The sequence below is a fragment of the Lithobates pipiens genome, unplaced genomic scaffold (assembly GCF_037356315.1).
Source record: "Lithobates pipiens isolate NorthernLeopardFrog02 unplaced genomic scaffold, aLitPip1_a1.2 Scaffold_28, whole genome shotgun sequence".
NCBI classification, from domain to species: domain Eukaryota; kingdom Metazoa; phylum Chordata; class Amphibia; order Anura; family Ranidae; genus Lithobates; species Lithobates pipiens.
The window spans coordinates 223,394,869-223,516,764 of record NW_027507789.1 but is presented as its reverse complement, the minus strand read 5'-3'; the positions used below and the strand labels follow the sequence as shown (position 1 = coordinate 223,516,764).

At 48.9% G+C, this 121,896-nt stretch overlaps 1 protein-coding gene and 1 long non-coding RNA gene across 2 annotated transcripts; one reads left to right on the top strand and one right to left on the bottom strand.

The window, feature by feature from the left end:
* The first annotated feature begins 235 nt into the window (after nt 1-235).
* On the top strand, nt 236-31,883 carry LOC143934947 (uncharacterized). The gene is made up of 2 exons (XR_013263446.1): nt 236-373; nt 31,502-31,883. It is a non-coding gene; the product is annotated as an uncharacterized LOC143934947 (long non-coding RNA).
* Nucleotides 31,884-34,009: 2,126 nt separating this feature from the next.
* CIMIP1 (ciliary microtubule inner protein 1) lies at nt 34,010-49,595 on the bottom strand. The gene is made up of 4 exons (XM_077460584.1): nt 49,486-49,595; nt 44,615-44,696; nt 42,112-42,210; nt 34,010-38,748 (listed from the first exon to the last, which is right to left on the bottom strand). The coding sequence occupies exons 1-4, from the start codon at nt 49,593-49,595 to the stop codon at nt 38,593-38,595; spliced, it is 447 nt and encodes a 148-aa protein (XP_077316710.1). The 3' UTR covers nt 34,010-38,592.
* Nucleotides 49,596-121,896: the final 72,301 nt, after the last annotated feature.

Sequence of the window (121,896 nt, the reverse complement as noted above, 5' to 3'; positions counted from 1 at the left end):
TTGGCAACTATGTAAGGGCAGCAGACAGAGGATAATCCAGAGGCAGGCCGAGGGTCAAACACAGTTATCAGGCTGGGAGCCAGCAAGGCTAAGAGCAGGAAGTCCGTTAAACCAGCCAGGGGTCAGGTCAGGAGAGAATCAGCCTAGTCTTCAGACAATCCGGGTCACAACAGGAAGTGGTCAACAGGAACAGGAAGCAGAGGAACAACAGGTGAGCTGAGGAGACAAACCAGCAACTTGTCTGTGTGCTAAGGATCCTTTTATAGGCTGGTCAGGGATCTCACGTTATGCGCGTGTTGGTGCGCACTCGCCTCTCAGTAGGGCCGCAAATGTGCGTGTGCCGATCTTGTGTGCGTTTTTCCGCAGGAAGATGGTGAGTTTGATCCAAATGACTTCCCTGATACGGAATTATGCTATGTTGAGGCTTTCTCTTGTGGGTTCCATGTGAGTGGCGTATGTGAGTTCCCGGATTGAGAGGGCACTTCGGGAATCGTTCCCCCTCTGATGTTTTCAGCCTGGCTCCAGGATTTATTTTCACGTTTTTGTCACATATAATTATTCATGGTTTTTCCTTTTTTTTAATTGTATAACACTCATATTATTTCATATTATTGGGTTTAATTAACTGTTCTGGTGATCTTCATCGCTGTTTTTAGTTACAGGTAAATTTTTAGCACAAGTATATATTTTTACATATATATATATATATATATATATATATATATATATATATATATATAAAATTTCATTTATTTATTTTTATTATTATTACCGTATATACTCGAGTATAAGCCGAGATTTTCAGCCTCTTTTTTGAGGCTGAAAGTGCCCCCTCGGCTTATACTCGAGTCACCGCTGTCTGACTGCTCGATCAGCGTATCGAGCAGACAGACGGCGGACATTAAAATTCAAAAGCCGCGCCTCCTTCTCCGCCTCCGCCTGTGATAGGCGGAACACTGAATTTCCCAGCAGTCAGTGTTCCGCCTATCACGGACATCCGTTCATTCTCATACTACGGACGAGTATGAGAGGATGTCCGTGATAGGTGGAACACAGGCTGCTGGGAAATTGAGTGTTCCGCCTATCACAGGCGGAGGACGGAGGCGCAGCTTTTGAATCGTAGAATGGCCGCCGAGAAGAGCGGCGATCCATCGGCACGACACGGGACGGAGGAGGCACGGGACGGAGGAGGCACGGGACGGAGGAGGCACGGGACAGAGGAGGCACGGGACAGAGGAGGCACGGGACAGAGGAGGCACGGGACAGAGGAGGCTCGGGACAGAGGAGGCACGGGACAGAGGAGGCTCGGGACAGAGGAGGCACGGGACGGAGGAGGCACGGGACGGAGGAGGCACGGGACAGAGGAGGCACGGGACAGAGGAGGCACGGGACAGAGGAGGCACGGGACAGAGGAGGCACGGGACAGAGGAGGCTCGGGACGACGGCGGCTCGGGACGGAGGCTTGGGACACAGGTAGGCTGGACACACACACAAGGCTGCACGGACACACACACACACACACACACACACACACACACACACACACACACACACACACACACACACACACACACACACACACACACACACACACAGGGATGGATGGATGGATACACACACACACACACACACACACAGGGATGGATGGATGGATGAATACACACACACACACACACACACACACACAGGGATGGATGGACGGACACACAGGGATGGATGGATGGATGGATGGATGGACACACACACAGGGATGGATGGACGGACACACACACAGGGATGGACGGACACACAGGGATGGACAGCCATGTCTCACCCTCGGCTTATACACGAGTCAATAAGTTTTCCAGTTTTTTGGGGGTAAATTGGGGGCCTCGGCTTATATTCGGGTCGGCCTATACTCGAGTATATACGGTATTTCTAGTACTACTACATTTTTGTCCTATTTGTTACTGTGTCAGAAACCATGAAATCGGGCCCAAACAAAAATATAGTTAAATCGCACTTGTTTAATAATAAAATTAAAAAGAACAAACGTAGTCAAAACATAGCCAGGAGTTCAGTAACCGGAACGGGTAGTCAGCCAAGCCGGAAGTCAGGGATCAATGTAGTGGAACAGCAAGCAGGATCTGGAGCCAGAACGGATGTCAGCAAAGCAAGTCTTGAACAGGATCGCAGGCGAGCGTCTCTGTGATGTTGACCAAAGTGAAGGCAGAGCTCCTCTAGACTGAACGGCTTAAGTAGTCAGGACTGATGAGCAGGATATCATCAACAGCTAAATAACTGTGGAGAGAGACGGGAGCTGGCAATTAGCCAACAGCTGAGCGGCCAGTTCAGAGAAGGAAGGGCTGAGCCCAGCCCGTTTTCATTAGTGATGCACCAATATATCAGCCGCCGAATACTAGTGGCTGAAAAATAGGGTTATTGGGTGTTTTGCCGATAGAAAAAGAAAAGGTGCCAACAATGGCATGACTTTAATGCAAAATTGTGTTCCATTGACTTCAATGCAAAAACGCCCCCTATTGGCTTTGATGCAAAATCGCACTCCATTTACTTCAATGCAAAAACGCCCCCTATTGACTTCAATCCAAAATTGCACTCCATTGACTTCAATGCCAGTTCAGAGAAGGAAGGGCTGAGCCCGGCCCCTTTTCATTGGGGATGCACCACTATATCGGCTGCCGAATACTAGTGGCTGAAAAATAGGGTTATTGGGCGTTTTGCCGATAGAAAAAGAAAAGGTGCCAACAATGGCATGACTTTAATGCAAAATTGTGTGCCATTGACTTCAATCTTAAAATGCCCCCTATTGACTTCGATGCAAAATCGCACTCCATTTACTTCAATGCAAAAACGCCCCCCCCCTGTTGACTTCAATCCAATATCGCACTCCATTAACGTCAATGCAAAAACGCCCCCTATTGACTTCAATGCAAAAACGCCCCCTATTGACTTCGATGCAAAATTGCACTCCATTAACGTCAATGCAAAAACGCCCCCTATTGACTTCAATGCAAAATCACGTCCCGTTCCCCATGATGTCCAATATATGTAATGCTGGAGAGGAGTGTCAGAGACTGCAGACCTAATAGAGGAGATGGGGGTCAGAGAGTGGGGGCAGGATACTTTGTTGGGTGGGGAGATGCTGCAGAAGACAATACCAAACTGGGAAGATGTTACATGAGGCTAATAGAGATCAATGCACCCTAATCAATGTTCCCAATACAGACTGCTGAGGTCCGAGGGCACACATCATATACCAAAGGGCCGCATGTGGCCCTCGGACCACAAGACATTGAGTGAAGGAAAACCATAGAGGTGAACCCAAGAACTCTGGTCCCTCTGCACTCCATTGGTTAGCTTTCAGGTTCTCCTTGAGCTGACCATAGAAAGGTAAGGCCAGTAACTGACTAAGAAGTTCTCATGCTAAGATTTCCTAGTAAAGAAAAGCCCCGGCCCTTCGCTGAGAATATAACGGAATGAGGAATGATTTGTGTGTCTTCCGGTCATGCAGTAGGACCATGTGCAGTATATGAAATGGACACCAGAGGGCACTGTTGGCACGCACTGTTATTAATGGAAACTAACCTGACTTGAAAGAGAAAAGTGTAATTCAAAGTTGAACTCCGGAGATATGCAAATATTTTCCAGATTCCTTCGTCATGCATCTTCTTCCTGGAATATCGGTGTGAATTGTGTATTTCTTCCAAATCTGTGCTGTAATCCAGTGTGAGACTTCCTGTAATAAAGACCACCCACTGCTGCTCTCTCTCTCCTTGTGCAGGGTGACTGGTCTTGTCTCCGCCCCCTCCTGTAGTTTTCTGCAGTCTGTAGTGGGTGGAGCCTGTGGGCCCCTCCCACAGCTCTGCTCTCTCGCCTTGTGCAGGGTGACTGGTCTTGTCTCCGCCCCCTCCTGTCGTTTTCTGCAGTCTGTAGTGGGTGGAGCCTGTGGGCCCCTCCCACAGCTCTGCTCTCTCTCCTTGTGCAGGGGGACTGGTCTTGTCTCCGCCCCTCCTGTAGTTTTCTGTAGTGGGCAGAGCCTGCAGGACCCCTCCCACAGCTCTTCTCTCTCTCTCTTTGTGCAGAATGACTGGTCTTGTCTCCACCCCCCTCCTGTAGTTTTCTGCAGTCTGTAGTGGGTGGAGCCTGATAGCGCCCCTCCCACAGCTCTGCTCTCTCTCCTTGTGCAGGGCCACTGGTCTTGTCTCCGCCCCCTCCTGTAGTTTTGTACATGCAGCCTGTAGTCAGGGCCATCTTTAAGGCAGGGCAAAAGGGGCAGCTGCCCTGGGCCCTGTCGTTGTGGTGGCCCAAAGCAGCTGCCTCATACTTTCCAACTATCCCAGTTTAAATTCCCTTGTCCCTTGAGGTTTTAGTCCTGTGATGTGTCCCGATATCTCGGTGTGAAGCTCTGTTACTAATGCTGCCCAGCTCTGCCCTATTGTGTACTGATGACTCACCTGCAGACCCCGTTTTTACACGTGAATACCGGCATTGTTATGTAAATAGTGGCGGACTGGCAGCCTTCATATGTAAATATAGGTGGTATTCATATGTATATCATGCTCCCTGAGGTCATATGCACCATCACCTATTTTGAATGCTGCCCACTGGGGAGATAAAGGGCCATGCTTGAAAGTCCTGCCTACAACTGTGGTCATTAAGCCTAACATCAGCCTGTTCTAGAAAGGTAAGCAAATTGGTGGGGGGGGGAGCGGGGGTAGTGTGGGGTGTGCAGACTGCAGAGGTAGGTAGAGAAGGAATTACAGTTTGGGGTGCACAGGTGAGCAAGGAGGGGATGTATGGAGGTAAGGAAGGTGGGTGCAAAATGAGCAGAGGAGGCAGAGTTAAAAGGGAGGGGGATTGGAGTGGAGAGGATGGGGGGGGGTTTGGGGTGCGGCGGTGTACTGACCGGGTGGATAAAGAGGGAGGTCACGTGCAGGGCAGCCCATTTATTTCAGTTGGCTGCTCTATGCGATACAAATGCGTAACAAACCCTTTTTCAAAATCACACGGTGCCAAGGCACATGTGAGCAGATGCAGGAGGGTGTCATTAACAATTAATGGCACTGCTGTGCATCTGCTAAATGGCAGCACGTTTCTGTGGTGTCAGGAAAGCGATATTGCATGCGTCCCCGACACACAAATGTAAACGTAGGCTAAATGTATCAGTTACATTGGTGGTCAGTGTAAATCTTCTCATTACATTGAGGCTTGGTGTAGAATCCTTTCATTCACACTAGTGGCCAGTGTGAATGTCCCCCTTACATTGGTGGTCAGTGTAAATCCCTCCTTACATTGATGGTTACTGTGAATGCTTCTATTACATTAGTGGTCAGTGTAAACTTCTATTACATTAGTGGTCAGTGTAAACCCCTATTACATTAGTGGTCAGTGTAAACCCCTTTTACATTAGTGGTCAGTGTTGAGACTCCTCTTTATATTGGTTGTCGGTAGAAAAAAATCAGCATTGCCATTGATCACACCCTCCCCCAGCACTGCCACTGATCCCATGAGTCCTAGGATCCCTAGGAGTTTTCTGTCTATTAATGGGTCCCCTCACCTCCCCAGTCCATGGTGTGCAGATGGTGAGGAGATGATGTGCTGTAACCTCCAGCAACCAATCAGTAAGCAGTAATGATGTGCAGTAACCAATCAGTGGGCAGTATTGATGTACAGTAATCTCTAGCAACCAATCAACAAGCATAAATTATGTGCTGTAACCTCTAGCAACGAATCAGTGAGCCGTAAGGTTTCCTGTAACCTCTAGCAACCAGTCAGTGAGCATTAATGATACACTCTAACCTCTGGCAACCAATCACAATCGCTAGCCTGATCTGATTCAGTAAACTGATTTTGAGTCTAGCTGCTATTTATTGTATGTCCCAGAGCAGGTGGAGAGCGAAATTGCATTTTTTTGCCCAGGGTCCAATCAATTTTAAAGATGGCCCTGCCTGTAGTGGGTGGTGCCTGCTGGCCCCTCCCACAGCTCTGCTCTCTCCCCTTGTGCGGGGTGACCAGTCTTGTCTCCGCACCCTCCCTTAGTTTTCTTGCTTGTAGTGGGTGGATCCTTCTGAGCCCCTCCCACAGCTTTGCTCTCTCTCTCTCTCTCTCTCCTTGTGCAGGGTGACTGGTCTTGTCTCCGCCCCCACCTGTAGTTTTTTGCAGTCTGTAGTGGGTGGAGCCTGCGGGGCCCCTCCCACAGCTCTGCTCTCTCTCCTTGTGCAGGGTGACTGGTCTTGTCTCCACCCCCCTCCTGTAGTGTTCTGCAGGCAGCCTGTAGTGGGTGGAGCCTGCTGGCCCCTCCCGCAGCTTTGCTCTCTCTCCTTGTGCAGAGTGACTGATCTTGGCTCCTCCCCTCCTGTAGTTTTCTGCAGGCAAACTGTAGTGGGTGGAGCCTGCTGGGCCCCCTTGCTCTCTGCACAGGCTATGTACAGCCCTGTGATGATGTCACTGCTACTTTTACATGGTAATATCTGGGTTTGAAAAGGCATTTAATACACACAAGGTGGATTTTATAACTTTTGTGACTATTGAGGAATATATTTAAATTGCTGTGCCCTGGAAGCCTAAACTTTAAAGGACGACTCCACCCAGAACTGATATATTCATTTAAATTGATACATGTTTCTTGAAACTGAGGTTTATTCTGCTTAAATTTTGCCTTTCCTCATTCCCTCCTCCTCCTCCATCAACATACCAATGACATTTTTACCTTTGCCATTTTTACTACATACCTTACTTTAGATCCAATGACATCATCACTGGGTCTCTGCGCTTCTCTATGCGATGCTGAGAGATGGTGCTGATGGGAGGGGCCAGTGGGGCGCTGTCCGTAACTTCCTGAGGGCTGACCCTTGGGAGGAGTTATGCAAATATCAAAATACCTTGGATGGGTGGGTGTCAGTCTGGACAAGGTGGGGGGCGCTCTTATGAATGCTGGATTTGCATAGGTAACACCCACATCTCAGCCTGCATGATTGACGGAACTAAAATCCAATGAATGAAAGGGGGCGGGAGAATGAGAGTCAGGCTGGGGAGCGAAAAGGGCTTAGATCAGTGATGGCGAACCTCGGCACCCCAGATGTTTTGCAACTACATTTCCCATGATGCTCCACTACACCGCAGAGTGCCTGAGCATCATGGGAAATGTAGTCCTGCCGAGGTTCGCCATCACTGGGCTAGATGACGTCCTCCAGCCAGGAAATGAGTGCGGGGCTCTATCCGACTTGCCGCGGCTTCGAAATGCGCATGGTGAGGAGCTCACAGTGTGCGGCGAAACCAGAGGAAGCCTTTTCACCCCGGTACCGGCGATCGTTGGCGATTTACGATAAGTCTGTGTTTGTAATAGTCGCTCCACCGGACCAGGTCGGGTATTCGATGTACGGCGCGGCGGTGCTGGATTTTGCCGCTGCGGCGGCGGCGGTGAAAGCGTTAACGTCTTGCGAGTCATTTTTGCGTCTCCTGTCCTCGGGGGTCACTCGCTGTCTCCATTCATTAGGCCGCCTCGTATTCAACTTGTCGCCGCGACCAGAAAGGGCCGAGACCGCCAGACAATAAAAAAAAAAAAATCAAAATTAAAAGGCCATTTGGATGCGCGAGGACGGAGTTTTTAATTTTCTGCCTGTCAGAATGTGACACTTCACATATTTTTCTGCCCCCCCCCCCCTCCACTCGCCCCCCTTCTCCTCCTAAATCTCAATCCGCTCTCCCTTCAGGAGATGACTGTCCTCCTGCGTGATAAGAAAGTGGACCTCCAGGGCAACTTGTGTCACTCTGGCGGGGGGGGGGGGGATGCAGGAATGGCCTCTCCCCAGTAGGGGGCGCAGGTCTGCTAAGCACAAAGCAAGAAACCGCTGAACGTGCAAATGCAGTAACCCGAGGCGGCCTGCTAGGGGGCGATCTCTGACATATTCTGAGTATTCTGGGTTTACTGCTCCTTGCCCATACTTTGTTAAACAAGCCAGAAAATCGTTATTTACCGCTTCAGCCCTGGAAGGATTTACCGCCCCCCCCCCCCCCCCTTCCTGACCAGAGCATTTTTTTTGCGATACAGCACTGCGCCGTTGTAGCTGACAATTGTGCGATTGTGTGACGCTGTGCACAAACAAAATTGACGTCCTTTTTTCCCCACTAATAGAGCTTTTTTTTTATGCCATTTGATCACCTCTGCGGTTTTTATTTTTTGTGCTATAAACAAAAAAAGACCGAAAATTTAAAAAAAAAAAAAAAAAAAAACTATTTTCTTTACTTTTTGCTATAATAAATATCCCCAAAAAAAAAATATATATATATATATATATATATATATATATAAAAAATCTAAAAAAAATATACATTCACACATATATATATATATATATATATATATATATATATATATATATATATATATATATATATATAATTATAATATATAAAAAAATAATTTCTTTCTCAGTTTAGGCCGATACGTATTCTTCTTCTACATATTTTTGGTAAAAAAAAAAATGCAATAAGAGTATATTGATTGGTTTGCGCAAAAGTTATAGGGAATAGTTCTATGGCATTTTTATTATTTTATTTTTACTAGTTAATGGTGGCGATCTGCGATTTTTTATTTTTTTTATGGGGACTGCGACATTGCGGCGGACAGATGGGACACTTTTGAGGCTATTTTGGGACCGGTGACATTTGCATACCTCCCAGCTTTTTGAGATGGGAATGAGGGACAACTAGCAGAAAAAAGTATGCAAGCATAGGACACACCCCCGGCCACGCCCCCTTAGAGAAGAATTGTAAAAAAAAAAAAAAAAAAAGAATGGTTAAACCCACAAGGGCTTTTTTTTTTTTTTTTTTTACCACTACTCTTCCTTTATATTGGCTTTTGGAATTTACAAATGCAGCAATTTAGAAAATCAGATGAAAGGTTTAGCGCTGGAAAACACTTTTTGATAGATAAAAAGTGCATTTTATATGCAACTATATAGGTCAGAGCAAAATGAGGAGGAATGAGGGACAGAGGGACATTGCTCCAAATCAGGGACAGTTGGGAGCTATGCATTTATACAGCGATCAGAGCTACAAATAGCTCTGATTACTGTATAAATGACACTGGCAGGGAAGGGGTTAAACAGTAGGGGTTAAGTGTGTTCCCTGGATGTGTTCTAACTGTAGGAGGGGAGGGGCTCACTACAACATGACAGAGATCACTACTCCCGATCACAGGGAGCTGTAGATCCCTGTCACGTTGCTAGGCAGAACAGGAAAACGCCTTGTTTATCCCCATTCTGCCTTTCCTCACCGCAATCGCGGGCCGTCGGCGAACGTCAAGTCCACCCTGGACCGGAAGTGATGTGATGACGTCCCTCTGGTCCTCCAAGGCCATAGAGGTGATCAGAGACGATAAGGATGACAGGTCCTCTTTATGGAGACATCCGGGGGTCTATAGGACCCCAGATATATCCTCTATATCGGAGACCCCAATTCTCTCCTTTTTCCTTTTTAAAGCTTAAAAAAGAATGACAGGTCCTCTTTATGGAGACATCTGGAGTCTATAAGACCCCAGATATCAGCTCTACCCTGGAGACCCCAAATCTTTCCTTTACCTGTAAAAGCAAAAGATCAAAACCAATAATTTTTTGATCTTCTGCGGTCCTCCGAGGCCATAGAGCAGTGATTCTCAACCAGGGTTCCTCCAAAGGTTGCTAGGGGTTCCTTCAGCATTGGGCAATTTCTGCCTCTCAGATAAGTTCCCACTGACACCATTGATCTTTTTAGCCATCTGTAAGGAGGTAATTCTTCCCAATGACCACAAGTGTAAGGACCGTTCTTACCACTGACCACAAGTGTAAGGACCATTCTTCCCAATAACCACAAGTGTAAGGACCATTCTTCCCAATGACCACAAGTGTGAGGACCATTCTTCCCACTGACCACAAGTGTGAGGACCATTCTTCCCAATGACCACAAGTGTGAGGACCATTCTTCCCAATGACCACAAGTGTGAGGACCATTCTTCCCAATGACCACAAGTGTAAGGACCATTCTTCCCAATAACCACAAGTGTAAGGACCATTCTTCCCAATGACCACAAGTGTGAGGACCATTCTTCCCACTGACCACAAGTGTGAGGACCATTCTTCCCACTGACCACAAGTGTGAGGACCATTCTTCCCACTGACCACAAGTGTGAGGACCATTCTTCCCACTGACCACAAGTGTGAGGACCATTCTTCCCACTGACCACAAGTGTGAGGACCATTCTTCCCACTGACCACAAGTGTGAGGACCATTCTTCCCACTGACCACAAGTGTGAGGACCATTCTTCCCACTGACCACAAGTGTGAGGACCATTCTTCCCAATGACCATCACACTAATGTATCATAAGTTGTAGATCTCTAATTTTTAGCATGGGGTTCCCCCGAGACCGGAGAACTATTTCAAGGGTTCCTCTGTGTTGAAAAGGTTGAGAGGCTGCCATAGAGGATGACAGAGACTATGAGGATGACAGGTCCTCTTTATGGAGATATCTGGGGTCTATAAGACCCCAGATATCACCTCTACCCTGGAGACCCCAAATCTTTCCTTTACCTGTAAAAGCAAAAGATCAAATCCAATAATTTTTTGATCTTCTGCGGTCCTCCGAGGCCATAGAGCAGTGATTCTCAACCAGGGTTCCTCCAGAGGTTGTAGGGGTTCCTTCAGCATTGGGCAATTTCTGCCTCTCAGATAAGTTCCCACCATTCTTCCCAGTTCCCACTGACCATCACACTAATGTATCATGAGTTGTAGATTTCTAATTTTTAGCAGGGGTTCCCCCGAGACCGGAGAACTATTTCAAGGGTTCCTCTGTGTTGAAAAGATTGAGAAAGATTGCCATAGAGGATGACAGAGACTATGAGGATGACAGGTCCTCTTTATGGAGATATCTGGGGTCTATAAGACCCCAGATATCACCTCTACCCTGGAGACCCCAAATCTTTCCTTTACCTTTAAAAGCAAAAGTTAAAAAAAAAACATTTTTTTGGATCTTCTGTTTACCTCCACCCTGGACGGGGGAAAAAAAAAAATAAGGATGACAGATCTTCTTTATGGAGACATCTGGGGTCTATAAGATCCCAGATATCTCCTCAACCCTGAAGACTTCAAATCTCTCCTTTACCTTTAAAAGCAAAAGATCAACAAATTTTTTTTTTTTTTTTATCTTATGCTTTAAAAAAAAATAGTTTACTTCCACCCTAGACAAGTGATGTCATATCGCTCTGGTCCTCCAAGGTCGTAGAGGCGATCAGAGGTGATAAGGATGACAGGTCCTCTTTATGGAGACATCTGGGGTCTATAGGACCCCAGATATATTCCCTATATTGGAGACCCCAAATCTTTCCTTTACCTTTAAAAGCAAAAGATCAAAACCAATTATCTTTTGATCTTCTGCTTTAAAAATAAATTGTTTACGTCCACCTTGGATGGGAAGTGATATCATGACGTCGCTTCGGCCCTCTGAAGGCCATAGAGGCAATCAGAGAAGATGAGGATGACAGGTCCTATTTATGGAGAGATCTGGGGTCAAAAAGACCCCAGGTTTTTACCTTTTTAAAAGCAAAAGATCAAAACACTTCCTTTTTTGTTTCTTTTTTATCTTTTTCAAAAAAAAAAAAGAAATAAGGATGACAGATCTTCTTTATGGAGACATCTGGGGTCTATAAGATCCCAGATATCTCCTCAACCCTGAAGACTCCAAATCTCTCCTTTACCTTTATAGCAAAAGATCAAAAAAAAAATGTTTTGATCTTATGCTTTAAAAAAAAAAATTGTTTACTTCCACCCTAGACAGGAAGTGATGTCATATCGCTCTGGTCCTCCAAGGCAGTAGAGGCGATCAGAGACTATAAGGATGACAGGTCCTCTTTATGGAGACATCTGGGGTCTATAGGACCCCAGATATATCCCCGATATTGGAGACCCTAAATCATTTCTTTACCTTTAAAAGCAAAAGATCAAAACCAATTATCTTTTGATCTTCTGCTTTAAAATAAATTGTTTACGTCCACCCTGGATGGGAAGTGATATCATGGCGTCGCTTCGGCACTCTGAAGGCCATAGAGGCAATCAGAGAAGATGAGGATGACAGGTCCTATTTATGGAGAGATCTGGGGTCAAAAATACCCCAGATTTTTACCTTTAGAAGCAAAAGATCAAAACACTTTTTTTTAAATCTTTTTCTTAAAAAAAAAAATAAAAAAAAAAAAAAAAAAAAGGATGACAGATCCTCTTCATGGAGATATCTAGGGTCTATAAGATCCCAGATATCTCATCAACCCTGGAGAAACCAAATCTCTCCTTTACCTTTAAAAGCAAAAGATAAAAAAAAAATGGTTTCTTTAATCTATAGGACCCCAGATATATCCCCTATATTGGAGACCCCAAATCTCTTCTTTTAGATTTTTAAAGCTTAAAAAAAAGAAATAAGGATGACAGGTACTCTTTATGAAGACATCTGGGGTCTATAAGACCCCAGATATCACCTGTACCCTGGAGACTCCAAACCTTTTCAGAAGATCAAAACCAATTTTTTTTTTTTTTGATCTTCTGCTTTAAAAAAAAAAAAAAACGGTTACTTACACCCTGGACTGAAAGTGAAATCATGACGTCGCTCCGGTCCTCCGAGGCCATAGAGGCAATCGGAGACGATGAGGATGACAGGTCCTCTTCATGGAGAGATCTGAGGTCAAAAAGACCCCAAATCTCTCCTATACCTTTAAAAGTAAAATATAAAATGCTTTTGATCTTATGCTTTAAAAAAAAAAAAAAATAGTTTGCGTCCACCCGGGATGCGAAATGATATCATGACGTCGCTTCAGTCTTCCAAGACCATAGAGGCTATCAGAGACGATGAGGATGACAGGTCCTCTTTATGGAGAGATGTGGGGAGCCCAGATATCTCCTCTATCCCGGTGACCCCAAATCTCTCCTTTACCTTTAAAAGATCCAAAAAATTAAATGCTTTTAAAAAAAAAAAATAGTTTACTTCCTCCCTGGCTTGGAAGTGATGTCATGACGTTGCTCTGGTCCTCCAAGGCCGTAGAGGCGATCAAAAATAATAAGGATGACAGGTCCTCTTTATGGAGACATCTGGGGTCAAAAAGACTCGAGATCTCTCATTTACCTTTAAAAGCAAAAGGTCAAAACACAATTTTTAAAAAAAAAATCTTTTGCTTAAAAGAAATCCCCAAAAATTAGTTACTTTCTCCCTGGACCGGAAGTGACCTCACTCTGGTCCTCCAACGCCATAGGGACAATCTGGCCTTTTATCGCCTCCGTGACCAACTGGCCGCACCGTCGTATCATTTCTTGTAAAAATGTCAAGCCCGAGAAACACCAGCTCGTGACCTTGGGTGGGGCTGGCGGGGGGGGGCGGAGTCCGTCGTTTCTGAAAGCGATCCAGTGGCTAATGAGCCGCTCTGAGTGCTTTCATGAGAAAGCCAATCGTTGACTGCAAAAAAATGACCGGGGCTCTGGCTAGTTTGCTTCTATTTATTAAATTGTATTGGAATTTCCTTTCAAATTTGTCTGCTAGTGAATGTAACAAATACTAATTTATCTGAAGTTACGAATTATCCGAAATAGCAAATGCCGTAGCTAAAAAAGAAAAAATGGAACGGAATGATAAATTAAAATAATAATAAAAACTTTTTATAATTATTATTAATTGTTAATTAGTTCTGTTCCGATACGGCGTTCGTTATTTCGGATAATTTCGGAACTTCGGATAAACTCGTATTCGTTACATTCACTAACAGACAAATTTGAACGGAAATTCCAATACCTAGAATTAATTAAATATTATTTTTGAATTTACAAATTTTCGAAATTTACTAATTTTCGAAATTTACACATTTTTGAATTTACACATTTTTGAATTTACACATTTTTGAATGTACAAATTTTCGAAATATTCAAATTTATGAATATTCAGAAAAATTTGTTAAACAGGTTGTCGTTAATTCATAAACATCTGAATTAACACATTTTTTTTTTTTTCAGAATATTCATAAATTCGAATATTTTCGAAAATTCGTAAATTCAAAAATGTGTAAATTTCAAGAATTCGTAAATTCAAAAATGTGTAAATTTCAAGAATTCGTAAATTCAAAAATGTGTAAATTTCAAAAATTTGGCGAGATTCGTTAAAAAAACAAATTCAGAACGAAACGAATTGCACATGTCTTACTATTGCATTAGGGCACGGGGTCTCAAACTGGCGGCCCTCCAGCTGTTGCAGAACTATAAGTCAGCCTTCCAATGCTTCATGGGACTTGTAGTTTTGCAACAGCTGGAGGGCCGCCAGTTTGAGACCCCTGCATTTGGGTGTGCGTGCGTCTACATATATATGACCCCGGCACATCGATCTCCCTGCCGGCACAGTGAACAAGAGCCGGTAAGAGGGAGATCTTTCCCATCTTCCTGGCGGCACACAGAGTGATGATGCTAATGCATATGGGGTGATTAGGGGGTGCCCAGGCACCTCCGGCGCACCCTGTGCTCGCACCTATCACATGCCCAGATTTGGACAATGGATATTGCCACCAAGCTGCAGTTGATTGGTTGTGCGACCGCTTCCTGCAGATTTGGGCCCAAAACCTTCGCCCGTCACAAATCCAGATCCTGGTCTCTGCGCCCAATAAACGCACGCGGTTTCGACATCATCGTTTACGTTGCGCCGGGAGACTTCTCATTCCTCTACAAACCACCAATCACAACCCTGTCGGAGTGTAAAGGTTGACGTGAGCAGAGAGGATTCTGGGATCGGTGGCCGCCTTGGCCTCCAGCAGGGAGTGGGATTATCGCAGACTGCCGCACCGGCTCCCCCCCCTCCTCTCTGCGACTGCCCAGCGCTCGCTGTTGTGTCTGGCACATGCTGGGCACGGAGGAGGGGGACGACTTCACCGCATTAGCTATCCTGCGTCTCTCGCTTCTCCGGAGGACTGGGGCTGCTGCAGGCTGTGTTCTCCAGACGCTGGCAGCCCGTGGGCACCGAGGAGGGCAGGCGCGGGGCTCGCCGCTGTCACACATCATCATCATCCGTCCGCTCCCCTGACCTTTTCACATGACACCCGTCTGCGGACGCCAACGCCTAATTCCTGACCCTCCTGGACTTGTCACCGCACCAAATTGTCCTAAAATGAAGATATATTTATGATGACAGCGGGGGGGGGGCTGGGGGGCGCCACCGGCATTGAGGAATAATTAGCTGAATAATGGAGGTAGGGGGAGGGGGGGCTTTTCCTTGTGCCTTTCCCACTACTACAATAAAAGTACCAGGAGGACTTAAAGCCGTATTACACCAGAAACATTCCTAGATGTGACGGCTGCTTTAGTTTTCTTTTTTTTTTTTTTTTTTTTTAGGCTTTCTTCCCTTTATTTTCATCTGGTGATTCAGCCAGCAAGTCTGTCGTTTTTCACAAGCAGAATGTATCAGGTTTTTTATTTCACAGAAGAATGTATAATTTTTTTTTTTTTTTCACAGAAGAATGTATCAGTTTACATGGATGAGACAAACCATTTAGCACTAACAGGGGGTGCTTACAATGATCAGCTTTTATTTGTGTAAAAGTTTTATCCCAAAAGAGGAAAAAAAAAAACTGTAACTGGTTATAAAAAGTTGAAGTCTGTTTGTGCATTTAAATCTGCTAGTCCATCCAACACTCCCCTCCCTCCCAGACTGACAATGCAGCTGTCCAAAGGTGCCCCCTGTGCTCATTCCTCCAGAGTGGGGGGGGGCACTAGCGTCACTGATAAGGCAGTAAAGCCAGTCATCCTGTACTGGGCCGGGGCCCCATCAGTTCAAAAGGGGGGCCCCGAGTACCTGCTGAGCAGGAGGTCCAGATGTCCTGTCTTATTGCAGATACCAATCCTCTTTTGTCTCCCCCTGCAGCGCTATCAGCTTCTCCTCTTCTTCTCCCCTCCGGCTGCACTGCATGGGGATTGGTTCTAGCACATGCACCTCTTCCATCTGCTGTCTGGCCCCCCTATTGCCCCTTTCCCCCTGCAGTGCTCCTGGCTTCCCTCCTCTCTTCTTCTGCCTCCCCCTGCAGTGCTACCAGCTTCTCATCCTCTTCCTCCCTCCGGCTGCGCTGCATGGGGATTGGTTCTATCACATGTACTGCTTCCATCTGCTGTCTTGCCCCCCTATTGCCCCTTTCCCCCCTGCAGTGCTCCCGGATTCCCTCCGCTCCTCCTCTTCCTCCCTCCGGCTGCACTGCAGGGGGATTGGTTCTATCACATGTACTGCTTCCATCTGCTGTCTTGCCCCCCTATTGCCCCTTTCCCCCCTGCAGTGCTCCCGGATTCCCTCCGCTCCTCCTCTTCCTCCCTCCGGCTGCGCTGCATGGGGATTGGTTCTATCACATGTACTGCTTCCATCTGCTGTGTGCCCCTTCTCCCCACAGTGCTCCCGGATTCCCTCCTCTCCACTTCTGCCTGCCCCTGCAGTGCTCCCAGCTTCTCATCCTCTTCCTCCCTCCGGCTGCACTACAGGAGGATTGGTTCTATCACATGCACCCCTTCCATCCACTGCCCTCCCCATGTGCCGCCGCTCCCCACAGTGCTTCCGGCTTCCCTCATCTCCTCTTCTGTCTGCCCCTGCAGCGCTCCCAGCTTCTCATCCTCTTCCTCCCTCTGGCTGCACTGCAGGAGGATTGGTTCTATCACATGCACCCCTTCCATCCACTGCCCTCCCCATGTGCCCCCTCTCCCAGCAGTCCCCCCGACTTCTCTCCTGCCAGCAGCAGGGGGATGGCCCCTTCCTTGTCTGAATGAACACAGTGGGAGATCACTACCAATCACTCCTGCGCCCATTCATCACTGAAGCACACTGTGTTTACTATGCTTCAGTTTGTGAATGAGTAGGAAGCCTCGGAGCGCTTCCTACTCATTCATCTGTGTAGCTCAGGCTGTAGAGAAATGGACTGATAAATCGATATCCTCAGTCACCTTTGGCTGGGGGAAGGGGGCCCTATCAAGTTGGTATGGGGCCCTGCGATTTCTAACAGCAGCCCTGAAGGAGGGGGGGGGCTCTGGAGGAGGGGGATGCTCTAATACAGGGGGTGTGTTCCTGTGCAGATCACCAGGTGAAAACAGAGGGGAGAAAAGTGGGACACCTGAGCAAAAATGGCACCATCCTTCCGGAGTTGCTGACTTAGGAATGAGACAACCTAGAGCTCAGGGTCAATACCCCCCCCCCCCCCACCCCAAGATGTATCAGCAATATGTGTAAACAAACCCCCCCCCCCCCCCAAAAAAAAAAATCAAGCACTTATCTGCATGCTTACCCCCTAAGCATAAATTCACCCTCCTCCCAGAGTAAAAGTCCACCTCCAGCTGAAATCCCCCCCTCCCAGCTCAAATTGCCCCCTTTAAATCCCTCAAATTTCCTCTCCAAGTACACATCCTAAGCCACCCCCATCACAAATCCCCCCTCCTATCACAGATCCCCCCATCCTCCCTCCTATCACATACCCCCATCCCCCCTCCTAGCACAGATTCCCCCATCCTCCCTCCTAGCACAGATCCCCCATCCCCCCTCCTATCACATACCCCCATCCCCCCTCCTAGCACAGATTCCCCCATCCTCCCTCCTAGCACAGATCCCCCATCCCCCCTCCTATCACATACCCCCATCCCCCCTCCTAGCACAGATTCCCCCATCCTCCCTCCTAGCACAGATCCCCCATCCCCCCTCCTATCACATACCCCCATCCCCCCTCCTAGCACAGATTCCCCCATCCTCCCTCCTAGCACAGATCCCCCATCCCCCCTCCTAGCACAGATCCCCCATCCCCCCTCCTATCACATACCCCCATCCCCCCTCCTAGCACAGATTCCCCCATCCTCCCTCCTAGCACAGATCCCCCATCCCCCCTCCTATCACATACCCCCATCCCCCCTCCTAGCACAGATTCCCCCATCCTCCCTCCTAGCACAGATCCCCCATCCCCCCTCCTATCACATACCCCCATCCCCCCTCCTAGCACAGATTCCCCCATCCTCCCTCCTAGCACAGATCCCCCATCCCCCCTCCTATCACATACCCCCATCCCCCCTCCTAGCACAGATTCCCCCATCCTCCCTCCTAGCACAGATCCCCCATCCCCCCTCCTAGCACAGATCCCCCATCCCCCCTCCTATCACATACCCCCATCCCCCCTCCTAGCACAGATTCCCCCATCCTCCCTCCTAGCACAGATCCCCCATCCCCCCTCCTATCACATCCTCCCTCCTAGCACAGATCCCCCATCCCCCCTCCTATCACATACCCCCATCCCCCCTCCTAGCACAGATTCCCCCATCCTCCCTCCTAGCACAGATCCCCCATCCCCCCTCCTATCACATACCCCCATCCCCCCTCCTAGCACAGATTCCCCCATCCTCCCTCCTAGCACAGATCCCCCATCCCCCCTCCTAGCACAGATCCCCCATCCCCCCTCCTATCACATACCCCCATCCCCCCTCCTAGCACAGATTCCCCCATCCTCCCTCCTAGCACAGATCCCCCATCCCCCCTCCTATCACATCCTCCCACCTAGCACAGATCCCCCACCCCCTCCTAGCACAAATCACCCCTCCTATCACAAATCCCCCCCATCCCCCTCATAGCACAAATCCCCCCACCCCCCTCCTAGCACAAACCCCCCTCCCCCTAGCACAAACCCCCCAACACAAATCCCCCCATCCCCCCTCCTAGCACAAAGCCCCCATCCCCCCTAGCACAAACCCCCAGCACAAATCCCCCCCCATTTCCTCTCCTAGCATAAATCCCCCCCATTCCCTCTCCTTGCACCCCCCTCCACCCCCCCTCCTAGCACAAATCCCCCCCACCCCCCCTCCTGGCACAAATCCCCCCCTTTAGCACAACTCCCCTCTCCCCAAATTCTCCTCCTAGCACAAATATCCCTAATCATCCCTACTAACACCCCCTCCCCTACAAAGAAAAAATTCCCTCCCACACATTTGATGTCCCCTTCTACCCCATATCACCTCTTCTAACACAAACCCCATCAAATCCTCCCTCCCAGCACAAAATCCTCCCCCCATCCTCCTTTCTAGCCCCTTCCTCCCAATCATCCCTATTAACACAAACCCCACCCCTCCTAGCACAAATACCCCCCCCCCTAATCATCCCTACAAACACAAATCCCACCCCCCCCCAAAAAAATCCCCTGCCTGCACAATTCCCTACCCCCCTCTACCATATCACTTCTATTAACACCCCCCCCCAATCCCCTCTCCAAACACAAATCCCCTAATCTCACCACTTCTAGCACCCCTCCCCCCCCACATTTCTCCTCCTAGAACAATTCCTATGCCCAGCTGTCCCCAAATTCCCCTTCCCAACACAAATCCCCTGCCCTCCAATCTTCTCGTGGTGTCCTCCCCCATCTCATATGACACCACAGTGCTCAGGGCCACCGACCCTCCTACCCCACCACTTGTCCCAGTCCTGGAGACAATCATATACTGCTTGTGCAGTTCTTGAGTGGTGTTCACAAATGTTTGACACAGATCAGCCCCCGTTGCAGTCTGATCAGTCAATGGACACCAACTGTTGTGTTACAAAGCTAACATCTGGTGGGGGGGGGGGGAATATGGTGGGACAACTGCAGTGCCGATCATAGAGCAGAGCAATGTTTCTTTTTTTTTTTTTTCAACAAACTTTACTAAACAGTCACACAGTAACATTTCAGAAAGTTCCGTGGGCCGCCATGCGGTTGCTTTGCACTGCGCCTCATTGGAAAGGAGTAGAGCCCGCTGTACTTTTTTAATTTCAGCGCACAGATATCCGCCATCACCCCGGTATTGTTTTATGCAGCGGGCAGCCGGCTTTCTCATTGGCTACTGGAATGCTTTCCAAAGCGGCGGCCGTCTTCCACTTCTTTTCACACTAAAGTTCCTCCCCGCCAATCAGAGGAGGCAGATCGTGAAACCTGTTCTCAGTTTGCCAAAGTGTCAGGCGATCCTATTGGATGCCTATCGCTTTGGCAGAAGAGGAAACACCAAGCTTGAGGAGCGGACACCGGAGCTGCCGCTGCCCGCGCTCCAGGAGAGGTCACCACAGCCCTCCCCCCCCCCCCCCCCCGCCACACGAGCGGGTAAGTGCCCGACCACCCACAGCTGGATTTGAGGTCTTCAATGACGGCGATTCGCGCAGAGGAGCCATAATCATCTCCCCGTTCTGCGGCTCCGTCATGCGATTGCCCGGGAGACCGGCGGCCATCGAGTCCGCAGGTCCCGCGGGCACGGTCACGCTGTACGCGGCGGGCGGTCCTCAACCACTTGCCGACTGCTGCACGCCGATATATGTCAGCACGATGGCAGCAGTGGGTGTACCTGTACATTCCTCTTTAATTGGCGAGGCTAGCGGTGTGTGTGCCCGCCGCGCACAGCGTGACCACGCCCACGGGACCTGCGGACTCGATGTCCGCCAGTCTCCCAGCAATCGTGTCATGGAGCTGGTTATGTAAACAAGGCATTGAGAGCAGTTATCGCTGTCATGTGAGTGGAAGCCCACCACCTCCCCCCCCCCCCCCCACTGTTAGTATCACTACCTAGGACACACTTAACCCCTTGATCGCCCCCTAGTGTTCAACCCCTTCACTGCCAGTGTAATTTACACAGTAATCGGTGCATTTTTATAGCACTGATCGCTGTATAAATGCCAATGGTCCCAAAATAGTGTCAAAATTGTCCGATGTGTCTGTCAAAATGTCGCAGTCACGATAAAAATCGCAGATCGCCGCCATTACTGATAAAAAAAGAATAATAATAAAAATGCAATAAATCTATCCCCTATTTTGTAGACGCTATAACTTTTGCGTAAACCAATCAATAAACACTTATTGCTCTTCTTCTTTTTTTTTTTTTTTTTAACAAAAATATGTAGAAGAATACGTATCGGCCTAAACTGAGGGAAAAAATGTTTTTTTTCTATATTTTTGGGGGGATATTTATTATAGCAAAATGTAAAAAAGAATGTGTTTTTTCAAATTTACGCTTTTTTTTTGTTTATAGCGCAAAAAATAAAAACCGCAGAGGCGATCAAATACCACCAAAAGAAAGCTTTTCTTCTCTTATGTGCGGGGAAAAACACCACCGCGCAATTGTCAGTTAAAGTGACACAGTGCCGAATCGCAAAAAGTGCCATCTGTCAATGCCCACCAGTGCAGCCCATCAGTGCCCACCAGTGCTGCCTATCAGTGCCCGACAGTGCCTATCAGTGCCACCTATGAGTGTGGCATATTAGTGCCTCCTCATCAGTGCTCACTAGTGCTGCCTATCAGTGCCCATAATTGCCACCTATCGGTGCCCACCGGTGGTGCCTGTCAGTGGCCATCAGTCCCACCTATCAGTGCCCATCAGTGTGGCATATTAGTGCCTCCTCATCAGTGCCCACCAGTGCTGCCTATCAGTGCCCACCAGTGGTGCCTATCAGTGTGGCATATTAGTGCCTCCTCATCAGTGCTCACTAGTGCTGCCTATCAGTGCCCATAATTGCCACCTATCGGTGCCCACCGGTGGTGCCTGTCAGTGCCCATCAGTCCCACCTATCAGTGCCCATCAGTGTGGCATATTAGTGCCTCCTCATCAGTGCCCACCAGTGCTGCCTATCAGTGCCCACCAGTGGTGCCTATCAGTGTGGCATATTAGTGCCTCCTCATCAGTGCTCACTAGTGCTGCCTATCAGTGCCCATAATTGCCACCTATCGGTGCCCACCGGTGGTGCCTGTCAGTGCCCATCAGTCCCACCTATCAGTGCCCATCAGTGTGGCATATTAGTGGCCTCCTCATCAGTGCCCACCAGTGCTGCCTATCAGTGCCCACCAGTGGTGCCTATCAGTGTGGCATATTAGTGCCTGCTCACTAGTGCTGCCTATCAGTGCTCATAATTGCCGCCTATCAGTGCCCACCAGTGCTGCCTATCAGTGTGGCATATTAGTGCCTCCTCATCAGTGCTCACTAGTGCTGCCTATCAGTGCCCATAATTGCCACCTATCGGTGCCCACCGGTGGTGCCTGTCAGTGCCCATCAGTCCCACCTATCAGTGCCCATCAGTGTGGCATATTAGTGCCTCCTCATCAGTGCCCACCAGTGCTGCCCATCAGTGCCCACCAGTGGTGCCCGACAGTGCCCATCAGTGCCAGCTATCAGTGTGGCATATTAGTGCCTCCTCATCAGTGCTCACTAGTGCTGCCTATCAGTGCCCACCAGTGCTGCCTATCAGTGCCCACCAGTGCTGCCTATTAGTGCCCACCAGTGCTGCCTATCAGTTGCCACCTATCAGTGTGGCATATTAGTGCCTCCTCATCAGTGCTCACTAGTGCTCCCTATCAGTGCCCATAATTGCCACCTATCGGATCCCACCAGTGCTGCCATCAGTGCCCACCGGTGGTGCCTGTCAGTGCCCATCAGTCCCACCTATCAGTGCCCATCAGTGTGGCATATTAGTGCCTCCCCCATCAGTGCCCACCAGTGCAGCCCATCAGTGCCCACCAGTGCTGCCTATCAGTGCCCATCAGTGGTGCCCGACAGTGTCCATCAGTGCCACCTATCAGTGTGACATATTAGTGCCTCCTCATCAGTGCTCACTAGTGCTGCCTATCACTGCTATAATTGCCACCTATCAGTGCCCACCAGTGCTGCCTATCAGTGCCCACCAGTGGTGCCTATCAGTGCCACCTATCAGTGTGGCATATTAGTGCCTCCTCATCAGTGCTCACTAGTGCTGCCTATCAGTGCCCATAATTGCCACCTATCGGATCCCACCAGTGCTGCCTATCAGTGCCCATCAGTCCCACCTATCAGTGCCCATCAATGTGGCATATTAGTGCCTCCTTATCAGTGCCCACCAGTGCTGCCTATCAGTGCCACCTATCAGTGCCCACCAGTGGCACCTATCAGTGGCCATCAGTGTGGCATAGTAGTGCCTCCTTATCAGTGCCACCTATCAGTATCCATCAATGCCCACAAGTGAAGGAGAAAAATTACCTATTTGCAAAATTTTACTGACCGAAACTAAGAAAAGCGTATATATTTTTTTCTACATTTTCGATCCTTTTTTCGTTTTTTTAACCAAAAAGCAAAAAAAAAAAAAAAAAAAAAAAAAAAAAAAACCCAGAGGTGATTAAATACCACCAAAAGAAAGCTTTATTTGTGTGAAAAAAAAAAGAAGATAAAACTCTAATTTGTGTACAGTGTAGCATGACCGCACAATTGTCATTCAAAGTGCGACAGCGCTGAAAGCTGGAAAATGGCCTGGGCAGGAAGGGGGGGGGGAGCGCCCGATATTAAAGGGGGTTAAACATGTCCAGGTAATGAAATGGCCACTCAAGGACTTCCTGTCCTTCCCCTCCATTCTGAGTTGCACATATAGGATAGAATCATAGGCGTGCACACAGGGTGTGCCGGATGTGCCTGGGCACACCCTAATCAACCCATGTCCATTGGCATTATCCAGGGGGCGGCACCAGGTGGGTGGTTGGGGGATGCCAGTGGCGAGTGTAAATGCCCCCATTATATTAAAGGCTAGGTTCAACTGTAGGAACACGTTACACTCGTATTTAGGCTGTAGTGTAATATGCTCTCAATCAACTGTCTCCCACCACCAGAGCCTCCTTCCCGTGACAGCGGGTGGCCTTCATGTGTGCTTGAATGCAATAGGCTGCGCACACCTATGGATAGAATGTATTCCCGGGATCTCCGGTGATTGGAGGCAGCTGACCGATCGCTCTGATGATTCCAGCTGTTATCCTGGACGGCCCCAGAGAGTCGGTGAATGGAGGTCAGCATCTCTCCTGCTCTGCGACCTGCTCCACCCCCCAGAGACGACCTGCTCCGCCCCCCCTAGAGTCGACCTGCTCCGCCCCCCCAGAGACGACCTGCTCCGCCCCCCCCCAGAGACGACCTGCTGCGCCCCCCCCCAGAGACGACCTGCTGCGCCCCCCCAGAGACGACCTGCTGCGCCCCCCCCAGAGACGACCTGCTGCGCCCCCCCCAGAGACGACCTGCTGCGCCCCCCCCCCCCCAGAGACGACCTGCTGCGCCCCCCCCAGAGACGACCTGCTGCGCCCCCCCCAGAGACGACCTGCTGCGCCCCCCCCCAGAGACGACCTGCTGCGCCCCCCCCCCCAGAGACGACCTGCTGCGCCCCCCCCCCAGAGACGACCTGCTGCGCCCCCCCCCCCCAGAGACGACCTGCTGCGCCCCCCCCCCAGAGACGACCTGCTGCGCCCCCCCCAGAGACGACCTGCTGCGCCCCCCCCAGAGACGACCTGCTGCGCCCCCCCCAGAGACGACCTGCTGCGCCCCCCCCCCAGAGACGACCTGCTGCGCCCCCCCCCCCCCCAGAGACGACCTGCTGCGCCCCCCCCCCCAGAGACGACCTGCTGCGCCCCCCCAGAGACGACCTGCTGCGCCCCCCCCAGAGACGACCTGCTGCGCCCCCCCCAGAGACGACCTGCTGCGCCCCCCAGAGACTACCTGCTGCACCCCCCAGAGACGACCTGCTCCCTCCGCAAGGTCAGACGTTCATTGCACCGAAGAATGCCTACAATCTGCCATGTACTCCATTCACACCGTTTTGGCAAAAACTCAGGACATTATTTCTAAGATGGGTTCCTATGGAACATTTTCACACCAATGCGCTTTTGTGCCTCTGCGTTTTTGGAATTAGTCAGGGGATTTTTTTCCTAAACGCAAAACGTGTTTTTTTTTTTATTTTTTTTTTTTGCGTTTTTGGTTCAATAGACTTCAATGGAGAGGTTGCAGAAAAGTGCGTTTTTGTGGGGTTTTTTTTGTTGTTTTTTATTCTGCACAACAACAAATTCCCTCCCCCCAAAAAACGCAAACTGAGGTAAAAAAAATATTGTGGAAAGCACAAAAAAAAAAAAAAAAAAAAAAAAGCACTGCAAAAAAGCTCAAAAGCCACATGCATAGATGTGAATTGAGCCTCACTGTAAGCCCTTGTACACACGGTCGGAGATTCTCGTCGGAATGTTTCCTATCGGAGCGTTTTGTCGGATATTCCAACTGTGTGTGGTCTCCATCGGACTGTGTGTGGTCTGCATTGGACTGTTTCCATCGGAATATCCGTCGGACCAAATTTTCCAACTTGCCGGAAATATTTTCCGACAAAATGCTCCGATCGGACATACTCCGATCATGTGTAGAGAATTCCGATCGGACAAAGTGCCACGCATGCTCAGATCAAATTCCTACATCAAAGCTATTGGCTACTAGCCTGAACGTAGTCCCATCGTAACGAAATAACGTCATCACTTCGGATTTTCCAACAACTTTGTCCGACCGTGTGTATGCAACAGTTTTCGGACAAAATCCGACGGATTTGGTTGTCGGAATCTCCGACCGTGTGTACAAGGGCTTAGATTTCTGAGGGCATGTTCTCACTACGTGTGTTTTTCCGCACTGGATAGGGCACCATTGTTTTCTATGTGCCCCATTCACACCATAGCGCTGGGTGATGCGTGGTCCTGGAAGATCGACCACGTCAACATTCTTCTGCACTGAGTGGTACTACATGCACTGTACAGTGACATCAATAAATTGTCACTTTGTGGCACTTCAAATAAAGTTTAAAAAAAAAAAAACCATCAAGGAAGCAGTGTGACGAGCTGTGTTTTACCATTTAGGCTCCGTTCACATCTTGGCGTTTTGGATTGCGGTGGAAATGCCGCATTTCCTCCCCGTGATCCCGAATCACGGCAAATCCCTTCCAAAGGCACCCTGATCGCTCTGCAATTTTTCCGTGATTCATCGGGGGGGGGGGGCACAATCGCAGTAAACTCGCACAAACAGAATCGCGGAACGCCTGTCGCCCTACAAATCAGTTTAAACAATTTTGCCGCAATTCGTCAGGCGACAGTCACGGCAAAATCGTGCCAAGATTAGGGTGCCATTGGAAGTGACGGGGATTGCACGGGAGTTCCACAATTTTCCATGATTCGGGATCGCAGTAATTCCGCTACCCCGTGATCCAGAACGCCAAGATGTGAACAGAGCCTTGACAGGCCATACACGGGGTCGAATTTCAAAAGAATTTTCTTTTGAAAACCTTATCTAAGAATTTTCGTTCGTATTTCGCACCATCAGTGGGGCTGCAGCAACAGCCCGATTTCCGTGCGGCCATCGAATTCGAGTAATCGGACATGTCGGAAATAAGAAGAAGAGAAGGTGGTGGCGGCGGCGGCGGCGGCGATAGAAGACCGGGCCACCGCTTGTAAAAGAGCTGGAAGAAGGCGCGATGGCCCGGCAAGAAGAACCGAAGAGGGGGACAAGACCCCCGAAGAGGGGGACAAGACCCCCGAAGTCGAAAGAAGACCCCTGGACGGCGGCGGCGACGAAGAAGAAAGTCGGGCTCCTCCGCTAGTGAAAGAACTAGTAAAAGAGCAGAAGATAGCGGAGGAGTCCGGCGAGAAGACCCCCCCAAGACGGAAGAAGACCCCCGGAGCTGTGCGATAAATCATTTTAAAAACATGTGTTGTGTTTTATTTTTACACTTTTTTTTTTCACAGGTGAATAGGTAGGGGTACATGGTACCCCAATACTCATTCACATAGGGTGGGTGGCTGGGATCTGGGGGCCCCCTTATCAAAGGGGGCTCCCGGATTCCGATAAGCCCCCCTCCCGCAGACCCCGACAACCAACGGCCAGGGTTGTCGGGAAGAGGCTCTTGTCCTCATCAATATGGAGACAAGGTGCTTTGGGGTGGGGGGCCCGCGCGCCCCCCCTTCCCCAAAGCACCCCCCCCCCCATGTTGAGGGCACGTGGCCTGGTACGGCTCAGGAGGGGGTGGGCACTCGCTCGTCCCCACCCCCTTTCCTGACCGGCCGGGCTGCGTGCTCGGATAAGAGTCTGATATGGACCTAGGGGGGAACCCCCACGCCGTTTTTTCGGCGTAGGGCCTCTTTAAGTCCATACCAGGTGAGGGGGCCAGCGACGTGTCAATCTCGGCGCCATAGGCGGCGACATTGACTTCCTTCGCTAGTCCCGGTTACCTGGAGCCGGGTTCAAAATGAACGGACTTTCCTCCGTTTGTGGGAAAGTCCGTTCATTTCAAAAGTACGGCGGACTAGCACACACACGGCCGGATTGTCTGACGGACAATCCAGGCGGATAGTTTTATCGTGTGTGTGTGTGCGGCATTCCAGAAAGGAGAAAAAAAAGATTCCTGGAAAGAAAAGAAGATTCCAGCCACGAAAATTATTTTCTGTAGCAAAATGAAAGGTGAAATTGAAGGCCTGGTCGGCCGAATTTCAAAATCAAAGGTGGCGCCATCCGATGTCGAAACGCACAAATTTTCTGATTTTCAAAAGAAAATGACCGTATTTATCGGCGTATAACACGCGCCGGCGTATAACACGCATCCCAAGTTTAGGAGGGAAATTTAAGGAAAAAAAACTTACATTTAAATGCCCATCAATGCAGCCTTATCAGTGTCCATCTGCAGCCTTGCCAGTGTCGTTTCTCATCTATACATGAGCGTTTCTGTTGCGCTTTTTTGCTGTTTTTTTTTTTTTTTTTCTTTTTGTGTTTTTTTTTATACATTTTTTTGGGGAAATTTGTTGTTGAGCAGATTTAAAAATGTAAAACGCACTACATGCTTTTCTGCAGCTTCTCCATTGAAGTCTATTGAAGCAAAAAAGCAAAAAAATAAAAACAACATTTTGCGCTTAAAAAATGTCCCTGACCCTTTCCAAAAACGCAGAGGCACAAAAACGCATTGATGTGAACGTGTTCCATAGGAAGCCATGTTAAAAAAAAATGTCCTGCGTTTCTGCAAAAAAGCATAAAAACACGCGCTGGTGTGAATGGAGCCTCACTTGTGCTGCAACTCCACCGCAGCTGATAACACAACCAGATCCATTGATTGGCCCAGGCTGGTCCCTGCGCCGGGTCACATGACCTGTCGGACCCCTATGGGGGTAATAGAGAGGGTCAGAGAATCCGAGTGCAACATTCTTCATAGTAGCCAAGATTTACATATCAAGGGCCCAATCAGCCATCTTTAGGCATCTGCCAGTTTTATAATGTTAATTATCTCTTACATTTTGTTCTCATTATCCCTATATACAGTATCTGACAAAAGTAAGTACACCCCTCGGTCACATTTGTGTAAATCTTTTCTTCTCTCTTTTCATGTGACAACACTGAAGAAATGACACTTGTCTACAATGTTAAGTAGTGAGTGTACAGCTTGTATAACTCAAAATAAAATAACTCAACACACAGCCATTAATTAACCCTTTTACACCTGAGCCTATTTCTGATATTTGTTGTTACAAGTTAAAATAAGTATTTTTTGCTACAAAAACACTTAGAACCTCCAAACCTTTTAGATATATATATGTATTTTAGCAGAATAAAATGGCAATCTTTGCAAAATAAGTAGTGAGTACACACCTGCTCCCCATTCACACCTGAGACCCTGTAACACTAACAAGTCACATGACACAGGGGGAGGGAAAATGGCTAATTGGGCCCAATCTGGAGATTTTCACTTAGGGGTGTACTGACTTTTGTTGCCAGCGGTTTAGACATTAATGACCGTGTGTTGAGTTATTTTGAGGGGACAGGAAATTTACACTGTTATACAAGCTGTACACTCACTACTTTACATTGTAGACAAGTGTCATTTCTTAGGCTGCATTCTCAATGATGTCACCGCTTTCTAGTGAATGGATAGGCTGCATTCTCAGTGATGTCACCGCTCTCCAGTGATGGGATAGGCTGCATTCTCAGTGATGTCACCACTCTCTAGTGGTTGGATAGGCTGCATTCTCAGTGATGTCACCACTCTCTAGTGATGGGATAGGCTGCATTCTCAGTGATGTCACCGCTCTCCAGTGATGGGATAGGCTGCATTCTCAGTGATGTCACCACTCTCTAGTGGTTGGATAGGCTGCATTCTCAGTGATGTCACCACTCTCTAGTGATGGGATAGGCTGCATTCTCAGTGATGTCACCGCTCTCTAGTGATGGGATAGGCTGCATTCTCAGTGATGTCACCGCTCTCTAGTGATTGGATAGGCTGCATTCTCAGTGATGTCACCGCTCTCTAGTGAATGAATAGGCTGCATTCTCAGTGATGTCACTGCTCTCTAGTGGTTGGATAGGCTGCATTCTCAGTGATGTCACCGCTCTCTAGTGATTGGATAGGCTGCATTCTCAGTGATGTCACCACTCTCTAGTGATTGGATAGGCTACATTCTCAGTGATGTCACCGGTCCCTAGTGATTGGATAGGCTGCATTCTCAGTGATGTCAGCGCTCTCTAGTGGTTGGATAGGCTGCATTTTCAGTGATGTCACTGCTCTCTAGTGGTTGGATAGGCTGCATTCTCAGTGATGTCACTGCTCTCTAGTGGTTGGATAGGCTGCATTCTCAGTGATGTCACTGCTCTCTAGTGGTTGGATAGGCTGCATTCTCAGTGATGTCACTGCTCTCTAGTGGTTGGATAGGCTGCATTCTCAGTGATGTCACCACTCTCTAGTGATTGGATAGGCTGCATTCTCAGTGATGTCACCGGTCCCTAGTGATTGGATAGGCTGCATTCTCAGTGATGTCAGCGCTCTCTAGTGGTTGGATAGGCTGCATTTTCAGTGATGTCACTGCTCTCTAGTGGTTGGATAGGCTGCATTCTCAGTGATGTCACTGCTCTCTAGTGGTTGGATAGGCTGCATTCTCAGTGATGTCACCGCTCTCTAGTGGTTGGATAGGCTGCATTCTCAGTGATGTCACTGCTCTCTAGTGGTTGGATAGGCTGCATTCTCAGTGATGTCACCACTCTCTAGTGATTGGATAGGCTGCATTCTCAGTGTTGTCACCACTCTCTAGTGATTGGATAGGCTGCATTCTCAGTGATGTCAGCGCTCTCTAGTGGTTAAATAGGCTGCATTTTCAGTGATGTCACTGCTCTCTAGTGGTTGGATAGGCTGCATTCTCAGTGATGTCACCGCTCTCTAGTGGTTGGATAGGCTGCATTCTCAGTGATGTCACTGCTCTCTAGTGGTTGGATAGGCTGCATTCTCAGTGATGTCACTGCTCTCTAGTGGTTGGATAGGCTGCATTCTCAGTGATGTCACCGCTCTCTAGTGGTTGGATAGGCTGCATTCTCAGTGATGTCACTGCTCTCTAGTGGTTGGATAGGCTGCATTCTCAGTGATGTCACTGCTCTCTAGTGGTTGGATAGGCTGCATTCTCAGTGACATTTTGCTGTCAGAATGTTGGGTTTTAATTTTGGTTGTTATCAGTGAACAGAACATCCAGAATGGAATAATTACAAGCTTGTTGGTAAAATGTGAACATTCCGCAGTAACCTTTATCGTTCGATATCATTTACTGTATTTCAGCTCCAACACTGATATTGATTCATACTTCTTTTTTTCTTTGTTTCTCTGAAAGCAGAGAAAAGTTCCTCTAATGATAAACAATCGATCGGTCATTTCTCTGCTCTTCTCATGTTCAGTATTAATCAGTATAAAGCCAATATTCCTCCAGGCATTACCTGCCCCCCCTGACCTGAGAGACATGAATGTACACTCACAGACGTATATATGTGTATTTGGCCTTTCCTCATCTTCAATCAGAACAGAAAGGAACTATTTCCTATAAAACTCATCAATGCGATCTTTTCATGCTGTGTGCAGAGGATCGTCACTTCTAAGAGCCCACAACAGACATTTCCATCGCTCTTCTCTTCAAAAACCTTTTATTGAACCGGCTGTAGACCGGGGAAGGGGGGGAGGGGGGGTTTGTTTGAAATCAATCCTCAATTAACATTTTTGCAAAGATAGACGGGTCCTTGAGGAACTTTCTGGAAGTTTGTGACACTTATTTGATCCATTGTTTGTGTAAGTTAAAGAGAACCCGTCAGAGAATGGAAATGCCATGCTATTTGCACAGTCGTGCCGACCAAAAGGGTATGTAGTTCTGTCCGGTCAGTTTTTTGATTTGTAATTAACCCCTTGTTACCCGGGGGGGGGGGCAATTCTGACACTTCGTCCCTACGTTTAGTTATTACTCAGAACCCCCAAACATTATAATATATATATATATATATATATAGATATAGATATAGAGATATAGAGATATATATATATATATATAGATAGATAGATAGATAGATATTTATATATATATATATAGATAGATAGATTTTTTTTTTTTTAGAAGAGACTCTAGGGAATAAAATGGCGGTCGTTGCAACTTGTTATCTTGCACGGTATTTGCGCAGTCATTTTTCCAAAGCGTTTTTTTGAGGAGGGGGGGACAGTTTAGTGCATTAAAAAAAACAAAAAAATTGTAAGTTAGCCCAATTTTTTTGCATAATGTGAAAAATAGGGGCGCTTTAAATTAATCATTTTTTTTATTTTATTTATTTTGCTTTTATTTTTCTATTTTGCCACTTTATTTTTTCCTTTTTTTTTTTTCCATCACTTTTATTCCTATTACCAGGAATGTAAATCCCATGAAGAAGTCTGTTGATGACGAAACATGTCGGGGCGTGGCTATCTGGCGAACATAGCTTAGGAAGAGTTTGTGAACTGGGTGGCGTGAGGTGGCGCTGGACGGAGGAAACGAAAAGGAGCTGTTTTAAAGCGCCCGTATCAGACACTGATCTGCTGTGTGAGACCAGGCGTGACGTGTGAGGAGGGGTGAGAAGGAGTAATTCATATCCCTATTCAAAGGTCCGCCGTGACCACCAATGCCCCAGTATACTTGGGCACCTGAAGTGTTCAAGTGTGAAGTGGAGTGGTTTATATTTTGGCTTGTTCATTTATTGTTCACGTGAGTGCGTCGAGTTTTGATTTTATTTTATTAAAGTGCTGAAACTGTATTACGCTATTGGAGGCTTCCATTATTATTTTTCCTGCAAGGTACATATATATGTGATTTATTGAGAAGTGATCAAGATATATGGGCTTCGCAAATCTGATGATTTACAGTGGTCGCTTTTTTCACGTGGACTCTGTTATTTGGATCCTCTCTATTTGGACTAACATTTTTTCATTTATTTTTATGTGTATTTTTAATTTTTATATAATTTTTATAGTATTCTGATCACTTTTATTTTTATTAGTATATTTTCACTGTTTCACTTTTTATTTTCACTGTATTATCATATGTGTTGATCAGTGTTTTTTATATATTTGAGTATATATAGTTTTATATATATATATATCTCGTTTTTTTAGGAGATATATACGTGTTGCATAGTTTTCTTTCTTTAGAGGAAAATTATTACACTGGTTTGATAGGAATGTAAACATGCCTTGTAATAGGAAGGTCCTCTTTACAGCGAGATCTTGAGTTTTATAGTTATATAGTTAGTAAGGTTGAATAAAGACACCAGTCCATCCAGTTCAACCTGAGTGAGTGTCTACAATTGTCCCTATCCCTGTACATTGCACACTCACATCAGTCCCTACCCTCAGGGAGCCCACCATCCAAGGTCCCCATTCATATACTAGGGCCAATTTTGGACAGAAGCCAATTAAACTACCAGCATGTCTTTGGAGTGTGGGAGGAAACTGGAGAGTACCCGGAGGAAACCCACGCAGGCACAGGGAGAACATGCAAACTCCAGGCAGGTAGTGTCGTGGTTGGGATTCGAACCAGCGACCCTTTTTACTGCTAGGTGAGAGTGCTAACCACTACACCACTGTGCTGTCCCACTATGAGTCCCCAGATCTCACCTCTAGGCTGGGAAGCCTGAAAAAAAAAAAACGGATCCTGGCTTCCCAGCCGAGGTGGCGTCATTTTTTCAAATGCAGAGGCCGGGAGTGATGTCATAACATCGCGCCCGGCCTCCAAAAGATCATTGAGACGGTCAACTTCTCTATGGTCAGCTTTCGGCATTGACTTATTCCTTCTCCCTCTCAGGCGATCGTACGGGCAAGCCGGGAGAAGCACTGGAGGGCGGCGGGAAGGGGGAACGTCCCCTCTAGCTGCCTGTAAGAACGATCAAGCGGCTGAACTGCCGCTATGATCGTTCTTACGGTGTAGGGAATCACCTCTCGCCACTTTTGCCACATTTCCGGCTTCAAACATAAAGATATAACTTTTTATTTTTTGTGAAGAATCACCAACAAGTGGGACACAATTGTGAAGTGGAACAAAATCTATTGGATTTTTGAAACTTTTTTAACTAATAAAAAAATGAAAAGTGGGGCGTGCAAAATGATTCGGCCCCTTTGCGTTAATACTTTGTAGAGCCACCTTTTGCTGCGATTACAGCTGCAAGTCTCTTGGGGTGTCTCTATCAGTTTTGCACATCGAGAGACTGAAATTCTTGCCCATTCTTCCTTGCAAAACAGCTGGAGCTCAGTGAGGTTGGATGGAGAGCGTTTGTGAACAGCAGTTTTCAGCTCTTTCCACAGATTCTCGATTGGATTCAGGTCTGGACTTTGACTTGGCCATTCTAACACCTGGATACGTTTATTTGTGAACCATTCCTTTGTAGATTTTGCTGTATGTTTGGGATCATTGTCTTGTTGGAAGATAAATCTCCGTCCCAGTTTCAGGTCTTTTGCAGACTCCAACAGGTTTTCATCCAGAATGGTCCTGTATTTGGCTGCATCCATCTTCCCCTCAATTTTAACCATCTTCCCTGTCCCTGCTGAAGAAAAGCAGGCCCAAACCATGATGCTGCCACCACCATGTGTGACAGTGGGGATGGTGTGTTGAGGGTGATGAGCTGTGTTGCTTTTACGCCAAACATATCGTTTTGCATTGTGGGCAAAAAGTTGGATTTTGGTTTCATCTGACCAGAGCACCTTCTTCCACATGTTTGGTGTGTCTCCCAGGTGGCTTGTGGCAAACTTTAGATGAGACTTTTTATGGATATCTTTGAGAAAGGGCTTTCTTCTTGCCACTCTTCCATAAAGGCCAGATTTGTGCAGTGTACGACTGATTGTTGTCCTATGGACAGACTCTCCCACTTCAGCTGTAGTTCTCTGCAGTTCATCCAGAGTGATCATGGGCCTCTTGGCTGCATCTCTCATCAGTCTTCTCCTTGTCTGAGCTGAAAGTTTAGAGGGACGGCCAGGTCTTGGTAGATTTGCAGTGGTCTGATACTCCTTCCATTTCAAAATGATCGCTTGCACAGTGCTCCTTGGGATCTTTAAAGCTTGGAAAATCTTTTTGTATCCAAATCCGGCTTTAAACTTCTCCACAACAGTATTACGGACCTGCCTGGTGTGTTCCTTGGTCTTCATGATGCTCTCTGCGCTTTCAACAGAACCCTGAGACTATCACAGAGGAGGTGCATTTATACAGAGACTTGATTACACACAGGTGGATTCTATTTATCACCATCAGTCATTTAGGACAACATTGGATCATTCAGAGATCCTCGCTGAACTTCTGGAGTGAGTTTGCTGCAAAAAAGGTTGAGAAAACACTGGAATAACCCATATGGAGTCCTTCAGCTTTAGAGGAGATGGTAGCCAAGTAATATCAAGACAGAGATCTCCCGGCTTGAAACCTGGTGCATCTACACCAGGGGTCTTCAAACTTTCTATGTAAAGGGCCAGTTTCTTGTCCTTCTGGCTTTAGGGTGGCTGGAGACTGAGGCCAATGGGAGCAGAAAATGCCCCCACGTTATTGGTTTTAAAGTCAGTTGCAGTTGCCTCCATAGCATCCTTGTTTGACCCGCCCCTGCTCTTCTTCATCAGCATTTGGGGTCACATTAGCTGAGTGATGGAAAAAAACCGAGGAACAAGAGAAACATTGGACTACTAGTCAGTACCAGCATAAAAAAAGGTTGCGAAAACACTGGAATAACCCATATGGAGTCCTTCAGCTTTAGAGGAGATGGTAGCCAAGTAATATCAAGACGGGGATCTCCCGGCTTGAGACCTGGTGCATCTACACCAGGGGTCTTCAAACTTTCTATGTAAAGGGCCAGTTTCTTGTCCTTCTGGCTTTAGGGGGGCTGGAGACTAAGGCCAATGGGAGCAGAAAATGCCACCACATCAGTGCCCTCATCATTGGTTTTAAAGTCAGTTGCAGTTGCCTCCATAGCATCCTTGTTTGACCCTCCCCTGCTCTTCTCCATCAGCATTTGAAGTCACATTAGCTGTGTGATGGAAAAAAAATGAGGAACAAGAGAAACATTGGACTACTAGTCAGTACTATTTTACGAAAAGTGTATTTGCTTTGGAAAAAGAAATCACCTCTAGCGTTGGGTGTCCTGCGTGTTGGATGTTGCTGCATTATTTAAAACTATTAGGAACTAAAATTATTAGGATAGTTTTTACATTTTAGAATAGGGCGCCTCAGGACCTTCCATTGTTTTTAAAGGGTGCCTCAAGATTTCCATAATTTTTTTAAAGGATGGCTTGACTGAAAAAAAGGTTGGGAAAACACTGCAATAACCCATATGAAGTCCTTTAGCTTTAGAGGAGATGGTAGCCAAGTAATATCAAGACGGAGATCTCCAGGCTTGAGACCTGGTGCATCTACACCAGGGGTCTTCAAACGTTCTACGTAAAGGGCCAGTTTCTTGTCCTTCTGGCTTTGGGGGGGGGGGGGGGGGGGTCTGGAGACTGTGGCCAGAGGGAGCAGAAAATGCCCCTGAATTAGTGCCCTCATCATTGGTTTTAACGTCAGTTGCCTCCATAGCATCCTTGTTTGACCATCCCCTGCTCTTCTCCATCAACATTTGGGGTCACATTAGCTGAGTTATGGAGAAAAACTGAGGAACAAGAGAAACATTGGACTACTAGTCAGTACCAGTTTGCAAAAGTGTATTTGCTTTGGAAAAATAAATCACCTCTAACGTTGGGTGTCCTACGTCAAGGCTGTCCATTGTCTTTAAAGGGTGCCTCAAGTAATATCAAGACGGAGATCTCCAGACGTGAGACCTGGTGCATCTACACCAGGGGTCTTCAAACTTTCTACGTAAAGGGCCAGTTTCTTGTCCTTCTGGCTTTAATGGCAGAAATCGTACCCCATTGTTGGTATCAATGGAAGAATGGTGCCCCATCATTTGGTTTTAATGAGAGGACAAATGGCCCCATTGATGGTGTACGTTGGTGGAAAAGTGCCTCAAGGGCCAGATAAAGGCAAGCAAATGATCACATGTGACCGCCCAATGCCGCCGTTTGGACACCACTGTACTAGGGCATAGAGATGAGCAGAGGCCATCTTTCCTTCGCTCATTTCTGTGACCAGCCGCCGCCAACTCCGGATCAGTTCCTGGAGCTACCTATCGCTTGGGTAAGCCCGGGAACCACCAAAAAACAGCGGGAGGAGGGGGAATGACCCCTCCCGCCACTTCTAAAAGTGATCCATCAGCAAATTAGCCGCTAGGATCACTTTTAGCATAAGGTCCGGCGTCTGAGAGAAAACGTAATACGAAGGTTATAGCATCTAGCTGCACGAATTATACATCATTCATGGCGTATTTTCCCAGTTAGGCGTTCGGCAAGTGGCTATGCACAGCTGCACCAGATTTTGCACTCTCCAGTTTTAGTAAATCAACCCCACAGGGCCATTGTGGTGGGTTGAATGACATCGCATCACAGTTCACGCATTCTTGTGTGTTACTTCTGTGTGAATGAAAAACATTTGACTTGGAGTGGAAATAGCCCACTAACATTCAATTTTGCTACACAGTACATGCCGTTTCACAGGATGTTTTATTTTATTTACATTTTTTTTTTTTTAAATAAATACACTCCTAGGCTTTCCGTATGCTTTTATTTAAAACCTTCTACAGCGAAATGATCATGCTAATGTATCATCAACTATAGATAGAATAATCATATTTAGCTGGAGTTCCGGAGACCCCAAAATTATTTCAAGGGTTCCTCCGGAGTAAAAAGTTTATTCACCAAATACAGGACAGGGTAATTACTTCCATCATTCTTTAAATCAGGGATCTCCAAACTGGGGGCCGGATGTGGCCCTTTGCTTGCTTTTATCTGGCCCTTGGGGCACTATTCCACCTACTGACACCAATGATGAGGCACTATCCCACCACCTGACACCAATGATGGGGTACCATTCAACCTATTGACACCATCAATGGATCACCATTCCCCCTACTAACATCATCGACGGGGCACCATTCCCCTAATGACACCATCGATGGGGCACCACTCCCCCTACTGACACCAGCGATGGGGCACCACTCCCCCTACTGACACCAGCGATGGGGCACCACTCCCCCTACTGACACCAGCGATGGGGCACCACTCCCCCTACTGACACCAGCGATGGGGCACCATTCCCCCTACTGACATCATCAATGGGGCACCATTCCTCCTAGTGACACCATTGATGGGGCACCATTCCTCCTAATGACACCATCGATGGGGCACCACTCCCCCTACTGACACCATCGATCGGGCACCATTCCTCCTACTGACACCATCGACGGGGCACCATTCCTCCTACTGACACCATCGATCGGGCACCATTCCTCCTACTGACACCATCGACGGGGAACCACTCCCCCTACTGACACCATTGATGGGGCACCACTCCCCCTACTGACACCATTGATGGGGCACCACTCCCCCTACTGACACCATTGATGGTGCACCACTCCCCCCTACTGTCACCATCGATCGGGCACCATTCCTCCTACTGACACCATCGACGGGGCACCATTCCTCCTACTGACACCATCGATCGGGCACCATTCCTCCTACTGACACCATCGACGGGGAACCACTCCCCCTACTGACACCATTGATGGGGCACCATTCCCCCTACTGACCCCATCAATGGGGAACCATTCCCCCTACTGAAGCCATCGATGGGGAACCATTCTTCCCTTGATACCAACAATAGGGAACCATTTCTCCCATTAAAAACATGGGACACTGTTGTTGGGGCATTTTCTACCCACCTTAAGCTTGAAGGACAGTAAACTGACCCTTTTACTTAAAAAGTTTGGAGACCCCTGCTCCCCTTCATAGGTGCTCAGCCCGTGGCCCTCCAGCTGTTGAAAAACTACAAGTCCCCTGAGGCATTGCAAGGCTGACAGTTCCAAGCATGACTCCCACAGGCAGAGGCGTGATGGGACTTGTAGTCCCACAACACCTGGAGGGCCGCAGGTTGAGCGCCCACTCCTATGATGGGGCTTGCGGTGAAGAGGTTAATACGAAATCCCGATGTCTGGGGGGGGGGGGGGGTGGGGTTAGCGAGAATCCTGCGCCGCCCTTTTATTTTCCTGGAATAGTCATTTTCCGAACGTTTGGACTTGTCGGAGAGAAGTGTTAAACACTCCGCCTGGAGCTGCACTTCAATCGCGGCTCGGCTTTACCAACCTTTAATGCGATAATGTAAATAGGAGGGATAGGAAGCTGCAGGCGTCGCGCAGAGTAAATCACGTTTTACGCTTCGCTGTTTTTTGCGGTCGGTATGCAGATTTTTTTCACATTTACGGTTATCCTTTTTTTTTTGTTTCGGAGGGAAGTGAGATCCGTGGAAACTGTGCGTTCAGTTCAGTAAAACTTTTATTAAGTTTGTCTGTCCGGGGGGGGGCGGCGGCGGCAGAGGTTGGACCGTCGGTTGGATTGTAGCTGGAGATGTTACGCTATTCCTTCGGCCGGCCAGTTCATCCTCTTGCAGAAATCCCCCTTCGGGTGTTTCGTTTTGCCGTAACGTTCCAGCTGTAGAGCGGGGACCGTGGATCTCCAGCCGACCAGGCCTTGCGTCGTTTGCGGTACGGGTGGCGATGGGTCAACCTGGATATTGGCGAGACAAAAGAAACATCCTAAGAGCCAGTCATGTTATTAATTTCACAAAAAACTAGGCGTTGATTGCATGCAATAGAGTGCGACGTTTGCAAGAAGCAGCGGTCTCTCTGCCGAGATCTAGCCCCTTTTCCTTCTAAATCAGATTTACAGCTCTGCAATCTGCCCCCCTGCTCTGGAGAGCTCTGGATCTGATTCAACAAGGGGCTTGGTGGACCTCTGCAGAGAGAGGGGACTGTGGATCGCCAGCCGACCAGTACTTGTGTAGTTTGTGGTACGGCCCGTGATGGGTCAACCTGGACATTGGCGAGACAAGAGAAAAGTCCCAAGGGTCGGTCATGGTATTTCATAAAAATGAAAAATTTATTGTATACTGCAGAGTGGGATATTTGCGAGAAGCAGCGGTCTCTCTACAGAGCTATAACCCCCTCCCCCCCCTTCTAAATCAGATTTACAGCTCTGCAGTCTGTTTTATACATTAATTGCATGCTACAGAGTGGGATATTTACGAGAAGCAGTGGTCTTTCTGCAGAGATCTAACCCCCCCCCCCCCTTCTAAATCAGATTTACAGCTCTGCAACCTGCACAGCTTATGCCCCCTGCTCTGGAGAACTCTGGATCTGATTCAACAAGGGGCTTGATGTACCTCTGCAGAGAGGGGACTGTGGTTTGCCAGCCAACCAGGCGTTGCCTTGTTTGTGGTACAGCCGGCGATGGATCAACCTGGACATTAGCGAGACAAAAGAAATGTCCTGAGGGCCGGTCATGTTATTATGTTCATAAAAATGATATGTTCATTTAATTGCATGATACAGAGTGGGACATTTACGAGAAGCAGCGGCCTCTCTGCAGAGATCTAACCCCCCCCCCTTCTAAATCAGACTTACAGCTCTGCAAACTGCAAAGCTCATGCCCCCTGCTCTGGAGAGCTCTCGGTCTGCTTCAACAAGGGGCTTGATGAACCTCTGCAGAGGGGGGGGCTGTGGATCGCCAGCCGACCGGGCCTTGCGTAGTCGGCACAGTGGTACAGCTGGCGATGGGTCCACCTGGATATTGGTGAGACAAGAGAAACGACCTGAGAGACGCTCATGTTATTATTTATCAAAATTGATTTGTTCATGGCATGCTGCAGTGTGGGACACGAGAAACAGCGGTCTCTCTGCCGAGATCTAGCCCTCTTCCCTTCTAAATCAGATTTACAGTGCTACAATCTGCAGAGCTCATGCCCCCTGCTCTGGAGAGCTCTGGATCTAATTCACCAAGGGGCTTGGCAGACCTCTACAGAGAGAGGGGGCTATGGATCACCAGCTGACAAGGCCTTGCGTAGTTTGTGGTACGGCCCTGGACGGGTCAACCTGGAGATTGGCGAGACAAGAGAAATGTTCGGAGAGCCGGTCACGATGTTGTTTCACAAAAATGAGTATTGCTTGCATGCTACAGATTGAGACATTTGCTAGAAGCAGTGGTCTCTCCACTTCCGTTTCTAAATCAGTTTTACAGCTCTGCAACCTGTAGAGCTCACGCCCCCTGCTCTGGAACGTTCTCCATATAATGCAACAGGGAACTAGGAGGCCCTCTGCAGAGAGAATAAACAGAAAGGTCAGTGCTACTACCCACGCACCACATAACAGAGCTCCCAGGTGCTCCATCCACAGTCGCTGGCTGAGTAATGTAGAAAAAAAAAATCATCCGCATTCCAGTTGTTGCTCTTAAAATTTCTTAATTTTATTGAATAGCCACAGTGAACAAATGCTGATTAAGTCAGTTGACATGTTTCAGCCTATAAGGCCTTAGTCATTAGTGGTTATGACTAAGGCCTTATAGGCAGAAATGCTTCAAATTAAAAAATGTAAACAATTTTTTCTACGTACGTTCCTCTGCAGAGAGACTACTGCTTCCCTTCACCCTTTTTTGTGGGGGGGGGGGGGGGGTTTAAAAAGGTAAACCGTTAGGGTAACAATTTTGGAAGTTTCTCATTGTGTCGTAGGCTCCAGCGCTCTTAACGTTCTTTATGACCCCCCCATGAGTTGCTGGACTAGGAGCCACTAAAGTCCCAACCCATGTGCTTGTACCAGGTCTAAAGCAAGGATGACAGTAGACATGTGCACCTGACAAAAAAATAGTTTGTATTAGTTTTTTTTGATTTTTTTTCCGGAAAATGGAAAATTTATAAATTTGTAAATTCGGAAATTCGGAAATTTCGGGAATTTTCACATTTGGAATTTCCGATTTTTCCGATTTCCAAATTTTCGATTTACCGAATTTCAGATTTCCGAATTTTCGATTTACCGAATTTCAGATTTCCGAATTTCCAAATTTTGGATTTTTGAATTTTCAGATTTTTGGAAACTCTAAATTTTCGGATTTCGGGAATTCAAAGAATTTGAAAGTCCAAAAAATGTTTAAATCTGAAAAAACAAAAAAAAAATCAGTTTAATTAACAACTAACTATTAAATTTAACGAGTACGAATTTATCCGAAGTTACCAATTATCCGAAATAACAAATGCTGCATCTAAACAAATGGAATGGAACAAATTAATAATAAATAAATAATTAATAATAATAAAAAGATTTTATTATTATTATTATTAGATCGTTACGTTCCATTTGGTTAGATGTGGCATTCGTTATTTCAGATAATTTAATTCTTAACTTTGGATAAATTCGTACTCATTACATTCACTAACAGACAAATTTGAAAGGGAATTCCAATACTTATAATTTTTAATAGTTAGTTATTATTTAGAATTAAACAGATTTTCTCTCTTTTTTTTTTCTGACTTTCTAATTTCCCGAAAATTCGGAGTTCCAGAAATTCGAAAATCCGAAATTCAAAAATTTGGAAATCCAAAATTCAAAAATTCGGAAATCCGAAAATTGGAAATTCGAAAATTCAAGAATTCGGAAATTAGTAATTTTGCGAATTTTGAAATTCGGAAATTGAAAAATTCGGAAATTTTGGAATTAACACATTTGTCAAAATTTGTTAAAAAACTAATTTGGAACTAAACGAATTGCACATGTCTAGACGACAGGCCTAGAACTTGATAGCTCCCATATTCCCAGACAGGTCCACTTTAAGCTTTATCCTCCTTGATGGTGGTCCCCCCCATGATTGTACACTTTGGCCTGGGACACGGTTACCAAGTAGACGTCCGTTTCAATTTCCAAAAACACCACCAGAAACATGGCGGACAGCAATGAGGTTGCTACAGGACACGCCGACCTGTTGGCTTCCTCTACTATTGAACCCTTTCGTCTTCTTTTGGGTCATTTCTAGGAGAATAACGAAATAGATATTCAATTCAAAACTTCCTCCATGGAACCTGGATGTTCTCAGCTGGTCACTTACCTTGATGAGGTTTTCCACCGGGTGGTGGACCGGACCCGCAGATGTTCTGGAACGTCTAATCGCAGTTTCCCGTGTTGTCCCTTTCTCTTCATCCGTCACCTGCAGGAAATGTGTTCAGCATTATTTGAATGTTGTGCGCCCCCTTCAGGCCTTTATAGTCCATTGCAGTCTCTTTACTGCACGAAAGACCGACTCCCGATCATGTGACCACTGTGACGGCCAATCACAGTGGTCAAGTGGTTGCTGATTCTCCTCTTGCTGGACAACAGACCACCCCCCCCCCCCCATGTTATAAAGAAGAGGAGAGGTATTCTACCTTACATCCTATCCAAGGTGACAACACTCCCCCTTACTAGATACTGTGAGTGAGTGTTGTCACCCTAGGACAGAACGTGGATTTTAATAATCTTAGGAATAAGCTTCCTAGAAAATCATATTTTGGGCATTTTATTTACCTGTAAAACCTCCCTTGTGTAGACATCCAAAAGTTCCAAGACCTTCCAGAGGTTGAGACCTACCTGGACAACATGGAGGTAAGCAAAGATTCCCAGGAAGGGGGAAGGGGGTTACTAGGCGGCCCCCCCTTAAGAAAAAAGAAGTATCAAGCTCCCAATAAAAAGACTTAGACGTAATGTTCTGTACCCCCCCCCCCCCCCAATGCAGTATTGCCCCCTTCACATCATCCCAATCCCCTGCCTCCTGTAGTGTCCTCTGCCCCCCTCCTCCCACAGTAGTGACCTGTACCCCCAAAACAGTGTCCTCTGCCCCCCCATAGCAGTGTCCTCTGCCCCCTCCCCCAGTAGTGTCCCCCCTCCCCAAAAGTAGCATTCTATGCCCCCCCGCACATCATTCTCCCCCATTGTAGTGTCTTGTAGCCACCCAAAACAGTGTCCTCTGCCCCCATAGCAGTATTCTCTTCTCCCCACTGTTGTGTCCTTTACCCACCCAAAACAGTGTCCTCTGCCCCCCTTCACATTAACCTGCCCACTTTAGTATCCTCTGCCCCCCCCCCCCCCCATAGCAGTGTTCTCTCCTACCCATCCCCAAAACAGCATCCTCTGCCCCCCTTCACCCCCCCCCCACTTTAGTGTCCTGTACCCACCCAAAACCTCTGACCCCTTTCACGTCTCGTCCCCCCCTGTAGTGTCCTCTGCCCCCCATAGCAGTGTTCTTTGCCCCCTTCACATCACTCTCCCCACAGTAGTGTCCTTTTCCCACCCAAAACAGTGTTCTCTGCCCTCCTTTACCTTAACCCGCCCCACTGTAGTGTCCTCTGCCCCCCATAGCAGTGTTCTCTCCCCCCTCCCCAAAACAGTATCCTCTGCCCCCCCTTCACATCATCCCCCCCTGCCCCCACTGTAGTGTCCTGTACTCACCCAAAACAGTGTCCTCTGCCCCCCTTTACATTAACCCGCCCCACTGTAGTGTCCTCTGCCCCCCATAGCAGTGTTCCCCCCCTCCCCAAAACAGTATCCTCTACCCCCCCTTCACATTACCCCCCCCTGGCCCCACTGTAGTGTCCTGTACTCACCCAAAACAGTGTCCTCTGCCCCCTTTACATTAACCCGCCCCACTGTAGTGTTCTCTCCTCCCCTCCCAAAAACAGCATCCTCTACCGCCCCTTCACATCATCCCCCCCCACTATAGTTTCCTGTACCCACCCAAAACAGTGTCCTCTGCCCCCCTTTACATTAACCCGCCCCACTGTAGTGTTCTCTCCTCCCCTCCCAAAAACAGCATCCTCTACCGCCCCTTCACATCATCCCCCCCCACTATAGTTTCCTGTACCCACCCAAAACAGTGTCCTCTTCCCCCTTTCACGTCCCCCCCCCCCCCACTGTAGTGTCCTCTGCCTCCTTTCACATCCCCCACTGTAGTGTCCTCTTCCCCTGCCATAACAGTGCTCTCTGCCCCCCTTGACATCACTCTCCCCCACTATAGTGTCCTTTACCCACCCAAAACAGTGTCCTCTGCCCCCTTCACATCATCTCCTGCCCCCCCCCCCCCCCCACTGTAGTGTACTGTATCCACCCAAAACAGTGTCCCCTGCCCCCCTTCACATCAAACCGCCCCCCCCACTGTAGTGTCCTTTGCCCTCCATAGCAGTGTTCTCTGCCCCCTCCCCCTACAGTAGTGTCCCCTCCCCAAAATCAGCATTCTCTGCCCCCCTTCACATCAATCCACCCCACTGTAGTGTCCTCTGCGCCCCCCACTGTAGTGTCTTGTACCCCTCAAAACGTTGTCCTCTGCCCCCCCCTCTGCGCCTGAATGCAGTGTCCTCTGCTGACCACTGCTCTATAGTACTCCCTTTCACTTCTTCCCTTGTCAGCTACATAAAAGGATATGTGGGGGGGGGGGGGGGGGGGGGTGGTAGGCAGAGGAGCTGGACCAGCACAGACAGTAATTAGACACTCCCAGAGGAGGAGAGGGCTATGATGTGCATAGAGGGAGGGGTCTGTGCTGGGGATCTGGAGTTCTGAGCTGTGTATGGGCAGACGTTTACCTCGGTGAACGGCGTGGTGAGGAACCCCCACTCCTCCGGCCACTTCTTGGCGGCCTCCACTTCCTTCTTCACATGAGCTTTCCTAAAAACAGGCAAAGCGACACTTCAGGCAATGCAATCATTCCTATTTCAAAGCCAAATTTACAGCCGCGGCCAAAAGTTTTGAGAATGAAAACAAATACTACATTTTCACAAAGTCGGCTGCTTCAGTTTTTATGATGGCGATTTGCATGTATACTCCAGAATGTTATGAAGAGCGATCAGATCAGAACTCTTTGCCATGAAAATGAACTTAATCCCATAAAAAAAACATTTCCACTGCATCTGTGAAGAAGGCTTCAGGACGCCCAAGAAAGTCCATCAAGTGCCCGGACCGTCTCCTACAGGTGATTCAGCTTCGGGATCGGGGGCACCACCAGTGCAGAGCTTCCTCAGGAATGACAGCAGGCAGGTGTGAGGACATCGGCACGCACGGTGAGGAGAAGACTTTTGGAGGACGGTCTGGTGTCAAGATGTGCAGCAAAGAAGCCACTTCTCTCCAGGAAAAACATCAGGGACAGACCGATATTCTGCAGAAGGTCCAGGGATTGGACTGCTGAGGGACTGGGGGGGGGGGGGTGGGTCATTTTCTCTGATGTATCCCCTTTCCGATTGTTTGGGGCATCTGGAAGAAACCTTGTCCTGAGAAGAAAAGGTGAGCTCCACCATCAGTCCTGTGTCATGCCAACAGAGACCATTCATGTATGAGGGGCTTCTCAGCCCAGGGAGTGGGGGGCTCCCTCACAACTTTGCCTAAGAACACCGCCATGAATAAAGAATGGTACAAAAACATCCTCCGAGAGCAACTTCTCCCAACCATCCAAGAACAGTTTGGTGAGGAGCAATGCCTTTTCCAGCATGGTGGAGCACCTCGCCATAAGCCAAAAGTGATAACCAAGTGGCTTGGGAACAAAACATCGAAATGTTGGGTGCATGCCCAGGAAACTCCCCTGACCTTAATCACATTGAGAACTTGTGGTCAATCCTCAAGAGGTGGTTGAGCATTGATTACGGAAGAATGGGGGGGGCCCATCAGTCAGGATGTGGGCCAGAAGTTGACTGACAGCATGCCGGGGGGGGGAATTGCAGAGGTCTTGAAAAAGAAGGGTCAACACTGCAAATGTTGAGTCTTTGAATAAACTTCATGTAATTGTCAGGGTGTACCTACAGCATTTAGCACCCAGGGCATATCCTATATCTGCCTCTCTGGGGCAGATCCTATATCTGGCACCCCCCGACTGGGGCAGATCCTATATCTGGGGGTGGAGGGAGGTCACTAGTCAGATGGCGTAGGTACCGGTGTCGGTTTCTACTGTTCCCAAAATAAGTCCTTTGCTCTAGTCCTAGGTTGGATTGGTGGCAGATTATTCAATGGCACATCTTCCTGTGCCACTAGTGGCATCCCCGATCCCCTCGTTCAACATTTGGAATATTCACAAAGTGATCCAACTTGTATTTTTTGGGCCCTCTAAGCATTCGTTGGGGTCCTATAAGAAGTGGTAATAATCAGGACCTGCGCAATCCACCGCGCTGCCTCTCGATGTGAAAGGGAAACCTGAACCTTCACAATCACTTCCACCCCGCTGACCCCCGCCGCTGCCACCCTTGTCCCCTGAATAATGTATGGAGGGAAATCACACCGCCGCGGGTATGGATTACACCTCCAACACAGGTCTGCGCTGAGTACAAAGGGACGGGGAGTGATCATGTATAGGCCCCGCCCCCAACCAGCACAATATAGGACCTGCCACCTTCCCACAAAGACACACAGAACATATACAGGAAGTATATATATCATTCTATATAATCCCCCTGGATAATGTACACATGTCTGACATGTAGTGTGCACACACCACTCCCCGGGACATCTCTATATACACATCACACCCGATCTATATACACAATGTATACATTATAGGTACATGTAATACAGAAGGGAGATGTGATCAGTCATATGGATGAACTGGACCCCCTCCTAATGTCACAGCCCCAGGTTGTACCCTTATTGCCCCCCCCCCCGATCTATATACACATCACACGCCTGATCTATATACACATAAAACGCCTGATCTATATACACATCACACGCCTGATCTATATACACATCACACGCCCGATCTATATACACATCACACGCCTGATCTATATACACATCACACGCCTGATCTATATACACATCACACGCCTGATTTATATACACATCACACGCCTGATCTATATACTCATCACACGCCTGATCTATATACTCATCACACGCCTGATCTATATACACATCACACGCCTGATCTATATACACATCACACGCCTGATCTATATACACATCACACGCCTGATCTATATACACATCACACGCCTGATCTATATACACATCACACGCCTGATCTATATACACATCACACGCCTGATCTATATACACATCACACCCGATGTATATACACATCACAACCGATCTATATACACATCACACCCGATCTATATACACATCACAACCGATCTATATACACATCACACGCCTGATATATATATATATATATATATATATATATATATACACATCACACGCCTGATATATACACACATCACACGCCTGATATATACACACATCACACGCCTGATATATACACACATCACACGCCTGATATATACACACATCACACGCCTGATATATACACACATCACACCTGATCTATATACACATCACACGCCTGATCTATATACACATCACACCCGATCTATATACACATCACACGCCTGATCTATATACACATCACACGCCTGATCTATATACTCATCACACGCCTGATCTATATACACATCACACGCCTGATCTATATACTCATCACACGCCTGATCTATATACACATCACACCCGATCTATATACACATCACAACCGATCTATATACACATCACACGCCTGATATATATATATATACACACATCACACGCCTGATCTATATACACATCACACGCCTGATATATATACACATCACACGCCTGATCTATATACACATCACACGCCTGATCTATATACACATCACACGCCTGATCTATATACTCATCACACGCCTGATCTATATACTCATCACACGCCTGATCTATATACACATCACACGCCTGATCTATATACACATCACACGCCTGATCTATATGCACATCACACGCCTGATCTATATACACATCACACGCCTGATCTATATACACATCACACGCCCGATTTATATACACATCACACGCCTGCTCTATATACACATCACACACCTGATCTATATACACATCACACACCTGATCTATATACACATCACACGCCTGATCTATATACACAATGTATACATTATAGGTACCTGTAATACAGAAGGGAAATGTGATCAGTGATATGGATGAACTGACCCCCTCCTAATGTCACAGCCCCAGGTTGTGCCCTTATTGCCCCCCCCCCCCGATCTATATACACATCACACGCCTGATCTATATACACATCACACGCCTGATCTATATACACATCACACGCCTGATCTATATACACATCACACGCCTGATCTATATACACATCACACGCCTGATCTATATACACATCACACGCCTGATCTATATACACATCACACGCCTGATCTATATACACATCACACGCCTGATCTATATACACATCACACCCGATCTATATACACATCACACCCGATGTATATACACATCACAACCGATCTATATACACATCACACCCGATCTATATACACATCACACGCCTGATATATATATATATATATATATATATATATATATACACATCACACGCCTGATATATACACACATCACACGCCTGATATATACACACATCACACGCCTGATCTATATACACATCACACGCCTGATCTATATACACACATCACACCTGATCTATATACACATCACACGCCTGATCTATATACACATCACACCCGATCTATATACACATCACACGCCTGATCTATATACACATCACACGCCTGATCTATATACTCATCACACGCCTGATCTATATACTCATCACACGCCTGATCTATATACACATCACACGCCTGATCTATATACTCATCACACGCCTGATCTATATACTCATCACACGCCTGATCTATATACACATCACACGCCTGATCTATATACACATCACACGCCTGATCTATATACACATCACACGCCTGATCTATATACACATCACACCCGATCTATATACACATCACAACCGATCTATATACACATCACACGCCTGATATATATATACACACACATCACACGCCTGATCTATATACACATCACACGCCTGATCTATATACACATCACACGCCTGATCTATATACACATCACACGCCTGATCAATATACACATCACACGCCTGATCTATATACACATCACACGCCTGATCTATATACACATCACACGCCTGATCTATATACTCATCACATGCCTGATCTATATACTCATCACACGCCTGATCTATATACACATCACACGCCTGATCTATATGCACATCACACGCCTGATCTATATACACATCACACGCCTGATCTATATACACATCACACCCGATCTATATACACATCACACGCCCGATTTATATACACATCACACGCCTGATCTATATACACATCACACACCTGATCTATATACACATCACACCCGATCTATATACACATCACACGCCTGATCTATATACACAATGTATACATTATAGGTACCTGTAATACAGAAGGGAAATGTGATCAGTGATATGGATGAACTGACCCCCTCCTAATGTCACAGCCCCAGGTTGTGCCCTTATTGCCCCCCCCCCCCCGGGATAATGTATAGGGGGGATTACCAGATCATGTCCTGAGCTACAAAGCTGTCCTCCTTGGCCTGGCTGTGGGGGGCGCTGGCGGCCATGGCACTCACGTTGCTCCCTGTGCAGGGGACTGAGGTTGTGTACATGTTGCCTGACAACCAGACACACAGTTACCGAGAAGGCCTCAGGCCTTCCTCCCTCTCACTACAATACACAACATAGACATTCATTACCACATCCACTCCACATCCACACCACATCCACTCCACATCCACACCACATCCACTCCACATCCACACCACATCCACACCACATCCACACCACATCCACACCACATCCACTCCACATCCACACCACATCCACACCACATCCGCTCCACTACCACATCCACACCACATCCACACCACATCCATTACCACATCATCATTTTCTTTCCCTAAAACCAAAGATATCACAGAAAAGGGATCGATGTCCACCCCGCTTTTCACTGATTGGATTAGAGCCGTGGTTGTCAATCTATGGGGTACAAGGGGCTTCTGGTGTGGCCCCTGACATCACCAAAGGGCCACACATATAATAGTATATGTAATACTAGAAGAGACTGAGGACATAGCACAGGAGGTGATGGTCAGAGACTTAGGAAATGCTGCAGGTTTATTCACAGACTGGGGACATTCTGCAGAAGAAGGTGAGGGATGGGGAAAATACTACAGGTTTGGTTGGTCTCCTGCTGTCTTCTGGAGCACATCCCCAGTCTCTCACTGTCTTCTACGGCATGTCCCCAGTCTCTCACTGCCTTGTGCGGCATGTCCCCAGTCTCTCACTGTCTTGTGCGGCATGTCCCCAGTCTCTCACTGTCTCATGCAACATGTCCCTAGTCTCTCACTGTCTCATACAACATGTCCCCAGTCTCTCACTGTCTCATGCAACATGTCCCTAGTCTCTCACTGTCTCATACAACATGTCCCCAGTCTCTCACTGTCTCATGCAACATGTCCCTAGTCTCTCACTGTCTCATACAACATGTCCCCAGTCTCTCACTGTCTCATGCAACATGTCCCTAGTCTCTCACTGTCTCATACAACATGTCCCCAGTCTCTCACTGTCTCATACAACATGTCCCCAGTCTCTCACTGTCTTGTGCGGCATGTCCCCAGTCTCTCACTGTCTTCTATAGCATGTCCCCAGTCTCTCACTGTCTTCTATAGCATGTCCCCAGTCTCTCACTGTCTTCTATAGCATGTCCCCAGTCTCTCACTGTCTTGTGCGGCATGTCCCCAGTCTCTCACTGTCTCATACAACATGTCCCTAGTCTCTCACTGTCTCATACAACATGTCCCCAGTCTCTCACTGTCTCATACAACATGTCCCCAGTCTCTCACTGTCTCATACAACATGTCCCCAGTCTCTCACTGTCTCATACAACATGTCCCCAGTCTCTCACTGTCTCATGCAACATGTCCCTAGTCTCTCACTGTCTCATACAACATGTCCCCAGTCTCTCACTGTCTCATACAACATGTCCCCAGTCTCTCACTGTCTCATGCAACATGTCCCTAGTCTCTCACTGTCTCATACAACATGTCCCCAGTCTCTCACTGTCTTGTGCGGCATGTCCCCAGTCTCTCACTGTCTTCTATAGCATGTCCCCAGTCTCTCACTGTCTTCTATAGCATGTCCCCAGTCTCTCACTGTCTTCTATAGCATGTCCCCAGTCTCTCACTGTCTTATGCAACATGTCCCCAGTATCTCACTGTCTTATGCAACATGTCCCCAGTATCTCACTGTCTTATGCAACATGTCCCCAGTATCTCACTGTCTTGTACGGCATGTCCCCAGTATCTCACTGTCTTATGCAACATGTCCCCAGTCTCTCACTGTCTCATGCAACATGTCCCCAGTCTCTCACTGTCTTCTATAGCATGTCCCCAGTCTCTCACTGTCTTCTATAGCATGTCCCCAGTATCTCACTGTCTTATGCAACATGTCCCCAGTATCTCACTGTCTTATGCAACATGTCCCCAGTCTCTCACTGTCTTGTACGGCATGTCCCCAGTATCTCACTGTCTTATGCAACATGTCCCCAGTCTCTCACTGTCTTATGCAACATGTCCCCAGTCTCTCACTGTCTTCTATAGCATGTCCCCAGTCTCTCACTGTCTTCTATAGCATGTCCCCAGTCTCTCACTGTCTTCTATAGCATGTCCCCAGTCTCTCACTGTCTTGTGCGGCATGTCCCCAGTCTCTCACTGTCTTATGCAACATGTCCCCAGTCTCTGACTGTCTCATGCAACATGTCCCCAGTCTCTGACTGTCTTGTGCGGCATGTCCCCAGTCTCTCACTGTCTTGTGCGGCATGTCCCCAGTCTCTCACTGTCTCATGCAACATGTCCCCAGTCTCTCACTGTCTCATGCAACATGTCCCCAGTCTCTCACTGTCTTGTGCGGCATGTTCCCAGTCTCTCACTGTCTTGTGCGGCATGTCCCCAGTCTCTCACTGTCTCATGCAACATGTCCCCAGTCTCTCACTGTCTCATACAACATGTCCCCAGTCTCTCACTGTCTCATACAACATGTCCCCAGTCTCTCACTGTCTCATGCAACATGTCCCTAGTCTCTCACTGTCTCATACAACATGTCCCCAGTCTCTCACTGTCTTGTGCGGCATGTCCCCAGTCTCTCACTGTCTTCTATAGCATGTCCCCAGTCTCTCACTGTCTTCTATAGCATGTCCCCAGTCTCTCACTGTCTTCTATAGCATGTCCCCAGTCTCTCACTGTCTTCTATAGCATGTCCCCAGTCTCTCACTGTCTTGTGCGGCATGTCCCCAGTATCTCACTGTCTTATGCAACATGTCCCCAGTATCTCACTGTCTTATGCAACATGTCCCCAGTCTCTCACTGTCTTGTACGGCATGTCCCCAGTATCTCACTGTCTTATGCAACATGTCCCCAGTCTCTCACTGTCTCATGCAACATGTCCCCAGTCTCTCACTGTCTTCTATAGCATGTCCCCAGTCTCTCACTGTCTTCTATAGCATGTCCCCAGTCTCTCACTGTCTTGTGCGGCATGTCCCCAGTCTCTCACTGTCTTGTGCGGCATGTCCCCAGTCTCTCACTGTCTTGTGCGGCATGTCCCCAGTCTCTCATTGTCTTATGCAACATGTCCCCAGTCTCTCACTGTCTCATGCAACATGTCCCCAGTCTCTGACTGTCTTGTGCGGCATGTCCCCAGTCTCTGACTGTCTTGTGCGGCATGTTCCCAGTCTCTCACTGTCTTGTGCGGCATGTCCCCAGTCTCTCACTGTCTCATGCAACATGTCCCCAGTCTCTCACTGTCTCATGCAACATGTCCCCAGTCTCTCACTGTCTTGTGCGGCATGTTCCCAGTCTCTCACTGTCTTGTGCGGCATGTTCCCAGTCTCTCACTGTCTTGTGCGGCATGTTCCCAGTCTCTCACTGTCTTATGCGGCATGTTCCCAGTCTCTCACTGTCTTGTGCGGCATGTCCCCAGTCTCTCACTGTCTTGTGCGGCATGTCCCCAGTCTCTCACTGTCTTGTGTGGCATGTCCCCAGTCTCTCATTGTCTTGTGCGGCATGTCCCCCGTCTCTCATTGTCTTGTGCGGCATGTCCCCAGTCTCTCACTGTCTTCTATGATAGTTTCTCGCTGTATTCTTCAGCATGTCCTCAGTCTCTCACTGCCTTCTATGATAAATCCCCAGTCTCTGTGGCTTCTGCAGCATGTCCCCAGTCTCTCAATGTCTTCTGTCACAGACATAGACGGAGACGTGCCACGGAAGACAGTGAGAGACTGGGGACATGCTGCACAAGACAGTGAGAGACTGAGGACATGCTGCACAAGACAGTGAGAGACTGGGGACATGCTGCACAAGACAGTGAGAGACTGGGGACATCCTGAATAAGACAGTGAGAGCCCGGGGATATGTTGCAGAAGACAGTGAGAGACTTGGGACATGCCGCAGAAGACAGCGTGAGAGACTGGGGACATGCCGCAGAAGACAGTGAGACTGGGGACGTGCCGCAGAAGACAGTGAGAGACTGGGGACGTGCCGCAGAAGACAGTAAGAGACTGGGGACGTGCCGCAGAAGACAGTGATAGACTGAGGATGTGCCGCAGAAGACAGTGAGAGACTGGGAACGTGCCGCAGACGACTGTGAGAGACTGGGGACATGCCGCAGAAGATGGTGAGAGACTGGGGACGTGCCGCAGAAGACGGTGAGAGACTGGGGACGTGCCGCAGAAGACGGTGAGAGACTGGGGACGTGCCGCAGAAGACGGTGAGAGACTGGGGACGTGCCGCAGAAGACGGTGAGAGACTGGGGACGTGCCGCAGAAGACGGTGAGAGACTGGGGACGTGCCACAGAAGACGGCGAGAGACTGGGGACGTGCCACAGAAGACAGTGAGAGACTGGGGACGTGCCACAGAAGACAGTGAGAGACTAGGGACATGCTGCACAAGACAGCGAGAGACTGGGGACATGCTGCACAAGACAGCGAGAGACTGGGGACATGCTGCAGAAGACAACGAGAGACTGGGGACATGCTGCAGAAGACACAGAGACTGGGGACACGCCGTAGAAGACACAGAGACTAGGGACACGCCGCAGAAGACACAGAGACTGGGGACACGCCGCAGAAGACACAGAGAATGGGGACACGCCGCAGAAGACACAGAGACTGGGGACACGCCGCAGAAGACACAGAGACTGGGGACACGCCCAGAAGACACAGAGACTGGGGACACGCCCAGAAGACACAGAGACTGGGGACATGCTGCAGAAGACACAGAGACTGGGGACACGCCGCAGAAGACACAGAGACTGGGGACACGCCGCAGAAGACACAGAGACTGGGGACACGCCGCAGAAGACACAGAGACTGGGGACACGCCGCAGAAGACAGTGAGAGACTGGGGACACGCCGCAGAAGACACATAGACTAGGGACACGCCGCAATAGACACAGAGACTGGGGACACGCCGCAGAAGACACAGAGACTGGGGACACGCCGCAGAAGACACAGAGACTGGGGACACGCCGCAGAAGATACAGAGACTAGGGACACGCCGCAATAGACACAGAGACTGGGGACACGCCGCAGAAGACAGTGAGAGACTGGGGACATGCCGCAGAAGACACAGAGACTGGGGACATGCCGCATGAGTCTAGCAGAAACCATTGCCATTACAACTCTACATAGGAATACTCTCGTATTCTCACACTCCACTCATTGGGCTCCAGGGATTGGAGACATCACAGGGAACGCAGTACAGCAATGGACAGACAGACGTCTCTCGCCTCGTTTAACGCCCGCTGTATGCTGTAGATGAGACAATTTTTCACCCAATGTGACAAAGATTAGAACAACGTTCATAACAACTGTGTGCAAAAACTGTCAGAAAATAGCCAAATTTATCTTTAGAAAACACAGACTGAAAAGACAAGTAAAATAAAAAAAATGGAAAAACAGCAGCACACAAATAACAACCAAATATAAAATAAAAATAAAAATAAACCAACTAATCTCCTCTAAAAAAAATCCCCAAATCCCGCACCCTTCAATACGATCGTTTGTGTTACCCAAATTATCCAATTTGACAATTTGCTTACAAAGTTTCCAAATACGGCAACATTTCCTTTACAGTGATGTTGGTTGGCAGTGATATATTGTAGCAAAATTCCTTCCCCCCCCCCCTCCAAATCGCACCTCTCATCCCTTAACACAACAAGGTAGAAAACCGTCCGGGGACGGCCGACCACGCACGGCGCGTTTCGCAGGGAACCTTCCCGCCCGCTGCTCATTCAGCCGTTCTTTTGTTTTGCGACACAAAAGCCAAACAAAGGAAGAAGAAAGGGGAAAAAAACAAAAAAAAAACGTTTTATTTATTCATCAGACGTCTGCGTCGTGTGAGATAAGGGGTTGTAATTAGCGCCCCCGGCCTCTCGGAGATCAATGATGCTCCAGAAATAGCGTGGAGCCCTCCGCTCTCACCCAGGTGCTCCTGACCTATCCAACCAATTAGGCGGCAATTAAACGAGGCGCCCGGACGCCTGGCTGGCTGTCCTATTTATCGGCCTCGCTGCGGCTGATATTTATCTTGCTAAATCATTTTTTATTTAAATAAATATTTGTTAAATGTTTAGATGAGGAACCAAGATGGCTTGGATGAAGAAAAAGAGTCCGACAATCAGCGCTTCTTCCATAAAGAGAGTTCTTCTCCTTAAAGAGAACCAGTCACAGCTGTGCCCATACAGAAGTCTATATATGCATCCTATATATATATATATATATATATATATATATATATATACACACACACAGAGAACCCATGTGAATGAGCCCTTAATTTAATTTATTTTAATAATTGTTTTACATTTTTTACATTAGGTAGGCACACAGGGTGATTAGGGTGTGCCCAGGCACATCCGGCGCACCCAGTGCGCACGTCTATGGTAGCACTAGCAAATCAGACACAGCTTGCCCCATTTCCTGGCTGGAGGACATCCAGCATCATCTAGATCAGGGACTACACGTCCCCATGAGGCATTGTAAACCTCTGACGTTCACAGACATGACTAGGCATGATGGGAATTGTAGTTCCTGAACAACAGGAGGGCCATAGTTTGGAGACCCCCTGATCTTGATATTTCCTCCCCAGATTGACTGTCCATGGCCCGCCCCTTTTCATTCATTGGATTTCAGTTATTTCAATCATGGAGGCTCAGCATCACATGTGGGTGTTACCTATGAAAATACAGCCCTCCTAGGAGCTCCCACTTCTCCAGAGTGACTCCCACCCGTGAAGACATTTTGATATTTTTTTTTATAGCTCCTCCCCAAGAGCACACCCGCAGCTTGCATTAGGGCTGAAGGCTATTGAGAGGAGTACTGAGGCGATGGGTGCTGTGATATCTTCAGGAAGCTACGTACACCCCCCCTGCTGACCCTTCCTCAGCTTTAAGCCGATCGTACACATGCAAACCTCATTATGGGCTTGGCCCCTCAATTCCAGTGAAGGGAACCCTTAAGGCATCAGCATACCAAGACATTTTTGGACAATTTTATGCTCCCAACTTTGTGAGAACAGTTTGGGGACGGCCCCTTCCTGTTCCAACATGACTGCGCACCAGTGCACAAAGCAAGGCCCATAAAGACACGGATGAGCGAGTTTGGGGTGGAGGAACTTGACTGGCCTGTACAGAGTCCTGGGCTCAACCTGATAGAACACCTTTCGAATGAATTAGAACCAAGACTGCAAACCAGGCCCTCTCCACTCCGCTCCACTCTCTTTTGTGATTTCTTTCTCTCACCTCTCATCACCTCCTTTCTCCTCTACGCCCCTCCCACTTTTCTCTACTTTGCCATCTCCTCCCCTTCTCATCTGCCCTCTCCACATGCCTTTTTCTCTTTCTCTTTCTTTCCTCCAACTCCTCTCTTTCCCTCTTCCTCTCTCCTCTTTAACTTTCTCCTCTCTTTCCCTCTCCTTTTCTATCTTTCATCTTCTTTGCTCCATTATCTCCGATCTTCTCCATTCATCTGTCCTCTCCTCTTTTCTACGGTCCTCTGTCTTCTCTCTGTTCTTCTTTCCTCCAACCCCTCTATTTTCCTCTCTCCCCTCTTCCCCTCTCGCCTTTCTCTTCTTCTCTCCTCCTCCATTCTCCTCTCTCCTTCTCCATTCTTCCCTCTTCCCCTCGATTCTCCTCTCTCCCCTCTTCCCCTCTCTCCTTTCTCTTCCCCTCTCCTCCACCCTTCTCCTCTCCTCTCTCCTCCTCCATTCTCCTCTCTCCCCCTCTCCTCTCTCCTCTACTCTACTCCTCTCTCCTCTCCTCTACAGCTCTCTACTCCTTTCTCCTCTACTCCTCTCTCCTCTCTCTCCTTCTCCTCACTCCTCTTCCATTCTCCTCTCCTCCTCTCTCTTCTTTTCTCCCCCTCTCCTCTACTCCTCTCTCCTCTCCTCTACACCTCTCTACTCCTCTCTGCTCTCTCCTCTACACCTCTCTCTTTTGTCTCTCTCCTCCTCCATTCTCCTCTCTCCTCCCCTCCTCTCCTCCTCTCTCTTCTTTCCTCCCCCTCTCCTCTCTCCTCTCCTCCTCCTCTCTCCTTCTCCAGGCCCTCTCGTCCAACATCAGTGCCTGACCTCACAAATGAGCTTCTGGAAGAATGGTCAAACATTCCCATAGACACCCTCCTAAACCTCGTGGACGGCCCTCCCAGAAGAGTTGAAGCTGTTATAGCTGCAAAGCGCGGAGCCAACTCCATACTGAACCCCCACGGACTAAGACCGGGATGCCATTAAAGTTCATGTGTGTGTAAAGGCAGGCGTCCCAATACTTTAGGTAATATAGTGTATTTTCAAGGGCTTGTGCTCATGTAGTTTGGTAAATCTAAAGGAGATTGTGCAGAAGTTGTACAATCACATATAATATGTATGAACAGGTTCAGTTGGGGTGTGTGAGAGCCATACACACACACACACAAGGTCTGGAACTCCCCAAAGCCACTTGAACCATTACAAGAAACGGTAGGAGTACAACACCTGAAAATTAGACTTTGAAGAACTTTTTTTCCATAAATGTATGCTCCATTTAAAAAAAAAACCTGTAGCCAACATGTTTCAGGGGCTCATCAGCGCTTTGTCAGGGCTAAAAATATTTGTGAAAGCTAAAAATGGACTCTGGGGGTTTGGAGGACACTGGATAAAGGGATGTTCTTCTCAGGCATGCTTCATGCCAGCTGGTTGGTGGCAGGGCTGGACTGGGACAGAAATTTGGCCCTGGACTTCATCCAGACCGGCCCACTTACATTTTGAGTGTCCCATCAGCACTCCCTTACATCAGAGTGTCCCATCACCAGCCCCCTTACATCAGAGTGTCCCATCAGCAGCCCCCTTACATCAGAGTGTCCCATCAGCAGCCCCCTTACATCAGAGTGTCCCATCAGCAGCCCCCTTACATCAGAGTGTCCCATCAGCAGCCCCCGTACATCAGAGTGTCCCATCAGCAGCCCCCTTACATCAGAGTGTCCCATCAGCACCCCTTACATCAGAGTGTCCCATCAGCACCCCTTACATCAGAGTGTCCCATCAGCAACTCCTTACATCAGAGTGTCCCATGAGCAGCCCCCTTACATCAGAGTGTCCCATCACCAGCCCCCTTACATCAGAGTGTCCCATCAGCAGCCCCCTTACATCAGAGTGTCCCATCAGCACCCCTTACATCAGAGTGTCCCATCACCAGCCCCCTTACATCAGAGTGTCCCATCAGCAGCCCCCTTACATCAGAGTGTCCCATCAGCACCCCTTACATCAGAGTGTCCCATCAGCACCCCTTACATCAGAGTGTCCCATCAGCAACTCCTTACATCAGAGTGTCCCATGAGCAGCCCCCTTACATCAGAGTGTCCCATCACCAGCCCCCTTACATCAGAGTGTCCCATCACCAGCCCCCTTACATCAGAGTGTCCCATCAGCACCCCTTACATCAGAGTGTCCCATCAGCACCCCTTACATCAGAGTGTCCCATCAGCACCCCTTACATCAGAGTGTCCCATCAGCACCCCTTACATCAGAGTGTCCCATCAGCACCCCCCTTACATCAGAGTGTCCCATCAGCACCCCTTACATCAGAGTGTCCCATCAGCAGCCCCCTTACATCAGAGTGTCCCATGAGAAGCCCCCTTACATCAGAGTGGCCCATCACCAGCCCCCTTACATCAGAGTGGCCCATCACCACCCCCTTACATCAGAGTGTCCCATCACCAGCCCCCTTTCAACAGAGTGTCCCATCAGCACCCCCTTACATCAGAGTGTCCCATCAGCACCCCCTTACATCAGAGTGGCCCATCACCACCCCCTTACATCAGAGTGTCCCATCACCAGCCCCCTTACATCAGAGTGTCCCATCACCAGCCCCCTTACATCAGAGTGTCCCATCAGCACCCCCTTACATCAGAGTGTCCCATCAGCACCCCCTTACATCAGAGTGTCCCATCAGCACCCCTTACATCAGAGTGTCCCATCAGCACCCCTTACATCAGAGTGTCCCATGAGCAGCCCCCTTACATCAGAGTGTCCCATCACCAGCCCCCTTACATCAGAGTGTCCCATCACCAGCCCCCTTACATCAGAGTGTCCCATCACCAGCCCCTTACATCAGAGTGTCCCATCAGCACCCCCTTACATCAGAGTGGCCCATGACCAGCCCCCTTACATCAGAGTGGCCCACTGAGCCATCAGCCCACCGGGAAACTCCTGGTAGTCCCAATGGCCAGTACATGCCTAGTTGGTGGAACCATTATGGTCGCTGCTCTGCACTCTGTCTCACAATCCTTTGTCTTATTGACTGTGGATCTTGAGCACGATCGTCCATGAGGTACAGAGGGTGCGGAGTGGAGAGGGCCTGGTTTGCAGTCGGTTCTAATTCATTCGAAAGGTGTTCTATGAGGTTAAGCCCAGGACTCTGTGCAAGCCAGTCAAGGGGCGTAGAGGAGAAAGGAGGTGATGAAAGGTGAGAGCAGAAAATCAGAAAAGAGAGTGGAGCACAGGAGATGAAGCAAGGGAGAAGATGAGGAGAGGAGAGGAGAGGACAAGGAGAGGAGAAGACAGTGGAGGAGAGCAAAGAAGCAGACAAGTGGACAGGAAGGAAGGGAGGAGTAGAGAGGAGGGAGGAAAGAGGAAGGGAAAGAGGAGAGGAGGACAGGATAGAAGAGAGGAGGACAGGAGAGAGGAGAGGAGGACAGGAGAGAGGGAATAAGTAGAAAGGATAGGATGAAAGTAGGGGAGAGGAAAGGAAAAAAAAGGAAAGGAAAGGAGAAGATAAAGAGAAAAGAAAGAAAGGAAAACAAGGCATTGAGTAAATGGAAGTTTTACGTTTGCCCGGAGCTCTTCCTTAAGTGCAGTGGCTGGAGAGAAGTAGAACTTGTAGAAGACTTTTTCTGACTGCCTCCCACGGCAGAGAAACCTTTTTCAGAGCGCTCGAAAAAAAAAAAAGGGATCTGCTTTTTTTTTTTATTCTTAGCTAAGAAATCCATCTCCTGCCATGGCCGGTAGAAGGCGAGCAGTGAAGGGGTTTAGTGTAATAACATCTGTGTTTTAAATCTTTGTGAATATGTTAAGCTGACAGCGAGTCTCCGAGGGGTTCTGATCATTAATTCTCTATGCATAAAATTAAAACCTGGAACGCATTTTTTAAAATCCGTTTCTAATCATCCCGGAAAACTTTCCCGCGTAGCAAACTATTGTGCTGCTATAATATATTTTTGGAGGAGAATGTTCAGACTATTAAGGAGTCGGAGGCCCCCTGCCTTTGTGCTTTTTAATTTCGACATTAAGCGGGAGGAAGATATTTTCCTTTTTTTTTTCGGGGACATTGTACCATTTAATAGAACAAGCAGGATGTGTCTTGGCTATAAATATATTTCAAAATTGCGCACTGGATTAACTCCTCCACTCGTGTCAGTCGGGGGAAAGGAGGTTTATTCTGGGTTGGCGGCACGGCTACAGAATGCCATTAAATGAGGGTATCTGGAGCTTGCCAGTTGGGTAAAAGGGGGAGGGGGCGCCATTTTTGTTTCCATACATGGGGTCTTCGACACAACAAAACCACTTGAACCATTGCGTTCGCTACACGACTTTCCTTTCCGATAATCCTCCATGTTCAGGAAGATGGATCAATATCTGGATCTCTTATGGTGCATCTGTAAACATAGGACATTAACCCAACCCCCCCTCTTAGGTCTTCTTTCCTCCAACTCCTCTCTTTCCCTCTTCCTCTCTCCTCTTTAACTTTCTCCTCTCTTTCCCTCTCCTTTTCTATCTGCCATCTTCTTTGCTCCATTATCTCCGGTCTTCTCCATTCATCTGTCCTCTCCTCTTTTCTACGGTCCTCTGTCTTCTTCTCTCTGTTCTTCTTTCCTCCAGCCCCTCTATTCTCCTCTCTGTCTTCTTCCCCTCTCTCCTTTCTCGTCTTCTCTCCTCCTCCATTCTCCTTTCTCCTTCTCCATTCTCCCCTCTTCCCCTTGATTCTCCTCTCTGCCCTCTTCCCCTCTCTCCTTTCTCTTCCCCTCTCCTCCTCCATTCTCCTCTCCTCCTCCATTCTCCTCTCTCCTTCATTCTCCTCTCTCCTCCTCCATTCTCCTCTCTCCCCCTCTCCTCTACTCCTCTCCTCTCTCCTCTCCTCTACAGCTCTCTACTCCTCTCTCTCCTCTTTCCTTCTCCTCACTCCTCTTCCATTCTCCTCTCCTCCTCTCTCTTTTTTTCTCCCCCTCTCCTCTCTCCTCTACTCCTCTCTCCTTCCTCTACACCTCTCTGCTCTCTTCTCTCCTCCTCTCTATCCTCTCTCTTTCGTCTCTCTCCTCCTCCATTCTCCTCTCTCCTCCTCTCCTCCTCTCTCTTCTTTCCTCCCTCTCTCCTCTCCTCCTCCTCTCTCCTTCTCCTCACTCCTCTTTCATTCTCCTCTCCTCCTCTCTCTTATTTCCCCCCCCTCTCCTCTATATGCTCCTCTACTCCTCTCTCCTCTCCTCTACACCTCTCTACTCTTTTCTCCTCTCCTCTACACCTCTCTCTCCTCCTCTTTCTCCTTTCTCTTGCTTCTTCCGCTTTCCTCTCTCCTCTCCCCGCTTTCGTCTGTAGCAAGGTCTTTTACCTCTTTTGGTCTATCGAGAAACTCCAAGGCCAAAGATAGCTGACATCCTTCAATATGTGGTGGGTTGTGAGGCATAGTGGTTGCAAAGATGGTAAAAGTCATTGGGGTGCCAGACAATTCTTGGATGTAAAAGAGGTTTTATTTCTTTTGACAGTCCTTTTCATATATTTTGGGGGGGAAAAAGGGTTGGGGCCAGGACACCCTTAGACAGTTGCAAACTCAATTGGCAGACTCCAATAGGAGAACAGCCAGGCAGGGAAAGACCCCATCAGGAACCCACATCTGCACATGCCGTCTCCTATGGTGACAGTCCTTTACCAGTTCCTAATACAAACGTAACAGTTCTTTCAGCTCCACTACAACTTCTCCTTGTAGTTCTTCAACACTGAGCTCCCGATCTCTCACTGGACCCCATGATTCACTGACTCTGAATCCAGTGAGCTCCTCAAGGCTTTTGCGGTGGTATCTCCCTCAAGCGTCACCCCCGCTTCCCTGCTGGGTCCCTGGCTTGGCACTCCAAATACTCTCAAGCTTCACTAATGCTAACCGGCTCGGTCCCTGGCTTGAAATTTCCTTATTCTCCACCGTGCCCTTTTGGTGAGAATATGGTTCCGGTACTTTCTTCAGTTACTCACTGTGGTCCCTGGTAAAGGCGATTGGTCCCTTCGTGGTGACGGCTTCCCCTCTACCTCCGACCCTGACAGGTTCTCCGGCCGGCAGAACCGTCAATTTTGGTTGGACTGCAAGCCGCAATCCCACTTCCCTCTAACTTCTGGATAGGCCCTCAGACAGTCTGGCAGCCAGATGCCCCCAGGATAGGCCCAATCTCCGGCCTAGCAGCCCGGGGCATAGGACACATGTCCACCCAGACAGCCATCCAGGTGGCACAGAACACTGATCACCTGACCTCACCCGAATATATAGGCTCTCCCAGCAGGGATTCAAGAAAACCTCTGCCCATTTACTGAGACACCCCTTACACCCATCATGTGACTTTAGGTTGCCCTTCTTGTATCTAGTATCACCATGTACACCGCCACATAGTGGCAGAAGAGAAAAGTGCAACAAGGCCAAGATCAGTAGCTCCCTATCAATTAACCAAGATAACTACTCTTGGGAAGTAAATTTGTGAGGCGCTCCCTGACCAAACGAGAGGGTGCTATACGTCTATCTTCTCCTCTCCTCCTCTTTTTGACCTCTCCTCTGCTTATCCTCTCTTCTCCTCTCTCCTGTCCTCTCTTCTCTCTTCTTTTATTCCCCTCTCTCTCCTCTCTATCTCTCTTGTCTCCTCTCCTCCGCTCTCTCCTCTTCCTCTTTTCCTCTCTTCCCCTCTTGATTATTACTCTTTTCTCTTCCCCTCTCCTCTCCACTCCTCTCCTTTCTATCTATATGTATTTTTTACTAAATCTATTTAAAATGCTAGTAAAAAAAGCCTTGATGTTTAGTTACTTCTTAGCCATGAACTCTGTGTATGTTCATTTCCCATGAATCCAGTTTGGAGAGCCCACACTGCCTCCTGAAAAGAGAGCGATGACCGAGAGCGGGGATGAGTGACACTTTAGCGGCAGCACACAGAGTTCAGGAGGATTTACAGTCCTCTGATATGCAGCTGAAATGAGCAATTCCTTTGTTTCTTCTGCTAATTGACTTCTCCCCCTCAGGCATTCCTAGTTCTTCAATAAGTGTTGTAGATTGCTGCAAAGATCCGCTGATGTCCACATCTCGTTGGAGGGAAATGCTCTTGGCCTTGTCCTTTCTCTGATCCATGAAATACATGTGAGGTCCAAGTACCTCGGGCTCCTAGGATAAGCAGCCTGTAATCCTGACATTACAATACCCCCGCTCCCTGAAGATGTCACCTCTCCTCTTCGTTCCTCGGGCTCTGAGAGGTACAGTTAGGTGTGCTGGGAGTGGGTACAGGTAGGTGTACTGGGAGTGGGTACAGGTAGGAGTGCTGGGAGTGGGTACAGGTAGGAGTGCTGGGAGTGGGTACAGGTAGGTGTGCTGGGAGTGGGTACAGGTAGGAGTGCTGGGAGTGGGTACAGGTAGGTGTGCTGGGAGTGGATACAAGTAGGAGCGCTGGGAGTGAGTACAGGTAGGGGTGCTGGGAGTGGGTACAGGTAGGAGAGTTGGGAGTGGGTACAGGTAGGTGAGCTGGGAGTGGGTACAGGTAGGTGAGCTGGGAGTGGGTACAGGTAGGTGCGCTGGGAGTGGGTACAGGTAGGTGCGCTGGAAGTTTATACAGGTAGGTGTGCTGGGAGTGGATACAGGTAGGTGTGCTGAGAGTGGGTACAGGTAGGTACGCTGGGAGTGAGTACAGGTAGGTGCACTGGGAGTGGGTACGGGTAGGTGCGCTGGGAGTGGGCACGGGTAGGTGCGCTGGGAGTGGGCACGGGTAGGTGCGCTGGGAGTGGGTACGGGTAGGAGTGCTGGGAGTGGGTACGGGTAGGAGTGCTGGGAGTGGTTACAAGTAGGAGTGCTGGGAGTGGGTACAGGTAGGTGTGCTGGGAGTGGTTACAAGTAGGAGTGCTGGGAGTGGGTACAGGTAGGAGAGTTGGGAGTGGGTACAGGTAGGTGTGCTGGGAGTGGTTACAAGTAGGAGTGCTGGGAGTGGGTACAGGTAGGAGAGCTGGGAGTGAGTACAGGTAGGTGTGCTGGGAGTGAGTACAGGTAGGTGTGCTGGGAGTGGGTACAGGTAGGAGTGCTGGGAGTGGGTACAGGTAGGAGTGCTGGGAGTGGGTACAGGTAGGTGTGCTGGGAGTGGATACAAGTAGGAGCGCTGGGAGTGAGTACAGGTAGGGGTGCTGGGAGTGGGTACAGGTAGGAGAGTTGGGAGTGGGTACAGGTAGGTGAGCTGGGAGTGGGTACAGGTAGGTGAGCTGGGAGTGGGTACAGGTAGGTGCGCTGGGAGTGGGTACAGGTAGGTGTGCTGGGAGTGGATACAGGTAGGTGTGCTGAGAGTGGGTACAGGTAGGTGCGCTGGGAGTGAGTACAAGTAGGAGCGCTGGGAGTGAGTACAGGTAGGGGTGCTGGGAGTGGGTACGGGTAGGTGAGCTGGGAGTGGGTACGGGTAGGTGTGCTGGGAGTGGTTACAAGTAGGAGTGCTGGGAGTGGGTACAGGTAGGAGAGTTGGGAGTGGGTACAGGTAGGTGTGCTGGGAGTGGTTACAAGTAGGAGTGCTGAGAGTGGGTACAGGTAGGTACGCTGGGAGTGAGTACAGGTAGGTGCACTGGGAGTGGGTACGGGTAGGTGCGCTGGGAGTGGGCACGGGTAGGTGCGCTGGGAGTGGGCACGGGTAGGTGCGCTGGGAGTGGGTACGGGTAGGAGTGCTGGGAGTGGGTACGGGTAGGAGTGCTGGGAGTGGTTACAAGTAGGAGTGCTGGGAGTGGGTACAGGTAGGAGAGTTGGGAGTGGGTACAGGTAGGTGTGCTGGGAGTGGTTACAAGTAGGAGTGCTGGGAGTGGGTACAGGTAGGAGAGCTGGGAGTGAGTACAGGTAGGTGTGCTGGGAGTGAGTACAGGTAGGTGTGCTGGGAGTGGGTACAGGTAGGAGTGCTGGGAGTGGGTACAGGTAGGAGTGCTGGGAGTGGGTACAGGTAGGTGTGCTGGGAGTGGATACAAGTAGGAGCGCTGGGAGTGAGTACAGGTAGGGGTGCTGGGAGTGGGTACAGGTAGGAGAGTTGGGAGTGGGTACAGGTAGGTGAGCTGGGAGTGGGTACAGGTAGGTGAGCTGGGAGTGGGTACAGGTAGGTGCGCTGGGAGTGGGTACAGGTAGGTGTGCTGGGAGTGGATACAGGTAGGTGTGCTGAGAGTGGGTACAGGTAGGTGCGCTGGGAGTGAGTACAAGTAGGAGCGCTGGGAGTGAGTACAGGTAGGGGTGCTGGGAGTGGGTACGGGTAGGTGAGCTGGGAGTGGGTACGGGTAGGTGTGCTGGGAGTGGTTACAAGTAGGAGTGCTGGGAGTGGGTACAGGTAGGAGAGTTGGGAGTGGGTACAGGTAGGTGTGCTGGGAGTGGTTACAAGTAGGAGTGCTGGGAGTGGGTACAGGTAGGAGAGCTGGGAGTGAGTACAGGTAGGTGTGCTGGGAGTGGTTACAGGTAGGTGAGCTGGGAGTGGGTACAGGTAGGTGCGCTGGGAGTTTGTACAGGTAGGTGCGCTGGGAGTTTGTACAGGTAGGTGTGCTGGGAGTGAGTATGGGTAGGTGTGCTGCGAGTGGGCACGGGTAGGTGTGCTGGGAGTGGATACAGGTAGGTGCGCTGGAACATATAAGGAGCAGGTGGTCCTGTAAATAGAATTTTCAGGTAAATGCTCGTCATGCATCTCTCCTATTATATGGTAGCTAAAGTAAAAAGAAAACCTTTACACAAAAGCAACATTCTTAGGTGTAATTGTAGTGCTTGTCTGCTAGACTACAGCACACCTTCCTCTCTGCTCATCTCCATTACATGGAAGGGGGCGCTGTTGTTAGTGGAAGGTCCTTTAGCACCCAAGAGGCAAGGCAAGTGTTCCCCCCCTCCCATGAGCTTCTGTGATAGCGCTGGATCAATATATGAGGGGTATATATGACCTATATATGACCAGTATATGATGGGTATATATGACCAGTATATGAGGGGTATATATGACCAATATATGAGGGGTATATATGACCAATATATAAGGGGTATATATGACCAATATATGAGGGGTATATATGACCAATATATGAGGGGTATATATGACCAATATATGAGTGATATATATGACCAATATATGAAGGGTATATATGACCAATATATGAAGGGTATATATGACCAATATATGAAGGGTATATATGACCAATATATGAAGGGTATATATGACCAATATATGAATGGTATATATGACCAATATATGAAGGGTATATATGACCAATATATGAGTGGTATATATGACCAATATATGAGTGGTATATATGACCAATATATGAAGGGTATATATGACCAATATATGAGTGGTATATATGACCAATATATGAAGGGTATATATGACCAATAAAGTTCATGACACTTCTGAAGCTCAATTTTTTTTCATTGATCACGAGTATCCAGAGAAGCCAACGCATTTTGGGTGAAGTGCCTTCTCCTTAGTGCTTGAGCAGTAAATATGATTGGACTAGCAGTGTCTGGACCTGGATCGCCTGCTGGTGGCGCTGTGCTTCCCAGAGCGGAAGGTTGTAGTTCCGGTGTCCACCAGCGGGTGTCTCCCAGCACATCCCAGTAATCAGTCTCCACCTGATGCTGGCTGCTGGGAGGGTATTTAGGTCCTCCCCTACTTGTGCCTCTTGCTCCAGTGTTTTGCTGATGTTCCTCGGGCTTACCGTTTTCACCAGTGAGGTTGCACGGCTGGCCATAGATGTTACCAGAGACCAAAACGTTTCTGATCACCTCTATGATTTTGGGGGACCAGAGTGATGTCATGACGTCACTTCCGGTCTAGGGCCGAAACAAACCTCCAATCATCCCCCCGGCACAAATACCCTCAATCATCCCTCCCAGTACAAATACCCCCAATCATTCCTCCCGGCACAAATACCCCCAATCATTCCTCCCGGCACAAATACCCCCAATCATTCCTCCCGGCACAAATACCCCCAATCATTCCTCCCGGCACAAATACCCCCAATCATTCCTCCCGGCACAAATACCCCCAATCATCCCTCCCGGCACAAATACCCCCAATCCCTCCCGACACAAATACCCTCAATCATCCCTCCCGGCACAAATACCCCCAATCCCTCCCAACACAAATACCCTCAATCATCCCTCCCGGCACAAATACCCCCAATCATCCCTCCCAGCACAAATACCCCCAATCCCTCCCGACACAAATACCCTCAATCATCCCTCGCGCCACAAATATCCACAATCATCCCTCTCGGCACAAATACCCCCAATCATCCCTCCCAGCACAAATACCCCCAATCATCCCTCCCAGTACAAATACCCCCAATCATCCCTCCCGGTACAAATACCCCCAATCATTCCTCCCGGCACAAATACCCCCAATCATTCCTCCCGGCACAAATACCCCCAATCATTCCTCCCGGCACAAATACCCCCAATCATTCCTCCCGGCACAAATACCCCCAATCATTCCTCCCGGCACAAATACCCCCAATCATTCCTCCCGGCACAAATACCCCCAATCATTCCTCCCGGCACAAATACCCCCAATCATTCCTCCCGGCACAAATACCCCCAATCATTCCTCCCGGCACAAATACCCCCAATCCCTCCCGACACAAATACCCTCAATCATCCCTCCCGGCACAAATACCCCCAATCCCTCCCAACACAAATACCCTCAATCATCCCTCCCGGCACAAATACCCCCAATCATCCCTCCCGGCACAAATACCCCCAATCATTCCTCCCGGCACAAATACCCCCAATCATCCCTCCCGGCACAAATACCCCCAATCCCTCCCGACACAAATACCCTCAATCATCCCTCTCGGCACAAATACCCTCAATCATCCCTCTCGGCAAAAATACCCCCAATCATCCCTCCTGGCACAAATACCCCCAATCATCCCTCTCGCCACAAATATCCCCAATCATCCCTCCTAGCACAAATACCCCCCCCCCCCCCCACCCTATTGCTCTTTTTAGCACAAACCCCCCAAAATCCCCCTCCTAACACAAATCTTCTTCCCCTATTCTCCCCTCCTAACACAAATCCTTTCAAATCATCACTCCTAGCACACCTCCCCAAACTTCCCCTCCTAAAATAATTCATCCCCTGTCACCCCCCCAAAAATCCCCCCCCCCCCCCCAACCTCCTTGTGGTGCCCCATCCCATGATACCACAGTGCCCAGGGCAGCCAGCCCTCCTGCCCACACCTTGTCGTGGCACTGATGTGGGGGGGGGGGGAGAACAATCTGCGACGCACAAGGTGATTAGGGTGTGCCCAGGCACAACCAGACACACCCTGTGCGCGCACCTGTGCACCCGCCTCCCCTGCCTACCCCTTGGCCCAGCCTCGGTTGTCGTTCTGTAGTCCAGCAGGGTGGTGTTCTGTAGTCTGCAGCATTGACGGCTTACTACAAGAAGTACGGAGCTCACTGGATTTTCTGTATTTGCCGTATTAGAGACAAACCATGGAATGAATTTGCGTGTATTGTAGAGCGGTGCTGAATATGGTTTTTGTGGGGTCTTTTATGGTTTTTTTTCCTCTTTTGTGTGTTTCTGTCTAGACTTCTATTTAAATCGCATTGATTTGTAAAAGCGCTCTCTCCTTGGTTTAAAGGGAGAGAATAAAGAGGCAGATAATTCTGTGGGCTGAAGAGAAAACCGTACATTGTGAATATTGGCGTTTTTATGTGAGCGCCGGGCCGACAAAAGAGCTGCGACGGGAAACGCCTAAATACATTGGTTGTCTGGAGGGCTATTAGCTAGAAAATAAAAGTCATCTTTTATAAGTAACCTGGAATAAGGTGTTCAAGCTTTTCTATGAAGTGCGTCTTATCTTCGTATCGATGGTTCTGGAGCGCGGTCTGGAACGGGCAGGACTGGTCAGGAACGGGTACGGGGGGGGGCATTTGTATTCAGCCCCCTTTATTCTGATACCCCTAACTAAAATCTAGATGAACCAATTGCCTTCAGAAGTCACCTAATTAGTAAATAGAGTCCACCTGTGTGTAATTTAATCTCAGTATAAATACAGCTGTTCTGTGAAGTCCTCAGAGGTTTGTTAGAGAACCTTAGTGATCAAACAGCATCATGAAGGCCAAGGAACACACCAGACAGGTCAGGGATAAAGTTGTGGAGAAGTATAAAGCAGGGTAATGCCGTGTACACACGGCCGGACTTATCGTCAGCAAAGGTCAGACGGAACGAATCCGTTGGACAATTAGATCATGTGTGGGGGCTTCATCGGATCTTTGCTGTCGAAAAATCAGACGGACTTTAGATTTAGAACATGTTTCAAATCTTTCCGACGGACTCGAGTCCGGTCGACAAATCCGTTCATCTGTATGCTGGTCCAACGAACGAAAACCGACGCTAGGGCAGCTATTGGCTACTGGCTATGAACTTCTTCATTCTAGTCCGGTCGTACGTCATCATGGTCGAATCCGCCAGACTTTGGTGTTGTTGTGTGTGTTGGCCAAGTCCGTTAGTTTGGAAAGTGTCGGAAGTTCGCCGAAAGTCCGTTGGGAAGACCGTTGGACCTAGTGTGCTGGAAAGTCTGGTCGTGTGTACGCGGCATTAGGTTATAAAAAAAAATCTCCCAAGCTTTGAACATCTCACGGAGCTCTGTTCAATCCATCATCGGAAAATGGAAAGAGTACGGGCACAACTGCAAACCTACCAAGACACGGCCGTCCACCTAAACTGACCGTGCCGGGCAAGGAGAACATTCATCAGAGAAGAGCCAAGAGGTCCATGGTAACTCTGGAGGAGCTGCAGAGATCCACAGCTCAGGGGGGAGAATCTGTCCACAGGACAACTATTAGTCGTCTCTCCACAAATCTGCCCTTTATGGAGGAGTGACAAGAAGAAAGACATTGGAGAAAGAAAGTCATAAGAAGTCCTGTTTGTAGTTTGTGAGAAGCCATGTGGGGGAGGGGGCAGCAAACATGTGGAAGAAGGTGATCTGGTCAGAGGAGACCAAAATTCAACTTTATGGCCTAAAAGTAAAACGCTATGTGTGGGGAAAACTAACACTGCACATCACCCTGAACACACCATCCCCACCGTGAGACATGGTGGTGGCAGCATCATGTGGTGGGGATGGTTTTCTTCAGCAGGGACAGGGAAGCTGGTCAGAGTTGATGGGAAGATGGATGGAGACAAATACAGGACAATCTTAGAAGAAAACCTTTTATGCTGCGTACACACGGCCGGACTTTTCAACAGACTAGGTCCGATGGAATGAATCCGTCAGATATTACGATTGTGTATGGGCTCCAGCGGACTTTTTTTCCCAAAAGTCAGACGGACCTAGAAATAAAACATGTTTCAAATCTTTCCGACGGACTCGAGTCCAGTCAAAAAAATCCGTTCGTCTGTATGCTAGTCCGATGGACGAAAACCAACGCTAGGGCAGCTATTGGCTATGAACTTCCTTATTCTAGTCCGGTCGTACGTCATCACGTTCAAATCCGTCGGACTTTGGTGTGCTTGTGTGTGGCCAAGTCCGTTCATTCGGAAAAGTCAGTTGGAAATCCGCCAAAAGTCCGTTGGGAAGACCGTCGGAAAGTCTGGTCGTGTGTACGGGCCATTAGAGTCTGCAAAAGACATGAGACCGGGGCGGAGGTTCCCCTTCCAGCAGGACAACGACCCGAAACATCCAGCCAGAGCTACAATGGAATGGTTTACATCAAAGCATATTCATGTGTTAGAATGGCCCAGTCACAGTCCAGACCTAAATCCCATTGAGAATCTGTGGCAAGACTTGAAAATTGCTGATCAGACGCTCTCCATCCAATCTGACAGAGCTTGAGATGTTTTATGATCCCCCTCCCGCAAGTCAGTCTGCCCCCCAGTACAATCCCCCTCCCCAGGTCAGTCTGTTGCCCTAGTACAATCCCCCTCCCCAGGTCATTCTGTCCCCCAGTATAATCCCCCAGTACAATCCGCCTCCCCCAGGTCAGTCTGTTGCCCCAGTACAATCCCCCTCCCCCAGGTCAGTCCATTGCCCCAGTACAATCCCCCTCCCCAGGTCAGTCTGTCCCCCGGTATAATCCCCCTTCCCCATGTCAGTCTGCCCCCCAGTACAATCTCCCTCCCCCCAGGTCAGTCTGTCGCTCCAGTACAATCCCACTCCCCCAGGTCAGTCTGTCCCCCACTATAATCCCTCTTCCGCAGGTCAGTCTGCCCCCCGTGCAATCCCCCCAGGTCAGTCAGACTGACCTAGGGGGTTGTACTGGGGCACAGACTGACCCCCAGTACAATCCCCACAATAGATAATTTTTTTAGGCCCCCGTAATAGTTGCACAAAATGTTTATCAAATCAGTTACTATTTTTTTTGGTTTACATTTTTCTTACAATGTTATTTTGATTTTTTTTTTACCGTTTATTATTTTTTCTTGGGTGGGGTCTCTTTTTTGATATAGAGAAAGGAATTGAGGAAAGAACCTCTTGTCCCTTTCTCCGCAGCCTCAGCTGCATTGCAAACAAATGAATAGAAGCCTCTATAGAGGCTCCTAGTCACTCAAAAATGAAAGCATAGTAAACACAGTTTACTATGCTTCAGTGCTGAATAGACACAGGAGCGATCGGTATGGATTAATATCTGTGTTCATTCAGTAAGGTGCTGGTAAACATGACGTGTTTACCAGTGCCCCCCCCCCAAGGCTTGGAGGAGGAGGAGAAGCCAGCCAGCAGCCCTGCAAAAGGGGAGGAGGCACCCGGGATCTGTGCTGCACTGGAGGAGGGGAAGGCATAGTACATGATGGGGGTTGGAGTGGAATGGGGAAGAGGATTGATTGATTTTCGATTTTGATTGATTCCTCCAGAGGCTCCCCTGCACTGCAGTAGGGGAGGAGAAGGAGGGACTCCAGCCAGCAGCACTGCAGGGAGGGGGTGTCAGGGGTCGGTGCTGCACTGGGGGGGGGGGCAGTACAGGGCGGGGGTTAGAGTGGCATGGGGAGGGGGGATCAGCTTCTCCATGGGTGCAATGCATGGACACAGTGGGCCCCCATCTCCTCAGGGCCAACGTGCAACGCACACAGTGAACCCATGGATGATATGGCACTGAGCCCAGCTGTGACTGGTTCTTTTTAATGATAAGAACTCTTAGCATGCAGACTTTCTATTCATGCTCCTCTATCTATATTTAGTGATTCTTTATAAAGACCCCCCACGGCTTGAGCTTTGATCGCTTGTTCACGCCAGGTGCGGTGTGGGAACGTGAGCAAAATCACACAATTTCTCACGCCGCGCAAATACATGCTGCCTTCTGCAGACCCCCTGTGGGTGCCATTTTTGATGCCCCCCCCATGCATCTAGTGAACACATGTGCATTTGTGTCTGCCAACCCGTACCATGTTTTGGTGAGGTGCAATTAGAGAATCCAACCCTACGCGTTTCATGCACTTAGACAGACCAAGCAAGTTATTTGTCTGCCCTAAACATCCTGCGTGGGAGCATGCAACAAAATAAAAAACAGTGCACACTTGGATGCCCTTCATGGCGTGAACAAACCCCTAAGCCTATAAAAGCAACACAGTTGCCGATCAATCACCGAAATGCAAACCAAATGTAGTCCGGTCCGGTGAACAAAGGTGCATTGACGCGCAGGTGCAGGCACACTACTGTGTGTACAAGAAGAAACGTATTGGCGCACACGTTAACGCACATGGGTGTGAGCAGGCGTGCACACACACATGCACACACACACACACACGTGCACATACCGGCGCCAGATAGCCTATTTAAACCAAGCAATGACATGAACACATTGCTGAGTGGCCTTTGAGCTTGTTCCTGGTTACCTGTGTCCTGATCCGTTTCCTGCCTACCTGTGTTTGACCCGGCTTTACCTAAACCCTCCTCTGGACTTCCGCCTGCCTACCCGTGGCCTGCCTACCTGTGACCTCGGCCTGTGTTTGACTCTGCTCCTGTCTTATTCTCCTGTCCCTTGCTGCCCGACTGTGTACCGAACCCGGCTTGTATCCTGTTCTGGTTTCAGTCTCCCGTTCCAGTACCTGCACTGCCCGGCTGTTGATGACCCCCTGACTTATGTTCCGGCTACGCTCCTGCCTTCTGATTAAGCATCACTGAGTCCCTGTTTCCAGTGCCTGTCTGGCGAGCTACAGCCACCGGGTTCCCGTCAAGTCCCAGCTGGTGCCACCTGCTATACCGGCCTTCGTGCCACTCTGTGCCCTACGCTCCCTATCGCCTCTATCAGGGGCGTTGGACAGGAGGTGCAAGAGAAGCCCCCTACCCCCACAGCTCGATCTCCACCAGGTACATAACACCAAGATCCAGCCAAGAATTCGGCACTTCTCTTCTTCAGTTTCCCTTTCCTGTACCTGCACTGTCCAGCTGTTGATGACCACCTGGCTTATGCTCTGGCTAAGCTCCTGCCTTCTGATCAAGCATCACCGAGTTCCCATTTCCAGTACCTGTCTGGCGATCTATGGCCATCAGGTTCCTGTAAAGCCCCAGCTGGTGCCACCTGCTATACCAGCCCTCGTGCCACTCTGTGCCCTACGCTCCCTGTCACCTCTATCAGGGGCATCGGACAGGAGGTGCAAGAGAAGCCCTCGCCCATCTACAGCTCGATCTTCACCAGGTACATGGCACCAAGATAAAGCCAAGAATTCGGGACTTCTCTTCGGCACTTATCTTCTTCAGTCTCCCATTCCTGTACCTGCACTGCCTGGCTGTTGATGACCACCTGGCTTATGTTCCGGCTACGCTCCTGCCTTCTGATCAAGCATCACCGAGTTCCCATTTCCAGCGCCTGTCTGGCGATCTATGGCCATCAGGTTCCTGTAAAGCCCCAGCTGGTGCCACCTGCTATACCGGCCCCCGTGCCACTCTGTGCCCTACGCTCCCTGTCGCCTCTATCAGGGGCATCGGACAGGAAGTGCAAGAGAAGCCCTCGCCCATCTACAGCTCGATCTTCACCTGCTACATGGCACCAAGATAAAGCCAAGAATTCAGGACTTCTCTTCGGCACTTCTCTTCTTCAGTCTCCCGTTCCTGTACCTGCACTGCCCGGCTGTTGATGACCCCCTGGCTTATGTTCCGGCTACGCTCCTGCCTTCTGATCAAGCATTACTGAGTTTCCAGTGCCTGTCTGGCGAGCTACGGGCATCAGGTTCCTGTAAAGCCCCAGCTGTTGCCACCTGCTATACCGGCCCCCGTGCCACTCTGTGCCCTACGCTCCCTGTCACCTCTATCGGGGGAGTTGGACAGGAGGTGCAAGAGAAGCCCTCACCCATCTACAGCTCGATCTCCACCAGGTACATGGCACCAAGATAAAGCCAAGAATTCGGGACTTCTCTTCTCAGCAGCTAGAGGGCGTTAAATATATCCCAAGGAAAATCCAAAGAAGAGCTAGCACTCTATGAGAGATAGATCTTCTTTATTGCAGAATACAATCACCGGCGGGCGTTTGGAGGGCAAACAGGTCCTCTTTGTGAAGGCAAATGTGTCCCGATCAGAGTTATCCTTTAGCTTTCCGAGACTTGGCCAGGCGAGCTAAAAATTCTGCGATTTTGTGTGTTTTTTTTTTTAAACTTTCAGCAGATTGCCCGCGCAGTAAATGAGTTTTTTGTCTTGGGCGATTTATAATATTCAGGGCGATAATCATTTTTTTTTTTTTCTCAGAGCGTCTAGACCCGTTGATGGGGCGCTCGCCGCTTTCCAGGTGGAAATAGATCTTCGTTCCCCCCCCGCCTCTCCTCTGGTGTCGGCTCTTTAATGATTTAACAGATGGATGTTCCACATGTGGGCTTCGCCTTGTGCTTTGTCTCATTTTTCCAGTCTGCAGAATTTTTAACAGCATTAGGAGAGCGGATCGCAGAGGAAGTGTCCCAATCCGCGGCTGGCGTGCCCGTCTAATACCTCGTGTCTGTAGAGCGGCGGTGGTGGTGGTGGTGGGGGGGGGGGGTGAGTGATGCTGTCGGGGGAAGGGGTGAGAAAAGGGACAGATTGTCTGTCTGCTCGGTGTGACGGCGGTGGGCATCTTCAATCTGACACGCATTACATGCGATATAAATTCAGTAATATTCATCAACATGCGCTGGTTTTGTGTCCAGAATTCTGCAGCATAGCTATAATGTTCACATCGAATAGAAGGGGGTTATTCTATCAGCTCATATCTATTGAGGGAATTAGGAGTTGAAGGCCCCACACCGTAACATTCAAGTCCAAATACAAGTTTATTCCGTTGATAATTGTTTGCAAACCATTGGAAAGACATGAATTTGTACTGGCTTATTCGTTTTTAGGAATGGGCCCAGGCATGTTCAAATCCTAATCTGAACCCACTTTGGCGAGCCAGCCAGGCCAATCACCAGATATCTGAGGCTGGGGGCACAAGGGGCATGTATACGCTATATTACCAAAAGTATTGGGAGGCCTGCCTTTACACTAATGCCGCGTACACACGACCGGACTTTTCGACATCAAAGGTCCGACGGAACGATTCCGGCGGACCATTCGATCGTGTGTGGGCTGCAGCGGACTTTTGATTTGCAAAAATCTGACAGACTTTAGAAATGGAACATGTTTCAAATTTTTCCGCCAGAACTCCGCCGGATCCAGTTCCTACCAAGAAATCCGCTCGTGTGTATGCTAGTCCAACGGACAAAAACCGACGCGAGGGCAGCTATTGGCTACTGGCTACGAACTTCCTTATTCTAGTCCGGTCGTACGTCATCACGTTCAAATCCGTCAGACTTTGATGTGATTGTGTGTGGCCAAGTCCGTTCATTCGGAAAGTCCGTCAAAACTCCGTCAGAATGGCTTTGGTATGCTGCAGTTCCCTTCCCTGGAATTAAGGGGCCAAGCCCAACCCCAGAAAAAAACAACCCCCACACAAAAATCTACCCTCCACCAAATGATTTGGACCAGAAGCACAAAGCAAGGTCCATAAAGACATGGGTGTTTGTGTAGGCCAGTCGGTTTCCACTAAGTTGGGAGCATGAGATTGTCCACAATGTCTTGGTGTGCTGACACCTTAAGGCCTCATGCAGACGGACGTTTTTACAGCCGCTTTTTTGAGCGTTTTTTGCAGCTTAAAAACGCCTGTCCATGTTAGTCTATGGCTTCATGCCCACCTATGCGTTTTTGAGCTGCAAATGGCATAGGCGTTTTTAAGCTGTAAAAAAAACCCAGGACCAGTGCGTTCCGTGGCGCGGAGCCAGAGCTGTAAAAACGCGAAGCGCGGGAAAACGCGCATAAACGCGCAACATATTTTCTTTGTTTTCTGAGTGCTATAGCTAAGAGATGTGTTTCTTTAAAAACGCTACTTAACGCTAACGCTAAAAAATGTGCAAAAATGCCAATGCAAAACGCGGTAAAAATCGAGTTTTTAACGCCGATTTTTCCAGGTGTCGGAGCTAGCTTTGCAGCCAGTTTTTTAAAACGTCCGTGTGCATGAGCACCAAGTGTTCCCTTATGCCGCGTACACACGACCGGACTTTTCGAGGGACTAGGTCCGACGGAGTTCCGACGGATTTTCCGAATGAACGGACTTGGACACACACAATCACACCAAAGTCAGACGGATTTGAACGTGATGACGTACGACCGGACTAGAATAAGGACGTTCATAGCCAGTAGCCAATAGCTGCCCTAGCATCGGTTTTTGTCCGTCGGACTAGCACACACACGAGCGGATTTCTCGGTCCGGCGGAGTTCCAGTGGGAAAATTTAAAACATGTTCTATTTCTAAAGTTCGCCGGATTTTTTGCAAGCAAAGGTCCGATGGACCCCACACATGAGCGAATTGTCCGATGGACTAGTTCCGTCGGGCCTTTGCTGTCAAAAAGTCCAGTCGTGTGTACGCGGCATAAGAGTTCCCTTCACTGGAACTAAGGGGCCAAGCCCAACCCCTGAAAAATAACCCCCCACATCATAATCCCCCCTCCACCAAATGATTTGGACCAGTGCACAAAGCAAGCATAGACACACTCCTAAACCTTGTGGACATCCTTCCCAGAAGAGTTGAACCTGGATGAACTTGACTGGCCTGCAAAAACTCGCTCATCCATGTCTTTATGAACCTTGCTTTGTGCACTGGTCCAAATCATTTGGTGGAGGGGGGATTATGGTGTGGGGGGAGGGGGGGATTATGGTGGGGGGTTGTTTCTCAGGGGTTGGGTTTGGCCCCTTAGTTCCAGTGAAGGGAACTCTTAAGGCATCGGCATACCAAGACATTTTGGACAATTTCATCCTCCCAACTTTGTGTGAACAGTTTGGGGACGGCCTCGTCCTCTTCAAACATGACTGCGCACCAGTGCACAAAGCAAGGTCCATAAAGACATGGATGAGCTAGTTTGGGGTGGAGGAACTTGGCTGGCCTGCACAGAGTCCTGACCTCAACCCGATAGAACTGCTGGTTTTCCTTACCCGAGACAGAGACGGCGATGGCAGAGCCGATTGAAAAATTGGCTGGGGTGAAGACACAGCTGGATTTGTGGACAGGCAATGCCCCGTACACATGATCGGAATTTCCGTCGGAAAAAATCTTGGATGGTTTTTCCGACGGGATTCCGCTCAAGCTTTGCTTGCATACACACGGGTCACACAAAAGTTCTGTGAACTTTTCGACCGCCAAGAACGCGGTGACGTACAACACTACGACGCGCCGAGAAAATGAAGTGCAATTTCCGATCGTGTGTACGGGGCACAAGTGTCCTAATATTAAAAGTCAGCAGCTACAGGATCCTGTAGCTGCTGACTTTTACTTTTTTTTTTCTGAAGGAGCCTGGAGCTCCGCTTTAAGACCCCTTTCACACTGGGGTGTTTTTCAGGTGTTTTTCAGGCGCTTTAGCGTTAAGAAAAGCGCCCGTAAAGCGCTTGAAAGAAGCCTCATCTGCAATCCCAATGTGAAAGCCTGAGTGCTTTAAGAGCCCTTTCACACTACCAGCGTTTTTCGAGCGCTAGTGGGGAGCTTTTAACCCCTGCTAGTGGCCAAATAAAGGGTTAAAAGCACCCACAAAGCGCTGCTGCCAAAAGCGCTTTACAGGCGCTTCCCATTGATTTCATTGGGAAGGGGCGCTTTAGGAGCGGTGTATTCACCGCTCCAAAAGCGATGCAAAGAAGCTGCTTTGCAGGACTTTTTTTGACGCCCTACAAGCGCAACGCCTCAGTGTGAAAGCACTCGGGTTTTCACATTGGGATTGCAGTTGAGGCTTCTTTCAGGCACTTTAAAGGCGCTTATTTTAACGCTAAAGCACCTGAAAAACGCCATAGTGTGAAAGGGATCTCAATGTGAAAGCACTCGGGTTTTCACATTGGGATTGCAGATGAGGCTTCTTTCTGGTGTTTTACAGACGCTTTTTTTTTAACGCTAAAGCGCCTGAAAACCGCTTGAAAAACGCCCCAGTGTGAAAGGGGTCTAACACAACTCCTAAAGTGTTACTAAGAAAATAAAAAAGGACATGATCTAAGTGCAGCATATTATGTCTTTAACCAGTTCCTGACCGGCGCACGCCGATGTACGTCTGCAGAATGGCACGGGCAGGCATATTGGCGTACAGGTACGTCCATTTTAAAATGCCGCCCTGCCATCGCGTGCCGGTCGGGACCCCCGTGAGTCCGGTCGCGGGTCCCGCGAACTCGATCGCCGATGGGATACCCGCGATCGTCTCACGGGGCGGCTGAACGGGGAGATGCCGTTGTAAACAGCATCTCCCCGTTCTGCCTAGCAACAAGTGACACTGATCTCTGCTCCATGTGATTGGAGCAGAGATCAGTGTTCACTAACACAAAGCCCAGCCCCCCACAGTTAGTAACACACCCCTAGGAACACTTAACCCCTACACTGCCACCCTCTGGTTTACCTCTTCACTGCCAGTGTCATTTACACAGGAATCAATTTGTATAGCACTGATTTCTGTATAAATGACAATGGTCCCAAAAATGTGTCAAAAATGTCGGATGTGTCCACCATAATGTCGCAGTCAGAATAAAAATCGCCGATCGCCTCTATTACTACCCTGTTTCCCCTAAAATAAGACCTAACGTGATTGTCAGTGTTGGCTGCAATATAAGCCCTACCACCCAAATAAGTCCTACTCTGTTTCCTCAAAAATAAGCCCTACCCTGAAAAGAAGACCTACAAGGACTTTAACTAGGGCTTATTTGGGGGGTAGGGCTTTTATTGCAGCTATCACCGACAATCACACTAGGTCTTATTTTAGGGGAAACAGGGTAGTAAAAAAATATTAAGAAAAATGCCATAAACTATCCCCTATTTTGTAAACGCTATAACTTTTGCGCAAACCAATCAATAATCGCTTATTGCAATATTTTTTTTTTTTTTACCAAAAATATGTAGAAGAATACGTATCGGCCTAAACTGAGGGAAAAAAAATGTTTTTTATATATATTTTTGGGGTAAATTTATTATAACAAAAAGTAAAAAAAAATAATGCGTTTATTTCAAAATTGTCGCTCTATTTTTGTTTATAGCACTCAAAAAAAAAAATGCAGGGGTGATCAAATACCACCAAAAGAAAGCTCTATTTGTGGGGGGGGGTAAAGGACGTCAATTTTATTTGGGAGCCACGTCGCCACGACCGGCGCAATTGTCAGTTAAAGCGACGCAGTGCCGAATCGCAAAAAAAGTGGTCTGGTCTTAAAGCGGAGCTCCACCCTAAAGTGGACCTTCCGCTCATTGGAACCCTCCCCCCCTCCGGCGCCACAATTGGCACCTTTCAGGGGGGGAGGGGGGTGCAGGTACATGTACAGTACAGGTATCTGCACCCACTTCTGGCGTAGATTCTGCAGAATCTACGCCCCTTTCCGAATGTCCCCCACTGCCTGCTGGGAAACACACAGATCCCAGAGACAGCGGGGACCATCCTTATTGCGCAGCGCGACTCGCGCATGCGCAGTAGGGAACCGGGAATAGAAGCCGAAAGGCTCCACTTCCTGATTCCCATACCCAAGATGGCGGCGGCAGCAATCCGAGAGACGATCGAGAGATCGGCTTCGGGTGCCGACATCGCGGGCGCGCTGGGCGGGTAAGTGTCCTTATTTTAAAAGTCAGCAGCTGCTGTATTTGTAGCTGCTGGCTTTTAAAAAAAAAAAAAAAAAGGCGGACTCCCGCTTTAAGCCAGCAAAATGGTTCCCCCCCCCCCCCAAAAAAAATAAAGTGCCTTGACGATGGATCAGTTTCTCCTGACCTGTCACCTTGTGCATCCAAGAAACAAAAAAATATAAGTAAAATCCGCACTATTCAGCGCCCTCGGAATTCTTTCTTCATTAATGGCTAAATGAATGTTGCGGTCTAGAAAAGCGCTCCGCCGCTCCTGTAATTTAAAAAGGGGGAAAATAAAACGGCAGATAACACAACGGACGGATCGGGCCGGAGAGAGGAAACAGTACATTCTAAATATTGGCATTTTTATGTGAGCGCTCGCCCCGCAAAAGCGACGATTGGAAACCCGCCGAAATACGTTGGCCGTCTCGTCAGCTATTAGCTGTAAGATAAAAGTGTAATCTTCTTCCGCAGGTAATCCGGAATGGGCCATTTAAGCTTTTTTTTTTTTTTTTTAATTGAGTTGCGTCTTTCTTTGTATCTTCACGTGGAAGCCTTCAGAGCGCAGCTGAGAGCGGCCCCAAAGTACAGGCGATAACGGCGTCCGATGATATTAATAAAATTAGTGGCGGTTTTTTTAATGTGTAAGGCGTTATTTTATGTCCTCTATTAGAGTTCAAGTCAAAAAGGAGAATGACGCCCTATGCTACATGGCCTCGTCACCCTAATGAAAAGATGGGTGACCGTATTCTCATTCTTGTATTAGCTCCGCCCCCTGACATAAACCGGAACTTTTTCGATTCTGTTTTTATTTTTTATTTTTTTTTATTTGCTGCTCAAATATCCGGCGCCACAAATAACCCTGGATTTTAAGTTATGTTTCCTATGATATTCAGCTCCATCTAGTGGCCGCAATGTGGTGTTTTTCTGAATGGGGGTTTGGGGAGGGTTACCTGATCATGTCACCGATGGGATTGCCAGTCACAGTGGTCAAATGATTGGGAGCCGGTCCAAGCGGCTCCTGATCATTATTAGAGACAAGGAACGGACGCCGGTCACCTTGCGGTGTGGTTTGCTTTGTCTTTTAACCACCTCAGTATCGTGCACTTCCCCCCCCCCCCCCCCCCCTCCTGCCCAGGCCGATTTTTAGCTTTCAGTGCTGTTGCACTTTGAATGACACTTGCGCGGTCATGTAATGTTGTACCCATAGGACATTTTTATAATTTTTTGAGACGGATAGAGCTTTCTATTGGTGATATTTAATCACAGTTCCGTTTTTTTTTTTTTTTTTTGTTAAACAAAAACAAAAATATACTGAAAAATAAATAAAAAACAAAAATGTTCTTCTTAGTTTCTGTTAAAAAAAATTTGGGGAAATAAATAATTTTTCTTCTTCACAGATGGGCACTGATGAGGCTGCACTGATGAAGCGGCATTGATGAGGCTGCACAGATTGGCACTGATGAGACTGCATTGATGGGCACTGATGAGGCTGCATAGATGGGCACTGATGAGTCTGCATTGATGGGCACTGATGAGGCTGCACTGATGAAGCAGCACACATGGGCACTGATGAGGCTACATTGATGGGCACTGATGAGGCTACATTGATGGGCACTGATGAGGCTGCACAGATGGGCATTCATGAGGCTGCATTGATGGGCACTAATGAGGCTGGATTGGTGAGTCTGCACTGATGAGGTTGCACAGATGGGCACTGATGAGGCTGCATTGATGGGCACTGATGAGGCTGCATTGATGGGCACTGATGAGGCTGCACTGATGAAGCAGCACACGTGGGCACTGATGAGGCTACATTGATGGGCACTGATGAGGCTGACCAGCTGGGCACTGATGAGGCTGCATTGATGGGCACTGATGAGGCTGCATTGGTGAGGCTGCACCGATGAGGTTGCACAGATGGGCACTGATGAGCCTACATTGATGGGCACTGATGAGGCTGCATTGATGAGCACTGATGAAGCAGCACACATCCTCACTGATGAGGCTGCATTGATGGGCACTAATGAGGCTGCACTGATGGGCACTGATGAGGCTGCATTGATGGGCACTGATGAAGCTGCACAGATGGGCACTGAGGAGGCTGCACAGATGGGCACTGATGAGGCTGCATTGATGGGCACTGATGAAGCTGCACAGATGGGCACTGAGGAGGCTGCTCTGATGGGCACGGGTGTGTAAGTGTTAACCATTTCCTGTACGCACCAATAGCAGTTTTACTGCTACAGGGTGGCACCTGTATGCAGGATCATGTGTGTGTGTGTATATATAAAATGTGTGATACAGCTCTTCTGGGTAGGGGACGCACATACGCGCCGTCGCTGGCTCGCTCTCGCTGTGAACACACCCCAGGAGCCCAGCAGCGGGTACCACGGACGCAGTGTCTCTCGGCACTCTCGGTTCTAAAAGCGGGGATGGCATGGAACCTGTGTCTCTGCAAAGCAAGGACAAAGATCCATCTCTTCCTCTAGTAAAAGCACCTCCCAGAGTTTAGAAAAACACTGTCTAGGCACACATTTAACCCTTTGATCCTCCCTGATGTTCAACCCCTTCCCAGCCAGTGTCATTAGTACGGTGATAGTGCATATTTTTTTTTAGCACTGATCACTGTATTAGTGTCACTGACCCCCAAAAAGTGTCAGAATGTCCACTGTAATATCGCAGTCCCGCTGTAAGCCGCCATTACAAGTAAAAAAATAATAATAATAAAAATAAGTAAACATATACCATAGTATGTAGACGCTTTTACTTTGGCGCAAACCAATCAATATATACGCTTATTTGGATTTTTTGTACCAAAAACGTGTAGCAGAATACATAGTGGCCTACATTTATGAAGAAATTTGATTTTTAAATACATGTATTGGATGCTTTTTAGGAGAAAATAAAGTGCCGGTATTTATTTTTTTCGAAATTGTCGCTCTTTTTTTTGTTTATAGCGCAAAAAATAAAACATAATAGGTTAGAATATAGAATAAAATACACAATCGGAGTTTTGCCATGTCAAAGGGATCAGTAGATGAGGAGATACAGGCAGCTGAACTTATGGGAGAAAAAAATCTTGACTTTTTCCTGTAAAAGTCGATCTTTGCCCCGCCCCCTTTTCTTTCCTGCACCTCCCTCCTCACTGACGACTTGGGGGGGGGGGGGGGGGGAACACCTGGCTTGACTTTTTCCAGAAGTAATTGAGATTTGCACATCTCTTTGGCCACCTACCTTTGTGAATTTGGTGATTTTTGCTTTGACCTCCTGTTGTCGCTGAGATTAGTGACAGATCCACTTTAAGCTTTTCTCCCCCTTGCAGATAGGCGGCCGAAATATCTCAACCGGCGGTTGGGTCAGCGGGTCCTGCGTTCGGCATCTGTTACAGGTGCAGTGATTTCCAGTAATCGGGTCACGCTGTGTGCCTGGCTGGCCCAGGGCGGCCGCACGCCGCCGCGTCACGTGGCAGCTGCATATTCCCGGGATGACTCCATATTCCGCTCGCTGCGTTCACTGACTCAGCGCCGATGAGCAACGCATTGGAGGACCTTCCTCTGCAAATCCTACATGACATCTACATTCTGCCACGGGCCGTCTCACAGAGAGCGATCGCTACATTGTGTCACTCCACTTCTACTGATGGCAGTCATTTTAGGATTTGTGAGGGCTAGTTTACACTTTGCTTCAATCAAGGCTTCGGACGGGCTTTGTTAAAGCTCTCTGAATGCCAGTCAAAGCTCCTGTCACTAAATAAAATGGTTAGCTTACAGTCCTGTTTACGTCTTGCTTTTGCTTACTGCTTCGGTGGGGCTTTGATGAAGCTTTGATGGGGCTTGGATGAGCGCTTTGGTGGAGCTTAGATGAGCCTTTGGTGGGGCTTCGATGAGCCCTTTGTAGAGCTTCGATTGGGTCTTCGATGAGCCTGTGGTGGGGCTTCGATGAGCCCTTTGTAGAGCTTCGATTGGGTCTTCGATGAGCCTTTGGTAGGGCTTCGATGAGCCTTTGGTGGAGCTTAGATGAGCCTTTTGTAGAGCTTCGATGAGCCTTTTGTAGAGCTTCGATTGGGCTTCGATGAGCCTTTGGTGGGGCTTCGATGAGCCTTTGGTGGGGCTTCGATGAGCCTTTGGTGGGGCTTCGATGAGCCTTTGGTGGGGCTTAAATGAGCCTTTAGTGGAGCTTCAATGGGGCTTCAATGAGCCTTTGGTGGGGCTTCGATGAGGGTTTGGTGAGGCTTTGTGGGGCTTCGATGGGCCTTCAAGCGAGCTTTGCCATAGACTTCTATGGAGGCTCTGAAGACAATTTGAAGCACAACTAAAGCGGCACAGGGTATAATTTTTGAGCTTCGATTGGGCTTCGATGAGCCTTTGGTGGGGCTTCGATGAGCCTTTTGTAGAGCTTCGATTGGGCTTCGATGAGCCTTTGGTGGGGCTTCGATGAGCCTTTGGTGGGGCTTAAGTGAGCCTTTGGTGGAGCTTCGATGGGGCTTCAATGAGCCTTTGGTTGGGCTTCGATGAGGGTTTGGTGAGGCTTTGTGGGGCTTCGATGGGGCTTCAAGCGAGCTTTGCCATAGACTTCTATGGAGGCTCTGAAGACAATTTGAAGCACAACTAAAGCGGCACAGGGTATAATTTTTGAGCTTCGATTGGGCTTCGATGAGCCTTTGGTGGGGCTTCGATGAGCCTTTTGTAGAGCTTCGATTGGGCTTCGATGAGCCTTTGGTGGGGCTTCGATGAGCCTTTGGTGGGGCTTAAGTGAGCCTTTGGTGGAGCTTCGATGGGGCTTCAATGAGCCTTTGGTTGGGCTTCGATGAGGGTTTGGTGAGGCTTTGTGGGGCTTCGATGGGGCTTCAAGCGAGCTTTGCCATAGACTTCTATGGAGGCTCTGAAGACAATTTGAAGCACAACTAAAGCGGCACAGGGTATAATTTTTGAGCTTTGATTGGGCTTCGATGAGCCTTTGGTGGGGCTTCGATGAGCCTTTGGTGGGGCTTCGATGAGCCTTTTGTAGTGCTTCGATTGGGCTTCGATGAGCCTTTGGTGGGGCTTCGATGAGCCTTTGGTGGAGCTTAGATGAGCCTTTGGTGGAGCTTAGATGAGCCTTTGGTGGGGCTTCGATGAGCCTTTTGTAGAGCTTCGATTGGGCTTCGATGAGCCTTTGGTGGGGCTTAAATGAGCCTTTGGTGGAGCTTCGATGGGGCTTCAATGAGCCTTTGGTGGGGCTTCGATGAGGGTTTGGTGAGGCTTTGTGGGGCTTCGATGGGGCTTCAAGCGAGCTTTGCCATAGACTTCTATGGAGACTCTGAAGACAATTTGAAGCACAACTAAAGAGGCACAGGGTATAATTTTTGAGCTTCGATTGGGCTTCGATGAGCCCTTGGTGGGGCTTCGATGAGCCTTTGGTGGGGCTTCGATGAGCCTTTTGTAGAGCTTCGATTGGGCTTCGATGAGCCTTTGGTGGGGCTTCGATGAGCCTTTGGTGGAGCTTAGATGAGCCTTTGGTGGGGCTTAAATGAGCCTTTGGTGGAGCTTCGATAGGGCTTCAATGAGCCTTTGGTGGGGCTTCGATGAGGGTTTGGTGAGGCTTTGTGGGGCTTTGATGGGGCTTCAAGCGAGCTTTGCCATAGACTTCTATGGAGGCTCTGAAGACAATTTTTAAGCACAACTAAAGCGGCACAGGGTATAATTTTTGAAGCGAAGCTGAAGCAAAGCAAAAGCAAGGTGTAAACAGGTCTGTAAGCTAACCATTTTATTTAGTGACAGGAGCTTTGGCTAGCATTCAGATGGCATTAACAAAGCCCGTCCAAAGCCTTGCTTTGAAGCAAGTGTAAACTAGCCCTTGAAGCAGCTGCGGCTTTTGAGAGGCTTTAATTCAGCTTTAAATTTGCTTTGTTTTGGAGAAATTGCAGGTATGAGATATCCACACATACACAGGGCATCTGCCAAGCTTCGAAAAAGCTTCAAAAGAGCATCAAGGAAGTATCCCTGAGGCTTCACCGAAGCATCAAAAACGCATCATGAAGAGGTAGGCGCTTTAAAGTGTGTTGAAGCCGAAACAAGTGTAAATGAGCCCTAAGTGTTTTTTTTTTTTTTGCTTTCCTGAAATAGTTCATTATAGATTTTCAAACGTGTTGATAAAATTCCCCAAATTAAAGGTCGGTTCCTTTTGCTTTTGGTGATCCATGAACCAGTCTAACAAGTTAATTAGCATAGGGCAAGCCTAGCTTCTGAAAACAATAAAAAAAAAATAACCAATATGTATAGTGGAAAAAAATCCTCAAAAATGGGACTTTAATGATACCGGGTCATTGTTATATCAAGTGAATGAGAAATATTTCTTGGTAGTATAAAAGTTAACAAATCTTTATTAATGCAAATTGTGTAAAACATTACAATACATTAAAATTGATAGAAAGAAGGTTCTTGATAATGTACTCAAGTTGGAATCAACAGAAAACAAGGATGAAAATTGTTGAACACCCAACGTGTTTCGAATTCGATTTTCTTCTTCAGGGGTGCATACACATTACAGAATGGAAATAATTTTCTTAATAAGCTACAAGTACATCTTGCATGAAGAACCAAAATTTTAAATATCGGTTGACTTCTGGGCGTAGGATTCCCTAAGATTGCACATGATGAAGGGGGGGGGGGAGTGCAGTTTGGCATTTTTACCCTGGGCACTGGATGACCTTTGGGCCACAAGTTGGGCACCAGAGCCTTAGAACATTCATTATGTAAAGCCTAAACCAATTTTTTTTCGTGGTAGTGTAGATAAGGGTTAAAGCCTCGGCGCCGTCGGGGGGGTTTGTCCCTCTGCTTTCTGTCATGGAGCGTTGGAGCTCTTTCCAAAATGTCACCTTGGAAGATTTTCCATTACCTCCTGCTGTGGTGGCGGCTGTAACATTTTTAGAATTTCCCACCACTTTGAGGTCCATTTATAAAGTTTGTTGCACGAATGTCAGGAAGCGCAAGCTGAACGAAATTTCACAGTATTTATTTTATTTTTATTTTTTTTGAATAATTCCGGTATTATAAGCTGCACCTAGTGGTCAAAATGTAGGAGAGTTTTCGGAAATACCTCAATGGGAAAATATACCACATTTTGGTCACTAGATGGAGCTGATGATGCAGAAATGAATGTACTCGAGAAAAAAAAAAAAAAACATGGGACATTTAGTTCAGTTTGCAACCAATGTTTCTGACTTTTGTCGTGTTTTGGGGTGTCAGAGTTTATTAAAAGAGCCAGCTGCAGCCAGCATAAAATATACAATATGGAATATACAGTATATAGAAGGTATGTTGAAAAGCTCAAAAATGTTGAAAAAAATTGCAATACAAGTGACCCAAAAAAAAGAAAAATCACAATATATTTATATCTATATAGATGTAGCGATATGGACTGTCAGCAGAAAACACTGTACCTGTCAGTGTTTCTAGACATCCCTTGTTCCTTTGGTAATTAGTGCAATCAGTGACAACATATCATAATCCCTTCCTCCCAGGCAACCATGCACAAAGTAATACATAATATCCATATATATATATACCATATTTATATAACACGCGCCGGCGTATAACACGCACTCCAAGTTTAGGAGGGAAGTTTAAGGGAAAAAACTTTTAGGAGGCAAGTTTAAGGAAAAAACCTTACATTTTAAATGCCCATCAATGTAGCCTTCCACTGTCCCCCTGCAGCCCCACACTGTCCCCCTGCAGCCTTCCACAAAATTGCAGTATGGTTAGTTTTAAATTTACCGCCGCCATCTTCGGCTCCTCCCGCCGCGATCCTCGGCTCCTCCCGCCGCCGCCGTCGAGATCTTCGGCTCCTCCCGCCGCCGCGATCTTCGGCTCCTCCCGCCGTCGAGATCTTCGGCTCCTTCCGCCGCCGACATAGACCGAGCCGAGGGTACTCGGCTACTCGGCTCTGCTCGCAGTAACGCCCCCCAGTCCCGCCCCTTGTCCTGGCTCCTGTGATGGACACAACACGGGGCCAATGGCGGGACTTAAAGGCTAGGAGGCGGGACTGGGCGTGACTGAGAGCGGAAACGAGTACACAGTACACTCGGCTCAGCTCGGTAAATGTCGACGGCGCTCCACAGAGCGCAGATCGGCAGATCGGCGGGGGGGATCGGCGTATAACACGCACCCATGATTTCCCCCCGATTTTAAGGGGGAAAAAGTGCGTGCTATACACCGATAAATACGGTGTATATATATATATATATATATATATATATATATATATATATATATATATATCTATCTATCATGTAAGAAAAAGAGCACTTCTATAGCCCGACGCGTTTCAGGAGATTCAAGATAAATCCCTTCTTCAGGGGCATGAAGGAGACAATAGTTGGAGACGCTCTGAAACCGAAAAAAAAAAAAAAACAGTCTAGATTTCCAGAAAAACAAAAAACAGGGCAAACACGGTGTCAGATATGGAAACATCATAGCCATAAAAATGTGCACATACCGATACTACATTCACGGAATCAAGTGTTTGTTAAAAAGAATTATTAGGATGGTGCTGATCGGGAACGGAGACCCATATCCGAAATGAAAAGAAGGTCACCCAGTAAGGGATCCTCAAGGCTCAAGCAATCCCTCGCAAGAAACCCCCGAAAAGAAGAGTAAATCCCAGCAGCAGATTGCACCAATCTATGCAGTATATGGCTGGAATTATGAGGATGTCAATCCTACAGAAAAAATAATAATAATAAAAAGATGATAAATACATTTCCTTAAGGCCCCTTTCACACTGGGGCGGTGCGGCCGTCGGCGGTAAAGCGCCGCTATTTTTAGCGGCGCTTTACCGTCGTTTTAGCGGCGGTCTGCGGGGTGGTTATGCGGCTAGCAGGACTTTTTTCACCGTCCTGCTAGCGCACCGCTCCAGTGTGAAAGCCCTTTGGAGTGAAAGGGGCCGTTTTTTTCAGGCGCTATTTTTAGCGCTGTAATGCCTGAAAACCGCCCCAGTGTGAAAGGGGCCTAACAGAGATCTTAAAAAAAAAAAATGGTTGCTATTTTTGACCGTTACACTGCTTTTATGAAATACATTTTTCTATTTTTTTAAAAACATTTTGTTCTTAAAAAGTTCGTCCTTAAAATCCCTTTGTACTGGGTGGGTGCTTATTCTTTATACATAATATATTTGGGGTGGTGGCAACAATAAATGGAGTTTCTTCTCCATAATGATTCTTCTAAACCCTTGTACACACGGTCGGACATTCCGACAACAAAATCTGTCGGATTTTGTCCGACGGATTTTGTCCGAAACTGGTGTTGCATACACACGGCCGGACAAAGTTGTCGGAAAATCCGATCGTTCACAACGTGATGACGTTATTTCGTTACGACGGGACTACGTTGAGGCTAGTAGCCAATAGCTTTGGTCTAGGAATTTGATCTGAGCATGCGTGGCACTTTCTCAGAATTCTCTACAAACGATCGGACCATGTTGTCGGAAAATTTTATAGCCAAGCTCTAAAACTTTTTCGGTCGGATATTCCAACGGAAACAGTCCAATGGATTCCACACACGGTCGGATTATCCGACAACGCGGTCCGATCGGACATTTTCTGTCGGAATGTCTGTGTACAAGGGCTTAGATAATTCAACCCGAAGGCCTAAGAGGCTGTTATCAGCTGTCGGACATCCCGTCGCTAACATCATTTGGATCGCCTGCCTGCCGATGTGGGTGCGTGGGGCAAGTTTCACTTCGGAAGACCAAGACAGCGGATCTGCTGCTACACGTGTTCCTGGCCAGAAGACCTCGGATCGATTTGGCGCGTTGGTGAGAGGGCAAATACCTCGACCCTTTATCTATTCTTTGGCACTATTACAGAACACTGCGCACAGACATCTTTACCTCAAGAACACTTTACTGCATTGCTTGAACACTGTGCTCAGATGCCTTAGATCTTCACCGCTAGGAACCTACGGCTTTATCTACAACCCAACGGATTACAATTAATGAGCTCCATCTAGCTAGCGAAGAACATCAGATCTGCAATGTGGAGCTCTTTTGTCATTACTTATAGGAAAGCCTGTATATTACCTTCTGTAGACCTGCTCTTGCATTAGGATAGCACAGGCTGGCTACATTACATCCTTCTCAAAGTAGCCACTTCAGTAGATAACTGCAACATCCACTAGGAGGTGACTTTGGATCTAAATATAGTGTACATATACATATCTGTATATAACATTGTTCGTTGCTGAACCATTGTTTGTGTCCTTGGGAGGAATTTGTTCGCTGAGTTGGCGCTGTTAAGCCGGCTCAGCAGATTCATTACCTCTGTTTGTGAAGTAACCTACTCTATCTGGTTCAAGTAAAATATTTCAAACTCTAATATTACTGAGTTGCTGCACAGTGTTACAAGGATGTCTGAACCCAGAGTGTCAGGTGGGTTGGAAGGTTCACTTGGTCACTTGGATGTGCAGATGAGCAGGTATTTTTCAGCAGGGGGCAGTGCTACATATATATATATATATATATATTAAAAAGATTTTTAAATAAGAAATAAAAAAATCATTTAAATAGTGGTGTGGGTATATATATATATATATATATATATATATATATATATATATATGTGTGTGTGTGTGTATATATATATATATGTGTGTGTGTGTGCATATGTGTATATATCTGTGTGTATGTATATGGGTGTGTGTGTGTGTGTGTATATATATATATATATATATATATATATAAATACATTTTTTATATTATATTCTATTATTATTATTTTATTGGAATAATATATTTTATTATCATTATTATTAGTATTATAAATATATAATTTATTTATACATATATATTTATTATTAATAATAGTAATAATATATGTATAATAATAGTAATACAATAATATATTATTATTATGATAAAATAATATTAAAGGAAAAAAAAAAATATATATATATATATATATATGTGTGTGTCTGTGTAGGTGTGTGTATGCATATACTTTATTTTTTTATATTCTATTCTATTATTATTTAATTGAAATAATATTATATTTTATTATTATTATTATTATTATTATTAGCATAAATATTTTTTTATACATATATATTTATTATTAATAATAGTAATAATATATGTATAATAATAGTAATACAATAATATATTATTATTATGATAAAATCATAAAAAAAAAATATATATATATACGTGTGTGTGTGCGCATATGTGTATATATGTGTCTGTGTAGGTGTGTGTGTGTATATATATATATATATATATATATATATATATATATATGTGTATATATCGATGGATCTTCTAATTATCGGTCGTTTCCAGGAGGAAGGGCACCCAAATAACACTTGAACCCTCCTGGGACAAGGGAGGGGGTGGGGTTTACCCAGTCAATTTATATATATATATTTTTTAGATTATTTAATAATAATATTTATTATAATATATAGTATTTTTTATATATATATATATATATATATATATATATATATATATATATATATATAAAATACTATATATTATAATAAAAATTAATAATATTATTATTAAATAATCTAAAAAAAATATATAAATTGATTGGGTAAACCCCACCCCCTCCCTTGTCCCAGGAGGGTTCAAGTGTTATTTGGGTGCCCTTCCTCCTGGAAACGACCGATAATTAGAAGATCCATCGATGTTGGGAACGGTCCGGGAGCCAAGGAAGAACATTTGCGGATCTACAATACGGGAAGAAGTAGAATGTTGGACTCTTCCTCCACTTCCCCTATGAGGTGTTACAGAGGGTGGGATGGCACCCATCGCTGGCCTATCTACACGACTTAAAAGGACTCCCATCGTCTCGCCATTTGAGGCGACTTTTTCGAGGCACGTGCTGACCTTTCCCCGTCACGCTGTGATTACCTCCTCGTGGCAGCGGCCAACTCAATAAAAAAATCATTTTATTTTTATGACTGAAGCTTGCATAATGTCATCTGCAATAAATTATTCCTAATAAAACGCTTTCTTCCAGACGGCTTTAATATTTAATAGACAGAAGAGAGAGGTGAATGAAGAGAAGGCCCCTGTGGCCCCCTCACCATCGATCAGCAGAAATCTGAGAACGGTGTACTGTACTGTTCAGGGTCTCGCCAGGACAGGAAGTGAGGGAAATCCCCCTGATGGGAACACACAGACAGCAAGAGAAAATTCAAAGTTTTTTAAATCGGACCTCTGGCCTTCCCTTAAATCTTGCACAGTTGTACCGGCTCCTCTCCTGAAATGTCTTACTCTGATTTAACTGCACACTGCGAGCTTCTCACAATGTGCATTAGAAGCTGCAGCAAGTCATAGCCCCGCCTAATTTCCTGTCCGGAGGACGCCCAGCATAATCTAGCCTGTTCCTCCCCTGCCTGCCTGCCCCCGGCCCCGCCTCCTTTCATTCATTGGATTTCAGTTCTTTTAACCGTGGAGACTCTGCATCATATGTGGGCGTTACCATGCAAATTCAGCCTTGCCTAGGAACGCCCACTCCTCCCATCAATGCATTAGGATATTTGCATAACTCATCCCAAGAGCCAACCCCACTGCTTGCGTTAGGAGTACTGAGGCCGGGTGCTGTGATGTTTTCAGGAAGCTACATACCGCCACGAGGTGGCTCCTCCCACCAGCCACGATCTGCCTGCGTTGTGTAGACAAGTACAGTGACCACGTCATTGGGTCTAAATTTGTTTAAAAAAAATGTACTGACTGTTCCACTTTGAATGTGAATTGTCTAGAGGGGTACGTGAGAATATATTAGGGGGCTCTGGGTAAGTAACTTGTTGTAAGCCACGCCCCCAAAGAACAAAATTAGGGTAAATATTTCAATGGACCGCTGTTTGACGTTCAGGTTTTCAATGCAACGTTCTGATGGAGAAGTTAATAACATTGAAATTCAGCCTGAACCCCCGGGCAGAAAAAACCCTCATTTGGTCCAATTATGTACATACAGTGGGGGAAATAATTATTTGATCCCCTGCAGATAGTGTAAGTTTGCCCCCTTACAAAGAAATGGAGGGTCTATAATTGTTATCATCGGTGTATTTTATATGATAGAGACAGAATATCCACCAAAAATCCAGAAAAAACACACAATACAAATGTTATAAACTGAGTTGTAGTTCAGTGAGTAAAATAAGTATTTGATCCCCAAGCAAAACATGACTTAGTAGTTGGTGGAGAAACCCTTGTTGGTGATCAGAGGTCAGACGTTTCTTGTAGGTGGTGATGAGGTTTCCACACATCTCAGGAGGGATTTTGCTCCTCTCTTCTCTACAGATCTTCTCTAAATCCTTAAGGTTTCTTGCAGGGGCGGACTGACAACTAATGGGGCCCCCGGGCAATAGAAGCTCATGGGGCCCCCTTGGGCGCCACACCTTGCCAGGGAGACAAAGGGGGGAGCACACAGGGGGAAACTGGAGGGAGAACGCACACACACTCACACAAACACAGGGAGACACACACACACACACACACACACAGGTGGACACTCACACACCACACACAGGGGGACACACTCTCACACAGGGAGAGACAAACACGGGGACAGTCACACAAACACCACACACGGGGGGGGGACACACACAGGGGGATACACTCACGCACACACACACAGGGGGACACTCACACAAACACCACACACGGGGGGGGGGACACACACAGGGGGATACACTCACACACACACACACAGGGGGACACGCACACTTACACAGGGGGGGAGGAAACACTCTCACACACACACACAGGGGGACACACTCTCACACACACAGGGGGACACACTCTCACACACACAGGGGGACACACTCTCACACACACAGGGGGACACACTCACGCACACACACACAGGGGGACACGCACACTCACACAGGGGGGGAGGACACACTCTCACACAGACACACAGGGGGACACACTCACACACAGGGGGACACACTCACACACAGGGGGACACACTCTCACACACACACACACAGGGGGACACACTCACACACACACACACACACAGGGGGGGCACTCTCACACACACACACAGGGGGATACACTCACACACAGGGGGGGCACTCACACAGGGGGGGGACACTCACACGGGGGGGACACTCACACAGGGGGGGACACACACTCACACACCACATGCAGGAGGACACACACACACTCACACACACAGGGGGATACACTCTCACTCACACACACACACACACACAGGGGGATACACTCACACACACACACACACACACACAGGGGGATACACTCTCTCACACACACACACAGGGGGATACACTCTCACACACACACAAAAACACACAGGGGGATACACTCTCACACACACACACACACACACGGGGATACACACACACCACACAGGGACACACACTCACACACATACGGGGACACTCACACACATATGGGAACACACACACATACGGGAACACTCACACACACACACATACGGGAACACTCACACACACACACATACGGGGACACTCACACACACACATACGGGGACACTCACTCACACACACACATACGGGAACACTCACACACACACACACACACATACGGACACACACACACATACGGGGACACACACACACACATACGGGGACACTCACACACACACACATACGGGGACACTCACACACACATACGGGGACACTCACACACATACACATACGGGGACACTCACACACACATACGGGGACACTCACACACATACGGGGACACACATACACGGGAGGGCACAGGGGGACACACACAGGGGGATACACTCACGCACACACACACAGGGGGACACACACACTCACACAGGGGGGAGGACACACTCTCACACACACACAGGGGGACACACTCTCACACACACACAGGGGGACACACTCTCACACACACACACACAGGGGGACACACTCTCACACACACACACAGGGGGACACACTCTCACACACACACACACAGGGGGACACACTCTCACACACACACACACACACAGGGGGACACACTCACACACACACACACACAGGGGGATACACTCACACACACACACACAGGGGGATCCACTCACACACAGGGGGGGGGCACTCACACACAGGGGGGGGACACTCACACAGGGAGGGGACACTCACACAGGGGGGGGACACTCACACAGGGGACACACACACTCACACACCACACGCAGGAGGACACACTCTCTCAAACACACACACAGGGGGACACACACACACACTCACAACCACAGGGGGATACACTCTCACACACACACACACACAGGGGGATACACTCACACACACACACAGGGGGATACACACACACAGGGGGATACACTCTCTCACACACACACACACACACACACACACAGGGGGATACACTCTCACACACACACACACACAAAAACACACAGGGGGATACACTCTCACACACACACACACACACGGGGATACACACACACCACACAGGGACACACACACACACATACGGGGACACACACACACATATGGGAACACTCACACACACACACATACGGGGACACTCACACACACACACATACGTGGACATGCACACACACACATACGGGGACACTCACACACACACATACGGGGACACTCACACACACACATACGGGGACACTCACACACACACACACACATACGGGGACACACACACACATACGGGGACACTCACACACACACATACGGGGACACTCACACACATACGGGGACACTCACACACATACGGGGACACTCACACACACACACACATATGGGGACACTCACACACACACACACATATGGGGACACTCACACACACACACATACGGGGACACTCACACACATACACATACGGGGACACTCACACACACACACACATACGGGGACACTCACACACATACGGGGACACTCACACGCATACGGGGACACTCACACGCATACGGGGACACTCACACACATACGGGGACACTCACACACATACGGGGACACTCACACACACACACATATGGGGACACTCACACACACACACATATGGGGACACTCACACACACACACATACGGGGACACTCACACACATACACATACGGGGACACTCACACACACACACATACGGGGACACTCACACACACACACACACATACGGGGACACACACACACATACGGGGACACTCACACACACACATACGGGGACACTCACACACATACGGGGACACTCACACACATACGGGGACACTCACACACACACACACATATGGGGACACTCACACACACACACACATATGGGGACACTCACACACACACACATACGGGGACACTCACACACATACACATACGGGGACACTCACACACACACACACATACGGGGACACTCACACACATACGGGGACACTCACACGCATACGGGGACACTCACACACATACGGGGACACTCACACACATACGGGGACACTCACACACACACACATATGGGGACACTCACACACACACACATATGGGGACACTCACACACACACACATACGGGGACACTCACACACATACACATACGGGGACACTCACACACACACACATACGGGGACACTCACACACACACACACACATACGGGGACACTCACACACATACGGGAACACTCACACACATACGGGGACACACATACACGGGAGGGCACAGGGGGACACACACAGGGGAGGACACACACAGGGGAGGACACACACACGCAGGGGAGGACACACACACACACACACACACACAGGGGAGGACACACACACACACACACAGGGGAGGACACACACACGGGGAGGACACACACGGGGGACACACACACACACAGGGGGGACACACACACAGGGGACACACTGGGTTGGGGGGATCCGGGGCCCCATGCATCTGTACCACCATCCCCCCCCCCATCACTTGCGGCAGGCCCAGGCTTCACTTACCGGCGGATGCCGATAATACTTTTAACGGCGCAGCTCCGCGCCGGCCCCTGCACTCTTCTGCTGTGCCCGTATCTCATGCCCATTACAATACGGCTAACTCCGCGCTGCTCCCCGCCGGCCCCTGCTTTCCTCCCGTCCGTCCCAGGTGCTTGTACTGTATGCGTTGCGACATCACCTGGGACGGACGGGAGGGAAGGAGGGGCCGGCGGGGAGCAGCGCGCCGTATTGTAATCGGCATGATCGCGGCATGTGATACGGGCACAGCCGCTTCAAGTGGCCCCTCATGTGGCCGAGACCGGGCCCCTAATGACCTCGGGCCCTCGGGCCCCAAAGCATCATGTTTCCACCTCCGTGCATGACTGTAGGGATGGTGATCTTAGGGTCATAGTCGGCATTTTTCTTCCTCCAAACACGGCGAGTCGAGTTAATGCCAAAGAGCTTGATCTTGGTCTCATCTGACCACAGAACTTTCTCCCGATCCTTCTCTGAATCATTTAGATGTTCATTGGCAAACTTCAGATGGGCCTGTACCTGTGTCTTCCTGAGGAGGGGGACCTGTACATGTGTCTTCCTGAGGAGGGGGACCTTGTGGGCGCTGCAGGATTTCAATCCATGGTGGTGTATTGTGCTACCGACGGTTTGTTTGGTGACTGTGGTCCCAACTGCCTTGAGATCCTTCACAAGCTCCTCCTGTGTAGTTCTGGGCTGATCCCTCACTTTTCTCATGACCATCCTCACCCCATGAGGCGTTGAGCTCCAGACCGATGGCGATTGATGGTTATTTTGTGTTTCTTCCATTCGCAAATAATCGCTCCAACAGTTGTCTCCTTCTCACCAAGCTTCTTGCTGATGGTCTTGTAGCCCATTCCAGCCTTGTGCCGGTCTCCAGTCTTCTCCCCGACGTCCTCTGACAGCTCTTTGGTCTTCCCCATGATGGTGAGGATTGGAGGGAAGAGATTCTGTGGACAGGAGTCTTTTATACACATAACGAGTTGTGGTTAGGAGAACCTTCTTACATGGACAGGACTAATCTGTGTACCACATGAGCACCTACTGGAGCCAGTCTGTGGGGGGGGGGGGGGGGGACATATTGTTGGTTGGTATGGGATAGTTGTCCTCCTGGAACAGGCTGTATCGCTAATAGATGGATCTCAGGAATCGACCAATGAGATTTTCATATCCTTTGCAGATATGCATTCCAATTGTGTATGTGGATGTTTGCCGGAGGTCCGGCTCTCGGTAACGTTATGTATATTCTTCTTTTATCTGTAGGCCTCAATACCACGTCTCGTACCCGTGTCTGATGCTTGGTGCCAATTTGCTGGCTACCCCATGCAGTCCACTATATCACAAAAAAAAAGCCTTCAGAGACTGAAGCTTGGAGATCGGCCATCAAAAGACCGGTAAGGATTTTTTACAGTAAGAGCATTAAAATTAAACACGGGCATTCTTGACATTGCCATGTTATTACGATTCTGTAAAATAGGTTGTGTGTTTATTTGTTCTATACCTTTAACATATGCAGGTACAGAAAAATGACCGCTAATCTGCCAGAAGTCCGGTGACCTCCTTTATAGGCTGACAACCCACTGAAATCCCAACCAGCGTTGTCAGCCCCACCCCCTCAACTACATTACTCCACTCGATGAAAGGGCTCTTGGGTGATGTGGTTCTGGGCACTTTCACCCCTTTCCTGCCCAGGCCAACTTTCAGCGCTCTCACACTTTGAATGACAATTGCGCGGTTATGCAATGCTGTACCCTTGAACATTTTATTATTTCTTTTTAGACAAATAGAGCTTTCTTTTGGTGGTATTTAATCACTACTGTTTATTTTTACATTTTTTATAACAAACGAAAAAAGATCACAAACTTTGAAAAATACAAAACATTTTTTTTTTATTTGGTTCTGCTATAAAATTTTGCAAATAGGTAATTTCTCACCTTCACTGACGTGCGCTGATGAGGTAGCACTGATAGGAATCACTGATGGGAGGCACTGATGAATCTGCACTGATAGGCAGCACTGATGGATGTAGTTGGAACAATCATTAATTCACGACTGGACTACGCAAACTCGCTTTACATAGGATTACCACAATATCAACTTGCGCGATTACAACTGATCCAAAACACGGCGGCAAGGCTGATAACAGGAAAAAAACCCTGGGAATCCATTTCTCCTTCACTGAGGAGCTTACATTGGCTAACCGTAAAAAATCGGATCACGTTCAAGACCCTTTGCCTCACCCACAAATGCGTGCATAGAGAAGCTCCGCAATACCTAATGGAGAAAATAAATCATTACACACCAAACCGCAGTCTTCGATCAGCCAACAAAAACCTCCTCCTCGTGCCCAAAGCCCGGTATAAATCCAAGGGGGATCGGAGATTCGCTGTCCAAGGGCCTCGGCTATGGAATGCTCTACCAATCAACATCCGCCTGGAAGAAAATCACCTGGCTTTTAGGAAAAAACTCAAGACCTTCCTCTTTTAGCAGATGATCAAAGCTCGCCACAGCGCCTAGAGGCGATTCAGTTCGCATTGTGCGCTATATAAGTATTTCATTCATTCATTCATTCATTCATTGATGGGCACTAATGAATTGGCCCTGATGGGCTCTGATAGGCAGCACTGATGGGAGGCACTGATAGGCAGCACTGATGAGGTGGCACTGATAGGCAGCACTGATGAATCTGCACTGATAGGCAGCACTGATGGGCACTAATGAATTGGCCCTGATACGCAGCACTGATGGGAGGCACTGATAGGCAGCACTGATGAGGCGGCACTGATAGGCAGCACTGTTGGGCACTAATGAAAAATACAAAAAAATGTTTTATTTGGTTCTGCTATAAAATTTTGCAAACAGGTAATTTTTCACCTTCACTGACGTGCGCTGATGAGGCAGCACTGATAGGCAGCACTGATGAGGTGGCACTGATAGGCAGCACTGATGAATCTGCACTGATAGGCAGCACTGATGGGCACTAATGAATTGGCCCTGATACGCAGCACTGATGGGAGGCACTGATAGGCAGCACTGATGAGGCGGCACTGATAGGCAGCACTGTTGGGCACTAATGAAAAATACAAAAAAATGTTTTATTTGGTTCTGCTATAAAATTTTGCAAACAGGTAATTTTTCACCTTCACTGACGTGCGCTGATGAGGCAGCACTGATAGGCAGCACTGATGAGGTGGCACTGATAGGCAGCACTGATGAATCTGCACTGATAGGCAGCACTGATGGGCACTAATGAATTGGCCTTGATGGGCACTGATAGGCAGCACTGATGGGAGGCACTGATAGGCAGCACTGATGAGGTGGCACTGTTGGGCACTAATGAAAAATACAAAAAACTTTTTTTTATTTGGTTCTGCTATAAAATTTTGCAAATAGGTAATTCACCTTCACTGACGTGCGCTGATGAGGTTGCACTGATAGGCAGCACTGATGGGAGGCACTGATGAGGTGGCACTGATAGGCAGCACTGATGAATCTGCACTGATAGGCAGCACTGATGTGCAATAATGAATTGGCCCTGATGGGCTCTGATAGGCAGTACTGATGGGAGGCACTGATGAGGTGGCACTGATAGGCAGCACTGATGAGGCGGCACTGATAGGCAGCACTGTTGGGCACTGATAGGCAGTTCTGATGGGCACTGATAGGCAGCATTGATGAGCACTGATGGGCAGCACTGATTGGCACTGTTGGGGCTGCATTGATAATCAGGACACTGATGATGAGTGCCCTGATTATCAGTGTAGATGTCCTCTTTCACACTTCCTGGTTACCGACTTTCTCCTCCTCATGCTGACGCAGAGCAAGGAAGGAATGCCGATAACCAGGAAGTGTGTTTACATCGTGATCAGCTGTGATTGAACACAGCTGATCACGTGGTAAAGGGCTGCTGTGATTGGTCCTGTGCTCTGTCAATAGACTCCCAGAACTGGACGACCACGCTGTAGTCGTCTTTCGGCTATAGCGCAGTCGGTAAGTGGTTACATCTTTGTAGTCCGTGGCCCAACTTCTGTAACATTTTTATATCGTACATTACGGACCACAGTTCCTCATTACACTTCATAGCTCTTCTCTCTGTATTGTGCAGCATTTCTGAGCCGCAGAGCTTGCACCGGCCCAGTGACCCGCCACCTCATCCCAGTTGACATTGATCCGTATATATATATTACACTTGAATGGTAGGAAGCTCACCTTTGTACAAATCCCGTGCTTATTCCTCCCCCCGAGGCCTCACGCCATCTTCGGTGACTCCAAGGTTAGGTCCCTAGGATACTTCTTGACGTCGAGTCAGATCCAGTATTGGGGTTTCCGATAGCTAGGGAACGAGCCTGAGCACACAAGATCCTTCACTAACGGGGCCCTCCGTCACCTCTGCCAAGTCACCGCTTCCCGGGCTGGCTGGCTACTTATGCACATAGACAATAGTACTGTAGTCATTAGCAATGGCAATATAGCCTCCTCCTCCGAATAGCTTTGCTGCATGTTAGACATCTATATTGCATCTTCTCTATCTCGTCTTGTCACCTGGTAATCCCTGTTCTGAGATACTCCATACAAGCACTGCACCCCTTTAAGATTGTCCATATAAGACTTCAGACCACGTCAAGATGTATGTAACGATAACGTTCTTTACTAAAAGTAATTGAAGTATAACAAAAGACATAACTGCTTCCAACGCACCTTCCTGTACAAGATCTTCCATTGCCCTTCGTTTTCTTCCTGGTGCCCCGAACCCACGAGGTAGTCCTACCTTCAATGGGTGAGAAAAGTCCTAAAGTCAAAGGCATGAGTCCATACCCCTGGAACCCCCGAATGGATTCCCACAAGGGGTGGGATCATATCCTTACTTGTTCCTTGGATGGGGCAATCTGAAACGGAACCTCTGGATGACCTACTAACAGCGGCACCCACGAGAGGCGGTTCCCTCCGTTATCATGAGGGTGGTACTTCCCCCAAGACGCCCGGGAAAACATGGCCAACAGAATTAACCCTTACCTCTCAGGGAGTACCTCCTCAGCAGGACACCCAAACAGTAAAGGGGGACTCTGAGGGGGACCCTAATGTAAGGAGGGACTTTGATAGGAAGGGGGACTGTTATGAGGAACCTGATGTAAGGTGCACACTGATGAGGATTATGATGTAAGAGGATACTGTAATGGGGACCCTGGTGAACTCTGATTTGAAGGGGGACTCTGATGTAAGGGGGGAATATGATGTAGGGGGACTCTGGGGACCCCTATAAAGGGAGGGACTCGGATATTAGGGAGAAATCTGATGGGGACAATGTAAGAGGAACCCTGATGTAAGGGGGGACTCAGATATTGGGGAGAACTCTAAAGGGGACCTTGATGTAAAGGGGAAGTCTGATGGGGACTGTGATGTAGGGGGGCTCTCATTGGGATTCTTATATAAGGGGGGACTCTGATGGGGAATCCTGATGTAAGGGAGGACTCTGATGGGGACCCTGATGTAAAGAGGGAGTTTATGTAGGGGGACTCTGATGAGGACAATGTTGTAAGGGGGACTCTGATGTAAAGGGGGATGTTGTTGGAGGCTCAGATATAATAGTGAACTGTGATGGGAACCCTGATGTAAAGGGGACTTTGATGTAAAAGAGAACCTAATGTGGACCCTGATGTAAGAGGGGACTCTAATGGCGACATTGACATATAAGGGGGGGGGGGACACTAAAGTGGACCCTGATGTAAGAGGGGACTCTAATGACGACATTGACATATAAGGGGGGGGACACTAAAGTGGACCCTGATGTAGGAGGGGCCTACGAATATTTGTAAAATTAAAAGTATGCCACCCTACTGAAAATGTTATACCCCCTAATAAGGGACCCTGATGTAAGGGGGACTCAGATATAAGGGGTAACTCTGATGGGGACCCTGACGTAAGGAGGCACTCTGATGGGAATTCTTATATAAGGGTGGGCTCTGATGGGGAATTCTGATGTAAGGGAGGACTCTGATGGGGACCCTGATGTAAGAGGGGACTCTTATGTAAAGGGGGACTCTGATGGGGGTTCAGATATAATAGGGAATGGTGATGGGAACCCTGATGTAAAGGGGACTATGATGGGGACTGTGATGTAAAACAGAACCTAATGTGGACCCTAATGGCAACATTGACATAAGGGGGACTCTAATGGTGACATTGATGTAAGGGGGACTCTGTGTGCCCTGATGTGGGGGGGACTCTACTGGGGACATTGATGTAAGGGGGAAATCTATTGTGGACATTGACGTAAGGGAGGAATCTGTGTACCCTGATGTAAGAGGGGACTCTAATGGCAACATTGACATAAGGGGGACTCTAATGGGGACCCCGATGTAGGGGGGACTCTAATGGTGATACTGACGTAAGGGGGACTCTGTGTGACCTGATGTAGGGGGGACTCTACTGGGGACATTGATGTAAGGGGGACTCTGTGTACCCTGATGTAGGGGGGACTCTGATGGTGACATTGACATAAGGGGAGACTCTGTGTGCCCTGATGTAGGGGGGACTCTACTGGGGACATTGATGTAAGGGAGGATTCTGTGTACCTTGATGTAGGGGGGACTCTACTGGGGACATTGACATAAGGGAGGACTCTGTGTACCCTGATGTAGGGGGGACTCTAATGTGGACCCTGATGTAGGGGGGACTCTACTGGGGACATTGATGTAAGGGAGGACTCTGTGTGCCCTGATGAAGGGGGGACTCTACTGGGGACATTGATGTAAGGGAGGACTCTGTGTGCCCTGATGTAGGGGGAACTCTACTGGGGACATTGATGTAAGGGGGGGACTCTACTGGGGACATTGATGTAAGGGAGGACTCTGTGTACCCTGATGTAGGGGGTACTCTACTGGGGACATTGATGTAAGGGAGGACTCTGTGTACCCTGATGTAGGGGGTACTCTACTGGGGACGTTGATGTAAGGGAGGACTCTGTGTACCCTGATGTAGTGGGATCTCTACTGGGGACATTCACGTAAGGGAGGACTCTGTGTACCCTGATTAAGGGAGGACTCTGGCCTACAAATATTTGTAAAATAAAAAATATGCCCCTCCTACTGAAAATTTTGGAGACCCCCTAATGGGGACCCTGATGTAGGGGGGAACTCTAATGTAAGAGGACTCTGCAGAAGACTCTGATGGGGACCCTGATGTGAAAGAGAATCTAATAGGGATCCTAGTGTAAAGGGGGGCTCTGATGTAAGGGGGACTCTGTGGCCCTTGTACTGTAAAGTTTGGGGGCCCCTGCTCTACCAGAATCTAATCCTGGGGGGGTTGCGGGTTGAATTTGTCTGGACATCCCCCTTGTAATTCTTCCTTCTCCTCCCCCCCCCCCCCGCTCTCCGTGCGCTCGTTATCGGCGCGGCGATGGCGGAGTCTCCCCCGCTCTCCGTGCGCTCGTTATCGGTGCGGCGATGGCGGAGTCTCCCCCCGCTCTCCGTGCGCTCGTTATCGGTGCGGCGATGGCGGAGTCTCCCCCGCTCTCCGTGCGCTCGTTATCGGTGCGGCGATGGCGGAGTCTCCCCCGCTCTCCGTGCGCTCGTTATCGGTGCGGCGATGGCGGAGTCTCCCCCGCTCTCCGTGCGCTCGTTATCGGTGCGGCGATGGCGGAGTCTCCCCCCGCTCTCCGTGCGCTCGTTATCGGTGCGGCGATGGCGGAGTCTCCCCCGCTCTCCGTGCGCTCGTTATCGGTGCGGCGATGGCGGAGTCTCCCCCGCTCTCCGTGCGCTCGTTATCGGCGCGGCGATGGCGGAGTCTCCCCCGCTCTCCGTGCGCTCGTTATCGGCGCGGCGATGGCGGAGTCTCCCCCGCTCTCCGTGCGCTCGTTATCGGTGCGGCGATGGCGGAGTCTCCCCCGCTCTCCGTGCGCTCGTTATCGGCGCGGCGATGGCGGAGTCTCCCCCGCTCTCCGTGCGCTCGTTATCGGTGCGGCGATGGCGGAGTCTCCCCCCGCTCTCCGTGCGCTCGTTATCGGTGCGGCGATGGCGGAGTCTCCCCCCGCTCTCCATACGCTCGTTATCGGTGCGGCGATGGCGGAGTCTCCCCCCGCTCTCCGTGCGCTCGTTATCGGCGCGGCGATGGAGGAGTCTCCCCCCGCTCTCCGTGCGCTCGTTATCGGCGCGGCGATGACGGAGTCTCCCCCCGCTCTCCGTGCGCTCGTTATCGGTGCGGCGATGGCGGAGTCTCCCCCCGCTCTCCGTGTGCGCTCGTTATCGGTGCGGCGATGGCGGAGTCTCCCCCCGCTCTCCATACGCTTGTTATCGGTGCGGCGATGGCGGAGTCTCCCCCCGCTCTCCGTGTGCGCTCGTTATCGGCGCGGCGATGGCGGAGTCTCCCCCCGCTCTCCGTGTGCGCTCGTTATCGGCGCGGCGATGGCGGAGTCTCCCCCGCTCTCCGTGCGCTCGTTATCGGCGCGGCGATGGCGGAGTCTCCCCCGCTCTCCGTGCGCTCGTTATCGGTGCGGCGATGGCGGAGTCTCCCCCGCTCTCCGTGCGCTCGTTATCGGCGCGGCGATGGCGGAGTCTCCCCCGCTCTCCGTGCGCTCGTTATCGGTGCGGCGATGGCGGAGTCTCCCCCCGCTCTCCGTGCGCTCGTTATCGCTGCGGCGATGGCGGAGTCTCCCCCGCTCTCCGTGCGCTCGTTATCGGCGCGGCGATGGCGGAGTCTCCCCCGCTCTCCGTGCGCTCGTTATCGGTGCGGCGATGGCGGAGTCTCCCCCGCTCTCCGTGCGCTCGTTATCGGCGCGGCGATGGCGGAGTCTCCCCCGCTCTCCGTGCGCTCGTTATCGGTGCGGCGATGGCGGAGTCTCCCCCCGCTCTCCGTGCGCTCGTTATCGGTGCGGCGATGGCGGAGTCTCCCCCCGCTCTCCATACGCTCGTTATCGGTGCGGCGATGGCGGAGTCTCCCCCCGCTCTCCATACGCTCGTTATCGGTGCGGCGATGGCGGAGTCTCCCCCCGCTCTCCGTGCGCTCGTTATCGGCGCGGCGATGGAGGAGTCTCCCCCCGCTCTCCGTGCGCTCGTTATCGGCGCGGCGATGACGGAGTCTCCCCCCGCTCTCCGTGCGCTCGTTATCGGTGCGGCGATGGCGGAGTCTCCCCCCGCTCTCCGTGTGCGCTCGTTATCGGTGCGGCGATGGCGGAGTCTCCCCCCGCTCTCCATACGCTTGTTATCGGTGCGGCGATGGCGGAGTCTCCCCCCGCTCTCCGTGTGCGCTCGTTATCGGCGCGGCGATGGCGGAGTCTCCCCCCGCTCTCCGTGTGCGCTCGTTATCGGCGCGGCGATGGCGGAGTCTCCCCCGCTCTCCGTGCGCTCGTTATCGGCGCGGCGATGGCGGAGTCTCCCCCCGCTCTCCGTGCGCTCGTTATCGGCGCGGCGATGGCGGAGTCTCCCCCCCCCCCCGCTCTCCGTGCGCTCGTTATCGGCGCGGCGATGGCGGAGTCTCCCCCGCTCTCCGTGCGCTTGTTATCGGCGCAGCGATGGCGGAGTCTCCCCCCGCTCTCCATACGCTCGTTATCGGCGCGGCGATGGCGGAGTCTCCCCCGCTCTCCGTGCGCTCGTTATCGGCGTGGCGATGGCGGAGTCTCCCCCCGCTCTCCATACGCTTGTTATCGGCGCGGCGATGGCGGAGTCTCCCCCCGCTCTCCATACGCTCGTTATCGGTGCGGCGATGGCGGAGTCTCCCCCCGCTCTCCGTGCGCTCGTTATCGGTGCGGCGATGGCGGAGTCTCCCCCTGCTCTCCATACGCTCGTTATCGGTGCGGCGATGGCGGAGTCTCCCCCCGCTCTCCATGCGCTCGTTATCGGCGCGGCGATGGCGGAGTCGATGTTCTGAGCCGCCACAAAGCAGATTATGTTTTTATTAGGAAGACGCGGACTCGGAGGACGTCTGTCATACAAATCGCCATCCAGCAGCCCGCCGCGGCTCGCCGGCGCTTTTCATTTCCAGGCGGCAGATGTGAGGCACGACATTCCGATGTTCGTGGAGATTTTTTTTTTCTTCTTTTTTTGTCTTGCGAGAAACGGAACGGCGCTCACCACGGAACAGCGAGGCGCTGGAGCCCCGCACGCCGAAACCCGGACTCCCGGGCTGCGGTTTTATCCCCCCCCCCCCCTGTTTTCAACACCCCTTAGTTCATTCTCTCAGTTTGATGACCTGAAGCCTCTTTGAGTTGCTACAGACCAGCTGGAAGATGAAATTAGGCTTGCAGTGGGAGGGGCTATTAGGTAGAAAAAACTATTTTCAGAGCTATTCGTCCTGCGAAACTGGCCTTACATTCGCTCTCTCCGCAAATAAAGGCCAAACTGAATGTTATTCGGCTATTTTTATCTGCAGCTACGAACGTGTGAACCAGGAAAATACCGCCACTAGATGGCGCTCATAGTAAATACGTATTTAACTCCTGTGATCGTCGGCTCCATCTGGTGGCCATAATGCTGTATTTTCCTAATTCTCTCCTTTCTGTATGAATGGATAATATTCGACCTGGAGAGGGGAAAAAAAAAAATAGCCGTCTAACAATCAATGTGGCCCCCATTTGTATAGAAAAATCTTCACAGGATGAAGAGCTCTGCAGTGTCCTGGTGACCATTGTCACTGGGATTAAAAGTAATGGGACAGGAAGAGAGGGGAAATTTTCTAATGGGGATGACTGTTTAAGAGGGAGAGATTTCCCGTCACTTCCTGTTGTGACTCCATGACAGGAAGTGAAAGGAAATCCCCTCAGGGGGTCACAGGGGTTCTTCCTCACTCTCTCCAAAGGGGACACTAGTTCTGGTGACCAGGATCTCCCTCACTTTGGAGAGATTTCCTCTCACTTCCTGTTGTGTCTCTAGGACAGAAAGTAAAGGGAAATCCCATTGGGGGGGTCACAGGGGTTCTTCCTCATAATCTCTAATGAGGACACTGGTTCTGGTGACAAGGATCTCCCCCTCGCTTTAGAGAGATTTCCTCTCACTTCCTGTTGTGTCTCCAGGACAGGAAGTGAAGGGAAATCTCCCCGGGGGGTACCAAGGGTTCTTCCTCACTCTCTCCAGTGGGGACACTTGTTCTGCTAACAACTGTCTAAGAGGGTATTTCCTCTTACTTCCTGTTGTGACTCCAATACAGGAAGTGAACCGAAATCTCCCCAAGGGGTCACAGGAGTTCTTCCTCACTCTCTACAGTGGGGACACTTGTTCTGGTAACAACTGTCTAAGAGGGTCTTTCCTCTTACTTCCTGTTGGGACTCCATGACAGGAAGTGAAGGGAAATCTCCCCAAGGGGTCACAGGTGTTCTTTCGCACTCTCTCCAATGGGGACACTAGTTCTGGTGACCAGGATCTCCCTCGCTTTAGAGAGATTTCCTCTCACTTCCTGTTGTGTCTCCAGGACAGGAAGGGAAATCCCCCCCCCGGGTCACAGGGGTTCTTCCTCACTCTCTCCAATGGGGACACTTGTTCTGGTGACAACTGTCTAAAAGGGTATTTCCTCTTACTTCCTGTTGTGTCTCCAGGACAGGAAGTGAAGGGAAATCTCCCCGGGGGTCCCAGGGGTTCTTCCTCACTCTCTCCAATGGGGACACCTTTGACTCCATGACAGGAAGTGAAGGAAAATCTCCCCAGGGGGTCACGGTGGTTCCTCCTCACTCTCTCTAATGGGGACACTGTTTCTGGTGACAAGCATCTCCCTCGCTTTAGAGAGATTTCCTCTCACTTCCTGTTGTTTCTCCAGGAAGGGAAGGGAAATCTCCGGGGGGGGGGGGGGGTCACAGGGGTTCTTCCTTATTCTCTCCAATGGAGACACTTGTTCTGGTGACAACTGTCTGAGAGGGTCTTTCCTCTTACTTCCTGCTGTGTCTCCAGGACAGGAAGTGAAAGGAAGTCCCCCCAGAGGGTCACAGGGGTTCTTCCTCACTCTCTCCAGTGGGGACACTTGTTCTGGTGACAACTGTCTAAGAGGGTCTTTCCTCTTACTTCCTGTTGTGTCTCCAGGACAGGAAGTGAAGGGAAATCTCCTCAGGGGGTCACAGGGGTTATTCCTCGCTCTCTCCGATATAAAATAAAAATGTTGTCTTTTTTCGGCTCACAAGGAAAAGTATTTTCTGGAATATTCTTGGCCTTGTAATGTGTTTGGCTTGGCGGCCGGGCGCAGGGAAGCAAAGCGCACAGATTGAAACATGACTCCCTTTTCGCAAGATGGGATTGGCCGGGGCGAGGCGGAATTTGGCAGCTTTTATGGGGTAACATGACCCCAAATGTAAACTGGTCCCGGGCCACACACAGAGGGGTCACCCCTTCCCACAGAGGTGTCACGGGAGGGATCCGCAGTAACCGCGCCCTGACCTGCTGCAACAACATTCTACGACCAGGACGGCTCCTAAAGGGAACTCCAGACAAAACCTCAAACCTTCTGTGAGGCATTGATGTAAGTAATAAGGTAATCCTCCCCGACAAGGGCACACGAGGTCCCTACTCTTCCCTACTCCACCCCAGGCTCTGTGCGCTCTCCCTTTCATTGCTGATGTCTTCTGACCAGTCAGAGCTTTTCTTTAGTCCCTACTCTTCCCTACTTTTTACAAAACTTAAAGCCCAACCCCCTGAGATCTGTGTCCCCCTGTGATCCCAACCCCCCCCCCCCCCGGCAGTACATATCACATTTATTACTGATACCCTTTGACCAGTCACATGACGTGCCAGGTCCTCTTCCTCCTTAGTCCATACTCTTCCCTACAAAACCTGAAGCCCAACGTTTGCCCCCCCCCCCCCCCCACCAATATTATATTTTACTTTTATTGTTAACTTCTTTTTGGGCAGTCCCATGACGTGTCGGGTCTTCTTCCTCTTCAGTCCCTACTCTTCCCTACACTTTACAGAACTTTAAGCCCAATCCTCCCCTCGGCTCCTCCCCACAGCGTGCATTTTGCTTTTATTGCTGATGTCTTCTGGCTGGTCACATGACTTCCGGGCCGTGGGTGGTCCTGGATGATGACGAAGTGTGATGACATCGCCATCAATCCAATAAGAGAGCCAGGATGCTGTGCTCAGGAGGCGGAGTTCTGTACTCACTGTCTCTCCTCAGTCTTCTGTTTTATTTGTGTATATATATATATATATATATATATATATATATTAGATACATGTATGTAACTATACACAGAAACCTTAATCTAAATGTAATACCGAAGGAGCTTACAATCCAAAGTTCCCACCAGTAATGAAGGTGTTGAGCTTTACTCTTGGCTGAGAAAAGCTCAATTGGAGAGAAGTTGTTTGTTTGCCCTGTGTGGGTGAAGCACAGGCTCACTGTATAATGAAAGCAGAACCCCGAGAGAGAAATAAACGTTCAAAGAAATAGCCTAGTAAAAGCTAAAAATAAATAAATAAAAAAAAAAAAAAGAAAAGCTGCTTCCCTGCAGTACTCTTTTCTGCCACTAGAAGTCTTCAGTCTGATGGGCAGTAATAATCACCTTCAATCCAAGAGACATCCCCTGTAGTATTTAGGCCCACTAGATGTCTTCAGTGTGACAGCCCACAATATTCACCTTCAATCCAGAGACGTCCCCATGCGGTACTTTTTTCTGCCACTAGATTTTCTCGGTCTGATGGCCAACAATATTCACTTTCAATCCAGAGACATCCCATGTAGTAATTTTTTGTGCCAGTAGATGTCCTCGGTCTGATGGCCAGCAATATTCACCTTCGATCCAGAGACGTCCCCTGCAGTACTTTTTTTCTGCCAGTAGATGTCTTTGGTCTGATGCCCAGCAATAATCACCTTCAATCCAGAGACATCCCCTGTAGTACTTTTTGCTGCCACTAGATGTCCTCATTCTGATGCCCAGCAATAGTCACCTTCAATCCAGAGACGTCCCCTGTAGTATTTTTTTGTGCCGGTAGATCATGTCCTTGGTCTGTTGGCAAGCAATATTCACCTTCAATCCAGAGACGTCCCCGGCAATATTTCTTTCTGCCACCAGATGTCCTCGGTCTGATGGCCAGCAATAATCACCTTCAATCCAGAGACATCCCCTGCAATATTTCTTTCTGCTGCCAGATGTCTTCGGTCTGATGGCCAGCAATAATCACCTTCAATCCAGAGACCTCCCCTGGAGTACTTTTTTCTGCCAATAGATGTCCTCGTTCTGATGCCCAGAAATAATCACCTTCAATCCAGAGACGTCCCCTGTAGTACTTTTTTTCTGCCAGTAGATGTCTTTGGTGTGATGGCCAGCAATAATCCCCTTCAATCCAGACATGTCCCCTGCAGTACTTTTTGTCTGCCAGTAGATGTTCCTCGTTCTGATGGCCAGCATCATCCACCCACTTCCTCTTAGCACAGTAGACCCGCTCCCAGCCTGTGTGTGGAGAAGCCGCACAGTGATGAGCTCACCTCCGCCACTCTGCTCTCTCCTCCTATCTGCATGCTGCTTCTCAGCGCGATTGGCTCTTTGTGCTGCTTTTTCCTCTCACACTCCAGCCGGGAGAGGCTGATCCGTACCACCCAGCTGGCAGGATTTTGTATGTCACGGGGGGAGGGGTTACGATTGGGAGACTGGTAAAGGGCGTTGTCACCCTATAACAGGAAGTGCCTAAACAAGGATGGGATCTCCGTGGAGGGATCTCCGTGGCGGGATCTCCGTGAAGGGATCTCCGTGTAGGGACCTCCATAGCGGGATCTCCGTGGAGGGACCTCCATGGCGGGATCTCTGTGGAGGGATCTCCGTGGAGGGATCTCCGTGGCGGGATCTCCGTGGAGGGACCTCCGCGGTGGGAGCTCTGTGGAGGGATCTCCGTGGCGGGATCTCCGTGGAGGGATCTCCGTGGAGGGATCTCCAGGCGGGATCTCCGTGGCGGGATCTCCGTGGCGGGATCTCCGTGGTGGGATCTCTGTGGCGGGATCTCCGTGGCGGGATCTCCGTGGCGGGATCTCCGTGGCGGGATCTCCGTGGCGGGATCTCCGTGGCGGGATCTCTGTGGCGGGATCTCCGTGGTGGGATCTCCGTGGCGGGATCTCCGTGGCGGGATCTCCGTGGCGGGATCTCCGTGGCGGGATCTCCGTGGAGGGACCTCCGTGGCGGGATCTCCGTGGCGGGATCTCTGTGGCGGGATCTCCGTGGTGGGATCTCCGTGGCGGGATCACCGTTGTGGGATCTCCGTGGCGGGGTCTCCGTGGCGGGATCACCGCGGAACAAGCCGCAGATGTAAAACGAGTGATGAAATGAAGATCCGGTGATTGCGCAGATTGTAGAGATCGTGTTTTCGGGTTGGTCTCTGCAGGACGAGCGCGCCCGATTGGCTCTAGACCGTAGCCGTCCCATGCCTGCCGTGTAAAGCACGTCTGGTTTTAGGCGGCGGGCGCAGTCGGTGGTGGAATCCGGCAGTACCAGGGGGACGGGCGCGGGGGTGGTGAGCTCTCACATCGCTGTGCCACCGAGATAGACGCTTCAACGGCCAGGCGTGTAATGTAAGCTGTCGTCTCTGACTGATACCGCCACGGAGGATTAACTGCCGGGGACGGGCGCGCGCTCCGAGACGGCACCGCCGCGCGCCTCTAATAACCTGCGACGTGTTCTGCGCTCCGGGGACCGATTTCTCTGCTCGCCTCAAAACAAACCATCGTCCAATATTGGAGGACGATGCACGCCGCCGGGGGGGGGGGGGGGGGGGGGTGGCTGTGAGGTCCTACCACCTGTTTAATGACCCCCGTCAATTGGCATTTAAGGGGCAAACGCTCACAGGAGAGATATTGTTTTTGTTTAGAAGACGCGGGGCGGTTTCACACGCGTTTTTTTTTCTGCGCTATTTTTTATTTTGCGCACTTGTTCTGCCTTCTGCCCGAAGAACGCACACAAGGAGCTCCTGCACCTTTTTTCGGGTGTTGTGCGTATTTTTGCCGCATGTTTTGACGCGTTGGTGGCCCCTTTCCCGTATGCGAGTGAGCGCAATGCACATTTTCACGCGTTCCTGGAAACGCAGCCTTGGGCCCAATTCAGATTTGCGTGTCACATGAGCGCACTTCTTTTTCAGGCATTGAGCTTCATGTGGTTTTTTTGTTACCACGTGGTTTTGACACTTTTGCTATGTGCGAGTTTGGGGTGCCATTACTCTGTACAACATGCACCCATGGCAGATTTTACTCTGTCTGGCATGGACCCATGAAAGCTCTTATTCTGTACAGCATGCACCCATGGCAGCTATTACTCTGTATGGAATGCACCCATGGCCACTATTACTCTCTATGGCATGCACCCATGGCAGCTATTTCTCTGTATAACATGCACCCATGACAGCTATTACTCTGTACGGCATGCACCCATGGCGGCGATTTCTCTGTACGGCATGCACCCATGGCAGCTATTTCTCTGTAGGGCATGCACCCATGGCACCTACTTCTCTGTACGGCATGCACCCATAGCAGCTATTTCTCTGTACGGCATGCACCCATGGCAGCTATTTCTCTGTATAGCATGCACCCATGACAGCTATTACTCTGTACGGCATGTACCCATGGCAGCGATTTCTCTGTACGGCATGCACCCATGGCAGCTATTTCTCTGTACGGCATGCACCCATGGCAGCTATTTCTCTGTATAGCATGCACCCATGACAGCTATTACTCTGTACGGCATGTACCCATGGCGGCGATTTCTCTGTACGGCATGCACCCATGGCAGCTATTACTCTGTATGGAATGCACCCATGGCCACTATTACTCTCTATGGCATGCACCCATGGCAGCTATTTCTCTGTATAACATGCACCCATGACAGCTATTACTCTGTACGGCATGCACCCATGGCGGCGATTTCTCTGTACGGCATGCACCCATGGCAGCTATTTCTCTGTAGGGCATGCACCCATGGCACCTACTTCTCTGTACGGCATGCACCCATAGCAGCTATTTCTCTGTACGGCATGCACCCATGGCAGCTATTTCTCTGTATAGCATGCACCCATGACAGCTATTACTCTGTACGGCATGTACCCATGGCAGCGATTTCTCTGTACGGCATGCACCCATGGCAGCTATTTCTCTGTACGGCATGCACCCATGGCAGCTATTTCTCTGTATAGCATGCACCCATGACAGCTATTACTCTGTACGGCATGTACCCATGGCGGCGATTTCTCTGTACGGCATGCACCCATGGCAGCTATTTCTCTGTAGGGCATGCACCCATGGCACCTACTTCTCTGTACGGCATGCACCCATAGCAGCTATTTCTCTGTACGGCATGCACCCATGGCAGCTATTTCTCTGTATAGCATGCACCCATGACAGCTATTACTCTGTACGGCATGTACCCATGGCAGCGATTTCTCTGTACGGCATGCACCCATGCCAGCTATTTCTCTGTACGGCATGCACCCATGGCAGCTATTTCTCTGTACGGCATGCACCCATGGCAGCTATTTCTCTGTACGGCATGCACCCATGGCAGCTATTTCTCTGTATGGCATGCACCCATGGTGGCTATTATGCTGTACAACATGCAGCCATGGCAGCTATTTCTCTGTACAGCATGCACCCATGGCAGCTATTACTCTGTACGGCATGCACCCATGGCAGCTATTTCTCTGTATGACACGCACCCATGGCAGCTATTTCTCTGTATGGCATGCACCCATGGCAGCTATTTCTCTGTACGTCATGCACCCATGCAAGCTATTTCTCTGTACAGCATGCACCCATGGCAGCTATTTCTCTGTATGGCATGCACCCATGGCAGCTATTTCTCTGTACGGCATGCACCCATGGCAGCTATTTCTCTGTACGGCATGCACCCATGGCAGCTATTTCTCTGTACAGCATGCACCCATGGCAGCTATTTCTCTGTATGGCATGCACCCATGGCAGCTATTTCTCTGTATGGCATGCACCCATGGCAGCTATTACTCTGTACGGCATGCACCCATGAAAGCTCTTATTCTGTACAGCTCGCGCCCTTGGAAGCTATTACTCTGTGTGGAATGCACCCATGGCAGCTATTTCTCTGTATGGCATGCACCCATGGCAGCTATTACTCTATACAGCATGCACCCATGGCATCTATTTCTCTGTATGGCATGCACCCATGGCAGCTATTACTCTGTACGGCATGCACCCATGGCAGCTATTACTCTATACAGCATGCACCCATGGCAGCTATTTCTCTGTATGGCATGCACTCATGGCAGCTATTACTCTGTACGGCATGCACCCATGGCAGCTATTTCTCTGTATGGCATGCACCCATGGCAGCTATTACTCTGTACGGCATGCACCCATGGCAGCTATTTCTCTGTATGGAATGCACCCATGGCAGCTATTTCTCTGTATGGCATGCACCCATGGCAGCTATTACTCTGTACGGCATGCACCCATGACAGCTATTACTCTATACAGCATGCACCCATGGCAGCTATTACTCTGCATGGCATGCACCCACGGCAGCTATTACTCTATACAGCATGCACCCATGGCAGCTATTTCTCTGTATGGCATGCACCCATGGCGGCTATTACTCTGTACGGCATGCACCCATGACAGCTATTACTCTATACAGCATGCACCCATGGCAGCTATTACTCTATACAGCATGCACCCATGGCAGCTATTTCTCTGTACGGCATGCACCCATGGCAGCTATTTCTCTGTATGGCATGCACCCATGGCGGCTATTACTCTGTACGGCATGCACCCATGGCAGCTACTTCGCTGTACGGCATGCACCCATGGCAGCTATTTCTCTGTACGGCATGCACCCATGGCAGCTAATTCTCTGTATGGAATGCACCCATGGCAGCTATTTCTCTGTACGGCATGCACCCATGGCAGCTATTTCTCTGTATGGCATGCACCCATGGCATCTATTTCTCTATACGGCATGCACCCATGGCAGCTATTACTCTATACAGCATGCACCCATGGCAGCTATTACTCTGTATGGCATGCACCCACGGCAGCTATTACTCTATACAGCATGCACCCATGGCAGCTATTTCTCTGTACGGCATGCACCCATGGCAGCTATTTCTCTGTATGGCATGCACCCATGGCAGCTATTTCTCTGTATGGCATGCACCCATGGCGGCTATTACTCTGTACGGCATGCACCCATGGCAGCTATTACTCTGTACGGCATGCACCCATGGCAGCTACTTCTCTGTACGGCATGCACCCATGGCATCTATTTCTCTGTACGGCATGCACCCATAGCAGCTATTTCTCTGTACGGCATGCACCCATGGCAGCTATTTCTTTTTTTTTTATAAATGTATTTTTATTGAGAAAAAGATTTCTTTCACAGAACAAAGTATATATGCTTCCGATACATACAATCAAAATTAATATTGCAACTGTAACAGCAAGTACCGCCGCAGGCGGGATATCAAATGTCGGTAACTTAAAATATCACATTAAAGGGGAAGGAACAGGATACACCACGGATTCGCATATAAAGATGCATAGTTAAACCAAGTACCGTATTTTATAGAGGTAACACAGGGGTAGGATCTCGGGAGTGAGCCATGGGAACAATTTCCTGGAAGCTCATGTCTATACATCGGGATGTTGCCTCAGGATTCGATGTAGAGTTGTCCCATCTGTCCCATATTTTAGAAAATTTAGGTAGAGAGTCTTGTACCAAAGCAGTCATATGTTCCATTCTACGTATGTTTGCAATAGCGGAAATCAACTGAGAGTGGGTTGGGGGGGAGGAGGACAACCAAAGAGCAGGTATCACTCTCTTGGCAGCTAGGAGGACATATGCTGTCAGCTTCTTAGCGCTTTTTGAAAGCGTCGCAACAGGCAGGCCCAGCAAGTAATGCCTCGGGTCTAAAGGGATGGTGATCCCCAACACGGTATGGAGTAGGGATTGGACCATAGACCAAAAAGGTACAATTAAGGGGCAACTCCAAAAAATGTGATAATGAGTGCCCTCATGTCGTAGGCACCTCCAGCACATCTTAGATATAGAGGGGTCATATTTGTGTAGCATTTCAGGAGTTTTGTACCAAAACATCAGTACCTTGTAGGCTGTCTCTCTCTGCTCCACGCACCTAGAAACCTTGGAGGTGGACAACCAAACATCTTGCCATTGAGAGAGGGTTAAGGGAGTCTGTAAAATAGTGGCCCATTTCCTCATATATAGGTGAGCCTCCGCGGTGGGAGCAGTAGAATTGTGAAGAATGCTGTATATGACGGATATGAGGCCCTTCTGGCAAGGACCCTGGGAACATAAAGTTTCAAAGGTGGTAGGATTGACCAGAGCCAGGTCAGGGGATCTGGAATGAAAATAGTGTTTAAATTGGAGGTATGAAAATAGGAGTTGGCTCGGGATATCATACTTATTCTGAAGTTCTAAAAAGGATAGAAATTTACGAGATATCGGGTTTACTAGGTGGCGAAGTTGGAAGATACCCGAACTGAACCAGGGGTACATATTCTTCAAGGAGAGACTATCAGGTATGTCTGGATTGAAAACGACATTTAACATAGGTGAGCATGGAGAAGAGAGAGAGTACCTCCCATAACATTTTTTCCATATGGATAGAGTAAATAACATCGGCCCAAGGAGTATGCGTCTAAGCTGAGCCATAGAGGAGGGCAGATCTGACCACAGCATGGAGAAAGGGTGAACAGGACCAATGACACTCATTTCAAGTTCCGACCATCTACTGGTAGCGAAATAGGACGACCAGGAGATAGCCGGCAGAAGGTGAGTCGCATAAAAGTACTTCACTATATCAGGAGCTCCCAACCCCCCATGGGACCGCGGAGCAAAGACCACGGTCTGGGCGATTCTGTGCATTTTATTTCCCCATATAAATTTAGTGAAGGCCCGTTGAATATTCCGAAGCTGAGACATGGAAATAGCAATTGGTAACGTTTCAAAGAGATACAAAAATTTAGGGAGTATGGCCATTTTTAATACATTAATCCTACCCAGGAGGGACAGAGGGGAAGTTGACCAGCTTCTGAGCAGACTATGTGTTTCCGCTATCAGAGACAAAGTTAGCTTCGTATAAGGAATTATATGTAGCGGTCAAATTAATGCCAAGGTATTTAAGGGAGACCGGGCACCAATGGTAGGGGAAGTCATTCTTTAAAGAAGCCAGAAGTGGAGGAGGTATGTGGATGGGGAGCGCTTCAGTTTTAGTCGTGTTAACCCTATACCCCGAGAGTTTACTGAATGTATCCAGGAGTGTATGAAGTTTGGGGAGGGAAATTTGAGGTTTCATCAAGGTGAGAAGGATGTCATCTGCAAAAAGGGACAACTTATATTCCTTCAGTTTGAGAGAAATCCCGCTTATATCTGAGTCTTCCCTTATAGCTGCGGCCAAGGGCTCAAGGCATAATATAAACAACAGGGGGGATAGGGGACATCCCTGTCTAGTGCCGTTACTATGCGTAAAGAGTGGGGATCTATAAGATGCCAATTGGACCTGGGACGTGGGAAGTGAGTACAAGGCCTGCAGGGCTGATAGGAAAGAACCAGAAAAACCAAAACGCTGGAGCGTGGCAAACATGTACGGCCATCCCAGCCTATCAAAGGCTTTTTGTGCGTCTAAACTCAAAATAATGGCAGGGCGGGATGTCTTGTCGAGCAGGTCTATAAGATCGATAGTGCGTCTAGTGTTATCACCGGCACGTCTACCCAGGACAAATCCCACCTGGTCACTATGGACCAGGGCGGGAATCATCGAGGAAAGTCTATTAGCTAAAATTTTGGTGAAGATCTTATAATCGGAGTTAAGTAAGGCTATGGGTCTGTAATTGTCCGGTAGGGTAGGGGATTTACCCGGCTTCGGGATAACCGTTATGTGTGCATGTAGGAATTGGGAATGAGGCACTCTACCTTTCTGTAAAGAGGAAAAAAGATTTAGCAAATGAGGGCTCAGAGTCGGAAGGAAAGATTTATAATAGATATAGGGAAGTCCGTCTGGGCCTGGGGATTTATGGGATGGGAGAGCTTTTACTACCGCAGCCAATTCCTCTGGCGTGACGGCAGCGTTCAGGGTATTCACCTGGGAAGAGGATAAGACTGGTAGTTTCAATGAGGTGCAGAAGTCATTAAAGTTATCTTGGGAGAAAGCGTGGTTGGGATCGGAGGTTAGGCAGTTATATAGTTTCTTATAAAAAGCACCAAAAACTTTAGACATTGTTAAGGGGCAATAGGTTGGTGTGCCATCCGACTGAATAAGAAGATCGGGGTAGGAGTGGAATGGGCGGGGTTTGAGCTTATTCACCAACATCCTATGAGGCTTGTTAGCGAACTCATAAAATTTCTGTTTTGCCCAGAGTAGGGCTTTGGAGCATCTATGCAAATCTAATGATTTTAACCGTTCGCGTAGGGCGGTCACTGCGCGGAGACGAGACACCGAAGGGGAGGACAGGAGCAGAGCTTCAGCTTTTTGCAACTGAGAAAGAATATCTAGTCTCTGCGCTGCCGAGTCCCGCTTAAGGCGGGAGCCGGCTGAGATACATTCTCCTCTAAAGAAGGCCTTGTGCGCCTCCCAAAGGGTGGATACGTCCCGCACAGATCCCACGTTAAATCGGAAAAAGTCAGTTAAACTTTGAGATAAATGAGCCTTAGTGACCGGATCCCGGAGAAGGAAGTCATTAAGTCTCCAATGACAGGTCCTGGGTGTAGAGGAGGAGAGGGTAAGGTCGAGCTGGACCGAGGCATGATCCGACCACGTCATGGGGTTCAACTCTGAGGCTACTGCCGATGTCAGTAGAGGTGCCGTTACAAAAATATAATCCAATCTAGAGTACATTTTATGTGGGGGGGAATAAAAAGAAAATTGGCGGTGTGTGGGGTGTTTAATCCTCCAAATATCTAGCAGGTGATGGGATCTAATAAGCTTGCGAAACGCAGTGGATTGACGTTCAGTTTTGGAAGAGGGGTTACCTGGGAAAAGGGTTTGTCTGTCCCTCTTAGCGGACATGGTCATATTAAAGTCCCCGCCAATGATCATGAATGGCTGGGCATAGGAGCCCAGAGCATCCAAGACCCCAGAGAGGAACTGAACCTGGCCCGAATTTGGGGCGTAAATATTAACTATAGTAAGTGAGCGGGATAAGTAGTCGCAGTCCAGGAGAATGTATCTACCCTAAGGGTCAAGGAATGAGGACTTCACCCGCAACGGGCAGGTTTTTTTAATCAGTATCGCGACCCCTGCTTTACCAGAGGGATCGGAAGCCATAAAAGAAACCGGAAAATGTTTAGCAGCAAATTTAAGAGAGCCTCCTGGGCAGCTATTACTCTGTACGGCATGCACCCATGGCAGCTATTTCTCTGTATGGCATGCACCCATGGCAGCTATTACTCTGTACGGCATGCACCCATGGCGGTTATTACTCTGTACAGCATGCACCCATGGCAGCTATTTCTCTGTATGGCATGCACCCATGGCAGCTACTTCTCTGTACGGCATGCACCCATGGCAGCTATTTCTCTGTACGGCATGCACCCATGGCAGCTATTTCTCTGTACGGCATGCACCCATGGCAGCTATTTCTCTGTACGGCATGCACCCATGGCAGCTATTTCTCTGTATGGAATGCACCCATGGCAGCTATTACTCTGTACGGCATGCACCCATGGCAGCTATTTCTCTGTATGGCATGCACCCATGACAGCTATTTCTCTGTACTGCATTTACCCATGGCAGCTATTTCTCTGTACGGCATGCACCCATGGCAGCTATTTCTCTGTACGGCATGCACCCATGGCAGCTATTTCTCTGTACGGCATGCACCCATGGCAGCTATTTCTCTGTACGGCATGCACCCATGGCAGCTATTTCTCTGTACGGCATGCACCCATGGCACCTACTTCTCTGTACAGCATGCACCCATGGCAGCTCCTACTCTCTTTGGCATGCACTGTGGTTTTGGATGACGCCGGGGCCCCAGAGAACATCCGCTCTGGGCGGGAAGCCATAATGCTCTATGCCTGCTGTCTATTGGAGGAGGAGGGTCCTGATATCAGTGCCTGCACCCCTTTAAGCCGGTCACCGCCCGTGGACTCGGCACATCTGCATGTTTACCAGCCGAGGAAATGAAATAAATAAATGCGCCGGCCCTCTTGAAGCCCGGGGTTTTTTTGTTGCTCGTGCGCCCGTGGTCTCGGATTTTGCATCTGAATCTTTTATTAGTAAGATGCTAAC

Excerpts from the sequence above, each read along its gene's own strand:
- CIMIP1 (XM_077460584.1), bottom strand. The coding sequence starts at position 49,595 with ATGTACACAACCTCAGTCCCCTGCACAGGGAGCAACGTGAGTGCCATG. Across the intron at positions 42,211-44,614 it reads TCACCACGCCGTTCACCGAG|GTGACGGATGAAGAGAAAGG; the intron begins GTAAACGTCTGC and ends CATTTCCTGCAG. Across the intron at positions 38,749-42,111 it reads CGGTGGAAAACCTCATCAAG|GTTGACCCATCGCCACCCGT; the intron begins GTAAGTGACCAG and ends GCCAATATCCAG.